Source organism: Emys orbicularis, chromosome 9, assembly GCF_028017835.1.
Source record: "Emys orbicularis isolate rEmyOrb1 chromosome 9, rEmyOrb1.hap1, whole genome shotgun sequence".
Lineage (NCBI taxonomy): Eukaryota > Metazoa > Chordata > Testudines > Emydidae > Emys > Emys orbicularis.
Genome location: NC_088691.1, coordinates 19,322,764 through 19,466,942, shown reverse-complemented (window position 1 = coordinate 19,466,942; position 144,179 = coordinate 19,322,764). Strand labels below are relative to the sequence as shown.

At 44.1% G+C, this 144,179-nt stretch overlaps 1 protein-coding gene across 1 annotated transcript; it reads left to right on the top strand.

The window, feature by feature from the left end:
- The first annotated feature begins 36,683 nt into the window (after positions 1-36,683).
- TRPC5 (transient receptor potential cation channel subfamily C member 5) lies at positions 36,684-136,156 on the top strand. The gene is made up of 10 exons (XM_065410760.1): positions 36,684-37,061; positions 60,823-61,344; positions 94,493-94,829; positions 100,177-100,316; positions 105,718-106,040; positions 112,569-112,764; positions 131,126-131,332; positions 131,521-131,562; positions 134,120-134,209; positions 135,422-136,156. Exons 1-10 carry the CDS (start codon positions 36,684-36,686, stop codon positions 136,154-136,156), a joined length of 2,970 nt encoding a protein of 989 aa, XP_065266832.1.
- The last annotated feature ends 8,023 nt before the right edge of the window (positions 136,157-144,179 follow it).

The window sequence follows — 144,179 nt, the reverse complement described above, 5'->3', positions numbered from 1 at the left end:
TCCTTATGCAGGAGTCAAGTAATTTCTCTGATGAATAGAGCTGTACAGTATTAACATCACATTCTGGGAGATTATTTTGGTTGTTTTGCAAGGGAATTTAATACTCATGAAAGTGCCAGACTGAGAACCCCGGAGACTGAAGTATTGTACGTATCCAAAGAGCTAGTGTATTGCAGGTAGCATATTCCTGGTTTTATATACGGCTTCATCAATGCGCCTGAGCTGGAGGGATCCCTTCTACAGTTGAGATGTGAGCTGTTTATCATAGCCAATTAGTGTTCATGTCACATTTCCCGTCAGTACCCGAGGAAGTTAATGATTCGACCAGTGGACCAAATTCGGTGATGAATCCTGGTCACAAGCCACCTGAGGCACGTTGCGCATAGGCAATTAAGAAATGTTAATTCCTGCCAATCAGGGCCGCCCAGAGGGGAGGGCAAGTGGGGCAATTTGCCCCAGGCCCCGGGCCCCGCAGGGGCCCCCACGAGAGTTTTTCGGGGGCCCTGGAGCGGTGTCCTTCACTCGCTCCAGGGGCCCTGGAAAACACTCGCAGGGCCCGGGCACCCGAAGCTTCTTCCGCTCCGGGTCTTCGGCGGCAGTTCGGCAGCGGGGGGTCCTTCCACTCCGGGACCCGCCGCTGAAGTGCCCTGAAGACCCACGGCGGGGGGTCTCTCCGCCCTGGGACCCGCTGCTGAAGTGCCAGGTCTTCGGCGGCAATTTGGCAGCGGGGGCACAAAAAGGATTAATTGGCAGCAGGGCCGCCCAGAGGATTCGCCCAGGCCCCCGAATCCTCTGGGCGGCCCTGCTGCCAATTAATCCTTTTTGTGCTGTGGACCCTCGTCCACTGAGACCACCAACTTATTTTATGCAGGTTGCCCACAGCCACGCACTGAGGCTGAGAGTCTGAATTCATTCAGGTTTATAAAATGCTTTGAAATCTTCAAATGTCTAAATAAGTGTTATTATTTTTATAGAGTTGTTCATAGCATGGGCCAAATTCTGTGCATTCTGGACCAAATACAGGGTTGACTTTCACACAGGCAACTACATTGATGTCAACGGGGTTGCAGTGTGGATCAATCAGCACCCTGTTTTCCCCTCACGCCACAGCTGGGACCCTGTGGTCCTCAACAGTGAGAGATTCAATGATACAGCAGCAAAAAATGACATTTTATCATGTCCCTGAAAAATATGTTCTGGAACTTTGATCTGAAGAGTTCAAACATGATGTGTAATGCTAAGCCAACACAACGCAAGATAGTAGCAATTAGCGTGACCTTTCAGCAATATCAATAGGCATTAATTAAAGAGCTAGATAATGGCTCTGCCAAGGCAAACCCATGTTGCAACAATATGGCAAAACTGTTGTCTTAGGAAATAAATAAAACAACAAATAAATAATTAATGAAAGCCATTAGCTTTTTCAGCTGCTGATGGGAACTTGACAAAGTTGCAGTGCACACAAATCAGAGTAGAAAAAGAGTGCAGTTAGTGGTACAAAGTGTCAGTGGCAACGAAAGATGCAAAAGTCTTTAGCTTGCACATTGGAATCATCAATTTGATTGGCTTGGGATGCACACAGGTACTTTGCAAAAAGTATCCCATTGTTCTTATTTTTAATCTTTAGCCCTTATGGGTATGTCCACCCAGCAGTGAGTCACAGAGCCTAGGTCAACTGACTCGGACTCAAGCTGTGGGACTAAAATTCCTGCTAGGGACATGTTCACAGTCTTCACTCACTGGGACCCAGCCATTTTCTACGGTCATGGTGAACAAAATGTCACATGAGCAGTCCCAGGTTTGCAAGGGTAGACTCCAGGCTTGCAAAACTTCCTGAGCACTTCTTGGATCTACACACTCAAATTGCAATGAGGTTGACTTCCTGAATATAATGCAGCAATTATCAGGGACCAGGAAGATACAGGGCCACCTTGCTCAGCTCTAAATGAGCTGGGGAGAGGAGGAAAAGTTGACACTAACCAATGTGGGGAAGGATAAGGAGGGAATCATGGCTTCTTGTCTTGCTGCAGCTCCTCCAGACAGATGAGGGAAGAGGAGCTGAGCAGATCTTGTTCACCGCAGGGAGGGATGATAGCATCAGACTGGAAATATCTGCTATAAATTATTTTATGGTCTATTCATGGATTTGAAAAATCAGCAACAATTCAGTTAGTCTGTCTGGCAATTAATGGTGACTTTGGGCGGGAGAGCGTGATTTCCGCTGTTTGCTATTGGACCTGTCTTTCCTGAGACTGCGGCTGTCTGGCTGAGAAGAGGTGCTCTGGCAGCAGAAAGCCAGAGATGGACAGGCCTGTTCCAAAATGTGCAGAAATAATTCACCACAATAATCAATGGCCTTGGCTGGGTATGAATGTGCTTTTCCAGATGTTAAATATCCCTTTGCTACATCTGAAGGTGGGACTGGAAGCAAAGATTCCTACCTCCCACCCCATCCCCCTGCTCTCATTTGTCCTCATCTAGCTGGATGACCCATTTCTTGGAGTTTTCATGGCAAGACAGCTCTGTGGGAGTCACAGCATCTGCCTGGGTGTTAAGGTGTGTTCTAATTGTCATTTGTATCTTCTTGTTCTTTCTCAAAGGCAGCATTAGAAAACTGATTTACATACAAATGACACAGAGCTAGGCAGATTTGCACCAGTGGAACTAGGCAGAGTTACACTGAAATCTGTCTGACAAAAGAGCTGTATTTCCTGCATCTGAGTCAGACTCCTTAGAGCTTTGTAGCCTATTTGGTCCCTGTGTCTTCAAATCAAAGAGCTAGAAATATGGGGCTCAATCCTCAGATGCACGGAGTGGGAAGCAATGTGGATCTAAGCTTTCTATCCTCCGCTTTTGATCCTGTGTCTGGCAAAGGGTCAGACTGCCAAAGGAATCCTCAGCAGCCATTTAGGCAGATTTAAGAGCCTTTTGTATTGTATTGATGGCACAAATGAACCTTGGGCCCAGTCCAAAGCCCATTGAAGTCAATGGAAAAACTCCCATTCATTTCAGTGAGTATTGAATCATGTCTTGAACAAGGGGTGAGGATCTGGCCGCAGGCATAGAACATTCCTTCATCTTAAATGTCCTTCTTACTAATGTCTCAGTGACTCATTTTCACTTTCGTAAGGCTTGAGTAGCTAGCGGTGCCACAAACCTAGTGGTGCCAAGTATTCAGAGTGTCTTTGTGGGGTAGTGCTGCTGTAATTGCTCCAATTTCAGCACCCTAGCTCCAGTTTGAACTCTTCTTTGTCCCTCTTACAGTAGCCAAGTGAAGTAGTGGAGACAAAGATAATCTTCGACCCCCATGTCTTTCTAACAGGATCCCCAACCATGATACAGACCCATGCAGGGCAGGGCAGGGCTTGGAAACTTTCTGCACCAGCAGCTGTGTGGCCAGAAATATATTTTTTCCTGTCTTTCTATCTTCAGAGCAGATGAGAAGCATCTCTCAGTGACCCCAGAACCGCGTGTGCATGTGCAGAGCAGGAGCAGATGATGTGTAAGCAACAGCATCTCTGTAAGTGGCCTTCTTTCTCTTCCAGGATGACATCCTGAGAGTGTGTTCAAGTTCACCCCAGCACAGTTAGTGCATATTTATAGGCTGCCGGATGAAAATGAGTGGAGACTGTGTGTGTGGATTTGCTCTGGCTGACCAAGGGGGAAAAGAATAAAGCAGTCAGTTCAGACACTTTCACAGACCCACAGCACCTGCAGGTCCAGCAATCCTGCTGCACAGACCTTTTCATGCCAATGCTCTTTTATAGTCTTTTTTAAATGGTTATTTCATTTAGTGCTGAGGAAAGGTGTTGGTTTGGCAGCCTTTGAGACTGAATTCTACTATTTATCCATAGAATAGGTACAGCCAGGGCAAGATTCCCCTTTCTCTCCACAGTGCCAATGTCCTTCAGCTCTGAAGGACTCCACCCATAGGCTTGGGAAGGTAATTCAGTCTCCATGCCACATTCAGTCCTTGGCCTCCCCCAGCACAAGCCAGCTGGTGTTTGTATTATGGACACTAGTCCCGTATGAAATGGAAAGAGACCACCAACTCATGTCACATCCATGCAACTGGCCGATGGGCATGAAAAGAGTGGGTTAAAATAATCACTGCAAGTACATTATTTGCTGAATAATAATAATATCCCTTTTTCCTCTTTGTGAATCATTCGCAAACTAACCTGATTCCTACAACTGTCTTCTTTATTCTGAAGTATTTGTTCAAACAAATTTCACCTGTGGATTGCTAATGAACTGTTTGTGGTGGGCGATTTGATATTTATTTTTTTGTGGCATGTGAAGGAAAATCCAGGCTGCTACAGCAAGTGGTAGTGTTGATGTAGTAGGTGGCACTCTTCCAGCTGAGTCAGTACTGAAGCAATGCCCCAGTATGGTGTTAGAGGACAGCGGGTTGCTGCAGGCACTGATTTCCAGATGAGAAATAAAACTTGACCACTTGTGTCAAACATTTTACTGCGGTTTCTGTAGAAATAAGCGGGCATTAGGTTGGACAACCTCCTATATTCTGCTTATCAAAAGTCGCTTTGAAGATTGTATTCTAGGCAAAATTCTTCATTTCCTTTCCTAATCTCTTGTGGAGGGTTGCTGCATTATTTTTAAACTGCTGATGCTTTCTATCTCAGAGTTGGCTTCCTTTTGTTGGTAAATAAAATGCTTCCTTATAGTCCTAAAGCACTTTGAGATCCTTCAGGATGAAAGATGCTTTTTAAGTGTAAGATATTATTATTGTATTTTTTTTAAAAAGTAATAGAGCTTTGAAATTAAGCTGCATGCAGCCCTGGTGGGAGTCTATAAAACCTTCATTCTGACAGTTAGATCTGCCTCACTTTTAGCATTATGGCACTGTAGATATTTATACAAGAACATACATGTAACTAGTTGTACAGTGGTCTGATTAAGTTAACCTTGACTAGATACAAGTAAGCAGTGAGGCTTGAAGATTAGAATGCAGTCCATTAAGCGCTCTCATGCTAAAGTTTAAAAGACCAGTGATACAGATAATATGGAGCTAGATTCAGTCAGAATCAGGCCCTCCGTCCCTGCTCATTTCTAGAAGATATAAATTTTGTATGTTAACCACCTTCTGACTGAGGATCACAAGGGCTTGACAATTTGTATAAGTTAATTAAACCTTTACCATGCCTGTAAGGTAGAACTGGATTTTCAACCCCATTTTACAGATCAGGAAACTGAGGCATAAAAAGCTTAAGCAACTTGCCAATGTTCACGCAGGAAGTCTGTGGCAGAGCCAGGACTAGACCCCACATCTTCTGCTTCCCAGTCCTCTGCCACTCAAGACTATTGCTTCGTTCCATTTATTAATTCAAAGCAAAGCCTGAAGGAAGCTTACACAGAATTTGTGATGGATGGTTTCCCATTTTAATCATCTTTCATCGCCCCAAAATACACAGTGTGCATTTGTGAGTAATAAACAGGGAATCTGGATCCGCATTAGTGGAGAATTCAGAAGGCAGCGGGGAACCTCTCCACCCCCAACCCCTTAATGGCATACTGTGATTAACAACAAAAAAAGTCACAACAGACTGACCCACGTGCCAAATGTAGTCAGGCACTGTTCAGACTTGAGCATTTAACATACACCCAATGCTAGCATGTAGTTGACAGCTGGGAGCATGAGGCAAAGCAAAGTAGTGTGCCTTCATCCCGATTGCTAATTAAACAGCTAGGAAGCACTCTAAAGTGGAGGACCCTAGCGGGACAACTGATAGAAGCTCCTGTAATGTGAAGGCTAATACTGCTTTTATCTTTGGCAGTTGATGTGGAAAGGCATTCCTGCAGGCCACGGGCCAGACTTTTTTCCTCAGATACATTGGTGTAAATCTAGAGTAACTCCAGTGGAGTGACATCAGTAGAAAGCTCGTGTAAGTGAGATCAGAATCAAGCTTTAGTGTTTCCTTTTATTTAAAATGTTAAAGACATAGGCAGCTCTACAGCCCAGAAAAAAAATTAATGTCTGCAATAAAAAAGAAGATTTTTAAATATTGTGACTAACTGATGCTATGAGTAAGCACCAATTTGCCTCTTAATTAACCAGTGTGTAACTGGACCTATTGTTGTCTTATTTAAGTTCAATATTTTTTTTAATCTTTGGTTGTGGCTGTCCTGCAGTTGCTTTCCTGCTGAAGTCTGTATGGATTGGTTGTCATTGTCAAGACTGTCACAATGTTGGTCCTAAATAGAACCTACAATACATGAACAATTAATATAGAAAATATCCTCTTCAGGCTGAAAAATTTTAGACTAGCTGGAGACTGCAACCAGAGCTGGGGGGATAGTGCAGAAAAAGATGTCTGCAAATCTTTGTTCAAATTCCAAATGGCTCTGCAGCCTGACCATGTCTATTCACATGAATGTTTGGGGAATGGCTGATCTTTGCATGAACGCCTGCCATCATTAATTGTACTATTTGATCAAATCTGTCTCCAACACTGGTTACTAGCAGAAAACCTGACAGCTACTCACATTAAACCAGCCTATCATGTATTTTTAGTGCAGTTAACAGGACAAATGGGTAAAATTTTTCAGCCAAACCGTTTGTCAGAGAAAAATACAGATTCAAGCCAACTGAAATGAAACGTTTCGCGAATGTGTGGAATTTGCCAGATTGATTTTTTTTCTGATTTTTTTTTAAATCAAAACAAAATGGTTCATTGACATTTTTGAAACAAAAATGACGTCCATTTAAAAAAAAAAAAAGAAAATTAAAAAAGCTCAAAATTGAAACAAAAACTCGGGTCAGAGAAAACATTTTGTTTGACCAAAATGATTTTTTTAAACAACTTTGATGGGCCAACCATTTTTCTCCCTGATTTTTTGGAATTGTCAGGGCACCACAAACTCAGGTATCCACACAGCTCTAGTTAGCCGTCCTTTCTATGACTGGTTAGTCCAGATTAGGATTTAGGGAGACCTTGTACAGTACCACTATGCAGCACAAACCGTGTTCAGTCAGCAAGCCAGGGAGAACTATCAGGTCCTGGCTTTGTCCAGTGGTTTCAGTAAAGAATCCCTTTTATATTCATTACAACTGAACACTATACTTTCCCTACAGCAAGGGACACAACAGTATAGCGAATGGCAATGGTTCTTACAGCCACCCATCTGAGAGTGGTGGAATGAATGCAGTCACCTTCACGAGCTGTCAGTACCCTGCTGCATAGAGGCATCATGCCTTGTTCACCTGGACTAGTCTCAATGCTGTGCTCATAGTTTCCCTTCTTATGCAACCTGTTACCGGAGTGTTCTGTGCCTGTAGTTATGGAAATATTTAATAGCTAAGGGGCAGTAGATGGCATGCAAGAATATGTACAAATAGCTCCTGATTTTCATGGAACCAATATAATTTCTTCTTGTGATGCACTGCAAATGGCTTCCTTCCTGCAGCTGTTTACATCAGCTCTTAAAATGGTGTCAGAAGCAAGTGAGTTTTTTACTCCTTTAATTCTTTGTTGTCGCTTATCAGAGGCACTGAGTCACTTTGGCAATGACTAAGAAACATTGCATTGCCTGTTGTGATACAAATGCATGGGGACATATGTGAAAACTGGAGCTTCTTCAGGGCCTCCCTGGACAAACCATGTATGGCTGAACAACGGAAGCCTGGCAATCAAAATGGCCACATTTACTTGGATTATAAGATCTTTGGGGGCAGAGGGTTATCTTTTTGTTCAGTGTTTGTACAGCGACTAGCACACTGGGGTTCTGGTCCATGACTGGGGCTCCTAGGAAACACCTCAGGACAAATAAATAACAAATAATACACTGAATACAGAAAAAAAAAACCCAACTTTTGAAGCCAGTAGTAGAAAAGTGACGGAACAGATTAAACCGTGCTAGCAAACTAAATGGTGCTCCTCCAGAGGTACCAAAGTGCTCCCTGAAGTCCAGATAGGACAGCCAATAAGAGTACAACCAGCCTCTAATTTCAGAAACAAGAGATGGAACTCAGGAACACGTATGCAACGAGCAGCACCAATGTCATACATGATAGAAGTACAAGAACAATTCTACTGCCACACCTGTTATTTCCTAACAGCTAAGGAACAATTGTCTTCAAGGGATGACCCAAATGAGTACCGCATAGGAATGTGGATGTTTGGGAGACTGATGACTGTGAGGGGAGTTTACCTATGGGTGACCCTTAGGAGTTGCTGAACATGATGCCAGAGAATCTAGCAGCCCAGAAATCTTCGCAAGAGAAGGAAGGGACTCAAAATAAAACTACACAAATAGAAGAGCAATAAAAACTAGGGGTCACCAAATGAAATTAATAGGCAGCAGGTTTAAAACAAACAAAAGGACGTATTTTTCACACAATGCACAGTCAACCTGTGGAACTCCTTGCCAGCGGATGTTGTGAAGGGCAAGACTATAACAGGGTTCAAAAAAGAATTAGATAAGTTAATGGAGGATAGGTCCGTCAATGGTTGTTACTATTAGCCAGCATAGGCAGGGATGGTGTCCCTAGCCTCTGTTTGCCAGAAGCTAGGAATGGGCGACAGGGGATGGACCACTTGATGATTACTTGGTCTGTTCATTCCCTCTGGGGCACCTGGCATTGGCCACTGTCAGAAGACAGGATACTGGGCTAGGTAGACCTTTGGTCTGATCCAGTATGGCCATTCTTATGTTCTTAAAGTTGCCTCTTCATTTGAAAGACTACATAGTTAATTGAAATTACTCCATTTCCTTAATAGGCAGAGATATGCTATGAGAGTGCTCTGTGTCTGTATGTGTGTAAAGAGTTAATGGATAAAGTGCCAGTAGATGGTACTCAAGAACACATAGCATAGTTCCTGGGTTTTATAGGGCCACTAAGACTTCTTGTGCACAGGAAATGGCTTCCTCTGTGCAGCTTTTTTCATCAGCCTTTAACACAATTAACAGATGCCTTGCTTGAGTGATTTAGGAAGTTCCCTCACCAACACTGTTCTCTGTGTGATGCCATCTCTGCCTTTTATCATTTGTACTGTCATGAAAGAACCTTTCTAGCAATTCAGATGCGGCCCTACTTCCTTATTTGGTCTTGGAGCTCTGCTGAAGCACAGACCCAAAGAAGTCTTTGTACACGGAATCATTTGGGGGACTCTGAGGTATAATCTGGGCTCCCCTAAATTGGTGCTTTTGTGTCTGCATCTTTTCCTTTTGTGCTCTGTGTGGGAAAGAGGGCCCTAGAAGTAGAAGTGAGGATAGAATAGGCCAGAATGTTGTAAGACCTAGGTCTGAAAGCATAAGAATGGGTTGCTAACCCTCCATTATTGTCCTGGAGGCTCCAGGAATTAAAGATTGATCCTTAATTAAAGATTATATCATGTGATGAAACCTCCAGGAACATGTCCAACCAAAACTGGCAATCCTAGCAGAAGAAGCTATGTGGGAGAAGCTACATGAGTGCCAATGAAACAAGAAGTGAAGGGGAAAGTGAGATACCCCTTCTTTTTATGTGCTACCAAGGTTTATCAATGCATTCCCCGTTGAGTGAGCGAGAGCCATATTCTGCACTCATTACACTGGAGTAAATACAGGGTAACTCCACTGACATTGATGGAGAAACCCCACTGTAACAGAGCAAAATTTGGGCCAGAATAGTCGATTCTGCTTTCACTAACATCAATGTAAATCAGGAGTAACTCCACTGAAGTCGATAGGGTTACATCAGTGTAAGTGAGAGCAGAATCAGACCCGGATGCTCTAAAATGTATTTAAAACAATTTAGCTCCTTTGTCGCTGGAGTGATGAGAAGAAACAGAATTCATCTTGTATAATTTTTTTAATAGCTGACATTGAAAAGAAAAATTAAAAGTCAGAAGAGCTCTAAATGTTTTATTGAACTGAGTTCACATCTAAATGTGTGGGGATTCTTAATTAGTGGGGAACTGTTGTAAGGGGCTTATTTGAAATCTCAAAGCCAGCAGTCAGATAAAACTGACTCTCACTTTCTTGCAAGATGTTATTTTGGACAAATGTTGAAAAAAGCTATGGAGAGAGCCTTTTTTTTCCTGATTACATAAGAGTTATCAACTTGATGCTGTTCCAAGAGTTTGATCGTCTTGTGCATATGTAATTACCAAAAAAGAGTCAAACAGAAAACAGCATCTTTTGAGTTAGCAGGGAATATTCATCCTACATACCTCAAGGTTGTTTAGTTCTGTGATCTGCATAGATACAACCTACCACACTGCAAGATTGTTTGCCTCTCATCATTTTACATATAGTTTCTCCCAAATGCATTTTCCTTTGGACTTTTTCTGTTGCTGTGCAGTGGTTACTTATGTTGCTTACTGAGATTTTTATGTGTGCCCTAAGGATTTGCACTTCTATGCTAATGTAATACATAAAGCAGAGTCACCTTGACTTCATATTTATCAGCTTATGCAAGCGCTAACCTTTTACTGCACTGCAACAGAAATGTCATTCCTGTTCAGTCTGAAGATGACAAACAAACAACTTCATTGTCAATAATGGGGGGGGGGCTGAATGGCTCAGTGAGTGAGAGAGTGGGGGTCTAGCAGCATAGCTGTCATCAAATATTATCTGAACTGAAATGGCAATCTGAACTCTTTTCCTAGGGAGAGATGTATTTTTAAATGATCGCACCTTTATCTTGATCAGGCATTAAGGACAGCATATGTGAGCTATCATAAACAGTGCCTGTCAGCCTTCGACAGAGCCATTCCACACAGCTCAGAATTGATGGCATTGCCAGGGAAGTGCGCTTAAGCTTGCTTTGAGGCAGCTTAGAGTGTAAGGCATCTGGGCAGAAATATAGTTTTCAGAGCTAGCAGCCCATTAACTTTCCTCCAGAGCCAGCATTCGCACATCTTTTCCTCCAAAGAAAACAACGACAACAACAAAATGAAAAGGGGGAAAAGTTTATGGCTGACATTTGACTTTTCTCATCATGAAATGCCAACTAAGTTACCTGAATGGATTAGTGTCATCATGGAGCTAATGTAGCCAGCCTCCAGCCAGTCATCCTTATGGAACAACTTAGAACATCCTTCTCAAAATGTGCCAGTGGATGCAGTGCTCCAGCTCTCATTAAAGGTGAGGGAATTATTTGACTAGATTCCCTTGGTCCAGATCCTCAGCTGATGTAACTCTTTTGCTCCATTGACGCCAATGGAGCTAGTCCAGTTTACGCCAATGCAAAATTAATATGTACATATCAACCAAGATTTTATGCTGGAACTCTTAAAGTCACAGCAGAAAACTCATAGGCCAGGTAGAGGTGGACTAAGGTTTTTTTTTTTTTTAAGACAACGTTGTATTGTCCCACTTCAGAGCTGCTGTGAGAAGCCAGTGCAGCCTCTGAAGTAACTTAACTCCTTGCAGCAGTGTCTCCCCAGCAACCTATTGGCAACAGTTCCACCTGGAATCCTCGCAGTGTGTAGCATTCCCCCTCTCCCCCCCAATCCCAGACAAGTCCCTTGCATCAGAATTTGCAGTGGTAGCATAAGACACCTTGTGGAAAGCTTGGACCATGGGGGATTCTCATGTGGCTGGATGTGGGGTTCTAACAGCTCTGCCACACTGCTGCAGAATCATAAAAGGAGTATCCCTCCCACTGCCTTGCTTACAAACTATGCCAATAACGGTGATGGAATGTAACTATAAAAGAGAGGGGACAGTTGCAGGTATAAGTTAGCAGCCAGATTCTGATGCTCTTATACTGGGTAACCCCTCAGGCCACATCTACACTAGAAACACATTGCTAGTACAGGTATACTAACATACTATGCCGGCAATGTTCTGCTAGTGTTGACTCAGCTTGTACCAGCAAAACTCTGCTTTTGCTAGTACAGCTTATTCTGGTCCCTTGCTCCAGTTTTGCTGTTATAATTGCTTCTCCGCTATGGGCTTCTACTGGCACAGCTATGTCGATCATGGACCACAACTCTTCAGACCCCTGACTGGCATAGGTGTGTTAGCAGAAATCTGTAGTGTAGTCACGGCATTCCTCCACAAGTGGCCCCATTGATTTTAATGGGACCACTTGTGGAGTATGGTAACCATGATCTTGAAGAAGTGTGCCACAATCTGGTCTGGAATGTTTTAGGTAATCTGCCTTTCATGAAGATTTTTTTAAACTCTACCTCAATGACACCAGCGTGAATCCAGGGTAATTCTAAGGAAGATTTACACTGCTGTATCCAATGGCTCGTGATCTCAAGGCCACAGTCCAATCTGTCCATACATAATGCAGAATCTTAGAAGCGTCCCAATTTTCCTATGGAATGTTGCACACAGCTTCTCAAGCTTTTCCGCGGATCCTCTTTTTAGCAGTCATGTTTGCCAAACTGTTGCAAAAACTTGACTGCAGGTGGTAAAATTTAATGGACATTATTCAAGAATGCTAATGGCTAATGAGATGCATGCAACAATGTTTAGACTAGTATTGCTGCTAAAATTCCATTTTTAATGGGCATTTGTCATAATAATCACGTACATTGTTATGAATGAGCTTATACAAAAAAAAAATCTTCATTTTGTGTCCTTTCCAGTAGTTTTGTACATATGAGCTGGGCTTAGCTGATTTGGTCTGTTTTTTATTTGGTAACTTTATCTGCTTTAAATGTCTGGAAAAGAAAGGTTCTGAAGATATCTCCAAAATCAGAGCTGTGCAGCGAAAAAACGTCATTGAAGGAGGGAGGAAGGAAGGGTGAAAATGCATTTTTGAAATAAGACTCTCATCATTATAGCACCTAGAGGCCCCAAAGAATATTTGGGCCTCATTGTGCTAGGTGCTGTACCAATCTACAGTAAGTTTACAAACTCACAGCAAGTATTGTTAATCTGTGAGTCTCTGGGCTGGTCTACACTAGAAAATTAGATCTACCCAGCTAGGTTGCTCAGGGGTGTGAAAAATCCAAAACCTTGAGCAAGCTAGTTAAGCCAATTTAAGTCCACATGTAGATAGGTCTAGGTTAATGGAAGAAATTTTCTGTCAACCTAGCTACCACCTCTTGGGGAAGCAGATTTACAGAACCCCTTCTGTCACTGTAGTAAGTGTCTACACTGAAGAGGTGCTGCAGCTGTGCCACTGTAGCATTTGAAGTGTAGACATAGCTTCCGTCTCCTTCTTTCTATGAGAAATGAAAGTTAACAATGCTGGCATCTAAATCATCATCATCATCTGTGGACATCTGAGTTAACCCCTTACTGAGATGAAGGGGGTAGTTCACACCCTTTGGAGCTATTGTTTCAGGCTCTCTGGACACATTTGTGGACATTTCTGCATCACTTATACTCAGGTCACATTTCTGCAGTTTTCTTTGCAACCCTAATGATTAAAGACTTACTTATGTTTCATACGAAAGCTGAGATTCCGGAGAACAAGATAATATCGTCAGAGAGTCGCCACTAGGTGTGTCAACACATACTGGCTGTTTATGAACCCCGAGCCAATGAAAACTTAGCTAATGAAGACTTCTGTGCTAGTCTACGAGCAGCTAGTCTCTGCTCTTCTACACCTGGACTCACCCTGCAGTCCTTACACAACAAGAGAGAAGGATGATCCAGTTGTTAGGATGCTAGCCTGGAATTTGGAAGATGTGGATTCAATTCCCTGTTCTACCACAGACTTCCTGGGTGACTTGGGGTAAGTCCTTTAATCTCTCTGTGCCTCAATTCCCCATCTGTAAAATGGGGATACAGCACTTCAGTATCTCAAAGGGTGTTGTGAGGCTGAATATATTAAAGACTGAGATGCTCAGATACTACATGATGGGGGCCATATAAGGATCATTTATGGACCATAATCATGCCTTGTAGTAAGTGTTTGCAAGATGAAGCCCTTAATACTCAGAAAAATCCGGTATATCATGTTTTGTTATAATTAGGAGAGAAATTATGGAAATAATGCCCATCCAGTAGTACACAAGCAGTTTGCACTTCTGTGTTTCTAAACAGACTGCTGCAGCCATGCTTAGGTAATGAAGAACATCAGTCTTTTATTGTTTGTGTTGCCCATATTTTCTCCAGTTGATTTTGGGCTCTGCCTGGCAGCTATAGGGGCTTTCTGCAGCATGTACACAGATGAAAGACATGAATCAGTTCCCTTGGCTTTGTCAGGCATGTACATAAATGTATTTCTTCATTGCCAAAGGCAGTGTAAAACTGGTGTCATGTGTATCGTAATAAATCAAAGGGATTCTCTCATGCTACATATGAGCAAGGTGTAAAATCTGATGCTGGCTCTTTAATATATTAAAATATTCCTTTGTGCAAAATACACAATGACCATGGTGCATTAAATTGGCCCAATGGTAACAGTGTTATTTTTCAGTGGTGAGACTGATTGGCTCTAAGTGCACGGCCTGGCATGCCCAGAGGAAGCAAAAAAGTTAACCATTCAAAAACCATGAGATTAAAAAAAATCTCATGATTTTTGCCAAAAGATAATAATTTGGAGGCTCCTGGCATCTCCTTGGACTGTGCAGGGTACATACCCCACGCCGTGCACTGGGCAGCCCTACAAGAGATTGTGTCTCCTGAGGTGAAAAGGTTCCTGATGCTCCCCCCAGGCCGGAATGGCTCACACTGCCCCCTACAGGGCTAATCTAGCTCTAGGTTAATTTGCTCCCACCCTTAATGCCGGTGTATTTCGCTTCAGGGTCATTGGGCACAGATACACATTCTTCTCCACTGGCAGAAATTGGTATCTTATAAACCACCTGTACTGTAAGAAACAGGAACCCTGTCTTGGCAGGGAGATGGACTGAATGATCAGCTAGGCTTTTTCTGCCTCTGGCTTAAATAGTTCTGTGTAGATGTTCAGAAAAGACCAGCATCTCGATACCACAGCAAAAAGCACATTAGGAATGCACGTAGACAGAGACAAACAAGCCAAGAACAAAGATTTTCATCAGGTAGATGTTTGTTTGGGTAAATTAGGCAATTAGTTACATTTCTCTTTCTCAGGTTCAGTGCTCACTATTCCTTTCATGTGCAGTAAATCACAGTTTTGATGAATGCTCGACATGTCTCTGACCTACATTTTCTGTAAAAGCCAAGGAAACATAAGCCAGCTCAGCAAAGCAGTGTTCAGGGAAAAAGAAGAGCGATGCATTGAAGTCATGGATGTATGGAGGTAGACAAGCTATAGCTACTAAAAAGCACAGACCAGATCCTGGTCTAGGCCCCATCTCCTTTATCCCCAGGTATAACTGACTGCCTGGCCAGGGTGTATCCCAAGAGATGGGGAAGGAGGACGGATGGAGTACTACTGCACTCCAGTGATTCCTAGCTAGAGGAACAGCCCCTTAGGGATATTATCTGTGAACATCAGTTAGAGCAGCACTGAGGCTGCTCTAATTTATAACAGCAGCTGAATTGGCCCCTGGCAGCCCTAGGAATTGGGAGAGTGCAAAGGTAGTATATGGTCACATAACTCCTACTGCCTTCACTTCCTCTGTCCACAGCTCAGCTGGACTCAAGATTAGGGCACAAGGGCTTGATTCTCCTCTGTACTGCACCTTGCATAATCATTTGCACATTTGCAAAGTTCATGAAGAATGTTATCATTGGGGTGGCTGAGTGAAGGATTCAGATTTGGTAGTGGTTGACACTCATCTTGCACAGGTATAAATGACTATACTATGTGCCAGGCTGTGGAGAATCAGGCTCCTGGAGTTTTGGGAGGTCTTTTAATGATCCTCAGATCCCGGAGGGAGTGAAGAGATGGATGCTGAGAGAGGAGCAAAAAGGAGCAGCAGAGAGGGAATGAGAGAGGGGCAAAGGTAGATGGCAGCACTGAAAAAATCCAGCCGACTGGAGAATTGATGGGCCCTAGTGAGAATCCAGGTCACACAAGATTTTCTGAGCCTCCTGGGAGGTGCTGAGTGCCATCAATTCCCACATAACTCAAGGGGAGTTGAGGGTGTTCACTGCCTCAGAGAAGAGGCTCATTAACTTCCAAGTTCCTCCTCTTTTTAGAGAGCAGATAAAGAAGGCCAAGCAAGGGTGTGTAAGAGCTGAGCTGGGGGGAGGGGGTGCCTTGGAGTAGACTAGAGAACAGCAGGAAGAGATTCAAGGGGGTCTAAATAAGGAGAACTAAAACTCTGAAGTGGGCTCTGAGTTCTGGAGTGAAGACAGACCCAAGGATGAGGACTAGTTAAATTAAAAGAGTTTTTTAAAGTTTACAAAATGTTAATATTTTAAAGAGTATAGTCCTCATTAGCATAATTAAGAATACACACACCTCAACAAACTGAAAACAGAATTACGAAATTAGCAGGTGCAGAGGTTTGGAAGCTAGAAGCGTGGGGAAATGAAGATCTTGCAAGTATCTGCATTTAATAGAGCAGCAAAATTATGCAAAGCCTTATTTGTATATTTGTGCATTTGCTTTGTATATATGCACATGTTTAGCCTGAAAATATATACCTCAATTTAATAATAAAGCCTAGGCAGTTTTATACTGTAGCTGAATCTAAAAACAGAGAACAGAAAAAATGAGGCCCCCTTGAAGAAAAACTACGAAGAGCCTAATTTAAGATGTCTCTTAACAGAAATATCTTGTCCATTAGAAGCAACAACAAATTAACTCAAAAGAAAGCAAACTCCAAACTGTAATCCAAGAGAAAAATAAAGGGAATTTTAAAACGCAGCCTCAAATCATCTCCAGAAACAAAGACAGTAAAGAGGAACAGCAGCTGAAATCATACACCAGGTGAGAGAATGTTGGGAAAAGGAAAAGCAAAACAACAAAACACACTAGTGTGAGAGGGTCCCTTTAAGGGACTAGTGGACAACATCCAATATGGGGCATCTTTCAGGCTTTGCAAAATGTGACATAACAGCCCTGCTCCTTGCTCAGATGCGTGACAGAGCTGTAAGGGAAGTTTAAAATGAGGGTGTGCTAACTGTATTTGTTTCACTTCTCATCACATACCTTTAGAATCACATTTTACAAGAGCAAAGCACGCCACCCTACAAGGAATAGATTACATGCCTGGGAAGACACACCTGTCATCCACTGCCTACATTGTGGATGGCCCTGCATGGGTGCACAAAGCTGGGGAGAGAGAGCACAAGATGTCTTTTGCCCATAGGTCCCCTGGGAAGGAGCCATCTACAATCCCAGTCCTTGATCATAAGGGATAAGGAAGATCTCTGCAGTGGAGAGGTTGTGAAAAGGCCCTGGACCCCTTCACACAGAAGCGAGCCAGTATAGGGGGTTGGAGAATATACGCTGTATCACTGTTAAGGGAGCCACTGACCCTATTCCCCTAGAGAGATGCTGATTCTTAGCCAACGCAGTAGAACCATCTGTCTCTATCTATCTATGAGATGGGGTCATCTGCCTTTGATTTGCATGAAAGACCCTTGGAGATTGTTTTTCTCTTTTTTTAAAAAAAAATATGTTCTTTCAATAGGTGAGTGGGCCCAGGTATCTAGCCAGTGCTCACTGCCTAGGCTAATGATAAAGCAAGGGCCTGATCTGAAGAAGCCCATTGAGATCCTTGGGAGTGTGTCTTTCAGTTGACTTCAGTGGGTTTTAAATCAGGCCCTCATAGTATAACAATATTTTGAATATGTTGGGTGAAATCCCGGCGTCAATGAGTTTTGCCACTGATTTCAATGGGGCCTGGATTTCACGCATACACTCAGCTTGCTTAAATTCTGTCTCTTCCCTCCGTTGCTTCCATAACAATGCAGACAAAGAGTCCCACCCTCGATTCTGAACAGAAATTATTTCCTCCTCTCTTTTCTTAGCTGTGCTCCTGTTAGCAGGCATCCAGAGTCTAACTGCAGCCTCAGCACGAACTATCCAGACACTCACCACACACCAGATAAGGTGACCAGATGTCCTAATTTTATAGGGACAGTCCCGATTTTTAGGTCTTTTTCTTATATAGGCTCCTATTACCCCCCAACCCCATCCTGATTTTTCACACTTGCTGTCTGGTCACCCTAACACCAGAGAATGAGGGCATCATCACCTGGAATCTCTCAGACTCCATCAGCCAAAGGAGAGGGACGTGTGCCTGTAGCAATGTGTTTCTCTGTCCGGGAAATTGCTTAGTCCAGTGGATGGAGCAATAGACTCAGAATCAGGAGATTTGCATTCTATTCCTTCTGTGCCAATGACCAGTGTGTGACCTTGGGAAAGTCATTTCTTCTCTCTGCTGCAATTTACCCATCTATAAAATAGGAGACCGCTACTTTCATTCCGTTGCCAAGTACTTTGAGATCTATGGCTGAGAAACTATAAGAGCTAAGTATTATTGTTAGCCAAAGAGTGCAATATAGATGTAAAGGTTATGAAAGAATGTGCTTACTCCTCCAAATTTCTGACCCAAATCTCCCACTTCACATTCTAAGAATTATCTAACAACTGAATAGAGCAAGTCTTGTGCTGGAGAAATCATTCAATAACCTTATTAGGGCATTAATAAAAGCAAATCCCCCTATCCCATCAATTCTCTTATTTACAAGCGATATTACAGCATAACTCCTTTTCCAGGCTGGTTTATGTCTGTGTAGCATTTATTTATGTCTTTTAAATTCACATGCTTAATTCTCCCGAGACCAGAATTTTCCTATTATAAAGGAATGTGTTGTTATCTCCCCCAGCCTTTCTGTGAATCTTCAAATATGCAACAATTTACAACACTTTCTGATTACAGCTTTATCACGGCTCTCCAATCTGAGACTGGCAGCTGCTTTCCTATGAGATCTTCATGCACAGTTTTTATTTTTATCTGCAGATTATCCTGTTTGTTTAGCCTTGTCAAGGAGAAAAACCCATCTTCTTTCTTCAAAGATTTCTTCTTGCTGTTCCTTGATATTTGTGTGTGTGCAATTTTTCTTGTTTCCTTAAAAATGGCCCCCTAGCCTGAGTGATCGAGGCAGTCATTTTGTCAAGAGTCTTTCTCAACATAAGCTGCAGTGAAGATTGTCCAGAGCAGGGCTGACTTAAACAAACAAACCAAGATGACAGAGCAGGGTAAAAACTGGTTGTGTTGCCATTGAAATCGATAATCCCTAATCTCCATTAATATAAAACAGTATGTTCCGCAAATCCCGTTGCTTTTAAAACAGTGGTTCTCCTTCTCAGCACTGTAACCAAACCCAATAGCTCACATTGGAGGGTTTGTTTCAGAAATGAACTTGAACCAACCCCTCCCTGATCTGAATAACCCAGGAATTCAGGATGTTCAAAATTCACACCCTAATTTGGGTTTTGTGGTGGGATCCCTGTTAAAGGATCCCTTTTCTCCTGTTAGTATTTCAAAATGAGCAAAAACCCAAAGGTTCCTTTCATTTCCACCAAACCAGCAAGGAACAATCCACTTTGACTACGAGGATAGTAAAATGGCAAAAAAAAAACAAAATCCTGACACTGCTTTGCCCCTTGCATCACCATTACATTTATACAGGGTGCAAAATGCTTCCAGGTCCAAACAGTAGCATTTTACACCACGTTTTGTAGTTGCTTTGCAGAGGTGTGCGTGACCACTCAAGGGGCAAGAGAGTGGAGTATCATGCCTGCGTGGTCAGAAACTGTGCAGTTTGGCTTTTCACCCTATGTTTGTTGAGTGTAAAAAATGACCTCAGGGAGTCTTGGGTTTTAATTCTGGTGACATTAAAAAATAGTTGAGATTGTGTGTGTGTGTGTGTGTGTGTGTGTGTGTGTGTGTGTGTGTGTGTGTATGAGTCTTGCCTTCTAAAACGCTTTTCTTTGAAAGCAGAATCTATGACTGTAGTGTGATACCTGGGCTTGGGATTTTGTTTGTTTCTCTTTCTAACACCTCTGATTGAAGGATAAAATTAAAAAGAAAAAGCAGAGAAAGTGCTATATTCCTGCTGTTTAGTAAACGTGGAAGACTTTATGCTGAGTTGTGGGTCTTTGTAGGTGTTCAGATGATGAACGCTGTATAAAAATCTGAAGCGCTAGCTAGCTATATTAGATAATGGCTACATTTTTAGTTCGAGCCAGCTCTTCAGCTGCTGCAAACTGGTATAGCTCCAGCAAAGCCAATGGAACTGGGCAGATTTATATCAGCTAAGGATCTGGCCCAAGCAAAGTATAAACGATTATAATAATGCTAGTTATTTAACACTCTCCCCAAAATGCCCTTTCCCTCCCCAAGCAATTATTTGACATGTTGCGATCTATTCTATAATCCTTAATTTTTTTTAAATGAATGGGCAGCTTCCTTATACTTATAGCAATGAAGAAGCAGCTGTGACGGTGTACAGAGGCATCAGCTCTGCTACGGACTCTGTTCAATGATTATCTTGTTGATTGAAGAAGTGATTACAATTCTTTTCAAGCAATAGTGGTAACAGAAAAAGGCTCCTTGTAGGTAGCTGCAGCAGCTAGAGATTACAGCCAATGGGTTCAGAGAATGTGGATGCAGAATATGAGAGATTATAATGGTGCCATGCTACATTAGTGCTGTATTAGCAGATAAGACAATGGGGTTGCTTGCTTGACACTTTCTTGGTTCAACTGACATTTCTTTTCTGAAAGTGAATAGATATCACACCTCAAAAGAGGAGGAACGCAGTGGTGACGTGGGGCAGACATAATAAGCTTCATGTTCTTTCTGTATCTGAGAAGATAGAAGGCTGTGATTGTCTTGTGATTGCACAATGGTGCATTTTTATATTCACGCCTTTTTGATGGCCGTGTGAAGAGAAGTAGGAAATTAATAAACTGTAAATGCTTCGCTGTGGTAGGAGTTACACATATAATGGAGCCACCTAACCTGGGGGTCATTTTAGTAGCTTGGTTGGATTTTTGTTTTAAGTAATTTTTTTTTACAGAAGGAGCCTCTCTCATGTAAGGCTCCAAGAGATGGGAACATTAATATAGACAGGCAGACGTCTTGGCAATTGTAGTCTCCTATTTACCCTCTATGAAATTGGTTCTGGGACAGTATGCGGATGTATAGGAGAGACCTCAGAGCGACGGGGGTCTAATGGTTAGCGCACCCAGTTTCCAGTCTCTTGCCTTCCAGCAGGAGGGGCCTTTGGTGCAGATCCTAACCCTTGTATGTGGCTTATCTTTGCCTCAGGGTTTTCAATGTCCTTACCCTCTCTTTATTAGAGAGGGATGAAGAGGGGTGGAAATGAGATTTATGTCCCTAATGCAACAAGGGCGTTTGGTAGGGGGGGCCTAGCCCCCGCCCCCCCCACTCCACCAGGCTCTGACCCAGAGCCCTGTCAGAGAATGCAGTGTCACGTCAGGCACTCGGGAGTACCTCCAGAGCTGCCTCCCAGGGTCACTTCCTTCCTACCATCCCTCTTCCCCAAAGCCTCCAAGCTCAATAGAAGAGAGCAAAAGAAAAGAAATAACAACTAAACCTTCAGCCCCAGCTGGGCTCAGCAGACAGTCTTCTTCCTCACAGCGAGGCTTCTTCAGCACCCTTGGTCAGGTGTCCTCAGGTAGAGCCATCTTCCTCCCCAGCCTTCCTCTTTGTGATCTGAGAGGCTCCCTTTTAAGCTTCCTCATGCTCTACTGGACTGGAGGGGCAGGGCTGCCTTAGCCCAGTATGGGGTTTGTACACCCTATTACAGGAGGCAGCACACGCAAAATACCCATGCCTGAGGCCTCACTTGCTGTGCTCGAGGGAGCTGAGCTTCACGCCACCACCACAAGATAGACCATGAATGGGGGCTTAGAGTGGGGCCATGGCCACTGAATCTCCACATGGAAGAAGCATACACAAGATTCCTGGTAGGGGTTTGTAGCCATTGTCCCATCCCAAGGGCTGGACCAGTGGCCAAGGTAGGGCCCACGAGTTGCTATGTTGTGGGTGAACGGTGGGCTGTATCCCCTGCAGAGATTCCCTGCATGAAGCCTGTTTACGAGGGGCTTATGGGGAAAACAGGCCAGCCAGTTCATCCCCACGTAACAGGTAGAGCCCAAGCAGAAGCAGAGCAATTCCCTTGCACACCCCAGTCCCTAGCAATATGCTCGCCCTAACATGAAGGAATCACTTCTAGAAGTGAGAAAGCAATTCATTCTCTAGGGCCCATGCATCCTCTAAGACTGATCAAAATGGTGCCAATTATTGCCAATTGGGGTGATGTGGTTGACAGAATGGCATTTTACTAGACCTTTGCATCAGGTAAGCCCCGGGAAGTTCAGAGGAGTTTACAAAGCTTATCTGCACTTTCTGAGATCTCCTTTCCTCTGCACACTCATGTCTCACCCATCTTTCTGTCTGCCATTACAGATTGTCCTCCCTACCCCTGCCTCATACCTCTGCACTGTGTGCCAACCCTTAGTTTATCCCCTGGTTCCCTTCCTCAAACAGTGCCTAGACGCCTTTGATCCTGTTCTGTTGGGGACGTTGGAGTTCTGGGGCTCTCCCTGTGCTGTATTCTGGCTGGATGGTGGCCAGCATTCATGTTTTGCATGCTGCAGGATTTCTTCAGGTCACAGGTTCCTCATCTTGTGTTATTTCCACTCCCCTTGAATTGCAGGTGTGCCTCTAACTACCTCACTGCTAGCACAGATCAGTTTGTTAGAGGCGAAGGAGTCAGGTTTGTGCCTCACTATGGGAGCAAATTGCATCTACATCCAGGGTGTCTGGGCCTCAATCCTGGGACAACATCCCTCTCCTTGTATTACGAGCTGATATATAGGATATTCTAGCTGCACAGAACAATGTGATTGCAATGGCACAACCCTTCCCTTTGTAATTGTTTTATTCCTCAGAACACATGTTGAAGCAATGGAAAGGTTCCCTTTGCTGCTGTCCTGTTGTTCTCCTCCCTAGTATCTGAATGTGCCGTGTAGCAGCGACACTCCTTTCTCTTTCAGCTGGAACCAATAATCTTCCAGAACCAGCAGAAACTTTCTAAACACATGGATATATTGCAGCTTTTAATGACACCAGAAATAATCCCATATTGGAATCCTAGCTATGGCTTAAACATACATCCAGCACTCTGTTCCCCCCTTTTTTTTTCTTTGCAGACTATGGCACACTGGTCCCTGCATGCCCCCGCTTTCCATTTCCATTTCTGGTGTTTTCACTCTCACGCCTTCTGATCAAGCTGCTTTGAAATGTGCCAGGAAAGGAGGTGGGTTTCAGGTCAGTGGAACACTGCATTTGGGTTCCAAACCGATGGAGACCATTTGTTTCCAGTAGCAGTTTCATTTGGGAAATATATTTCATTAAAAAAAATACATTGCTTTCAGGACAGATCCAGCCAAATCAGGGACACCCAGAATCTGCAAAGGCCATATTTCCAGGAGTTCAAGCACCCCAGCTAATTATATGGACCTGGAGAGAACGTATTGTTATTTAATAAAATGCAGGCAACCCTAATATTGGTTCCTACTTTTGCTTCCCTTGGTGGGAGATGAGATGTTGCTTGTTATTTTGAGTTCACCTGCAAAATCTAGAGCTGGCCATTCTCACCCTCAGTTATGCCCACAGATTATAGAAGACACTGGGTTAAACCCACTCACCCAGAATACATAATAGTTTGCCTAGACTAGGGAAATTAGAAGTGGTGTATCTGTATCAATGTAATTACACCAAAGTAAGCCACAAATGTTTGGAACACTGTACCAATACAAAATGAGGTTTTTACTAGTACAACTTACCCCAGTAATTGACATCAGGGTAGTTACATAAGTGCAACTTCCCCAGTATACACTGGGCCTTAGTGTAGTGTATGCAGATTAGAAGGGTAGGGAAAGAAAACTGTACTGAGTTTCCAGATGGGGCCATACTGGGAGAAGCCTCTCTACTCTATAATACCAGACTCCTGTGCTGATGTGGAATCTCCAGAGCAGTGGTGGGCAACCTGCGGCCCGTGGGCCACATGTGGTCCGTCAGGGTAATCTGCTGGCGGGCCACGAGACAGTTTGTTTACGTCGACCCTCCGCAGGCATGGCCGCCTGCAGCTCCCAGTGGCCACGGTTCACCGTTCCCGGCCAATGGGAGCTGCGGGAAGTGGTGGCCGGCCCACGCTGCTTCCTGCAGCTCCCATTGGCCGGAATCGGTGAACCGCGGCCACTGGGAGCTGCGGGCGGCCGTGTCTGTGCATGGTCGATGTAAACAAATGGTCTCATGGCCCGCCAAGGGATTACCCTTACGGGCCGTGTGCGGCCTGTGGGTCGCAGGTTGCCCACCACTGCTCCAGAGGGAGGCATCTGCCCATGACCTGCTCAGTTCAGGATCAATGCCCTAGTAAGCGCTATTGTTCTTGTTAACAATCAGAAGGCATCCCATGCCCATTTGGGCACCTAACCAGTGATAATTTCCTCTGTCAATCCAGGTGAATAATTCTGGTGACCTGTTTGAATTACACAATGTGGAGACGCCACAGAATAGATTGCTCTCTGTAATTTACCACTCATTGGTTAAATGTGACCTCCAAAATGGCTTAATAAATGTTGGAAAAATTAACTTCCATCCGTGTCCAGTGGATACCATTTAGACTTTTGTGGGCCAAATCCACAGCTGTGCAAGTGAAAGTCAATGGAGTTGCTATGGCTTACAGAACATCAGTTTGTCTGCTCCCTGAGAAATGCAGCTCCCACTAGGGAGAGCATCAGCATAATCATTCAGGCACTTGCCTTTTTTTGTTTTTGGCTATGGAATGGAACATATAGATTGGCTTTTATTTTTGCAATGATTGGGATTTTTTAAAAAACAAATTTTTAATTTAAAAGAAAAATTAGTAATGAATCAAAATATCCTCCAATATCCTATCTCAGTACAACTATTCTAATCAGAATGTTTAAAAAGAAAAAGTACAAAAGGTAAGTAGTCGATTTGACATTGTCATTCTTCACAGGCCAGACACTTGCTCTTTGTCCTGCTGATAAATCTTGGTATAAGAGGCTTGTGTTAAATTGATGGACCATTCTAATGTTCTGAGCTGAAGATGAATACCTGCCATAAGACCGTCTTTTCTCCCTTGCCTCCAGCCTACCCCACGTCTATTTTAAAGGCACTTTCCCACATTCTCAGATCATAAGAGGAGTCGGTCTGGTAGCTTTTCTGTATGCATCAGCAAAGGATTTCAGGACATGGGCTGGCATTTCAGCTTGAGATTTCCAGGAGGGCCAGACTTATCTACCTTAGGGAAATTTGCACTGCAGCCACCTAATGCAGATGTGCTGCGGGGCAGTATCAAAGAGCTTGGACTGCTGCAATTTATAGAATCATAGAAATGAGAGGTCATCTAATCCATCCTCCCATGCTCAGGCAGGAGCAAGTAAACTTAGACCATCCCTGACAGGTGTTTGTCTAACCCAGGGGTCGGCAACGTTTGGCACGCGGCTCGCCAGGGTAAGCACCCTGGCGGGCCGGGCCAGTTTTATTTACCTGCTGACGTGGCAGGTTCGGCCGATCGCGGCCCCCACTGGCCACGGTTCGCCATCCCGGGCCAATGGGGGCAGCGAGAAGCCGCGGCCAGCACATCCCTTGGCCCGCGCCGCTTCTCGCCACCCCCATTGGCCCGGGACAGCGAACCGCGGCCAGTGGAGGCCGCAATCGGCCGAACCTGCCACGTCAGCAGGTAAATAAAACTGGCCCGGCCCGCCAGGGTGCTTACCCTGGCAAGCCGCGTGCCGAACGTTGCCGACCCCTGGTCTAACCTGTTCTTAAAAACCTCCAATGATAGGGATTCCACAACCTCCCATGGAAGCCAATTCCAGAACTTGACTATCCTCACCCGTGACAAACTTCTTAAGAGATTAAAATCTGTAGATAAGTTACTGATAATATTTTTGAGCCTGTTTAGCATCTTTCATTTGATGATCTCAAAATGTCTAACAGACATTAATTCATTAAGCCTCAGATCAGCCCCGTGTAGAGGGTTTGTGAATAAAAAAGGAGCTATAGAGAAGTTAAGCAACTTATTCAGGATCACATATCCACTCAGTAGAAAAACTTGGACTCAGACTCAGGAACTTCTCACTCCCAATCCCCTGTTCTGACCAGCAGACAGTACTGCCCCCTTAGCTACAAGAAGCCATGGTTTTCAGGTACTACGGCCCAGATCTTCAAAGGTATTTAGGTGCCTAACTTCCCACACTTCTAGCTGCTAGAGGAGATACTCTATCCTAGCATCTGTACATGTATTATGGCCTGGATAGTGCAGGGTGTTAGATGAGAACTGCTCTAGATAACAAACATGGGAGGACACTCTCTAACCAGCATGATTCTTCTTGTCTCCCCGGAGACTCCCTCGCAGAATACTGGGCTTCTTATTAGTCCCACTTCAGGTGTCCTCCAACTCCCCCAGCCCCAGAACAATTAGTGAATTTATTAAGAGGTTTGCCTACAAGATGAAGCCGGAATGTAAATAATTTGTATTTTTAACACAACTTGCAAAAATCCCACCAGGTGCAAATAGAAAATATTTTATTTAAGCCACGCCGGTATAGAACCATACTCTCTGAATCCAACATTTTAAAGGGAAAATTCTGTTAAAAGACAATATCAAGGTTGACAGACCCCAGAGTTTGGAGCAGAAGGAGCCATAAGGGAGAAAAAAAGCAGCAATGGGAAACATCAGGGATGAAAGGGAGAATATCGCCTTTTTTGTTGCAGATAAATTGTCTTGACTGGCAACAGACCTTGAGATACAAACACTGTGCATGTCAATCAGCCAGCCACAGCCTGACTGCTGCAGGGTCCTCCGAGAAAAGCTTTAGAAGAAATTTTTGTCCTGCTGTGGAATAACTTTCTCCTTCTGATTGCAAATGTATGGTTTGTAAAGGTGCTCAGATACCGTAGTGATGGGCATGGTATTAGAGTCTAAGCAGAGCAGAATAGAATATTCTGGGGGAGGGGCCCCAGGGGAAGGGAGTGTGTGCGTGTGTCAGGGAGACCAGAACCATAAGTCACCGTGTTACCTCTCTGCCTCAGCACGAGTGAGCTCTGCTGGAGCGTAAACTGTGTGTCAGCTTCCTGTCATACCACCAGATGTCTGCCTCACCAGCAAACTTCCTGAGACTCTGCCCATCTGAATCTTGCTTTGCAAGTTTGCAGGTAACATCCAGTGAACCCCAGTTCCCCAGAGGCATCTTTCTGCAGGGTCCGGTCCCTCTCATTGGACACTCACAGAAATGATTGAGTCTGATGCCTCCAAAGAGACAGCGTACACACTAGCCTGTTGGTTTTCTGAGGACACACTCTAACTTAATACACAGCATGGTTTATAGTAAAACTAAGGATAAGTTTATTAATAAAGAACATAGGTTTAAATGATACAGAGCAAGAGAAAATAAGGAAGATATGGTCACAAACAAAACAAAAGTAAAAATATGCTTTCTAGTGTCTAAATTTAACAGATTATAAATGTGGTCTCGGGCAATTCCGCACCTACAGTCAGTTCTCAGAGTCTTCAACCCACCCTGCTGATGGATCCACCTTTCACAGATTCCCATAGCACTGGCCTCTTTTGTCACATAAGCAATGGATAAAAAAAGAGGTTCTCTCCCCTCCTTTGTATAGTACAGCAAACCTTGGAAATATATTCTTCTGAAGTGTCTATCCCCAGATAAAGTTCTTCTCCCCTGCTGTTTGTCTCTTCCTGTTGACTTCCCACCTCCCTGTTGACTCATATTGAAATGTAACTTCCATTGTCTCTGGCATCACCTTGCTCAACTTACATTGGAGAGACGGGCAAATAGGCAAAACAACATTCCTTAGACTGGGACAAACTTGTTTATCAAGTCAGCCCCCAATACACATTTTAGGAACGTATTTTCAGCACACATACATAAATCTTAACACACCATCCATCCATCCATCCATCCATCCATCCATCCATCCATCCATCAGGGAATGATATTCATGACCAACCTGACACCAGTTTTTAGGCATTTTAGGCATTGTACTCGGTACACTTTTATAAGATAATATTGTATACAATAAGTTGATTCAGTTGCTTATTCTTTGGGGTTCAGACTGCCTCTTCTCCCCCTGGGGTATCTGCACCCCGACTGTCACACACCCATATAAAATTCACTTTGCCTCAATGCTGAGTTCTACATTCAGTGCATTTTACAATATTAAAATGCCGCCTCTTTTAAAAAAGGACCTCTTCTACTCGGAATATAACTCTCAGCTGGCATCTAGGATGTGGGACTCTTAAGCCCTGATCCTGCAGTGAGATCCACTCAGTCAGGCCCTTGCATCTGCAAAGAGCCCCATTGAAGATGGGCTCAGCACCAGTACAGGGGTCTGCCTATGCAGATCAGCCTGCAAGTTGGGGCATAAGAGTCCCAAGTCATCAGCTGAGTTTTATGGTCAGAGGGAGAAGAAAACGTCTAGCAAGATCGCCAAAATCACCAAGTGTGTTATATGTTTTATGTTAAAAAAAGGGAGGAGGTGTTAATTTTTTGCAGTTTGTTGTGACTCATCCAATTGATTATACAAGGAGAAAGAATTATATCAATGATTTAAGCTTTCCAAATCACACATAAATAACTTCAAAATTATGTCACCAAAGATAGGAAATTCAGAGTTAAAGCTGAAATTTCAGTCTTCATTTGTGACATTTTGAGTCACCGTTAATGAAAAAAATTCTGTTTTTTGTCAATTTGTATCACAACTTTGGAGTTATCTAGCAATGGCTGAGTTGGGTGCTTATTAATTTTTCTTGCCTGTATCACATGTTTTTTAAATAGCCTCTGTAAGGTTAGAAAATCATATACAACACCACAATGACCTTATATATTCGGACCACCACCTTAGGTGATTAAATTTGAAAGAATTTTTAAAAGTTAATTTAGCCTATAGCTGGATCAACTAGGGTGGAGCTTGCAGAATTGGGGACTTGCTTTTCACTATGTAGTCTCTTTGCATTCAGCATTTCACTCAGTTTGGGCAATTAAATTAGATTAGTCAATTTTAATTTTGTTAGTAGTCAGTTTCACTTTCTATTTCTCATGGCCTAGTACCAATAAAATGTTACAATCTTTGGGATGCAATCACTACAGGGGGATATATTTTTACCTAAGTGTTGGGTTTAAACTTCCTGAGAGGGTAGTGTCCCTTTGAGATAGAAAACAAAATATTTTGCAGAAGGTTATAAAAAAAATATTATTTTCCAAAACTCCTGAGGGAATATGCTTATTCGGGCTCTTTCTGTTTTTAAAAAATTGTCAGGGAATGTTCTGCTTCTGACCAGAAAGGTGGTGGCTGTGATATAGGGACTTCATGAGTTTGCAGGGGATTTAGGATTCCCACTGAACTCCATGGAAAAAGTGTTGTACTGAGTATGTATTGTCTCTTTTGCAAAAGGAAAAAAATATTTTGTAGAAGATAAAAAATAAGTATTATTTTCCAAAAGTCCTGAGGCCATATGCTTTTTCCGGCATAGTTAAGAACTAAGGCACTTAAAAGAAGGATCCAATCACAGACTCAGTAGGTCCATTAAGTAAATGTAATAATATTTACTTAAATAGCCCTTCTGGACTATGTCAGAATACAGGTTTACAACCTTTTAAAATTAATCAATATTATTAAATTCACAGACTCTAAGGATGACTAAAGAGCTAATTCAACCTGCTAGTTTTCAAAGAGCTCAAGCCCCAGGTAGAGAATGAAAAGTGCAGATGATGTCTTCATTGAGATACCAAGGAGGAAAAATTGCCATACAAGCATAGGACAAAGTGACATAAGATGCATTGACAACATTTAATGCTACACACACACGATTTTGTCAACCTCTTCCAGAATGCACTTACACTAAAAGGGAACAACTAATGTGCTATTTGCACAGTGACAGATACAGTATTTGATTGACTACTCCAATCTGTGATTTCGTTCGGCTGTTCACATTGAGCTCCATCAAGCAGGAAAGGTGGCTCTTGAATATTTGATTCTTGTTTTCATCACTTAGGCAGATATTCACAACAGTTGTCAGCAATGAGTTCCTGAATTTAAACTATATATATGTACATATACATTCTGCTTTCATTACATAGTTAGGCCCTGGTGATTTATGTCTCCTGTCTATCTGTCAATCATCAGGCAAAACAAGTGATAAAAAATAAACCAGTTATCTAGATTGTCCTATTTTATTAGAAGGAAACAAACTAACATCGACTCATTGCATTTTAAGTCTTCACCAGAAGTCTCAAGGGATGAGAATTTTAGAATGTCACACCCTGGATTATATTCTGTGAAATGTGATGGGCAGAAGCAAACAAATGCCAAAAATTCCTGAGAATTTATCTTGTGAAAATCTGGTGAAATATCATGAAATGTTCACAGTGGCAGAAAGCAGCATTCATGATCGGCAGCTGTGTGTCCCCATCATTGATAGTATCTATCTTTGGAGAGATATAGTTCCCTGATTTCATTTCTTCCTACATCCCCAATGCTTCCTTCATGTCACTGAAGCTTCCCACCTGACTATTTCTTTTGTTTCCTTCTCTCAGTCTTATCTTTGTGCCATCTTCCATGCCACCCCTTGTGCCTCCTCAAATCCACTTCTTCTATGAAGCTTATCAGTGTGCATCCCTCCAGAGGAAGAAGTGTTATGGAAAATAATGTTGTTACATTGAAAGGAGTTTAATTCTTTTATTATTTTTGCACCTCTTGGAGACAGAGCCGTATCCTGCTCATCTGGTGCATCCTAAGCTAGTGTTGTTATGTTTGTATGCTTTAGAATGGGATGGGGATAGAGTTCTTCTTTGGGTTTTGCATATGACATGAAATGTATGAAATCTCTCAATAGCTTCAAACAAGAGCCATTTTTTATTTCAGCTACAACTCAGAGAAAGGCTTCTTTCTTCCTCCCTGTTTGTGGACTGTTCCTTCCAAAACTACACTGGCCCAAGTCAAGGATGGGCAGTATTCAGTCGTGGAGAACTGACATATTTGAGCTCTGATGTCTCCTGACTCTGCAGCACTAGAAAGGGAACTTTATCCCTTTGCTAAGTGGCAATGCCAATCTATCCAATGGGAAATACCCTGGAAGATGCCGAGAGTTCAGACCTTAATGCTGTGGGTACAGAAAAGCTATTTCAGGTCATTTATAGAGGTTTTAAATGGGATACATTTAAATGGATAAAACTCCCATTTCTTTAACAGGCAGCTTAAATAAAAATGGTGGCTTTTTGAAGCTGTTTGAAGGTTTGGAATATTACAAGTAGATCTGATGAAGAGGGAATAAATGAGCTTGAGGCAGGCAATATAGTCAAAGGTAAATAATAAAGTATGGACCATGTGATATGCAATTTATTACCCGGTTCTCTTGTTTTTCACAATGCTCTGCATTTTATTGTGTGGATACATGGTGTTTATATAGTCATTGATGCTTTTGAAATCTAGCACAGGTACCATTCAGAACACCTTTCCCTAGTCCCAAATATTAACTTGGCTAGGAGGAGACTTTGCTCTGTGAAAGGAAGTCAAATGAAAAATGTGTATTTTTCAAGCTTTCTGGGCAGATTGCAGTATATTAAAGTCACTGTGTAATAGCAGCCATGTTTCTGTTTTTGCTACATTTCAAATACTTCGCTGCTGCTTCCCTTTGATGTCCCTGGGAATTACACAGATCTTTTCTGAGTTTGAGTTCACCAATATTTTTTTTTCATTTCCCTAAATGCTTATAAGAGGGCAAGTTTCTCTCTCTAGAATAAATAAGCAGCAATGGTCAATGCAAATCTGCTGATCAGCAATCATTACTTCTTTATGCATATGATGTTGCTCACAGCAGGCTAGTGAAGTATGAAAGTGAGTGACACACTATACAGTAGCACTTGCGGTAATTTGTTAGCTGTCTGAGTATATGTGATCATTTTGCTAACGGCTGGCTTTATGTCCCAATTTTACAGGAAAGATATAATGAGATTAGAACTTCCATCTACAACACCTCCTCATCCATTCTAGATCTAAATCTGAGCAGACAAACAAGAGTTAACAAACAGCTTGGTCAATCTGCAGTGTAACCCAATGAGAAATATATTAGCTTGGACATTGCACGCTATCATTTCCACCCCCGGCAACGGTTTGTTTGAGGGGGGAGCAGCTGTACAAGTGACAGTGTATTTAACAGAGCTGAATGAATAATTCGGAGCAAATAATTCAGTTGATGAATTTTTCCTACTCTGATTTCATGGGGCTTCTCACGTGCTTGAAATGAAGCAAATGCTTTGATGGATCAGAGCCTTAGGCTATACTGGGGGCCAGGATCTATCTGTTTTAGAAGTTAATATGAATTGTGGGTTTTTTCCTTTACAAAAAGCTATTGGAAAGACAATGGACTAAATTCTGGAGTGATTTACACCCAGTTCCACTCCACTGATTTCCACAGAGTGGCAGTGATCGAAAATCATTGCAGAATTTGGCCCACTATTTGCAAAAAATTCCATGAAATCGAATAGAAATAGGAGTAAAAGATGACTCGAATTTCTCACCAAAAGATCTCAGGCATGTTGAAACATCAATCTTCACAAGAGAATGATGTTTCCCTTCTCATGTGGTCCTCTGCATCACTCTCACTTTGCTGAGGGTCACTTCAATCCTTCCTTGCTTTCAGACCCTTTCCATCTCCTGTTGACACCCATGGAAATCTTTCCAGGACAACGGAACTAGCCCCTTAACTCCCTGCAACCTCCTGACGTTCTTGTGTTGTAGCTCCCATCTTTCTGGCCAGAATGATGCCTTTTAGACCTGGGGTAATGTAGACCAGGCTAAGTGACATAGGAGCCGTATAGCCCCATTTTAAAGTTTCTTGACTACTTAAGAGCCTAAGTCTTATTTAATGTCAATAGGTGCTGGCTCCTAAGTCACTTAGGCCAAGTCTACACTTAACAAATGTAACTGGCATAACCATGTCAGCAAGGGCTGTGATTTTTAGACTACGTCAGAACGGGGGGGACACAGAAAATGATCAGTCTGGGAATGGCTTGGCTGCCTTACTCACTGGCTACCATCCTAGCACATTGAGCTGTCTGTTTAAGTTACGTCACTTAAGCACGCAAATGCCACAGACAATATGTACAACAAAATAACAGAAGCCACTATGTTTAGTGTCAAGAAACGAAGCCAAAGTACTTAAGACGGGTTGTGTGCAAGGTTTGAACCATATCTCAGATTGTGTCTAAAGCATATGTGCTTCTAATGGTTTAAACAGATGTGAGTGGAGCTGTAATTCTTGTAAATTGAGAAATACTCCCATATTCATCAGTAGCAGGGGTTCTCACAGAGCATTTTCGGACATGCCTAACCCATTCTAACAAATATATGGCCTCCTAAGACATTCATAGATGTCACTTTGCTGCATGTCAGTACTCACCCACAATTTCATGGTGGCAGCTGGGATTAGGGTGACCAGATCACTGACAGGAAATATCGGGATGCGGGGGGGGGAGCAAAAAAAAAAAAAAGCCGTTTTGCAGGTGCTGGGGGAATTAGCAGGCCCAGGCCGCGCAGTGGCCCCGCCCCCCCCCTCAGGGCCCCGGGCACATGTGGCACGTCCCACTGCCCTGCGGGGAAGGAGCCGCTGGAGCTAGTGGCGCCGGGCTCCGGACCCCGGCAGCGGCGGGGGAGAGCGGCTCAGGGCCACCCGAGTGGCCACGTAAAGTTTATCGGCTGGGGGGGGGGGGGACACCGGCCAGCTCCTCGCCCTGCCCTGTAGGGGGGTGGCATCCCCGCCCCGCGCCAGCATGTCTCACCGGCCGCCGCAGGCCAGGTAAGGAACCGAGTCCCTCCCCCCTCGTCCTGGCTCCTCAGCTGAGCGGCATTCCTCCTCCCTCCAGGCTTGCAGCTGGAATGCCGGCACAAGCCTGGAGGGAGGGGGTGGTGGCCGGCTTCCAGTTCCTGGAGCTGGTGAGTAGGGGCACCGGGTGTGCAGGGGGGCTGGCAAGAGGGCTGCTCCCCCAGGAGGGTGATGGGGGGGCTCAGCTGAGGAGCCAGGACGAGGGGGGAGGGGTGGACGCTACCCCCCTACAGGGGCGAGGAGCTGGCCGGGGTCCACCCCGAGCCGATAAACTTTACATGGCCACTCGTGCAGCCCCGAGCCGCTCTCCCCTGCCGGGGTCCAGAGCCCCCCCGTCGCCCTCCTGGGGGAGCAGCCCCCTTGCCAGCCCCCCTGCCCGCCCGGTGCCCCTACTCACCAGCTCCAGGAACTGGAAGCCGGCCACCACCCCCTCCCTCCAGGCTTGCCGCCATTATCCAGGGAGGGCAAAATTGCTTGTTTGTCCAGTGTCCCGACTGCACATTGGTCGGGACGCGGGACAAACAAGCAAATATCGGGACAGTCCCGATAAAATCGGGACGTCTGGTCACCCTAGCTGGGATAGAACTGGGATCTTCCTGTTTCAGAAAACATAAGCCCCTAAACTAGGGGTGGCCAACATGAGCCTGAGAAGGAGCCAGAATTTACCAATGTACATTGCCAAAGAGCCACAGTAATACGTCAGCAGCCCCCCATCAGCTCCCGCCCTCCAGCCCCCAGTGCCTCCTGCCCGCCGGCAGCCCCACCAGTCAGCGCCTCCCGCCTGCCGCAATCAACTGTTTCACATGTGCAGGAGGCTCTGGGAGGGGAGGGGAGGGGGGAGGAGTGAGGGCATGGCAGGCTTGGGGGAAGGGAGAGGGGCCTTGGGGGGAAGGGGTGGAGTGGGGGAAGGGCCTGGGGCAGAACAGGGGGTTGAGCAGTGAGTGAGCACCACCCGGCACATTGGAAAGTTAGCATCTGTAGCTCCAGCCCCGGCATCGGTGCCTATGCAAGGAGCCACATACTAACCTCTGAAGAGCTGTACGCAGCTCCTGAACCACAGGTTGGCCACCCCTGCCCTAAACACTCGAGCTAAAAGAGAATCTGATTCAGTCCTTAATCTACCAAATGCAGCTGCCCTATGGCAAGCACTTCTGAAGCCACATCGTAGAGAGCAGAGATAGACCTGTAGTGCAATATTCTGTACAATAGGAAACTGCCACATCAGGTCTGACTGGTTAGCCTCTCAGCCTATTCAGTGAAATTTAAATTTCACACTAAGTAGCGAGATGCTGTGAACACACACTTCAGATTTAGATATTTATGCAGATTACAATAAAAAGTATTTGCACTCATTGCACAACAAGTGGATGGAATGAAAATATTTTCCCCACCTTCACTGATAGTTTTACTGCACATATAAACAAGGCATCACAATAACACAAAAAAACCCGGTGCATGTGCAGGACAACATGTTAAACTGGTTGATCTATTGGTAGTCTAGCAGTAAGAAAATAGTAAACTCTCTATTTTGGATAGAACAAGTGAATAATTGGTTGGGTTACAGAAGGTCAGACCTGATAGATGGAAAGCTGGTCTATTTTTTGGCTTGTAAATCTCGACAGCATACTTTTTAAAATTTCATTTCATTATTTAAAACATTTAACATATGGTGTTCTGAATTCAAGATACATATATTTCCTGAAGGACAGGAGTCAGACATACCCACACTTCAGCATAAAAAACGGAGGTTGATCACATCATTGAAAGCACAAGTACAAAAAGATGTCGGCTCTTGTATGGGGAATCTGTGGCAAAGCTACAAATAAAACCCAGACCTCCTGACTCCAAGGCCTGCGTGTGAATCACAAAACCCTCCTTCTCCATCTGTTTCCTCCCCTTAAAAATCTCACCTTGCCACCTGGCATAAAACTGAATGACACAAAACCCTGTTAAATTTGCTGCGTGGAACAATTCTGCATTGGGCAAACAGCTCTAACCGGTGTTTTTAACTTATGTGCTGCTACGATACTGACTTTGTGGGCCTCACTGGCCCCAGCCTGCAGACAACAACATTAAACAATGTCTGAAGGCCCCTGTACCCTCAGCGTGGTGCTTTTCCATCCCATGTGCTACCTGGCCTATTTGTTAGGTAGCCTGGTGGGCTAGTAAGTAGTGATGGGATGGAGCTGAAGTTCAATTTGCTACACTTGTTCAAAGGAAGTTTTTTCCTAGGCTGCAGGCAGCCCTGCTGACTCTAGGGAGCTGGAGTGTGTTGTGAACGTGAGCCCATCTTCAGGACCTATTTATAAATGGGAGAAAGTTAAATTAAAAAAATGTGCTAAGATTTTAAAATAAAACCATGACCAGGTCAGAGTATAAACACAGGGGGGAAATGAAGCCCTTCTTCAAAGGGAGAAAAAAAAAAAAAGATAGCAAGCGAGAGAGCGCATAATAAAAGGAAAATTCATTAAGTATAACAGGCCAGTTTTGGATGGTGTAAATCAACACAGGTCCATGGACTTTAATGGAGCTATGGTGATTTATACCGGTTGAGAACATGGCCCAATGATTATAAAGGGAGAGGAAAAACACTGAGTGGAAACATAGCAGAGGTGAGAAATCCACTTATTCACACATTTGATGGATAGTCCACTAACAACAGCTGGTGCTGGTAAGCAGATAAAGAATATCATTGGCATGGCATTTAAAGTACAACCAGTGTCACTTTGTGCATTGTCCTGAGGAATATGACACTGCAACTTCTACTTTTCCATGTAACCCCTCATTTGATGAGTGTTGGGGAGTATTAAACTCATTGTACTGAAAATAAGCCCGGATGCAGGGATCAGAAACTTTCACTACAATTGACCTTCAGCAATTTGTCCCACTTGAATGGAAGCTAGTAGTTGCTGTAATTTCAGTCTCTAAGTGTCCTTCTTCTTTCTTCCAAACAGGTTGCACAGTCACTATGAACAATGGCCCAGCTATACTACAAAAAGGTAAACTATTCACCATACAGAGACCGGATCCCATTGCAGATTGTGCGAGCAGAGGCAGAGCTCTCGCTGGAAGAGAAGGCCTATCTCATTGCTGTGGAGAAGGGGGACTATGCCAGTGTGAAACATGCCTTGCAAGAGGCTGAAATCTACTACAACATCAACATTAACTGTATGGATCCTCTTGGACGCAGTGCCCTTTTAATAGCCATAGAGAATGAAAACCTGGAGATCATGGAGTTACTGCTGAGCCACAGTATTTACGTGGGAGATGCTCTGTTGTATGCAATACGGAAGGAGGTGGTTGGAGCTGTGGAGCTGCTTCTGAGTTACAGGAAGCCAAGTGGTGAAAAGCAGGTTAGTCAAATATTCAGGCAAGGAATGTTTATATTAGCTAATGGTTTGGTAAGAGCTACCCAGTTGATCAGAAGCTCCAAAGGGTCTGGACAGGTCACAGACTCAGCTAGATAAGGCCTGGCTATGAATTGAATATGACATCACTATGCAAAATCACAGGATGTTGTTGAGTCTGTAAAGAGCACATTTCCCTCTGAATCAGTTCTGAGCCAGTGTCCCAGAACAGTTTGGGGAGGTGGTGTGGGGGTACTGTGCTGTTGGAGGTGCTGTACGACACAGGAAACACAAAATGAAGATCCTAATGAAAGATTCTTTGGTCCTTTTTGTAAGAGTAGCTGTGTCAGTCCTGGTCTCCTGCTCAATTTCCAATCTGAGTAATCACATTCTGCCTTACTTAAATTCCCCCTGCAGTTTCAGTTTTAGATAGTATTCATTTTCACATCCCAGACTAAGGATGTGGGTAAAGTGATTTACAGATAGACACTTTGTGTAGCAATTTAGTGGTTTTTTAAATTAAATTCCAATATATAAACCTAAGCTATTGTTTTCTTGCTATTAATACATGGAATCACTTTTCAAAGACAGATCCCAACACTGCAAACACTGCTGCATGTGCTTAGCTTTAAGCAGGTGAGCAGTCCCATTGACTTCATCACTTACACGTGTGACAACTGCCATGCATTGGCACGGCATGGCCATACCAACAGACTGGTGATTGAACTGGAGACCTCCAGAGCAAAGAACATGAGTTACTACAGCTTGAAATAAAGCACTGTAGCTGTGGGGTGCAATAACTCATTTCCTCTGTGGTTTGGCACAGAGGGGGACCTGTAACAGACCATGGGTTACACATGTGCTTAACATTAATCACATGGGCAGTCCTACTGAAGTCAATGAGACTGGCCATGTGCTTAAAATTAAGCACATGCAAAAGTGTTTGCAAGATCAGGGCCCACTGTACAATTTTTTCTCTCATCCTCATTTACAAATAATGTAACTGATAAATGGACTGCTTTGTGTACGTAATACTAGATGCACTGTAGATTTTTTCCTGTCCTTTGATTAGAACATCTATCTACCTATCTGTTCATTCCAATGCCTAATTTCTGTTCTGAAATCCACTGGAACATGTTCCTTGTTGTATAAAAGAATTGAGGGATTAATGTGATTTAACCACAAAAGGCCCTAGTGTGCAGCTTTTTGATAATAGTTGTAAATAATCCAAAACAAACAATGAAGAAATACTCCAGATCAAAGATAACTTACAATTCAGAAACAATACCATTCCACAAATCCTTTGAATACTAATTAGAAATATGTTGCTGGAAGATTAGATAGATAGATAGATAGATAGATAGATATTTTCTGACAGAGTTAAATTGAAATACTACTTTTCTGTTTTATCCTGATGTTAGTGGCAAAATATGGACCATACATGGGAAAATGAACTGTAGTCTTTTCTCACTGTTCTAGAAAGACTGGTTATCTTGTTCAGAGATATACCAGAATGGCAGAAGGTAGCACAGAACTAAAGATAAACTCAGGCTTTATTGAAAGGGTCTTCAGTATAATGGGAAAATGCTGAGGTTAAACACAAGTGCTGTGATTCTATGCGGGCTTCAAAAAGTTCTCTTGTAATCCAGAATTTTTTATTCCTAGTGATTCACCGCTCTCCTGTTTTAAGTTGATATAGTTCCATTGATGCCAATGGAGCTAGGCTGATTTACATCAGCTGAGGATTGGACCCAACATCTATAGTTTAGTGCTATATTTCAAAGCACTAATTATATACGTATCTATCTTCTCTTTCTACAGCAACGTTTATATCTTTGTGTGTGTGTGTTCCATTAATGCCAGTGGGAACTGTGCATGTCTGTTAAGGAAAAACAATTTTCATCCTGATATAACAGTTACATTTTACACAGAGTTGTGCAAAATGTTCCCAATAAAATCCCCAAACACACAAAATACACCTGGTTCCAGTGAATCAGATCCAGATGGCACAAAGTCAGATTCATTGCCAGAGTCACCCCCTTTCTTCAAGGGTGGGGGAAGAACAGGATTGCCTTTGACATGATCATTACACTTGCAGCTCTGCATTAAGACAGTGAGTATAATCAAAACTAGTATAATCACCTGCCGGTGTCAGGAAGGAATTTGATCTCCAATGCACAGTTGGCTAGATGCATTCTGGATTGGTTTTTTGTTTTTGTTTTGCTTTCCTCTGAAGCATCAGAGATTGGCTATAGCTGGAGACAGGACATAGCACTGGTGTGGACAGCACTTAGGTCGCTGTAACTTGCATCACTCGGGGGAGGGGGGTGTCTTTTTCACACCCATGAGTGACGTAAGTTAGATCTACTTAAGAGGTAGCGTAGACCTGCCCTCTGATGTCTGGCTGGTGTTTCTTGTTTATATGCTCAGGGTCAAACTCATCCCCAGATTTGAGTTCAGGAAGGAATTTTCCCCCAGGTCAGATTGACAGGACCTTGTGTGTCTGTGGGGGGGTGGGGGGGGGGGCGGTTGCCTAGCTCTGCAGCATAGAGCATGAATTGCCATTAGTATCATCAGAGTGTATCTCACCTAATCAGTTCCCTGCCATTGCAGGTGCCTCAGACATTGGGAACACCTCAATCTCTCCCTGTGGGGGCGTGCCACAGTTTAGTCTCCTGAGGACTGACATGTTTTGGTCTAACTCAACATACATCTAGGAACAAGGAATGTCAGCCGTTCTTACAGGATGGGGGACTCTATCCTGGGAAGCAGTGACTCTGAAAAGAGACTCGGGGGTCATGGTGGATAATCAGATGAACATGAGCTTTCAGTGTGATGCTGTGGCCAAAAGAGCTAGTGCAATCCTAGGATGCATAAACAGGGGAATCTCGAGTAGGAGTAGAGAGGTTATTTTACCTCTGTATTTGGCATGGGTGTGACTGCTGCTGGAATCCTGTGTCCAGTCCTGGTGCCCACAATTCAAGAAGGATGTTGATAAATGGGAAAGGGTTTAGAGAAAAGCCACTAGAACGATTAAAAGATTAGAAAAACCCGATTTATAATGATAGACTTAAGGAGCTCAGTCTATTTCGTTTAACAAACGTAAGGCTAAAGGGTGACTTGATTTCAGTCTATAAGCATCTACTTGGGCAACAAATCTTTAATAATAGGCTCTTCAATCTAGCAGAGAAAGGTCTAACTCAATCCAATGGCTGGAAGTTGAACTAGACAAATTCCGACTGGAAATAAGGTGTAAATTTTTAATGGCGAGAGTAATTAATTATTGGAACAATTTACCAAGGGTCAAAGTAGAGTCTCCATCACTGGCCATTTTAAAATCATGACTGGATGTTTTTCTAAAAGATCTGCTCTAGGAATTATATTGGGGAAGTTCCAACGCCTGTGATACACAGGAGGTCTGACTAAGTGACACAATGGTCCCTGCTGGCTTTAGAATCTATGAATCTATAAATACAGGGGTCACAGGGTGAAATATAACAGCCTGTGATAGACAGGAGGTCAGTCAAGATGATCTAATGGTCCCTCCTGGCCTTAAAGATTCTGACAAAAAACAGGTTTGTCACAAGCCCCGATTCATTCCCATTTTGAGTGGCCCTGGGTCAGTATAAGAACTGGTGGACAAACCAGGATTTATTAGCTATACCATCTCAGAATTTCAGGTTGTTCTGATCTGCGGTTTTGGTTCGGGCCCTTCTGTAGACCTCATTGGGAGTTTGCCTGCAGACGGCTGCAGGACTAGGTTTTTAGCTCTTCAGCCTCATCAGTACTAATGAATTGGTGTTCATTTCATGCACAGTTTTATCACATGAAATGAAAAGAAGTGCCTAGTTAAGCACAATAAGGACACATGGCTCAGTGCTTCAACCCACAAAGCAAATCCCGGAGCAGCCTGTGTCAGAACTCAGACTCCTTATGATAGCCTCAGAGCAGTGCCAATGCACATTCTACTGGATCCTTTCCTGGGGAAGTCCTAGGGTGGCTCCCCACCAAACATCTTTTACAAGAGTATCCCAGAAATCCTCTTAGCACAGAATAGCAGCTGAAGTTGAATTGTATGCCTGTGTGTGCACGTGTTCAGGTCCTCCTCGGCTGACATTACGGTCCTGGAGTGTCCTCATTCATGCCAAGTAATAATAAAAATGTTGCCCCTTTTTGGCTGAGCAGTAGCTGAAATCCAAGCCTTGCAGAGTGGTTTCTGTATGGCGGAGAAATCAGTGACATGGAGTCAGGTTATTTTCTGAGCGCAATCTGTTTATTTATACACAAGGGTTTGTTTCCCTGGACAGCGGTAAGCACAAAACTGCACATGGGCAGCTCTTTTTTGCAGAAAACTGAAGTCAGACACAGTCAGTTCTGTTCCATAGAGAGGCTTTCTGTTTGCTCAGCTTCTCTCCAGGGGCCAGAGAGAGAGCTCTGGGGCTCTGATTGCTCACTCCTAGCTGCTTAACATACAGCCTTCTTCCAGCCTCCCAGCCCTGAGTTATGCGCTTTGGAAACCCTGTTAGCGCCACGCTTTCTTGACATCACACTGGGGGCATCAGTTGCTTTGCCCTATAAAAGCGTTTCAGGTGCTCCTGATGTTGGGCACAAAGGAGAGCACTTTATCACACCCATTCACCTGAACGAGGTCTGTGACTGTCTTTGCACGATGGCAGGCCACTAGTACCTTCCGACATAACTAATCTTATAGACATATACAGACAGCTTGATATGGTCTACCCTTTCTGTCTGAAAATACTGAGGGCTGGCCTGTGGCTGGCCTGTACATGGCTCCTCGTGCGAAGAGCCTATTCCTCCTTCCTTGCACAGCCAGCTGAAGTGCCTGCCACAACTGTAGTCACTGTGCATCGGGGAGCACAGTGGAAGGGCTGAGGAGAAGACACCACAAGCCCACTCCTCCCACAAACGATTCACAGAATGGCTTGGACCAACCAGCTGCAGAGTGCAGGGGGTGGCAGGTTTGTATAATTTTTGGTAGTGCCCAGAATGGCTCCAAGTCCCACCCCCTGCCCCAACTGCCTTGTAAGCTGATATATATATTTTAACATTAATGTAAAAATGGACTGGAAACAGTAAGCGTTTAACAGTTTCCCTATATTGCACAATATCACTATCGTAAGAAAAAAATATTTAACTAAGAATATCAACTTTATTAATACTCTTTTGAATACGGAAACAACCAAGCACTCTTGGATCAATAACACTCAAAAGCAAATGCTTTCTAAAATTAAAACAAAACGGAGCCCCTTCTTTTGCAATGTTCTACAGGAGGGGGATGGGGCGGCCCCTGGCCCAGCATGGGGCAGGAGCGGTGACTGCGGGTGGGGGGCAGGGTGTCACGACACTCACCCAAGCCCCAGCTGCTTAAGTCCAGGAAGCCCCCTTGCCTCCCCTGTGGTGAGTGCTGGGAGAGGGGGGGCCTGCCATCACGTGTGCACCTCCTCCCCTGTCGCTGTCCCTCACCGTAGCCTCACTGGGGGGAGGGGAGGGATGGGGCTGCCCCTTGCCAAGTGAGGGGCAGGAGTGGTGACTGCGTGCAGGGGGGGCAGGGTGTCACAAGTCCGACACTTACCCAAGCCCCAGCTGCTCAGGTCCAGACTCCAGGAAGTCCCCTCAGAGTCGGAGTTGTCTCCTGGTGGGTGCTGGGGGGGGGGGCTGCCATCACATGTGTGCCTCCACCCCCCCTGGAGGTGCAGCAGCCGTCTTAGCCTGATGCCGATGCCGTTCCCTTTGTTGTAGCCAGCAGCGGCCAGTGAGGGAACACAGCGCGGAGCAGCAGGGCAGCCGCCCGCTGCCCAGGGCACAGGCAGGGACGCTCCGGGGGAGGTGCGTGGGGGCGGCAGGCGGGGCCGGGGGACACTGTGGGGGCGGCAGGTGGGGCCGGGGAGAGAGACCTGGCCCTGAACATTGGTGGAGCCGGGCCCCCATGCTCTGAATATTGCTGGAACGTGGGCACCATGGGCCCATATAACTCTAATGGATGGTCTAGCCTGGGCACCCCTCAGACACACAAGGGAGCTCCCTATGGAGGCTCTGCCCTGGCCCCAGCTCAGGCCTGGGACTATATAACGATATCTCCAGGTAGTAGGGTCTGCAGTGGTTTCAAAAGTAGGGCAAGAGCTTTTGCTTTTTGCTTGTTTGTTTTTTCCCTGTGAGAGTGCCAGGGTCCCATCCCTGCCTCTCAGAGCCCGATTCAAATTGGTGAGCTCGACACAGCAGCAAAGGACTTCATATGCCATTACTAAACCCAGCAGGCAACCTTTGCTCCTCACGCCTTTGTTAAACTGCAGTTTTGATGTTAAACTGCTGTTTTCTGAACGCGCTATGACAATTGCAGTGATATGTCATATGCCAGTTACTATAACAACACACTTCTCCAGCGCTGCAGCTTGGCTCGTATCAGACAGGGCCGGCTCTAGGCACCAGCAAAACAAGCTGGTGCTTGGGGCGGCACATTTTTAGGGGCGGCATGGCCGACGCCAGAATGCCGCCCCTAAAAATGTGCCCCGGCCGCCCTAGCTCACCTCCGCTGCTGCTCGCGCGCCGCTACTCGCCCTCCCTGCCAGGCTCTCAGGGAGGGGGAGAAGCAGCGCCCGCGCCGCGGCCACTCGGAGTCTCCCCCTCCCTCCCAGGCTCTCAAACCTGGGAGGGAGGGGGAGATCCCGAGCGGCGCCGCTGCTCCCCCTCCCTCCCAGGCTTGAGAGCCTGGGGGGAGGAGGCAGGGCTGGGGATTTGGGGAAGGGGCGGAGTTGAGGCGGGGCCGGGGGTGGGGGGTAATTAAAAAACGGGGGGGGGCGGCCAAAATTGTTTTTGCTTTGTGCGGCAAAAATCCTAGAGCCGGCCCTGGTATCAGATGTGTCTGGAAAGAAAGAAATGCGATTTTGTTTACATTGGAAGTTTAGAAGAGACAGGGGCAAGCAAAAGCCTCTTTGAGGGAACCGACGTAGCACATTATATCTGAACAATGAGGTGTTAAAGTAGCTCTATTTCCTTTTAGGTTCACCTCCACGGAACTTGGCATTTCTCACAAGGTCTCTTCTGTCTGATCATTACAATGGACAGCAACAGTTTTCTGTGCACCGTACTACAGGTCTCTAGATGAAACCGTTAAAGAGACTACACCACTTATACACAGAATAATTCCATTGCTAACTTAATGTCACAGCAGTTGTGACCCACAGTGACCCCTTTTGGAGATTTTGGGTTCAGCCACAGAGGTGTCATGTCCTGGGACTCTGACCTTTGTTTTAATCAATGGAGTGACTGTAGGGAGAGGTTGATATGTTTCATTCCCAGTAGAGAATAACATCCATGCTCACTAAGGACCTGATCCAACTCCCAATGTGGTCACAGGTACTTCGAATGTGAATTAAGATAAAACAAATTCAGGCCACTTTAATTCTGAATGACATTGTCCACATAGGGATTTCATGCAGCTTAATGAATCCACTTCAAATTCACACTTTTAGTTCAATCAGATTTTCCTGGATATCCCCATGTAGACAAGCCTGTAGGTGCAACCTGTGTGGATATTAATTGCACTTACAAAAGAGAATCCACTCCTTTGAAAATTTACATTATGTTTATAAAGTTTTCTCCATAATAATCTTAATCTTATTTTTAGAAGCAATAGTATTTCCAGATAACTCCCTCACTGAGGGCCTGATCTTTCAGTGAAACCCACTGAAGGACAATAGGAGTCTTTCCATTGACTTTAATGGATTTTGAATTAGAACCGAGGGCATTTAAGGTTTTTTTTAAATTGGTTCCTATGCGATTTTTACAAAATAATGCAGGTGCCTTGCTGAGTGCTTTGTGTAGCTCTTAGTGCAAATACATGCAATTTGCATGAATCTGCCATACATTGTAACTCATGGCAATATGTTCATTTCTAACATAAAATGTACAGTCTATGCTGAATTCTGAACCCTATTTCTGTTCTTTAAGAAATGAACTTCTATCAATTATCTGGATTAATTTTTTGTCCTCGGTCTACCCATAAACACTTTCCTGGGTAGCTGTTTTGCTCATGTCAATCAGGGCTAACATCAAATGTTTACATAAAGATGATATTAACATCTGCCAAGATTCTATCTGCCATAATTAGTAATTTGCCCCAGGCAGCTGGCTTCAAATTAATCTGGTTCGCAGATGGGACTGAAATGCAATGTCTCAATAACTAAAATACAAAAAAGTGTTTTCAGTATTGATACTTCTGATTGGATTTGTTTCGATGTTCAAAGGCCCCATGAGTCAATGAGATCTCAACAGACACCAATCCCCATATCTTCCAAAGAAAAAATACTGCAGAAATAAGCCCAGGGGAAAATTGTTTTTGTTGTTGTTGTTTTTTTTTTTGCAGAAAACACTGTAGGGAATGAAGGACAATATTTAGGATCTGTGTTAATAATCCTCAGACACCTGCTAGAAGCAGGCTGTTAAACTTGATAACATTTGATAACTTAAACTTGACCACGAAAATCCTGTTTCAAATGAGTTGATGAATAAAAGTCTGTATTAATCTCTGTGTAAGTAAATACCAGAGATCTGTTGCCCCAAGGCAATCTTTCATGAACCATAAACGATATGCTACATTAAACCTTTTCATTCATACCAAAGCCAGGTTACTTCTTTGATTGAGGGTGTTTCCAGTTGAGTTGTCATAATCATGTAGGGAACTTCTTCTCAACTAAAAGAGACAAGAGAAGAGTTTCTCTAACCTTTCCACACACCTCAATTTAAGCGTAACTGAGTCACAGAGTAACTAACTATGGTTATGAAAATGAAGGAAACAGCTTAGATACCACAGAGATGATCGTGGTATAAAAACTAGATACGAAAGAATGAAAAATTTTGGAAACCAGTGGGATTAGGTAGGACCTCTACACAGTGAGAGGATTGAAGGTGTGAACTGCCCACTCTTTTCAGAGCCATAAGATAGATCATCCCTTATATTTCTTTCCTGTAGAAAAAGGAATGACATTGCCTCTGACCTTACTAAAGTATTAAAGAAAAGCAGGGATCTGTGTATTCGCAGCACAGTGGTATCAAACTCCAGAGCTGCAACGCTGAGACGGTAAACCAAGGAAGAAATGAATGTGGGAATGGTGTCCATGGAGAGGCAAGGCAAATGGATGTGCGGTGCACGTACTGCTCCACATAGTGATTATGGTGGAAGCACAACTTCAGTGTTAGTTCTAGGACATCTCTGAGAAGATGCCTTAGCCAACCTGCCTGAGATGCCACAGAGATGAGCATGTGAAGTGCAGGACATCAGAAACTGACAACAGGCAAAGGGAGCACAAAGCCTAAATGTAACCACCTGTCTAGGAACTTCTGTGGCCTTCATCATTGTATCAGAGCATCTGAGACAAGAGTTTCAGTGGAACAGGAAAGATTTAACAATAGTTGGAAGGGTTTAGAGTTATCCCAGAAAAGGTTCAGAGGGAACTGTGGTACTAGAAGAAAGTTTGCTGTAGGTACTTGGTATGGGAATATTTGAAGACACCACAAGGAAGAAAGATTGTTTCTGAAAACCTAAAAGTGATTGTTGCAGCTCAAATGTCTAACAGCTCTGCCAGCATCCAAGCTTTTCATTATTTTTATTGCTGTAGTAAGAACTCACAGCTATAGTTAGCAACAGGCCTTTGACAGTGAAAACTGCGTCAGAAATGGAGTCCATCTAATTAAACCAACAGCAGAGAAATCACCACTTCATTTAATCATCACATTAATCAGGAAAAAGCCATATTTTAAACCTCAGAGTAGGTAGCAAAGACTGGATGTGTGGAAGAATCAGGAACAACATCCTCAGGGCGATATACCAGATTGTGACAGGGTGCGTGTCTCACCCACATCCTCAGTCACTCCAGGAACTGCCCAGACTCTTTTCTTTTAGTGTCCACTCTGTATAATATATTCAAGTCCCTTCCACCAACAACTGTACAGAAGAAATACTCCCTGCCTCAAAGACAGACAGAAGGTCAGGGAATTGGAACTATGATGGACGCTGCACTAGGAACCTTCTTTACTCATTTAAGAGAGTGTTGTTCCTAATACCTCAAGTAACGTGCTCAGCATGACCCTATGTCACTGTCTAGCAGCTCATAAAAATAAATTTCATTGATCCCCAGTAGCTTAATATCATGCCAGCTCAGCTGTCTGATCAATCTGGTGACCAGAAATCCAAGAACAGGGGAAGAAAGTGCCTCACACAACACTGTGCCTTTCCAGAGTCGGGTGCTAGCTGCTCGAATTAAAGCTGGGTGAACTATTTGCAACAAACTCTTTGTTCAACAAATTTAATCCTTTTTCTGTTTCTACACAAACATTTGTTTTGATTAGTTTGTTGTGGTAATGGTTAATCAACATATTTGGTAACGTAATGGTTAATCAACATATTTCAGGCTGGGGATTGTTCACAAACACCATGACTATGGCTTCTGATCTTCATTATTTGTGCAGCTTGATTGGTCCCCTAAATCACATATTTGTTTCTGCTTCCTGACTGGGTGCCTCCCAAGCCCAGAAAGAGATTTCAAGCTGGACACTCAAACTCTTTAAGCATGAATATTCATGAATATCTGTTTGTGCCCTGAGTATTGGTAACACTTTCTCATTCAAATTTTCAAAGGAAAGTCTGCCTGGGTGAGTGTTGGAGGAAAGTGAAGAAAACATATTGTGGGCCCCACCAGAACAAATTCATGGGTTTTATTAAAAACTAATGCTTGGGCCTAATCTTAAAGCGCAATCCAGACCTGGACCCGAACCCAACCACAACTGACCTGAAGCTGACCCAAGAGTATTGAGTCATTTTCAGAACTGACCCAACCTAGAACCAAACACTTCTTGTTGAAACTGTGTCTATGCTGCCTATGTCATGTCCTTGGGGCTTGACCTGGTGGGGGCTTCTTGCTTCCCTCACCCCATACGTGTGATCCGTCTCCAACTGCCTCCTGCCTGTGGAGCTGGGGAAGCAGCAGCTGCATGCGCTGCACCTGCCAGACACCACCGCCTAGCTGTGCTGTATGTGCTGTGGAGACGTGCTGCAGCTCATTCGCAGAGTCACTCTGGAGTGCACACAGAACACAATGAGGTGGCGTGGCTGACAGGAGCAAGGCATGCAGCTGCCGCTGCCCTGACCCCATGAGCAAGAGTTTTCAGACCTGACATGACCCAAGCACTTTAGTTGGATCCCATCAGATTCGGTCACATGGCAAGGCTCTAGCTCACAGGTACTTTTTGCAGTATTCATCTAGATCTGCTCAGAATGCCGGAATTACCCATATCTAACCTTGCAGTTCACTTACCCCTACACTGTGGCAATAACTTACACTTTACAGTGCCTGACAATGCAGTGTTTACTAGTGACAAGATACTTGATTCCCCCTAACTCTGGGACTGAGAATGTTATTTCTGTAATACTTCCCACCTCTGCTTACTAGTAAAGTGGAAATCCTGTAGAGACTGTCCAAAGGCCACTCTCAACTTCAGTCTACCTTGAAGGAGCATGTTGGCACACCAGCCGAACTGAGATGGTTCAGGGCAGCGTGCATCGTGGTATTTAGTTCATGGGAATGTGAACAGGACTCAGGTGCTGCACTTGAATATTCACCACGTAGAAAGAAAATGCCAAGTTCTGATGCTATTGATGAGTCAGATCTTGTTCCAGCAGCATTTAAAGTGTGTCATTAACGATGTGGTTTTTAAATGATAGCATTAGAACCAATGAAGAAAGGTCTTGGATAAGTGGTCGCAAAGAGAACGAGGAGTACTTGTGGCACCTTAGAGACTCCTCGTTCATTTTGCTGATACAGACTAACACGGCTGCCACTCTGAAACCTGGTAGCAAAGGAAGATCTTACTAATTCTGATTTTTTTTCCTATTGGGAGAAGCAATCTATTTTCCAAATTGCTATTTTTTGTCAGCAACGACTCTGTGGTCTTTTCACTTTCTAGTTCAGAAGCTGTAGCATCAAATTTCATGTTCTTCTCTTTATTACAAAAACAAAACCCACCAGCCTGGCCTAACAAAATCAAAATGGGTGGAGAGCTAAGGCATTTGCTTTGTAAGTTTAGAGATCTGTTTTGTGGAAGACCATTGGGCAGGGTCAGACAGCATTAAGTCCAGCACAGAAGTGATCCCAGATATAACCATTTGCGTAGTTTTTTGTAATCAGGGCCGGCTCCAGGCACCAGCTGAGAAAGCTGGTGCTTGGGGCGGCAGATTGTTGGAGGCGGCATTCTGCCCAATCCTAGGGCGGCACGGACGCTTTTGTTGTTGTTGTTGTTCTTGTTCCCCTCCGGCCGCCCTGTAGGGGGCGGCGGCACGGAGAACCAGAGCGCCCTGCAGGACAGTCCTCTTCCTTCCCTCCCCGCCGACCGGAGCGGAGCCCTCGCGGCAGGCGGCAGGAGGCGGCGCAGTGGGAGGGGCCCACAGCGCCCCTGCTGTAGCCCTGGCCGCCCCTTCTCTCTCTCTACCGCCTGCTCCCTCCCCTTTCCCCCCCCCAGCCGGTCCCCCTGCACCCGTGCTCCGGCCGCGCCGCAGGTTTTTTTTTTTTTTTGCTTTGCCGTTCTGGCCGCCCCGTTTTTTTTTTGCTTGGGGCGGCCAAAAAGTCAGAGCCAGCGCTGTTTGTAATGCTGCTCTTTTGCCATCAAATCTGAAATTTAAAGAAATACGGTAAGTAGGAATTAAAAACAAAACAAAACCCTCTTCTAAACAAAAGCCGTCACATATTTAATCACTGAAACACAAGGATTCTTACCCTGCCTGCATGTATTAATAAATGACAGGAAAAGGCAGGCATTCTACATAAAAAGAAGATGACATAAAAGACCATAGATAGCATAAATATTAAATTGTGTTAGCACATCTTGTCCCTGTTACCGTTTTGTCTGACTTGGGAATGTGTAGGTCGAATGAAGTAATTTCAAAAGGCTGGAAATGCAATCATCTTTTCTGAGTAAACCTTAGAAAAAATCTTGAATAATAATAATAATAAAAAGCAGATGACTTTACAAGCTATGCCTGATAATCATTGCAAATTGCCAACCATGCAATGACTTTACTTCAGCATGTTTGGGTTTCAGGGAATGCTTCTCTGTAAATTGTACAATGTGTAAGGTGCAGTGGAGCTCCAAACCCTTTATTTGGGACAAAGTCTAAGCAGGACTGGCAGTGGGTAGCCCTTCAGCAAGATGAATTTCCCATCTTTAACAAAACAAAAAACAAAAAGCCCACTATTGTCAGGCTTTAGTCTATGTCGGGGTGGTCAACCTGAGCCTGAGAAGGAGCCAGAATTTACCAGTGTACATTGCCAAAGAGCCACAGTAATACGTCAGCAGCCCCCCATTTGCTCCCCCGCTCCCAGTGCCTCCCACCCACCGGCAGCCCCACCGATCAGCACCTCCCCCTCCCTCCCTGTACCTCCCTATCAGCTGTTTCATGGCGTGCAGGAGGCTCTGGGGGCAGGGGAGAGGAGCGAGGGCACGGCAGGCTCAGGGGAGGGGACGGGAAGGGGTGGAGTGGGGGCAGGGCCTGTGGCAGAGCCAGGGGTTGAGCAGCGAGCACCCCCCAGCACATTGGAAAGTTGGTGCCTGTAGCTCCGGAGTCGGTGCCTATACAAGGAGCCGCATATTAACTTCTGAAGAGCCGCATGTGGCTCCGGAGCCACAGGTTGGCCACCCCGGTCTATGTTGTCATCAACACTCCTGTTCCCATCAATGAATAGCTCTTAAAATCGTAATGACAAAAAACGACAAAGGGAAGAAATAGTGCTTTATATTTTTAAGTGGGGGAAAAAATTCTCATCTGCACTAACACGTCCGTCAATGTGGACTGCAGTAAAGGGGCTAAGTTGGATTTACTCCTTTATCAGCATTACCTAGACATGTTTCTGAACTGCTGCTGGAGAATCTTGGGAAATTATTGTTATGTCTAGCAAGTAACTAGGGAACAATTGGGCTTTGGCAAAGCTTTAATAACACCAGTCACCCTGTGAGCCAGATTCTGATCTCAGTTATATCACCGTAAGTGTGGAATAACTCTGTTGAGTTACTCTGGATTTTTCTCAATGTAAACAAGGTTGGAATTTGGTCCTCTGTTTATTCTATTGAATTTAACAAATATTATTCAGCTAGCCCTGCGCTTGTAAATGAACAATAATAGAAGATACATTTACTAACTGGGGGAGTGGAAGCATCAGAGAGCCACATCACAACACAATATGTAACTTGTCATTATAATAAACGTTTCAATTGTGTTTGTACAAATCAGAAGTCATGAACATAAAAGAGGATGCAGTCGTTCAAATCCTTACAGCACAGAATCCAATCCTTGCTGCTTTATAATCAATGGAATTAAAACAATGAGGAATCCGGTGGCACCTTAAAGACTACCAAACTTATTTGGGCATAAGCTTTTGTGGGTAAAAAACCCACTTCTTCAGATCCACTTCTTCAGTCTCCATGCATCTGAAGAAGTGGGTTTTTTACCCACAAAAGCTTATGCCCAAATAAATCTGTTACTCTTTAAGGTGCCACCGGATTCTTCGTTGTTTTTGTGGATACAGACTAACATGGCTACCCCTCTGATAATGGAATTAAAACTTCCTTACGACATGAGATGAGCCTTCCAAACTGGATTCTTGTTCCAGTAGGTTCCTCTTAAGTTGTGTCCCTTGCCTCAGTTAAGAGCAAACCAGGAGGTTGAATTTAATTTAAAACACAAGAGGTATAAACACAAGCTATCTAATTCTTAACAGCATCCTGCTGGGATCAGGAGAGGAGACTATGCATTGGTTACCCTCTCTCTTTGTCTAAACATCAACTGCCTCATCTTACTTCTTTCATTCTCATCAGGAAGGGAGAGTGACTTATTCATAGATTAGATTAATAGATTCTAGGACTGGAAGGGACCTCGAGAGGTCATCGAGTCCAGTCCCCTGCCCGCATGGCAGGACCAAATACTGTCTAGACCATCCCTGATAGACATTTATCTAATCTACTCTTAAATATCTCCAGAGATGGAGATTCCACAACCTCCCTAGGCAATTTATTCCAGTGTTTAACCACCCTGACAGTTAGGAACTTTTTCCTAATGTCCAACCTAGACCTCCCTTGCTGCAGTTTAAGCCCATTGCTTCTTGTTCTATCCTTAGAGGCTAAAGTGAACAAGTTTTCTCCCTCCTCCTTATGACACCCTTTTAGATACCTGAAAACTGCTATCATGTCCCCTCTCAGTCTTCTCTTTTCCAAACTAAACAAACCCAATTCTTTCAGCCTTCCTTCATAGGTCATATTCTCAAGACCTTTAATCATTCTTGTTGCTCTTCTCTGGACCCTTTCCAATTTCTCCACATCTTTCTTGAAATGCGGTGCCCAGAACTGGACACAATACTCCAGCTGAGGCCTAACCAGAGCAGAGTAGAGCGGAAGAATGACTTCTCGTGTCTTGCTCACAACACACCTGTTAATACATCCCAGAATCATGTTTGCTTTTTTTGCAACAGCATCACACTGTTGACTCATATTTAGCTTGTGGTCCATTATAACCCCTAGATCCCTTTCTGCCGTACTCCTTCCTAGACAGTCTCTTCCCATTCTGTATGTGTGAAACTGATTTTTTCTTCCTAAGTGGAGCACTTTGCATTTGTCTTTGTTAAACTTCATCCTGTTTAACTCAGACCATTTCTCCAATTTGTCCAGATCATTTTGAATTATGACCCTGTCCTCCAAAGCAGTTGCAATCCCTCCCAGTTTGGTATCATCCGCAAACTTAATAAGCGTACTTTCTATGCCAATATCTAAGTCGTTAATGAAGATATTGAACAGAGCCGGTCCCAAAACAGACCCCTGCGGAACCCCACTCGTTATGCCTTTCCAGCAGGATTGGGAACCATTAATAACAACTCTCTGAGTACGGTTATCCAGCCAGTTATGCACCCACCTTATAGTAGCCCCATCTAAATTGTATTTGCCTAGTTTATCGATAAGAATATCATACGAGACCGTATCAAATGCCTTACTAACGTCTAGGTATACCACATCCACAGCTTCTCCGTTATCCACAAGACTCGTTATCCTATCAAAGAAAGCTATCAGATTGGTTTGACACGATTTGTTCTTTACAAATCCATGCTGGCTGTTCCCTATCACCTTACCACCTTCCAAGTGTTTGCAGATGATTTCCTTAATTACTTGCTCCATTATCTTCCCTGGCACAGAAGTTAAACTAACTGGTCTGTAGTTTCCTGGGTTGTTTTTATTTCCCTTTTTATAGATGGGCACTATAGTTGCCCTTTTCCAGTCTTCTGGAATCTCTCCCGTCTCCCATGATTTTCCAAAGATAATAGCTAGAGGCTCAGATACCTCCTCTATTAGCTCCTTGAGTATTCTAGGATGCATTTCATCAGGCCCTGGTGACTTGCAGGCATCTAACTTTTCTAAGTGATTTTTAACTTGTTCTTTTTTTATTTTATCTGCTAAACCTACCCCCTTCCCATTAGCATTCACTATGTTAGGCATTCCTTCAGACTTCTCGGTGAAGACCGAAACAAAGAAGTCATTAAGCATCTCTGCCATTTCCAAGTTTCCTGTTACTGTTTCTCCCTCTTCACTAAGCAGTGGGCCTACCCTGTCTACCTTTGATTAGTGATTGGCTACTACAGTGTGCTGAAAATGGTATAGATCCAAATTTTGCTCTCAGTTATGCCATTGTAAATCTGAGGTACATGGACATGTTTGGGTTTACACTGATGCAGTTTGAAAGCAGAATTTGTCCCAGTGGCAACATCCTCAGTTGAGCATATTAGCTTAGCTCCATTGAAGTTACTGGAGTCAGACCACTGAAGATCAGGCTAATATGGCTGAAAGCTTGCCTACAACTGAGTACTCTTAGTGCCAGAGTTAAAAGATGTTCATGACAAGTCTAAAGACAAGCCTAGAACTTTTTTCTTGTCACCAAATAGATGGTGGCATTCACCATGTTTTATTAATTAACCCTGTAATTTCACTCAATGAATTGCTCTGTATTGAAAAATCAACCACTGTGTTTATACATTGTTACTGCATTGTCACTGTTTTAGCCCTGTAAAGAGCCTCTCTAGGTGTATCTGACTAGATGATAGGGCCTTGAAATCAGTATCTCTGGAATCACTGCTTAAAACTGATGTTTAGCATCCTCTTCATTGTATCAGCTAATGTTGCATTTTTCAAGAGCCCCACAATAGAAAAAGACACAAACACCTTTTTGGTCCAGAAAGTCTGTATCATAGATGCAGGCAGGGAGGTGGGATCAGAAAAGTCACTGTATGTCTACATGATCCCGTATGTGTTTTCAAGCCCTTGTTGCCAATAGCTGCTCTGTAGTCTAACACTGACTCTGTCTGTCCCCCATGTCTCTCTATTTTCAGAACAGAATCTATAAGTGTCACAAACAGGATAGTGATTCTGAACTGACAACCAGTGTTAAGGTATCTTCCCAGCCACACTGTGACTATGGTCTCTCAAGTTTCACAGGTGATGAGAGTTTATGCTGCAAAATCCTTTGTTTTAGACCTACAGATGCTGGCTAGGCCATTTGTGGCAGTTGATAGCATGTGGCTCCTTTACAATTGTGCATAGAAAATTGATATACTACAAATAAAGGTTCATTGGTCAGTAGATTATCCAGACTCTGATTTTGTCGTGTTTTGTTTTCAAGTGTTGTAGTTGGACCTATACATGAGATTGTACCAGGGGATCTTTTGTCTAGTGATGCATTGCACTCTGAATCAGGAAACCCTTTAGATTTTCATTCTATCAGATATTAATTAAGTGGTGGGAAACAGCCACATTAAGTAAACGTTCATATCACACTTTTACACTAGTCCAGTATAGCTGATTTATGAATTAGAGATGAGCTGAGTAGCTGATGAATCCAGATCAGGTAAGGTTCAGGTCAACATTATTACTGATTATTTGCAAGCACTATCAACATGCTAATACCCTCTGTGCTATACAGGACACAGATATACAGCCTGTCCCTGGCCCAAGAAGCGTACAGACTAAGAGGTAGATAAAGCTAAAACAAGATGTACTGGGAAGCCCAGAGAAGAGTCCAAGCTTAGGTTTTGTTTGACTTTCCTTATCTCATTCTCTACTCCTCAGAGAAAGCCGTGAAGATGGGAGAAAGAATTAAATGAGATGTCAAGTCTGGTTTCATTGGCAGAGCAAAGGGGTGTGTGATAGGTTCGGAAATATAGACTGGGGCAAAACTGTGCAGTCTTGCTGGTGAAGATTCAGGTTTGAAGTTGAATCAGAGCTAGTACTGGAGCTTGGGTTTGATGGCACTGAAATCTTGTGAACTCTTCTTGTGAATTTCAGGCCCAAATGGTGGAAATCTTTCCTGCTCACTTTATCTCAGGTGTTTTCTGCTATCTTTAATAGGGGGAAATGTCACATGATTAGCATTCTCAGGAGATTATTATTTACTTTTTGAATTGTATTCCAAGAGTGCCTCTATATCCAATTAGATCAGGGCCCTATTTTGCAGGGTGCTGCACCATCACATAGTAATAGGTGGGTCCTTCTAGGTCAAAAGAAGATACAACAAGTGGGTGTAACAAGATGAGGGTAACTGTCCTAAGAAAAGGTAGCTGCCCAGGGTCAGTATTTGAACAATTTGGCAGGTTTTCTTTTAGTGCAATAAATAATTAATAAACAGTCCCAGTAATCCCTGCTGGCCACCTGATTAGTCGTTATCAGCTAGCAATTTCCTGTAGGTTCCACAGTAGAAGTGAATCTTGAGAAGGGCCTGGAAAGAGAACAGGATCATCATCTTGGGCCAAAAATCTCATAAGAACAATTGTTCCCAGCTCTGTCCAAACAAGAACTTCAAAATAAACCCCTTGTGGTTCTGAATCCAACCTATGACAAAACAGACAGTGGCTAGATCAGACCCACATACTCTTCTAGATGAATAGCTTTGGTTTTGAGGTTCTTCACTGTGGTTCATCTTGAGGGACGGAAGTTATTGCTTTATGAGGTGTAGTGTAGTCTAGTAGTCTTCATCTTCTAACTGTGGAAAGGAATAACTACTCAGCATGTATAGAGTGTCTGTCATCTAAGGATCTTAAAGCATGTTATAAAGAGCATATTATCTTTTTCTTGTAGCTGGAGGAAACTGAGTCAGAGAGGTCAAGTGACTTGCTCAACGTTACAGCCTGGACTGGAATCAAGCCCTTGTTCTCCCTGTCCTGTGCATTGTTTACTAGAACATGTTGCCTTTCCAATGATGAATAAAACAATGTTTCTGCTGGTGGTTTGAAAACTTGGAAGTAGATTGAGCAATGATTCCATGTGAGGGAAAACTGCAATGTTTCCAAAATAGGACAGGAATTAGTTAAAAAATCCAATTATCACTCATTGCAGGATCGTCAAAAAAGGCAATGAGGTGGTGGGTGAGTAGCCCAGCCTCGTGAGGATTAACTCAAGGAAGATGTTAATAAGTGTTCAATCAGTTGTTATAAATGGTAGTTTTAATTTCTGAAGCTGACACTACCGAGATAAAATGTAGGAAAGGCACATGCTGTTATGTGAGAACTGACAGTGGGGTTCTGAGGGATTCAGCATAACAGCTTGTGTCAGGGGATGAGGTTAATGGAAAAGAATTTGTTATTCAGGTCACTTAATGAAAATAACCTTGGGAGAGTTTAGCACAGTCTTTGGAGTAAAATAATTTATTCCTATTCTACTTCCATCACTGTAATTTAGCCTAAACTGTGGAATAACCTGACCTAAACATGAGCTCAACCTGTGAGAACAATGCAAATATATGCTGAGCCACAGACTGAGCATCAGCAATTACTCCAATGACAATACATCAAATATTGCATTATCAGCAGAGGATTTCTCTGCAATAATGCCAACTTTTAAACAGAAGAGTCACAGACCAAGATCTGTGTTTGAAAACCAGCAAGGCCTGATGCAAAAGCACCAAAAAGTCACAAAATGTAAGATTTTTGGCCAGCCTACTGCCTTTAGCGTAGATCAATTAGGAATGAAAAGAAAAAAGAAAGAAAGAAAAAAAAAAAAAGGTTCATCGCAGCCCTCATTTTCCCCAGGTGTCTCTCTATTGCTGCTTTGGTTTGTAATACAGCTGTAATTAGAGATGGACCCAAGTTGTAAGTGCTTAAGGTACTACAAAGGAAATCAGGAGACATGGGTTCTATTCCTCACGTTGCCAGTGAACTGCTGTGTGACCTTGGGCAATACCCAGAGCTGCCGGTGCTTCTGTTTCCCTTCGCACTCTCTGTCGCTTTCGATTGTAAGCTCTTCCAGGCAGGGACTGTCTCTCTCTATGTGTTTGTATTATGCCTAGCACAGAGTTCCAACCCTGGTTTGGATGTCTAGGCTCTACTGTTATGCAGACAATAATAATAATGGATCAGGGCTAAGATGTCCAATTCTGAAAGCCTGCTAAGGTCCAGGGTAGCTTGGCTTGGCTCCTTCCCCATTTGTGTCACTATTTTGTCTGCAAATGTCTTTTACTTAAAGAAACCTGAATCAATCATTCATAGAAGGCTGAATATGCTCCCTTTACAATTCTAGATACAGCACATTCAATCAGGAAAGAAGCAAATTAAACCTGTCACCTGATCATAATGGGGTTTACATAGGGGAAAATAGTTTCTTTTCAAATTTGAAGCCTAGGATCTGGGTATTGTAGCCAATAGCTACTGACTATACAAGAGAGAGAAATAACTCGGTTATTATGTATTCATACATGCATTTTATTTTAGGATTGAAACTCTAGTAAATGTGGCCAAGTGTACTCTGTACCTTTCATTTGCCATTTAGAAAGGTAGATTACTAAACTGGCAGAGTGAGCAACCAGCAAAAACCTTGCAAAGAGTATCAGGGGGGTAGCCGTGTTAGTCTGTATCTACAAAAAGAACAAGGAGTCTGGTGGCACCTTAAAGACTAACAGATTTATTTGGGCATAAGCTTTTGTGGGTAAAAGCCTCACTTCTTCAGATGCATAGAGTGAAAGTTACAGATGCAGCGGCATCTGTAACTTTCACTCTATGCATCTGAAGAAGTGAGGCTTTTACCCACGAAAGCTTATGCCCAAATAAATCTGTTAGTCTTTAAGGTGCCACCAGACTCCTTGTTGTTCTTGCAAAGAGAGCTTCCCTCCATGCTATTTATTGCCAAGAGCTTAATAGGTTTCTTAAAAGACAATAATCACCTTGTTTAACAAAGAGAAAACAGATACAGCTTTCTTAAACAATCATGACATGACCTTCCCTTCCCTTCCCTTCCCCCCCCCCATTAACCATCCCCCCACTCCTGCCCTCAGTGCACCCAGTGAGCCATTTTTATAGGATTCCCGGGTGTAAGCCCTTAGCTCCTGATTGCCTTCAGTCAGGAGCTCTGCCTTGTTAACACAATTCTTTCCACCTGTCTGGGTGTGGCTTGCTGGAGAATTAACTCCTATTTTGCTGTAACCAGGCCGGCACCTTGTTATATTTGCAAGCACAGGCACTTCTAGCCAGCTTGGTCATCTGCTTTGCCATTCTCACCAGCAGCACACCCAACCCACCTAGCCTTTTGCATGTTTGGGGGAAATTATTACAGACGGTAGCCCCAAGTGTACCTCTCTGGCTTTCAATCCTGCTCTAGTGGCTGGACTGCATAGAGGTTTATGAGTCTACTAAAGCAGGCGTGGGCAAACTATGGCTCGGGGGCCACATCTGGCCCTCCAAATGTTTTAATCTGGTCCTCGAGCTCTTGCCAGGGAGTGGCGTCCGGGGCTTTCCCCGCTCCGGCGCTCCAGCTTGGGGCTTGCCCTGCTCCGTGCGTGCTGTGGCTCTGCACGGCTCCTGGAAGCAGCAGCATGTCCCCCCTCCAGCGCCTATGCGTAGGGGCAGCCAGGGGGCTTCGCATGCTGCCTCCACAGCTCCCATTGGAACCATGGCCAATGGGAGCTACAGGGGCAGCACCTGCAGATAGGGCAGCGTGCAGAGCTGCCTGGCTATGCCTCCGCGTCGGAGCCAGAGGGGGGACATGCCGTTGCTTCTGGGAGCTGCTTGAGGTAAGCGCCGCCTGGAGCCTACACCCCTGACCCCCTCCCATGCCCCAACCCTGATCCCCCTCCTGCCCTCCAAACCCCCCCAGTCCCCTCCCAGAGCACCCTCCTACACCCCAAACTCCTCATCCACACCCCACCCCAGAGCCTGCACCCACAGCCGGAACCCTCACCCCCCCTCCACACTCCACTCCCCCACCCCAGCCCGGAGCCCCCTCCTGCACCCTGAACTCCTCATTTCTGGACCCACCCCAGAGCCCACAACTCCAGCCGGAGCCTTCACCCCCTCCCGTACCCCAACCCCTAATTTCATGAGCATTCATGGCCCGCCATACTATTTCCATACCCAGATGTGGGTTTTAGATGCCCACGTTCAATCACTGCTGCTCACAACCACCATTACATCATGTTACAGGTGTCAGATAAAAGGATTATTAACTAGCTCGAGTGTTTTTTTTAATGGACTGAGTAATGTTTCTTGTCATTAAAATCCTTCTGTGAAATGCCTCTGACAATCACAAGCGGGAAATGTGCCTGCTATTCACCATAACCTGCAATCACACTTTCAGCAGCAGAATGTCAGCCACAGGAGTGAGTGCGGAGGGTACATGAAATACAGTACGCTTGAGTGATTATTAACACACAACAAAAAGAGCTACCTATGCTGCAAATGGAAACACACTGAGGCGTGGGTCTGTATGAGCATTTCAGTATAATTCTGCACTCTGAATATAGTAATGAACAGAGGCGTAGCGAGCGCCCTCCGTACCCTCCGACCGGAGGGGGCCCCGCAAGGAAGGGGGCCCCTAAAAGTGGCAAAATAAATACCGCATTCCAGTTTCTGCATTGTAAGGGGCCCCGCCCGGACATATGTTCGGAGGGGGCCACCGTTCGGAGGGGGCCACGTTCTTTGTTGCTACGGCCCTGGTAATGAATCACAATAGAGTGAACATTAACCTCAGCTTCAGCCCTGGGCCTTTAACTACTTGAAAATTGTACCAGTAGCCGAATAACGCACACCCTGTAGTGGCTGATTGGTAGTAGATTGTGGCTCATTAATTTTACATTTAATATTTTTCAAACCTTTTAAAAAATGTGACCTGAGGGCATTTATGAAACATTCTCCTCCTTTGGAGAGTTGTTCCTACTAAAAGAGTAGGGAAAAAGTTAGCAACCCCTTTGCTCAACTAGGGACCGTCATTTTATTCTGTGTTTGTACAGCACCTTGCACAGTGGAGTCCTGGTCCATGACTGGGACTCTGAGGCACTACTGTATTATAAATAAATAATAATAATATATTGATTGTTTTTGGGGGGGCTCTCCTTTTGTGAGGTTCCCTGGGCCTTTCTCTCACAAACCCAGCTGTCCTTTCAGTAGCAATTTATGAACTAGGATCTTCTTTCCATCAACTTCCTTTATAAAAATGAACATGGGCTATTGAGCAACCTTTATACCAGCATGTGAATTAAAGGGCCATGGATTGCTGCAGTGAGGCACTGGGCACTTCTGCCTGAATGGGGAGTAAATACGGTTTGCTGAATGTGGAATATTATGAATGACCATGTTTAGTATAACTACACAAGATGAATGTCTATTTCCTACTCCCCTGAATGAGATGATTAATTATTAATTGTTATTATTATTATTATTATTATGTATTTATTTGTTATGTGTAGGTCCCTACCTTGATGATGGACACCCAGTTTTCAGAATTCACCCCTGATATCACCCCAATAATGTTGGCGGCCCACACCAACAACTACGAAATCATCAAACTGCTTGTCCAAAGACGGGTAACAATACCGCGCCCCCACCAGATCAGATGCAACTGCGTGGAATGTGTCTCCAGTTCCGAGGTGGACAGCCTGAGGCATTCCAGGTCAAGGCTGAACATCTACAAAGCCTTGGCCAGCCCTTCGTTGATTGCCTTATCGAGTGAGGACCCTATTTTGACAGCCTTCCGGCTGGGCTGGGAGCTAAAGGAGCTCAGCAAAGTGGAGAATGAGTTCAAGGCTGAATACGAAGAGCTTTCCCAGCAGTGCAAACGTTTTGCTAAGGACCTTTTGGACCAGGCACGGAGCTCCAGGGAACTGGAGATCATTCTCAACCACAGGGATGATCAGAGCGAGGAGCTGGATCCCCAAAAATGTCATGATTTGGCAAAGCTAAAGGTAGCAATAAAGTATCATCAGAAAGAGGTAAGAGTCATCTTAATGTGGGGGTTTGCCAAAGCCACGTGTGTTGGGTAAAATGACTTATTTCCTGGCCTACCTTGTGTTCACTGAGGGAACACCAGGACTGTGACCGTATTTGGATTGAAAGGAAGACCAGGTGCAAGTAGAGCTACAAGAGCTGGTTCTAAACCCACCCACCCTCAATGACAACTGAAATCAATGAGCGCTCAGGGCCCACAGCATCCCCAGGGAGAGGTGCAGCGCCACAAGATCAAGATTAGGTATTTGCCATCCTGCTTTAGCATTGATTGAGTACCTCATTTTCTGTCTAGGACAGATGTGTGTCAGACTTCAATTAAAACTGTGCCCATAGCTATCTAAGAAGCCTTTAATGATTACTAAAGATGCTAGCACCAAATCCCCTTCCAGGCACGCTCAGTAATCTTCCTATTCTCACTAAAGTCCAAGCCCTGGGCCTTTCTAGTGGCAAGACTGCCTGTGCAAGGGAACTCCTGCTAGTATCAACAGCTCTCATCATCCCACTACTTCTCAGAGCCCGTGGATTTGAATTTGAGAGGATGTGACTACAATAGGCTCAGTGTCCCTAAGTAGTTCTGCAGTGATGAGATGTGAAGAAAATCAGAGAGGATTTTAATAAGCCTTGAGTAGGCCTCACAAAGAAGGCGCCTTAAGGAAGATGATTCTGGTGTGTTTCATATCCCTAATGCTCACCCTGTTTTGTTTGCAACACACTCAAGTGAAGCACAAACCGTGACTCTGTGCCCTTGGTGGGCACTCTGGTTGCGAATGCATTTGCAAACAGTGTTCAAAGTTGTGAGCTATAGATGGGCTCCCTCATTTCACTACTGCTGGTAGGAAGAAGGGGAAAAATCTGGAAAAGGAAGGAAAAAGCCCTTGACAAAAGGAGACGCATAACAATATTTTTGGAGGCATCTTATTGGCCCCTATTCCACCAGTTCAAGTGTGGCCTACAATATCCAAATTCCTGTTACATACATACTAAATGCACAAACCCGTGTGACTGCACAATTAAAGTTATGGGCATGTTGTTAACAAGGGTAATGGTGGACAATTTGCAACCTTAATGATCACAGTTGCTACTAAGCAAATACTAGTTTAAACTTATATTTCTCACATTTGGGTACAGGACCTTTGTCTACAGAGCCATGCAAATATTACTTCACACCTGAAAAACCCCAGTTTGATTCTTCGGCTCTGCTTCATCCAAGCTCTAGGGACTCAGAAAAATTTCCCAGAAATGGAAACTACTGCCTTTAGTGCCAGAAAAAGGAAGTAATGCTTCTGCTAAAACATGAGAGAGAGAGAGCCATCCAAAAGCCCTGTACATCCAGAGACACTTCAGTACCATTCAATAGACAAGGGCTATGAATCTAACTCTAGTAAAATGCATGGTTTCATTAGTTCTATGGACATGGTTTCATTAGTTGACTCTGGATTTTCTTTCTGTTCCCAAACCAAGGACTGAACTCAATAGATTATATATCAATTGCCATTTGCCTGTGACATCCCTGGGTTGGAAAGGGAAAGACCTGGTTAAGGAGTTTAATTTATTTTACTGTCCATCGCATTTGTTTTCCACCTGGGAGGGTGGAGGGTTTTCTAAAGCCTCCTTGAAGCTTCAAAGCCTATCTAATCACCCGATTTTTTTACTGTCCTCCCTCCACTTAAGACCCTGCGTTATGCCATTGTCCTGGATGAGGAGAGCTCAACATGACACATTCCATAGCCCATAAAGTCGGCTCCACGTTACCAGAGGGAAAATTGCAGAGTGGTGGAAGATGCATCTTTCCCATCTTCTACCCATGGCCTGCTATCTCTGCAGAGCACATAGCCCCAGAAGCAAAGAGCAAGGCTAGAGCCTCAAGTTTGGCCATATCTGGCACATGATAACAGATTGCTACACTTATAAGCTATAGGTTGGACTAAGAGTGAAATACTGCCATGCCAGTTATTCTTCATATGGATTTGTGATTTTGCTCACACTGATGGAGTTTGGGAATCGTTTAAGTGGACCTGGGAGACACAATGGATGAAATCCTGGCTATGTTCAACTCAGTGGCAAAATTTCCTGTGACTTCAGTCGGGCCAGGCTTTCACTGAATAAGTTAAATAAGGTCACAGTCCCACTAGACAATTATGTCATGTCACATTGTGATGTTTTTCAGTGTGGTAATGGGGTGTCATTAACATTTAATGTGGCATCACTTCATCACGACGCATTGCCGTTACATCACAGACGTCAGCATCATCATGATATTACTGCTGTAGACTGAGAAGCTTTGACATACTGGAAGCCAAGCACTCGAGTTGCACAGTGGCAGCTTTTAGGAGTGACTCACACTACATTTAGGTGTTATTTATTAAGGGCACATCTCATAGACAGTAGCTACCCAACTGTTAAAATGAATTCTAGCTGCTGCTGCTGCTTTGGAGTTCCCTACTGAAATGTGTTCTGGAACACTGGAGCAGCTGGCCACTCCTGCCCAGATCGCCTTAGATACTACAGATAAAACTTTCAAAAGAACTTAAGTGACTTTGAAGCCTCAATGCCAATGGGACTTAGGTTTCTAAATCAGTTAGGGATTTTTGAAAATGTTCCCCCTACATGCTTAGCTATTATGGTGATGGACGCTATAAAAAACACTAAGACAGATCAGATAGGCAGCCAGATCCTTCAACTGGAAGAGCTTTTCTGTTGGAAGCTGTGACTGGAACTGGGAGGAGAAAAAAATAATTTACTCTATTTATTTTCATATTTTTATGAGTGATGCAGTGGAGAAACTGGAATGGCCTTGTCAAAATCAGGGCAGTCCCACAAAAACTCCAGCTGGTGGCACCCTTAAAGGTAATTACAGTGGGGATCGTAAATGGTGTAAAGTGGCAAGGGTAGGTTGTTATGTAACTACAGTATAAATAAGCACACTGATTAGACCACAACAGTTCCTTATTTTCAGCAGTCCCACCAGGATTTTGGGGAGTAAGCCTTCAAAGCATAGGGCGCCTTCCACTTCCCCCAATGGACCTCAATGCGAGTGTAGATTGCCTGTCACCTTATAGGATTGGGCCTTATTTTTACCGGAATGGTGCTTGGCAGCATGCTTTTCTGAGCTAAGAACCATACCTTAGATTAGTGGCTCTCAACCTTTCCAGATGACTGTACCTCTTTCAGGAGTCTCATTTGTCTTGTGTACCCCAAGTGTTACCTCACTTAAAAACTACTTGCTTACAAAATCAGACATAAAAATACAAAAGTGTCAGTGTTACTGACAAATTGCTGACTTTCTCAGTTTGTCTGTATGAAATTTTAGTTTGTACTGACTTCGCTAGTGCTTTTTATGTAGCCTGTTGTAAAACTAGGCAAATATCTAGATGAGTTGATGCCCTTGGAAGACTTCTGTGGACTCCTGGTTGAGAACCACTGCCTTAGATCACTACAGATTCCAGGTGTCTCAGGACATGCATTTATCCTGTTGCTGCTCTTCAGAAGCGCTCAAGCAGGAGTCTGTAAAGAGACTGGGCCTTGTGTTTTGTTAGTAGCGAAACAGCATGGATCTGGATTAAGTATGAGCCATTATTTGCAATGGGAGGCTGCACTGTATTGACACTTTGTAAAGCTGTAATTTGTTTAATTGTTTTTTGACATTTTTCTGCTGCTTTTTTCGGTTGGGTTTGACTGGCTGTGTAACTCCGTATGTTTCACTGGCGTGCGTATGTCAATTCCCGTGTGTAAATGACGTCAAGTGGAACACAAGCACTGAACTGTCATGTTAAATCAGTGCAGTTTCCGTTTGCAATGTCTGGCTGCATAGGGCCAGAATGAATGTGCCTCCAAAGGGAAACAACAACAACCCTGATCTACCCCCACAGCTCCCTGCTGTTTGCAAACAAGTGATGAATACAAACAGCCCACCCACAGCATGTTTCTAATTGTTGCGCAATTTTCTTATCATAATAATGATAATAAAAACAAATCATCAGGCAACATATAAACATCCTTGCCAACATGTAAAAACTGTAAATAGGGACATTTGGTGACAGACATGGGGAAACGCCTTTTATCTTAATTGAAAAAGATTGGACTAAAAGCACTTTCCAGAGGGACAGAGAGGAAGAAGGAGAGAGCACTTGTTTTTAGGAGGCTTTTCCTATGAGTAGGAGCATAAAATGGTGCTACCTTGCCCCACTAGCTCCAAAGTCAGCGGGCGTCTTGTACGCAAGCATGGACCCCTGACTATAACAGGCTTCTGTGTTTAAATATCTCTCAATCCCTCCTTGCCTAGCCCAGCAAAAACATAGCAGGCTCTAGACATGTATTGACACAGGGACAGATCATTATTCATGATTGCTAGAGAAGCCCTAGTGAAGGCTCATTACAGATGGCAATGCTTCCATTGAGAGCCTTACCCAGTAGCCGTACTATGCTATTCCATGTGTGAACTTACTGCCTGGCCCTGAGTCAGGGAAGCTTTCTCTCCATTGGTAGCAAATATTATGTTAACGATAAATGATGTGGCAGTCGCAGGCCATGTCTACAAACTTTAGTCAATGCAGGTTATTTCTGCATAAAGCTGCCACAATTAATATATCACTTCAGCATATGCAGACTTGACTGCTTGCATCAGCTCTGTGCATCCTCACCAGGAGTGCTTGTGTCAACACAAAGTGCAGTGCATCATGGGTGGGTATCCCAGTGTGCCATGCGCTACCCTGTGGTGGAATTTTGTAATGCCCTTTTGGGGAATTTTGTAATGCATTGTAGGGGACACACAAGTTGCGCGGCAAGGGGGCTGAGAGAAAGAGGTCAAGTTTCCCTCCTGCAACTTTCTCCACCCATAATGCCATCTGTATCCCATAATTTTTGCGCCTTTTTTTAATGTGGTACGGTGGGCTGGAGCCAAAACAGGGATATGTGTGCTATCACCCGATGGCAGTCCGGGAACCCCATTGCTGCAAATCCAGCCACTATGTCCTGTGCATTGCCAAGAGTCACCGGCCTGTGTAGCAGGAGATGATTAATGACCCTGCACACCTGCCCATATTATGGATATTCCAACTCCAAAATGATTTCCGACTGATCGGTAGCAATCTGGCACTCCAGGAGTCCACAGTGCAATCACCCCTTGCTTCTCAGCTGTCAATTTCAGTGGCCTCCTTTACCTTTAATAGTGCTTCAAAGTTTGTGAGCTCAGGTAAGGCAGTCAACTGAAAATTTGGCCCCATATCTTTACATGTATAGTATCTTGACTTAACTTAATTTCATTTGTTAGGATTCGCTGCTTGGCAATATACATGGGCAATCAGAACAATACTTTGCATTCCTCTATCACCTTTGCTGTAATTTAATGTTTATATTGCAACAGTACCTAGAGGCCAATCAGGCCAGGGCCCCATTGTGCTAGGGGCCAGATAATGACCGTCCTTTCCCCAAAGAGCTGACAGTCATTTTAAGGAGCCATTGCACTTTGCAGATGCTAATGAAATAAGCCTCACAACATCCTGATAAGTCAGGGGAAGTATTTTTGGCCCTACTGTTACAGATAGTTTAAGTTGCCTTGTGTAAACGTGCGATGGCTCACCCCTACAGTGCCTCCTGCTGGTTGTCTCTGGGAATTAGCTCATCCAGCCTCTGGGGCACCCTCTGCAGGCCGCTGTCGCTTGACCCCCATGTCCCTCCCAGACCCGGTGCCCTGTTATCTGGGGTGGTGCCCCTTGGCAGTAACCCCTTTCTCTCAAGGTCTCCCCTCCCCGGGGAACCTCCACCCACTATCCCCACCTCACTTCAGGATAAGTCTACTGCCAGTCATTGTCTAGCCCCTCACCCTGGGGCAGACTGCAGTATCAGCCTACTCATCACTGGCAAGGTTGGGTTTGGACCTGTTGCCTTTTCCTACCCCTGGGCTGCCCTCTGCAACCCCCAGTACCCGTTGGCCTTCTGGTAGGCCGCAGCCTGGGGCTTTCCAGGCTGGAGCCTCCCCAGCTCCTCTGCCTTTCCCCAGCCCTGCTCCACTCAGGTCCCCTGCAGCCAGGTCCATCTCCCTCTACAGCTAGAAAGAGACTGCTGAGCTCCTGCCTCCCAGCCTCTTATATAGGGCCAGCTGAGGCCTGATTGGGGTGTGGCCCATGTGCGGCTGCTTCCCCAATCAGCCTATTAGCTGCTTTCCCTGCCACAGCCCTCTCCTAGGGCTGTTTTAAGCCCATCAGGGCAGGAGCGGGGTAACCACCCTGCTACACCTTGATCAATAGCATCTGTCCCCATCTTCAGCAGTACATAACCCCAAGTCAATTGTAGCCTAATTACTGCTGAAAATGCCACACCGCTTTTTATTTAATTGAGTGTGGTGAGTATGAAAGGTTTCCAAGGAATGTGGTTTGAGTCCACTTTACCTTAATTATGTAGATACATTCTCAAGACTTTCTAACTGAGTCCATAGAGGATAGGGATAGCTCAGTGGTTTGAGCATTAGCCTGCTAAACTCAGGGTTGTGAGCTCAATCCTTGAGGTGGCCACCTAGGGATCTGGGGCAAAAATCAGTACTTGGTCCTGCTAGTGAAGGCAGGGGGCTGGACTTGATGACCTTTCTAGGTCCCTTCCAGTTCTAGGAGATAGGATAGCTCCATTCATTTATTTAGGAGCCTTTCCCTCCAAAACAGGGTGCTGAGGTTACCTAGACCCATCATATGTTTAAGTGGAGGATTGATCTTTGAGTTACTGGTGATTCATACTGGTGCAAGATCAGAATCAGGCCAATTATACCCCAGATATATTATTCAATGTATTCATCTGTTCATAGTGCTGCAGACTTCCCCCGACTGACGTTTTTTCCCCCTTCATCACACCCCAGTTCTGGAACTGCAGATTTGCTCCCAGTGTGCTGCCTTTGTTCTGGGGCTGTGTGAAAGGAACAGAAGTTCAAGTTCTCACTACAGTTTAAACACTCCATAATTCTGAATGTGCCGTTAAAAGAATCATAATGAGAAAAGATGGCCAAGGCCACAGGCAGTTCTTGCTTATTGAAGTCTTGACCGTTTCTGTGCTGAGCCAGTCAGTGAGATTTTCAAAGGCATTAAGGTACTTAAAGATGCAGCGAGGTGCTTAGTGAGATTTTTAAAAGTGCCTAATCATTTTAGGACTCAGATTTTTAAAAGTATTTAGGTGCTGCTGTGTCAAGCACTGCACTGCTTAATCAATGTAGGTGCCTAAATCTCATTTTTAAAAGGGATGTAGGCACTTGGGAGCCTAATTCACTTAGGTGTTGCAATGCTGAGCTCCACAATGCCTAAATTCTTTAAAATTCTGGGCCTAGTTGCCAAGATGCCACTGAAATCAATGGGAGGTAGGCCCTTAATTGTGTAAGTGCTTTTGAAAATCCCATTAGGCACCTCTATGCATGTTAGGGCACCTAAATACATTTGAAACTCTGGCTATCTGGGCCAAGTTCTAGCAAAAAATTAACCAAGCCTCTCCCCCCTTGGGGCTGAACGCACGTGGTAGTCACACCACCTACGTCAAGACTTGTCACAAGACCCTTGCTGTCCACCATGGGTTGCAACTCTACCGAGTGAGTTGGAGGAAACTGTCCCAGTGGCTTAGCTAGCACCTACCTGAATCAGTGCAATGCATTCTTCTCTGGGGGATGCTCTAATATGCATCTCATTGGCCTTGTCACCAGTCTCTCTACCTGAAAATTGCATCCCTATGTCTCTATCTGAGTCCCCCCATCCTGTGGCTGGAGTTGATGTATAACATGAAATCACTGCAGACAAGAAGGGAACTAGAAACATTGTTATCTGCTAGCACCTTTCTTCCTTAAGACTCTGTTGTGTCTCTAACACAGATACTTGTTTTATCTTCACAATGGCAGAAAAATGGGTCATTTCAGTCCTGCAGCGTATACAGCCCTACATTTGTTTTGGCCAGAAAGTTACATTTGCAAATATTTTATAAACTGACAAATAGGTAGCTTCTGAGTAAGAGCACTTTCCTTTTGGGGGCAAAGAGTGGGAAAAATAAACCGTATAGCTGTTTGTTTATTTTTGGATAAGCTAATGTGCATCCTGGAAGGTAATTACTTCTTTACACAGGAGGAGAAGAATCAGTTATGATAAGAGAGATTGGAATGTGCCCTGGGGTGGTTTTCATAGCATATCTCTTGTTTATAAATGTTCAAATCCACTATGTAATGCTCAGTGTTCCTCTCAATCTTCCTGGCAATGGAAACAATCCTAAGGGTGGAATGGTTGCATGCCATGAGTTTCAAAATACCAAGCAAACTTGATTTATTTAGAAGACAGAAGGGATCTAATTGTTGCGCTACATTCCTTCATGGTGTGCAAAAAAATTAAAGGCAGCTTTGGCACAGTATGAATGTGTTGATTAGATCTGGTGGTTTTGTATCCATGTTCCTCAGATCAATTTCCCAAAGAATTAAGCTCTATAAAATCAATGGAATTTATACTGAGAGGAGAAGGGGAAAAAGTCACTTCTCTAAAACTCTAGGCTTCCTTAGAGAGACAAGGTGGGTGAGGTAATAACTTGTATTGGACAAGCTGAAAGAGACAAGTTTTCCAGTTTACACAAAGCTCTTCCTCAAGTCTGGGAAAGGCTTCCTCGACAGTTACTTAAAAACACAATCAACTATAAAGACAACAGGTCTGATTCTCATTTCCACTGCTCTAGCAGTGAAAAGGGACCTTAGGTAGATTGAGAATATAATTTATGCCCACTTTAAGGCACTGACAGAGTAGTGTAAAGTGGCAGCTGGGAATCAGATCTAAAGGACTAGATTCTCCACTGCCTTGCCCCTTGAGGAGTCATTTGCGCCTGTGCAAAGTGAGCATAAAATGCCGCTAAGCCAGACTGGTGCCGTTATGCACCATTTTGCCTGATTATGAATTGCCTTCCACCCTGTGAAATCCTTTACACTGCACTAAATCAATGTGGGCAAAACATCAGTATTCTGACCGGTAGTGCTTTGTGTCCGTGTTTTACTGACAGGTGAAGTTGACTATGCAAGGACGACACAGCGGAGAACCAGGCCCACTTCATGTGCGTGTGTAAATGATTCCACAAGATGCAAGGCCAGGGAGAATCAGACCCATTTAAATGCCACACAAACCATTTTTACCGTACTGAGAGAAAATGGCATTTTATCTACCCCTGGATGGCTTAACACTTTCACTGAGAGATCAAAGGACTGTATGGAATTCCCTCATGGCAGGCTTACCCTCAATCGCTATTGCTCACTTTACTCTTTAAATCATTGACAGGAGATCTGAAGGAATCAGATGGGTTTTGTTGGGGTTTTTATTTTATTTTTTACCACTTTCACTTTAGGACATAGCCTTAAAAGTTGTTTCCTAAGATAAGGATTTCAGTTACTGTTTCCCCAAAACTTTTATATAGACAAGTGCGTCTAGAGATATATTACTTGAGTGTATGGACAATCATTCCAGCCATGCTGTATATTGCTCAGCTGTGTCTTGAGTGTGTCAAATTAGATGTGCAGCATCCCCAAGAGAGTTTGAGTAAACCTGGAGAATTTCTAAGGGCACTTCAGTTTGCTTATAAAAATATCACAGGCTCATGAAGGATGGGGTGTGGAGTATGCGAAAATAAAAGCCAATCTACTGTACACTGTTTATATCTATTTCTAATCCCATTCAGTTTTCTTGATGGAGAGCCAAGGACATTTTTTTGCTGATAGTCAGGTGCAGAGATATTTTCCAGTGGTTTTGTCTGTTTTAATGCAACATTGCCTAGAGGTATAATAACACAAAGCTGACTATTTCTAGTGTGCTTTTTAAAGGCAAGACGTTTAAAACTGGCTTTTCAAGGGACTGCATGGCTCAGAGGATCATCATCCTTAGTTACTGTTGGAGTGAAAGTATTTCACCATCCTCAGAAACAGAACAGAAATATGCATTGAACGCTTCTGGTTTTGCTGCATTATTTTTGGTAATGCTACCATCTAGTAATGGATGAATAACACTGTCAGGATTCTTTTTGACTAGTGGTAACATGTATCAGGCAACAAAGGTAAGAATAATTTTTCATTAATATTTTCTTGCCCCTAGTCTCTGGTCTGAATGACATCTTGGACAGAGAGAAGGGAAGGAATGTTGAAAGTAAAAGGAAATTGTCACGAACTCAAGAGCATACTTGAATGATTAAGGGGGTACACCATTTCTCTTAGCTCCATAGATTGCATCAATCTTTCTGCTGATGATAGGAGGGGCTTTGGAAGCCCAAGCTATGGCACTGGGCATGATTGATTTTGCTTTCTAAAGACAACAGAGAAATATGGAATGGGGGAAAGAAGTGATATATTGTGTATCTAGGGCCTGGTCTACACTAGGCGTTTATGTCGAATTTAGCGCCGTTACATCGAATTAACCCTGCACCCGTCCACACCACGTGGCTATTTAGTTCGACATAGAGGTCTCTTAAATTCGACTTCTGTACTCCTCCCCAACGAGGGGAGTAGCGCTAAATTCGACATGGCCATATCGAATTAGGCTTGGTGTGGATGGAAATCGACGCTAATAGCTCCGGGAGCTATCCCACAGTGCACCACTCTGTTGACGCTCTGGACAGCAGTCCGAGCTCGGATGCTCTGACCAGCCACACAGGAAAAGCCCCGGGAAAATTTGAATTCCTTTTCCTGTCTGGGCAGTTTGAATCTCATTTCCTGTTTGGACAGCGTGGCGAGCTCAGCAGCACTGGCAACGATGCAGAGCTCTCCAGCAGAGATGGCCGTGCAATCCCAGAATAGAAAGAGGGCCCCAGCATGGACTGATTGGGAAGTCTTGGATCTCATCGCTGTGTGGGGCGATGAGTCCGTGCTTTCCGAGCTGCGCTCCAAAAGACGGAATGCAAAGATCTATGAGCAGATCTCTAAAGCCATGGCAGAGAGAGGATACAGCCGGGATGCAACGCAGTGCCGCGTGAAAATCAAGTAGCTGAGACAAGGCTACCAGAAGACCAAAGAGGCAAACGGACGCTCCGGATCCCAGCCCCACACATCCCGTTTCTACGAGGCACTGCATTCCATCCTTGGTGCGGCCGCCACCACTACCCCACCACTGACCGTGGACTCTGAGGATGGGATATTGTCCACGGCCGGTTCCTCGGACATGTTAGCGGACGGGGAAGATGAGGAAGGAGATGAGGAGGACGAGGCAGTCGACAGCGCTTACCAAGCTGATTTCCCCGACAGCCAGGAGCTCTTCATCACCCTTACAGAGATCCCCTACCAACCCTCCCCAGCATGTAACCCGGACACAGATTCAGGGGAAGGATCAAGCGGTAAGTGCTTTAAACATCTAAACATTTATTTTTTACAAAACTGGAATATTAAGAATAAGAACAATGTGTGCTTCATGATTTCTTTACCCTGGGCGCTTAAGTAATCAGTTCCAACTATTTAAAAAAAATCAAACAGTGTCCGGTTGTGCATGATTCTGCTGCCCAAGCTGCTCCACTCTTTAGTCCCTGCCACTGCAGCTATATGAAAATCCGGTCTATATGTCCGGGGATAGAGCAATAATCCTCCACTGACATCTCAACGAAGCTCTCCTGCAGGTAATGGGAAAGCCTGTTCATCAGGTTCCTGGGGAGAGAGGCCTTATTGGGTCCTCCGAAGTAGGAGACGTTCCCGCGCCAGGAGACAAGCAAGTACTCCGGTATCATTGCCTTGCACAGCCTGGCGGCATAGGGCCCTGGTCTTTGCAGGCTTTCTCGAAGCATCCTTTCCTTCTCGCTGTCCAAGATCCTCATGATAGTTATGTCGCTCATGATGACCTGCTTTGAATTAGGTAGGGGACTGTTAGTATTGGGACTGCTTGCAAGTTCCTTTACAGAACTGTAACCGCTGGTTTGCAGCCACGCGGTGGATGCGGGAGAGGGGCAGCATACAGGGATCTTTCCCTGGGACATCTGCGAGGGGGTGGGACAGGGCCAGAGTTCATGCTTGGCCGATTGCTGGCAGCAGAGACTGGCATTGCTTTCAATGTGAAAGGAGCCCAGTGATACTACTAAAGTTTTAAGCAGCCACAAGTCTACGGCTTACCATCTTTGCCTGCTACAGAGATTACGGTGTCCTGCCACGCTTCCCAGATCTGCAGTGCAAAACCCCAGGCACTGAAGGCGAGGTCCGAAAATTCGACCTTGTCCTGAGTGCACATGTGATAGGTGCGGTGCATGGTCTTGTTCACAGAGAAAGACTATGTTCTTTGTTCACAACTACATTTATGTTTCGGAGGAATTCACTACCTTTTTCTCATTCCCACAGCCACATCTGCGACTGTCTCCCAACCCAGCCTGGCATCACACTCCCAGAGGCTAGCGCACATTAGGCGGAGGAAGAAGAAGACGCGAGAGGACATGTTCTCAGAACTAATGGACTGCTCCCGAGCCCAGGCAGCACAGCAGAACCATTGGAGGGAGAATTTGTCCCAAATGCACCGGACACACATGGAACGTGAGGAGAGGTGGCGGCAGGAAGACCAGCAGGCGACTCAAACGCTGCTTGGACTTCTGAGGGAGCAAACGGACACGCTCCGGCACCTTGTTGATGTTCTGCAGGAACGGAGGCAGGAGGACAGAGCCCCGCTGCAGTCTATCAGTAACCGCACTCCCCCGCCACCAAGTCCCATAACCCCCTCGCCCAAAGTCCAAAGAAGGAGGGGCGGCAGAGTCCGTGAAAACTCTCACTCCACCCCTGCAGACTGCTCAAGCACCAGAAGGCTGTCATTCCCCAAAATTTGAAAAGTCCTTTCCTGGCCGCCTCACCCAAGCCCCCGTCCAAGTTTCACCCCCCAGTTTCATGTGTGGTTGTTAATAAAAAATACGTTTCTGTTCATTACTGTTTCAGTCATGTTCTTTTGAGGGAGAGTCTGTCTGCAGGGGGGGAAGGGGCTTGGTAATTGGACAGGACAGTCACCTTTAGCAGGGTACAGAGGCGGGGGCAGGTCCAGCAGCAGGGCACATACACAGTGCAGTGACTAGTTACCCTGGTCAGTCTGGGAGGTGGTTTTCATGTTCTGTGCGGGGGGGGGGGGGGGGTTGCACTGTGACTTTGTTGCGGGGGAGGGCAGTTACAAATCTTATGCAGCGGTCCTTGTCCTGGATCACAGAGCCACGCAGCAGGGGATCTGTAACCCTCCTCCCCCTGCCATAAACTCACATAGCCCCCACATACACGCAGTTCCGCTCAGGAGGGCTGGCAGGCTCCGTTGAAACAACCAGTCCGCCACTGCGAATCCTGTCATTCCTGGAGTTTAGAAGGATCATTTGCATCAATACACTACACCCGCTCCCCACCACAGTCTGCGTCCCAGGTTTCAAACATTCCCACGAAAACAGTACTAAAGACAACGGTGTTCATTAACAAAATAAAACTTATTTTATTTTTTTGGAAGGGGGTGGAGGGGGTCTGTAACTGGAGAGGATAGTCAACATTAACTGGGTAAAGAAACGGGGGCAGGTTCAGCTTCTCTGTACAGAAACTTAGGCTTTGTCTTCACTACCCGCCGATCCGGCGGGTAGCAATCGGTTTTTCGGGGATCGACTTACCGCGTCTAGTGAAGACGCGGTAAAATCGATCCCTGATCGCTCTGCCGTCGACTCCGGAAATCCACCTCGGCAGGAGGCGGCAGCGGAGTCGGCGGCAGCGCGGCAGCGGTCGACTTTCCCGCGTCCTCACCGCTAGGTAAGCCGACCTAAAATACGCAACTTCAGCTACGGTATTCACGTAGCTGAAGTTGCGTATCTTAGGTCGGAACCCCGCTGCAGTGTAGACCTAGCCTTAAAAGTCACTGGTTACCCTGCTCACTGTGGAACCTAGCTTTCAAAGCCTCCCGGATGCACAGCGCGTCCCGCTGGGCTCTTCTAATCGCCCGGCTGTCTGGCTGGGCGTAATCAGATGCCAGGCTATTTGCCTCAACCTCCCACCCCGCCATAAAGGTCTCCCCCTTGCTCTCACACAGATTGTGGAGCACACAGCAAGCTGCTATAACAATGGGGATATTGGTTTCGCTGAGATCACAGCGAGTCAGTAAGCTTCTCCATCTCCCCTTGAGACGGCCAAAAGCACACTCCACCACCATTCTGCACTTGCTCAGCCGGTAGTTGAACAGTTCTTTTTCAGTGTCTAGGGCTCCAGTGTAGGGCTTCATGAGCCAGGGCATTAGCGGGTAGGCTGGGTCCCCAAGGATCACTGTAGGCATCTCCACATCCCCAAGAGTTATTTTGTGGTCCGGGAAGTAAATACCTTCCTGCAGCCGTCTAAACAGACCAGAGTTCCTGAAGACGCGAGCGTCATGAACCTTGCCCGGCCATCCGACGTTGATGTTTGTAAAACGTCCCCGATGGTCCACCAGTGCTTGCAGCACCATTGAAAAGTATCCCTTTCTGTTAATGTACTGGCTGGCCTGGTGGTCCGGTCCCAGGATAGGGATGTGAGTTCCATCTATAGCCCCACCGCAGTTTGGGAATCCCATCGCGGCGAAGCCATCTATGATGACCTCCACGTTTCCCAGGGTCACTACCTTTGAGAGCAGTACCTTAACGATTGCATTGGCTACTTGCATCACAACAACCCCCACGGTAGATTTGCCCACGCCAAACTGGTTCGCGACAGACCGGTAGCTGTCCGGCGTTGCAAGCTTCCAGAGGGCTATGGCTACTCGCTTCTGGACAGTCAGGGCTGCTCGCATCCGGGTGTCATTGCGCTTCAGGGCAGGGGACAGCAACTCACAAAGTTCCATGAAAGTCCCCTTCCGCATGCGAAAGTTTCGCAGCCACTGGGATTCATCCCAGACCTGCAGCACTATGCGGTCCCACCAGTCCGTGCTTGTTTCCCGTGCCCAGAATCGCCGTTCCACAACATCCACATGACCCATTGTCACCGTGATGTCCTCGGCGCTGGGTCCCGTGCTTTGTGACAGGTCTGTGCCACTCTCAGACTTCAGGCCCTCACCGCGGTGCCGTAGCCTCCTCGCCTGGTTTATCTGCATCTGCCTCTGGGAAAGGTGGATGATAAGCTGCGAGGCGTTGACAACGGCCACAACTGCAGCGATGGTCGCAGCGGGATCCATGCTCGCAGTGCTGTGGCGTCCGCGCTGTCACTGACCGGAAAAGTGCGCGAACTGATTTCCCGCCGGCGCTTTCAGGGAGGGATGGAGGGCGGTAGTGACGGACGGATGACGACAATTACCCAAAAGCACCCTCTACCCTTTTTTTTTACCCAGAAGGCATTGGCGGCTCGACCCAGAATTCCAATGGGCAGCGGGGACTGTGGGAACTGTGGGATAGCTGCCCACAGTGCACCGCTTCCAATGTCGACGCTTTCCCCATTAGTGTGGACTCACAAAGTCGAATTACTGTCCTTAGTGCGGACACACACGTTCGACTTTGCAATATCGATTCCACAAATTCGATTAAAGAGAAATCAAACTACCCTCGTAGTGTAGACATACCCTTAGAAACAAATTCATCAGTCTTCTCTTGTTTGAAGGTCTACACCACCCACTCACAGTCTTTCCAGTTACCCTGATGTCAGCATTGAAGGATATATCATTCACACTCCAGTTTGTGAGATGCCCAAAGATATTAATATCCATGGGGAAAAGTCTTTATACAGAGCCCCGTATTGGTGGTGGAAATGGTGCTATTAGTGATCTGATTGGAGTAGGTTTCAACTTTTCTCGAGCTCATCAGGGGAATGTGTTGTGAAGCCCACAGACAACAGACTAAGGATTTCACTCCCGGTGTCTATTATGTCTGCAATAGATGCATTATCAAAATAAGCCATTTGGATACGTCATGATTAGAAACATGATAATTTCATAGTTCTTCATTCTGGGAAAGTGAGAGTGAGTGTGATGGATAAACTGACTCATTATAGTCCTCCCAAATTGGGATCTTGTTCAGAATGGCATTTATAATGTGACTGCAGTTGCTGTGTTCTCATTGTTCTGCCACCGACCCTGATGGTTTAGCAAGCCTGCTTCTGCAGAGCATGTGTATCCCTCATTGTATAACAGTGATTTATTCGGCAATTGAGTGATAGGCTAGGGCTTCCCAGCAAGGTGAGAGGTATTCACAGTGCACAGATCCATTCTCTCCTTCCCCCACGTATTTTCACCATTAGAAAGCTGAAGAAAATAACACCATTCCTGGAAAATACTCTTTCGTGGTAGAAGAAAAAAATTAAATATGCTGGGTTCCTATTGGGGTATAAATTGTTTGTTTTCAATTAACCAGACCTCTCGTCCACAGCCCCAAACTCCAACCTTGCAGATGCAGTATATGAATTAACATTATATCTTATGATTTATTTCCAGTAGTGCCCTCAGTGAGAAGATTAGGATTGGATTGACATCATTCTACCTAACTGTTTTCTTTCCAGTGATTTATCAATGTCTCTTGGATTGTAAACATGTTTGTTTGGTTACAAATCTAAAAATGACTTCTTCTTAAAGGGGACGTGCCACACACACACACACACACACACACACACACAAGTCAGACTTTTTTTATTAAGTAAAAAGAAGTCTTGAAAGGGGCTTTTTAATAGAAAGGTTTTTTTTCTGTTTGTTTATTTACATCAGAAATTCAGGTCTGGAGGACTCTGTGATGGCTGGAGAACTAGTAGGATAACACTGTAAGTACCAAGAAAGTGAAACCTGATTAACTGTAAAAGATTTTTATTCAGACTGCTTAAAGGCAATCTGCAAAGAAAAGAAAACTGGACTTGTGCCCCATTTTTTTTTCTTCATGATGTATAAGAAAGGATGTAAAGATGTTGGTAGTTTTTTTAAGGGTTTTTTTTCTGCTCCTTTTTCATTTTGAAATGCAGGTCTTGTATAGGCTGGAAGACCATACTGACTGGAGAACTAGTGAAATGATGACGCCAAAAAGGCCAAAAGAGCAAATGAGAGGGGAAAAGACTTTTATCCAAACTGCTTCAAGCATTTTGGGTTTTGCTGGGTTTTTTTTTTTTTAAACACCTATTGTGGCAAAGTACCTTCTTCTCCTCAGCAGGCTCAGTCCTTTTTAGCCTTGGAGACTCAGGCTTGGGCAAAGCAAATCCTCGTAGGTAGCACAGGGTCTGGCTATTCCTTCCCTCAGTCAGTCCCTTGTGCTTGTTTTTCTTCCCTTCTGTGGACAGAGTGCAGCCTTCCTTGCTGGAATGGTTCAGAGCCTTGCTGCTCCTAGCTTACTGGCAGCTTCCCTGCTTCTCTCACTCCCCCCCCCCTTCCACACGGGGGAGGGTTTAAAAAGGTCTCAAGCAGTTGGAGCCAGCTGAACCTAATTAGTTCCCTGGTAACCCCTTTTCCAGCTGCACCTTATTTCCCCGTGGTTATCTCTCCTCAGTGGAGTGGGAGAGGCCTTTTAACCCCCTGGGACTAATTACTACCCCCCCCCTTTTGTAGCTGTTTGTCCTGGGTTTGCCACACTATTTAATTCCAGTGACTAATTAATATTTTGTAAAAAGGTAGTCTTTCTCAAAGATTCAACATCATCACCCAGGCTATTAAGGTGTGGACCTCACAATAGACATCCCTGGGACCTCCCAGAAGTTCTCCAGCAAATCCAGGGAAGACCAGATTTGATATTTCTAAGGTTTAAAAAAGAACCCCAAAACAAACAAACAAACAAACACAAAACTGCAGAAGAAAAACATTTTCAGGCTTTTTTATTAGTAACAAAGAAGCAAAAAAGGACACGGGCCTAATCTATAATGAAATCTTTGCCAGTCACCTTTAAAACTCTGGATTTTTGTTAATATATTTTAATTTAAATGTTGGAAATACTCTTGGGAGAAAAGATCTTTATTTAAAAATCAGCATGCCCACCCCTATCCACTACGTTCTGAGAAAGCTCACAATACCTATTTCTGATACCTGTAACAATGGGAGCTCTGCTTGCATAAGGACTGAGAAAAGACTTCAGTATTTGACTTCCTGTGACTTTTAACCTGAGTATCTCTGATATGTCCATAAAATGCACCTGATGTTTCCATCAGTTGTTGATCAGTCAGTTTGCTGTGAATTAATTGACTGTCTCTCTTAGTTACATGTGTCATGTTCAGAGCCAGTTTGGATTGCAATGAGCTGCATTTGTAAATTGAGAGTATTAATCTCAACATGTTAGGCCTTCTTAACTTCTGTTAATGGATTTATACACCTGAATGTTTGCTGAAATCTTTCCCGGAATAATTATTTATCTAATGTCTATATTCTAATGTCTACTAAAACAAATGCTGAAAACCAGCGTTTGAGAAGTCTGTATCACTCCATGCCCTGATTCTGAATTCTTGCACAGACTTTGACCCAGAGAAATCATGTTCCCATGGATTATTTGCTAGATTAGTGTCTGTGATGCCAGTTCATCATCCCTATTTGCAAACCACTTAAGCATGTGCTTAAAGCCCACCGGCAACAATAGGACTTAACCACATGCTTAAAATTAAGCACATTCTTAAATACTTTCCTGAATAAGGATATATTTAAGCACCCGATTAACTGCTTTGCTAAATTAAGGCCTATTTTCGTTCTCCCTGTCTGCATGCAAAGAACCTGCAAGCTTCTAGCTTTGTCCTGCAATATGCAGTATATCAAACACTTCTCTTATTTGGGGATTTAGGGACCAATCCAACTCCCATTTAAACCAGTGGAAGCCTTTGACTTTAATGGGAACTGGATCAAGCCCTTCGATATTCCTTCAGAGTCTTGCCTTCTGCCAGTATTTACATCACTGGTGGCTTTTTTGTTGTTGCTGCGGTTCAAATTGGGTTTGCATTTAGTTCCAGTGGGAACTATACTGTGACTACCGAATGCAGAAGAGACCCTGAGTTGAGATTCATGGGTCAGTTCCAGCTAATATGTTTTGAGACGGGATTAGAGGAAACAATATAATATGGAATCATCTATTTACCTATATGAAACGTGAAGCTCACTTGATTAGCCAGCAGAAGGATTTTGAGTGATTTGGGAAGCACTCTGCTTTCTTGAACCCTTTAGGCCTTGTCAGTTGTCTTCTTAGTGGCAGTAATGGCTGTTATTTGCTTTGGCTTTGCATCAATACGTTGCTGTTAATACTACCATAAACATACGAAGCAATGTGGTTTCTGATGGGAGTGCTCCATAACTATTTACCTGACAAAAAGGAGATGATCTTTAAGGATTCCTGATGTGGAATGTTGAGTTGAAAACACACACACACACACACACACTCTCTCTCTCTCTCTCTCCCCCCCCCCCCCCCCCACTTTTCCTCCAGGAAGTGTTTCATGAAGAACAGTTCCTAGGTATTCCTCAATCCTCAGCTGACACCCGAACAGCAGAATGCAAATAACTCTGCAGTTGTTAACAAGGTCAAAGTTAAAAAAGAAATGTGCTACACTATATGAGGATTTTCTTGTTAATGTGCCGGATGGCACCACTGCACATTTGAGGAGGCTGATATTTCACTTGTATGACAAGCACTGATCTGACAGGGCCCAATGACTTTGTGCTGGAAGGCGCAGTTATAGCCACATGTCGTTTCCATCTTACTTCTGGTTGTTTTAGAAACCTAGCTATCTGGATCTCACCATTTCCCATTGGAATTCCACACAAGGCCATTGAGGGACATAATTATTAAATTAGGGGCAGCACCAGGTGGCTCATCAATGTTTTTATTAAAGTACCTTTCCCTTTAGTTTGTTTGAGCCTTGCCAGCATTTTGTGGAGAACCCAATTCAATGTACTTTTTATGGGTTTTATTAAGATAATAAGCAGACAAAATATAAAACTAAATAAGCATATTACTTCCTAAATTACTCTACTTCCCTAAATAATTAAAAATCAGACAGTGCAATGATTCAGTTCAGATCACAGTCAGCATCAAACTGATAAACAGATGAATTAACAGTAACATAAAATGGAATTAATACATTGACAAGAATATGGAATGAAATCGACACCTGGTCAAGACATATAATGTCTATAATAAAATCATGAGATCACTGTAATATGTGAGGCATCCTTATACATACTCATCCCAGACATGTAAGGAGATGTAGTCTCTTTCTCAGTCCTGAAATGCCACTAAGTGTTGATTGACTGATGTGTTCCATTTCCCCCCGCCCAGCTAATTTCTCTACTTTCAGTACAGCAGTGGTCAGCCATTTGTGATTTCCCTTTTGGGCAGAGTGATTTAATCTGGACACCTTTAAGAACTCAGGGTGACACCTTTTGATGCGGGGTAGGATCTGCTTAGAATTTGGGTTGGTATATGATTAATAGGGCCTTTCTAATATAAATTTATATTCATGTGCTACTACCTAAACACATACACTCACATTCACCCTTCAAAAAAGTTAGAAAAATCAGTAAATTAACTGCAGGCATCCCCAGGATTGTGTTAAAATAAGAAACAAAAAGGAATAATGTTACTTATCTAAGAAAAAGGTTCTGCTCTTTGACTTGCTTGGTCTTTAGAGCTTCAGAGTCAGGGGTTACAGTATAGGGGACTAGGTGGTGTTGGCTGTGGTCAATACCATATGCTGGCCAGTGGGATTCCTCTGGGCAGCTGGTTTGGCTGGTCTGTGGAAGTCTGGGTCTCCTCTTTCCTTAGGACTAGTCCCGGGAAAGTTGGGGCATCAGCCATTGTGGTGACCTGAGAGGAACACCTCTTCCACCTTGACCTTGAGCTTTAAAGTTGTGATTTGAGCTTGTTACATCCCAGAGCACCTCCCCAGAGATTTTCTAAGCAATTTGGGGAATCACAGCTCTCATGCCCCAACAGCACATTCCAAACCTGATTGTGTGGAGTCAAGCTTAATCTCTGGTCCCTTCTGGAGACTCCCCTCCAACTGGCAGATGTTTTTCAATAACTATCCTAAACCACAAACATGGGCTTTATTTTCAGAAATACAAGAGCATGGGACCAACATGTGGTGCCTCCACGGAAAGGGCTTCAACCCTCTCCTCTACGTTAACGATGAAGGGGTTTATCTGGCTCCTAATCCACTAAGACCTCACCACTTCCATGGATGTGATTTATGGCTTAGGGATAACTCTCATTGTTTTTAGCCCACTCACACATCTCACTCACTCAGCGCTCCTTAATATAATCTTAGGGCCTCTGGACCACAGCAAAAAATTAGGGATTGACAGTGACTTAACTGGGGTGAAAGATTGCCTTTACTTTTACAGGGCCTAAGGATAGAGGGGCTTTTAAGATCTTGTTAACCTAAACCTGATTTCAGATAAAGCAAATTAAAGTTTTACACATTAAGCCACACTGCTTTAGGCCTGTATCCCTCAGAAGGCAGATTGAATTCAACATTCTCTATTCTCTTCCTCTCTGCCTCCTCACTGTAATCCATCTCCTTTATCCCGGTTTTACTTCACCCGTAAAATTTCCTTTCCTCTTGAAAAGTCCTTTCCCTCAATTTCAAAATAAATGCTGGGCTAAAAGTACTTCGTCTATTGGTCTAATTGTGTTTTGCCTTGTTTTGAGCAGAGCAGGCACATTAGGAGAATCTTAGAGCACAGAACGGGACCATTAAAAAAATAACTTATTTACATATAATTTCATTGAATTCCTTATTAGAGGGTTGAGATGTGAAAAATGGATGCGTATCACTGTGAGAGCCCTGTGATCCTCTCACTCAAAAGCTGCTTGTATTAAATGGTGGTGCAATATGTGCCAAATTCTGCCTTTGGCTTTCTCTGCACCACTTCCATAGATTCCAGTTGGGTTTTATGTGTAGTAGTTCCTGACACACAATCCTATCTCTGAAGACTAGGCGGAGATCACCTAACTTATTTCATGTAGAACCACAAACTCACTTTTAACCTACACCAGTAGGAGTTAGTGAATGCTTTATTTGCTAAAAGATGAAAAACAAACACTTTATTGCTAAAAAGATACCAAGTCCCCACTGATACAATTTTACTTACTATTGAAAATGATACAACCACTTTAGAATTAGGGTTGGTGCCAGTTGGTTGATCTAGGCTAGGATTAGGGTTGAGGTTGATCAGTTGCCCCAGAGTAGGGCTAGGAGTAGAGCTACAATTAGGGTTGGATTATTGTGCGGCCTTGGGATAGGGTTAGTGTTAGGGCTAGTAGGTGGCCCCAAGCTAGGCTTAGAGTTGGGCTATGTAAGTTTCCCTAACTAGGGTTAGGGTTGGGGCCAGTAGGCAACCCTGGGCTGGGCTTAGGTTTCATAGGTGGCCCTGGACTAGGGATAGTGTTCGGGCCAATTTTGTGGATCCAAGCTAGGGTTATGGTGGGGCTTGATATGTGGCCCTGGGCTTGCATTAAGGTTGGTGCCATTTGGTGGACTTGAACTAGGTTTAGAGTTTGGACCAAGGCCGGTGATAAGATTGATATTTGATATCACAACACAGGACTTTTATATATATCTCAAATGTTAGGAAATAAAGCAGACCTATTCTGCCTGTGAGGTTTTAAAGACTAAGGGCCACATTTCCCCTTTGTTCCACATGCAGAACTGCCATTGACAATAATGGGAGATGTACTCCCCCTCCCCTGCACAGACTCAGCCCTGCTGGTAGCACATTGAGAGATGGAGGGGGGGGGGAGCCAAGTCTCTGTCCATTCCCACCTTTGCCTGCCCACACCCTGCACAGGACAGGGGACTCATGGCCTTGAAGAGACTTCTCCCCCACGTTGTGACTTGTGGGGTGTGTAGACAGTGCAGAGGAGCAAGGGAGTGCCTCTGTGTGGCTGCACTGGGCAACCAATGACCTGTGAAATACACACTGAACGCCATGTGAACTGTTTCTGGGAACACAATAGCTGTTGCATTTGTCTACACTTACTGGCATGCTAGAATTTAGTTAATAGGAAATTTACAGCCCATAAAGCACTGAATTAAATTTACATTTCTGCAACTGCATTGAAGACAATGAATTTGCATGAGCGTAACTGATGGCAAAATTTGGCCCACTGTATTTATCAGAATAAGTCTTCTAAAAGCAAAAGTAACTTCTCTTAGAAAGGTTATAGTATTGTATTTTAGAGGAGTGGACTCAAACGCTACAGTATCCCTGCTGTTAAACTGTGATGTTTTGGACTATTACTGTAGCATACCACACTGCAAATAAGGGCTAATCTAACAAAATAGGAGTGGCAGACAAGGAACAGAGGTTAATTTTCTGAACTCTACATCAGATTTTGCTCTCAGTTCTATTGGTGCAACCCCAGTATAACTGACAATAGAACTTGAGCCTGCTTAATAATACTGGGCTCGGCTGTTACAGATTCTTGCTTATTCATCTATGTAGAGCATTGCACAGCAAGAACAAGAAAGGACCTCCAATAAACTCAAAATGGAACAGGCTGTTTGCAGCTCTGATGATAATCTAAAAAAACTCCAAGCAATATCATGCTCATACAAAATGAAGTCTTCAGAGCTATTTCAGTTGCTTCTTGAGGCACTCACATCTTAACCCATCAGTGGTCTAATCCTAAATTACATGTGATTGTGAGAAATAAGGGATTACCTCCTGAATATTGGGGGAAAGGAATAGAATTTGTGTATCTGATGTCTATATTAGTGACACAGAACACTGAAAATATTTGAGCATGGTATTGATGACCTAAAATGTAAAGATTAGGCATAAAAATATAACCCATCTAGCAGATGCTCCCTTTAAAATGTTTCCCCTTAGTAGAGAAACAGGTGACAAGGGGGGGGGGAGATAGCTCAGTGGTTTGAGTATTGGCCTGCTAAACCCAGGGTTGTGAATTCAATCCCTGAGGGGGGCCATTTGGGGCAAAATCAGTACTTGGTCCTGCCACTGAAGGTAGGGGGTTGGACTCAATGACCTTTCAGGGTCCCTTCCAGTTCTATGAGATAGGTATATCTCCATATATATATATTTAACAAATGTGATGAATGCAGAAACTGAAATTCTGTAATAGCACCATACAACTATAAGCCAAATGGTATAAAAGGGATCCTGGCAGGACTCAGAGCAGGAAGAAACAAACCAAAATATTATGTAGTTTTTACCATCAAAATGGCTTCCAGATATTAATTAAACCTCCAACCCCTCCTGTGCAGGAGGTGAATATATTCATCTCTCTTTTACACATGGGAAAACTTTGGCCCAGAGAAGTGATATTACACACTGGTTTTGTCTACACTAGGAAATTCCTCCTAAATATATGTCTCACCACTGCTACCACCAACTGAGCTCCATCCTCTTCTGTAGCAGAAGAGGACAGAGCCTGTCTAATAGAATGATAGGGGAGCATCTCCTTGCTTAAATTTTCTCACCCAGGATCCCCTTCTAAAGGTTTTTCCACACGAGGGTGTTTAATTAGCAAAGAGTGAACCTGAATGCAGGTTAAGTTGAACAATTAACCCTGTGCCCTGCTCTGTCGGTGTGCTTGAGTTTCCTCCAGCCTAACTCCCTGTGTTCTGTTTTTCTGGTGTCCTCAATAGAAGTTCCTCCAGGGAACATTGGCCCTCTGACTCCAGTTCCACTGATCATGATACATCTTCCCAATTTTATAAACATTTTAATATAAACATTAAAAACAAATAATTGATGCCCAGATCCCCATTTTGGCCTGAGGTGCTGGTACATAGCCAAGTTGGAGTCTTATCTTTACCACAGACTCAACTGGTTACCCAGGCTTTGAGATAGGTCACTCCCATTGTGGTTGCCTGTTGGGGAAACTCTCTCTATCTGCGAGTCTAGCAAAACTCTCTCTCTGGAGTCCTCCCTCTTCATGGAGTTGGCCTCTGAAGAGTTCTCTCCCTCTCCATTCTGTGATAATCTCTGTGTCTCTGGGTTTGTGTCTGCTGGCTCATGTCTCCTGTTCCTTCGGATCACTTGTCCCTCTTGTGGAGTCACCTCTTATGACCCTGGGTGCCACTACAACCCTCACCACTCCTTTAGTCCATTCCATGTCTCTGTAATGGCTATATCCTTTCAGAGTGCCTGTCTCCAAGGCTGGTAAATCCTTGGCTGACTTGTCATACTCTAGTGCCTGCTTTCTCAGATCATTAGCCAGCTCATCTCAGTGACGTCTCCATCCCTCTGGCTGCAACAGGTCACCCCTCATTGGTAGCAGATTTTGGTCTTTTGTTCCATCAGTGTCTGTTTGGCACCCCTGATTGTACTATTACTGGGTGGCCACAGGTGTGCTGATGGAATTGCTTCACTCCAGATACCACAGCCATCGTACCGCTGTTCAGTCTCTGACAGGAGTCTGCTGGCATAAGCGACCGGCTGCTCCTGCAAAAGAGCTACACCCAATCCTTTCTCTAATGCATCACACTGGAGTGCCAAGTTGCACTTCTGGCTAATAGTACTTCAACACAGGGGTATCCAATATCATTTGCATCAGCATGTCAAATGCTTGCTGTTGGGGACATACCCAGTCAACATTCTGAGTTAATGTACGGGTTGTGGTACTGCAGCCAGGTGTGGACAGAATTTGGACAGAAAATATATCACTTCTATGAAGCACAGTACCCCTTTCACATCCACTGGAGCTGGCATGTCTATAACTGCTTTGATCTTCTTGGGCTCTGCTGTCAGTCCCTCTGCTGTGAGCAGATGTCCAATATACGTCACCTCACAAGTCACGTTTTTTTCTGGGTTGAATGTTATGTTCTTGTCACTGCATCGCTGAAGAAGAGCTTATACTTCTCTGTCATGGTCTCCTTTGGCATCAGTATCATTACTTCTTTTGCCTACAATGAGGATACCATCTGTAAATATTTTCACACCAGTCATTCCTGTCAGCAATTGAGTGAGTCTTCTCTGGAACACCTCTTATGTCCCTCAGCATGCACAGCCATCTGTAGAGACCAAATGGTGTTGCAAAGGTTGTCAGCATCCTAGACTCTTTATTCCGGCATATATGCCAAAACCAGTTCTTTATATCACAGATCGTAAGGATTCTGGCTCTGGAGAGTTCTGGCAAGATGTCATCAATTATAGATAGTGGCATCTTTTCAGTCGCTTTGGGTCTATGCAGCTGCGTAATTTTCCTGATGGCTTCTATACCACACCATGCTGCCTACCCAGGCTGTACTGGCCTCTACCAGTGGTATGAGACACCTATAATCTCAGACTTTCTAGCTCCTTGCATACTGGATTACATATTGCCACTGGAATTTTCCTTCGTGATAAATTCCGCTATGGGGTCTACTTCCAGTTGCAGCTTTTCTTCAAGGCATCTGTCAACTTTGAAACATCCCCATAGGCTTTTAAAATTGTCTCCATAGTTCAGGGGACTCCCTTTTGCTTCTGAAACGGCAGCTATAAAATTCTGATGCTGCACTCTGATCAGATCCATGGCTTGTATGGCCGTATTCCCCAAGGGGCACTTGAGAGACTCCCTGATTCAGGACAGGTTACTCTCCTGCTGTTGTCATCCTCCCCCATGGCTGGGTCTGGGAACAGCTTAAACTCTTCCTTCCACTGGGCCCATCGCTGGACTAGGTTTGGTGTTGCAAATCCAGGGCTCTGGGTGGCTTCAGACTGAGTGCCATGGCTCACGCTGCCAGCTGCTGCACTTCAGAGAACTCACTGCTCAGATGCCGCCACCATGTTTCATTAGCAAAGCGTGAAGCTGAGTGCAGAAGAGTTGAACAAGTGGAAATTCATTAAACCCTGTGCACTGTTCTGTTCACATGGCTGAGTTACTTCCAGCCTAACTCCTGCATTTCTTGTTTTCCTGGTGTCTCCTCAACAATAGCTCCTCCAGGGAACATGAGCCCTCTGACTCCATTTCCACTGATTGTCATACAGAGGGGACAATTCAAGCCAACAACTAACACAACCTCAATAATAGAGAGGAAATGCCCAATTTGTCGCACTCAGAATGTTTTGCAGGAATATCTCTGGTCTGATGCACTTTTGATGAATCACAGGCAGGGTTCTGATGGAAGCCTGCCTCATTTTCTTGTGGGCTGCTGGAGACTGCAGGTGGACTGCTCCAAGCCAGCACCAGCCAGTTAGGGTGGAAGCAGAGCTTCCGGTATTTGAGGACAGCTGGGTCCCTATGCTGCTTAACTCCCAAGTTGGTAGCCCTGAGAGCCTGGAATGAAACTATATTTCCAAATACTGACATTTCCCATGAACCAGAAATCCCGAGTTTCAGCCAGCTCTACTCAATACCATTGTACGCTTATATTCATGTATAAGCAGAGTACACTCTTAAAAGCACCTTTGAAGAACATTCCTTTTCATTGAAGCAACTGTCACAGGATTATCCGTCATGTCTTCAGGGTGGTAACAGAGATGTCTTGTCTTGACAATTCTCCCAGAAAATGAAGAGAAGATTGGAGACTCCCTGAGCACCGTATCTCTACAGAAAAATACAAGATATCCTGACTGTTATTGATTGAAAAGATATATTGTTTGGGCATCATATTCTCATCATTTTTTTAAAAAGTGCCTAGAATAATAAACCAGCCATTGATTCAGGAAGTTATTGTGTCAGAAACAATATTATAAAACTGGGAGCGTACGCAATTTTTTTATACTCCAGATCTCTCATTTTTCACAGTGCAACAGCGTTAGTTGATAGCAAAGCCTGTCGCATCTGGTATGTTCATGAGAAATAATAAATGTGATAGTCACATGCATTAGTTCTATCAATGGCAAATGAAGAAGGATTATAGAATAGAATGAAAGTAATGTTTGTGACTGAGGACATAAGGGAACTGAAGAAAGATTTGCCAGAAAGCACTGGTAACTTTGCTTTACATGAAGGCAAGATGGAGATAGGGAAATGATATTTTTTGTATACAGCAGTTGCTGCAATGAACTTGGACTCAGAGAAGCTAGGTTTTAGTGGCTGGCTCTGACACTGGCTTAGTGTGTGTGATTTGGGGCAAGTCACCATCTCTCTGGGGTTCTCAGTTTTGTCCATTTGTAAAATGGGCATGATAAAATGTCGCTCTCTCTATAAAGTGCTTTGAGATCTATGGATGAAACAAACTCCATGAGTGTAAAGTGTAAGTATGCAGCTTTGGACTACTCCATATATAAAAGCACTAGAGTTGAGCTTTTTATTATTTGTTCATTTATTTTAGTGCCTGGCACCATAATCATCTTTTACAGGAATGAATGGCCTATGGGGTCCCCAGCCGGCCCTGATAACAATGGACATTCCACTGAAACACAACTTTATTCCATCCTAGGTTCAGTCTCTGTTGCTCCCCAACCCTTGATCTGCTGGTCACTAGAAAAAAGATGGCTGCTGAAGCTTTTGCCTCTTCCCCTGTGGTCCTTACCTTGCTTGAGATTTAAAGCCATCGGAATAATATTTTAAAATTAGCGATAAATATTGCGTTATATTTTTGAATTTGGGGACAGTAAAAGGCTAACTCAGCAGGTGCTCAGCCCTGGTGTGAGAATCGGAGGGCTTTCAATGATTTCTGCCATTTTGGAGAAGTTTTTGTTACTGTTAAATTTCCTTTGGAGCATTTTTAGTAAGGCAGGGCTGGGCTTGGTCGGAAGATTTAATGGCATTTTTATTGCCACTCCTTTTTTCTGAGCTGAGCTTGAAAGGGTCCCTTGCATGATATATGAATGCTCTTCTCTTTGTAGAACTGATCTCAGATACAAGGAAAGCAGAGCACATTTTAAAAATGAGCCTTTAAGCTGGTGGAAGGGGAGAAAACGTTTAAGATGCCTGGAAGTTGCACAAGCAACAGAAGAAGCAAAAACATTTTGATTTCTCTAGTGCAGCGGTTCTCAACCCACTGCCTGCAGGCCGCACGCAGCCCAATTAGCACATAGCTACAGCCCAGCTCAGCTGTGTGCGAAAGGCCGACCTGCGTGCTGGTTCAAATTCAGGTTCCCGGCTGCCCAGTGTGGAGGGGTCCGGCTTGGCTGCCCTGCCACCTAGCGTAGCGGGGTCGAGATTGGGGATGCTGACTCACCCCACATGGCGGGAGTTCAGGGTTGGGGCTGCCGGGGGGCCCCGTGAGCTCCAGGGTTCCTGGTTGGCCCCGTGAGGAAGCCGTCCGGCCCTGTGAGCTTCGGGGTCTGGGACTGGGGCAGCCGGCCCGCCCCACGTGGCGGGAGTCTGGGGCAGCCGCGTGGCAGGGGTCCTGGGTTCAGGGTCGGGGTCCAGGCTGCCACTGCCCTCCCACCCGGCCCCTGCGGCCCAGGTAACACATTGTGGGCCACATATGCAGCCCACAATGCGCAATAAGTTGAGAACCACTGCTCTAGTGGCTCTGGGTTTGATTCAGTGTGAGGGGTGGGGAAATAAACTCCTTCTCCCCTTTCTGCTTTTTATTATATGGAATAAAGAGAAGAAATATTTTATAAGATACTTCCCCTACCACATAAAAAAAAGTCACTGCTGATGTTTTTTAGGAAACATACTACTCATTACTATGGAAGTTATTGTAGAAAACATCCAGTCAGAACCCTTGTCTGAGGCCTTAAATGTAAAAAATATGGCAAGGTACTCTTCCATGTCTTTTGCTCCATTGGCTTTTAAGCACAACCGGTGATTTAGACTCCTCTGAAATCATAGATTAAAAAAGGAAAAGGAAATTAATGATTTCTGTTGTTTTTCTGTAGAATTTTTATTTTCTTCTCTATAATCTTGGTATATTACAATAGCATTTTTGAGTGGTCCTGCAGTTTTCCTTAGATCATCACCATACCAACTGTTGTCCAGTGACTGGGGGGTGTTAAAAGTCAAATTAAAGCAAACGTGTTTCCTCTGATTTTCCTTTCCAGTATCCTCCTGTGTCAATCTGTCTCTCTCAAATAAATGTCCCGCACCACGGACACCTGCTGCTCCTTCTGGGGCTTTTATCCTTAGCACTCAGGCAGGTCAATCCATCCATTTGAATTACCTGCTCCTGCAAATTTAGCCATCTCTTATATGGGGAATCTGTTACAGAGCCTAAGATAGGTGAACAAAATCCAAGTCAATATGGACAAAAAATAATGGCATTAAGTCCCTCCTAAAGGATTCGGTCTGACTTTTGTCACAGGTTAGTTTGCCTTCTGTAATTAATCACTGGCTGATTACTTCCCTTAATGTGGGTTTTCAAAGTGAACTACAGTTAAAAAGCTATAGTAGAAGAGGAAGGGATTATCTTGCATTTATAAATTGGTCAATTTCTTCCCCCCCCCCCCTTTGAACAGTAAATCACCATTTGACTCTTCCCAGATCTGTTTTTAGGTGCTGAGAGAGCTCCTGAGAAAGGACTTTCCACCAGCCCCCTTCACCAGTGCATTCATGAGAATACTGGCTTTTGGATGCCAGCAATCCTTCAGGTTATAGTTCAAATACTCAGGAGAGAATATAAGCTTTTCTCAAGCGCCTGCCCACTCTCTTTGTAGGAAGGAGGCCTAGGTTTTAGTGCTGGCTCTGCTATTGACTTGGTGTGTGTGATGTTGGGCAAGTCATTTTTCTTTTTTCCTGGTCTCAGTTTATTCCTCTCTAAAATGGGAATGATACTGCTTGACCTTTAAAAAGAGCTTTGAGATCATGGATGAAAAGCACCCTGTAAGAGCTAAGTCTTGTTATGCAGTTTTAGTGGTGAATGGATAGTTAAAAGGTCTGGGTATGTGCAGGAACCTTTATTATGAAAGTGACTTTGCCATGTCAAATCTGAACTCATCTGATGGGCAACAGTAGGACCCATGAACAGGTCTGGGTATAAGATACATTTTTTTGGAAATGACTCAAAGAGCACATAATTGTCTCCTAAATGTACATGTGACTTGGGGATTAATAACACTATAAAACACCAAATCTCACTTCTCCAGAGAGACTCTATGAATAACAAATAATACTGTCATCTTCAGATTACTCACCACAGTGAATCTATTTTCTAATCAATCTCAGACGCCTGGTCTACTCTTAAATGTTTTACGGGTATAGCTATGTTGGTTAGGGGTGTGATTTTTTTTTAACCAATAAACTATGCCAGTAAAAGCCCAAGTGTAGATGCAGTAATAACGATATAGCACTTTTATACCGATCTAACTGTGTCGATACTAGGAGGGTTTTGCTGGTTTAACAATACCAGTATAACTATAACAATAAAACCCTTCTGGTGTAGACAAGTCCTTAGTGAAATGACATGGCTAGAACTAAGGTCATGGGTTTTCCATGTTATCTTGAATGCAGAACTGGTAGAGTGTGAGTGAAAAGTCCCAAAGGAATCCCACAGGAATATTTTCGATCAACTATGAATTTAAGAATAACTCCATTAAGGGGGATGAAAAAAACCACAAGGCAAAAAGCAAGCACTTATGCCTCCATCCTGCAATGAGCTCAGATTGGATATGGGGATAGGGCCCTTAATATACATTCTGTTCCGAAAAGTTTCTGAATAGAAATATTCTGAAAGCAATAGGCTTGCCCAGTTGTAATTGAGGGCAGCATCTGGTTGCAGAATATTTATTATTGATGCTGATGCACAAGCCAGAAAGAACTTGGCTTGAGTTTTGAATCCTAAGGCTGTTTGTAGGACAGGTGGTTAGAAAAAAACATCTTTTTACTTGTAAACTAAGCACTTTTGCTATGGAGTCACTCAGGCACCATAAATGTAGAATCCCATGAGCCCATTTCTTCAAATTCATTTTCAGAGTAGAACTGAACATTAAAGTGTCATTTTTGTTCTGTGATCGAAAGTGTCTCTCTCCCTGACTAGTCTCAGATATTTTACAACTGCCCACCTTTCCTTGACAACAAACAACCTCGCCAAAAGTGCATCCAGCTTCCCACCAGTCATTCCCTGTTGGAACATCACATAACCACATGCATTCGCATGCCGAGCCCTCCCCCCCCCACACACACATTTGCATGTGCCTGCCTGCGTGCACAAATGCATATGTTCACTTTCAGGCACACATGCAAACACACACACACACAGAGTTTTACCACCTCTGTTTCTTCCTGCCTATCTGGTCTCCAAATCATTTTTTAAATGCTGCCAAGTGCTCTTTTGAGTCTGCCAAAAGCTGAAAAAAGCATTTGGAAAAGCAGCAGCTTGGGAATAGAAGAAGCTCAGAGTAGCTGTTAATTATGTAACGCTAGCACTAGGGCTCACGTGTGACCAGTGACTGTTTTACCGAGGGATACTAAAAACAGAAATGGCCTCTTAGAGCACAGTTAAGCATTAAAATCTTGCCTGTCTTAAAAAAAAATGCAAAATCCCCCTCTCTTCCTGACCTGCATACAGAACTGGTCCAGAATATGCCACAGATCTCCACAGCCGGGATCAGCAGGAGAACTGTCCCCCAAATCTAGAAATGTTTCCTTCAGACTTTAGTTTACCGATATCCAGCTCCCTGTCCTGCTACCCTTACTCACGTCTGAGTAGCATCTTGCTCTGGGAGAGAAAGTGTGGAGTGTCTTTTAAACTCTCTGATAAAGCTTAAACCTAACATCCAGGCCAGCTCAGCTGACCAATAGACAGAGGACAAGGCTGTGTCCCCACCCATTGCCTACACCCTCACACTGTATTTGAAGTAGCTCGTGCCCCTGGTGACACATCTCTGAACAGAGGGAGTATCACTGTGCCTGGCCCTTTAGAGGTGGCTTAACTGGGGACAGCTGCTTTCACTTTGCACCTACATACCCATGTCAGGTTTAGGCCCAATTTAGCCCCATTTGCAAGGCTGCATAAATGGCAGATTAAGATTCTGGGCCTGGCACATTAACTGTGTGGCTTCGTGCCCGCCCCTGTTTGGAAGGCTGATTATCAGAACGCCTTGATGGGAAAGACTAGCCTCATGGTTAAGATACTAGCTTGGGACTCCGGAAATCTGGTTGCCATCCCTGGCTCTATCATAAGCCTCGGTTGGTGTTTGGGGTAGAGGTACACGGCGTTTCTTCTTCTTTCCCAACAGGTTTTCATCTTGAGTAAAAAAACAAAACAAAACAGGTCCATCCCTGTAAAAGGCTATTCACTAGCTTGCCACAGTGCACTGCAGCTTGCTCACTAGGAGCCCAGAGGAAAATGGAGGGACGTATTGGCCATGCGGCTCATGGGAATGACCAAAGAGGGAAATTATCCCAAGTGCATGATGATCACTGTCCAGGAAAAGCCTCTGCATCTTTGTCCTTCTAACCTTTTCCCTTTTTCTCCCTCTCCAGTTTGTTGCTCAGCCAAACTGCCAGCAGCTGTTAGCTACACTTTGGTACGACGGCTTTCCAGGATGGAGGCGGAAACACTGGGCAGTGAAGCTCTTGACCTGCATCACCATTGGACTGCTATTTCCTGTGCTTTCTGTGGCATATTTAATTGCACCTAAGAGCAGGCTGGGACTGTTCATTAAAAAGCCATTTATAAAGTTTATCTGCCACACCGGTTCTTACCTAACCTTCCTCTTCATGCTACTTCTGGCATCGCAGCACATTGTCAGGACTGATCTCCATGTGCAGGGACCACCTCCCACCGTCGTTGAATGGATGATCCTACCCTGGGTTCTAGGTAAATCAGAGGAAACACAAATATGCCTGGGCCTTGGCAGACTTACGCTCAGGATAACTGCATGTGGATTAATTGCTAGTCTCGGTGTTATCTGCGTGTAAATAGGTTTGGCAACCAAATTCAGAAACTTCATTAACTGCTGCCCTTTTTCTGGAACTATAGGACTGGGGCTGTTTTGTTGTTTTTATTGCCATCTACTGTGTCTTTTGGCAAAGCCCTCAGGAAGCTGCACCAACCTGGGGTAGCCGCGAGAGGTACTGTGTCCCTTTGATGCACACTTCCTTCCTCGCTTCCCCTTTGCTCTGAGTGGGGAAGGGGCATCATAACTGGCTGCTGGCCTATACCAGCAACAAATTGTGACACTCTTATACTGGCTGGTGCATGGGGGAGGCAGAGCTAAGAGTCTGCTCCCTCTTTGCCCATTCCCCACCCATCCCGATATTTAGGTGTTTGTCCCGCATCCCGACCAACCTTTTTTTTTTTTTTTTCTCCGCCGGCAGCACTCGGCTTTTTTTTTGCTCCGCCGGCGGACCCCCCCCTCATGTGTCCCGATATTTTCTCCCTCTCATCTGGTCACCCTACCCACCCATCTACACTTGGGGGGAGTCAGCAGGCACAGTGCCCACCTACTCCTGTGCACACAATCCCAATGTAACCTGCACATGGGGCATCCCCCGGTGCTGGCACATAATCCAAGTCACAGTCTAGCTCTCCAATATGAACGGGGGAGAGCTGGTTATTGAAATGTCAAAGTAGAAGCTGCCTATTCCAATCTGATTAGTGCAGCCCTAATTGTGAAGAAAAACGGGTGACAGCTTCCCCGTTCTGTATGTTTCACAAAAGCAAAGAATAAAGACGCTATGGTAGCATGGGACCCAGCTTAAAGAGCCATCAGAAGTGTAAGAGCAAAAAAACCACATTTTGATACATGTTTGATGAGTCAGATTCATTTCCCCTTTCAAGCTGAGCTGCCTTGAGCCCAAATGCACACTGTGGCAAATAAAACCTCGTAGACTCACATAGGAAACACAAGCTCTCCTTTCATTAGGCTCACATCTGGCTTCTTTTACTCTACCTTGCTCTTGTGTTAAAATGTACCTGCTCCCATGTACCACTGTCTTAGGCTGGAGTCTCATTCTGAGGCTCCCTTAAGAGAAATCTGCTTCTCCTGATGAAAACAGGCTGTAGGGCCAAGAAGAATATCTGCCAAGGATTATATGGGCAGAGGGCAAATTCCACACTAGTGTTCTTGCCGGCTACCCCTCTCAGTTCCAGCAAGCCACTCCTGCAAGATCAGGTGCTTCACCCAATTTAGAGGCCATGTGAATACAACTGCTTTTAAAAGGTATAAAATAAGAGAGAGTTGTTTCCTTACTCCCCCCCCTCCCACCAAATGTGACATCGCAAAGCCACTCATGATGCAGCTTCCCCCATCCCTTATAGATTGCTTTATCCTGCATTGTTGCCATGAAGATGCCATCTTCCTGCTCTACAGCTGGCACGTACAATCAGGTCCAGCGTTTCAAACCTGGACTTACTTTGAACTGAGCCCTAAGGTTCTGGGCCCAGCACGTTCACTTTGGGCCCGTCTTTGGATCTAGACTGTTCTCAGTGATACCTGATGACAGAACAAGGAGTAATGGTCTCAAGTTGCAGTGGGGGAGGTTTAGGTTGGATATTAGGAAAAACTTTTTCACTAGGAGGGTGGTGAAGCACTGGAATGGGTTACCTAGGGAGGTGGTGGAATCTCCTTCCTTAGAGGTTTCAAGGTCAGGCTTGACAAAGGCCTGGCTGGGATGAGTTAGTTGGGGATTGAGCCTGCTTTGAGCAGGGGGTTGGACTAGATGACCTCCTGAGGTCCCTTCCAACCCTGATATTCTATGATTCTATAAGAAGGGTGATTCGTAGAATGGTCAAGCCCTGGCTTAGGACTCAAAGGAGTTCAACTCCTGGTCGTACCACAGGTCGGTTAACTGGAGCTGTCCGGAGCACCACCATGAGGTTTCAAAATTTGTTTTCGGTCTGCACTGGAATGAAAACCAAACCTTTCCGCTGTTTTAGTGTGTGGGAGACCCAGATGCAAGGCCTGGCTCCTCCTGTTTCCACAGCAGAGCTTTTTAGCCTAGATCATTCCAAATCAGGGACTTGTACCTGTCTAGCCTCCATCCCAGGTCAACAGAATAACCTCCCCTCCCCACAGATATACGAGTTTCTCTTGCATGTTCTCTCCCCAGACCCAAAAGCCTCCCTGCCGAAACTTTTATGGAAACTGATACATCTCCACAACATTTTTTGGCTTCAACAAAACTGCACATTTCACTGAAATGAAATTTCATCAAAAATGTTCTGCCGAGCTCTGCATTTAATTTCTCTGTGCCTGAGTTTGCCAGGTGTAAAGTGGAGATGTGATCAAACTTCCCTACCTTGTTGTGTTGTGAGGATAAATGAGTTGGGGTCAGATTCTGTCTGCTTTCTCTATCCTCTTTGTGCTGCTTTGGTGGCATAGAGGAGATGCTGAGTTGCCCTAACATGGCATCTGGGAATTCCCCAGACACAGTGGGAATCCCTGGAAAATGTTCCTGGATGAACTGGGGCCAACAGGTGAATTAAGGTGATCTTGCCCCGTCCCATGTTCTGTGCTGAGCACAGTGTTTATAGCGCTATTCTTCTTTCGAGGGATGAACCTAATGTATCAAAAATCTCCATCTGCACCACCATCCAGTCTTGAGCAAGAAGGTCTCCCAAGTCCCTCAATCTACAGTGGGCCAGGAAAAGACAGTCAGGTTGCAGCACCGCAAGGGGAGCGTGAATAATAAATTAATAACAAGTATCTCTTCAAAAACCCATCTTTAGGCTTACATGCTCAAACGGCTCTTTTGTTCTAAGACTAGAACTGGTTGGATAATTTCAAACATTTCAAAATCTGGACAAAATACTGCCACATTCTTTTTCCAAATAAAACCAAAAATGTTGCTTCTATGTTTTACCAGGCTTACTGCTAGTTAGGACAATTTTTAGAAAATTCTAGCTGCGGATGAAAGGATGGGTAAAGGACAGAGTTGCAAAAATGTTAACAAACTTTTTTCCCATTGTGACCAACTCTACCAAAAACACAGGAGAGTTTGTGCTACTCCACACAGGCTATCCCCGCAGCTCTCACACAGCCTGAGCCTCATTCTCTGTAGTCTACAAACAATAGGAATTAGCAAATGTGCAATTGAAATGTACATGTGAGCACAAACCTTGGAATAAACAGCGAACCCATCCCTTTTTACTACCACTTCCCACACCCCCAACTTCATGTTTAAATTATATGAAATTTTATGGAGAAAAACAGACCTTCAAATAAGATGCTGATGTGTCTGTAGGGACGAATTTACTATTTTAGTGTCCTTTTTTATTTATGAAATATCTGTAAAATAGAGAGAGAGAGAGAGAGAGAGAGAGAGAGAGAGAGAACAGGCACGTACAGTGCAGACAGTATTACAGTAACTATAGTAACAATGCTAACTATGATTACTCACAATAAATACAACATAGTTGTTCTTCAGCAGAAGCTGCTCCATTGATTTTTTTATTTTATTTTACTTTGTACAAACAAAGATTTTAAGACAGCTGTAATAAAATTACCTTATTGGTCATAACATGCTGCTGACCTGACCAGTGACCTATCAGGCATCAGCCAAGAAAATGTGATTGATGTCTTTATGTTTGCAACAATTAATTTCCCTGTTCTTTGTTCTTCATATTGAACCTTTAAAGCCCTAGAAAACAGACTCAACTGATATCCCAATTTGAAGGATCACGTCATAATTCTGTTGTCGGATGTTTGTTAGCCACTCTCTTGATGCATTTTTTTTCTTTTCTGATTTAAGTCTTGGTTCTTGAGTCACGTCCGATGTTGTAAACTCAACAATGCAAAATATATGGGGATGGGGTAACATTTTCGTAAGTGCTTAAGGGACATAGGAGCAAAAGTCCCATTTTCAAAAGTCACTTAGGCACTTAGGAGCCTAAGTCTCATTGACTTTCAATGGGACTTAGGGTATGAATATACTGCAGTCAGGGAGTGTGATTGTAGCATGTGTAAACATACCCGAGCTAGCTTTAATCTAGCAAGCACAGGGGCCAGTAGTAATGGAGCTGCAGCAGCGTGGACTTCAACTCAAGCTAGCTACCCAAGTGTGTACCCAGGGTCCAGGGAAGGTTTGTATAGTCTGCACTGAAACCTGTTCTGCTGCGGCTTCACTACTATTGTTACCCGCGCTAGGTAGATTTAAGTTAAATCGGGTGTGACTACATATGCTACAATCATACCACTCAGTTGCAGTGGTAGACATACCCTTAAGCTCCTAAACACCTAAGTGACATTTGAAAATGGGCCCTAGGCTCTGAAATCACATAGGCTCTTTCGAAAATGTTACTCTAGATGACTTAGGGGAGTGGTAATGGGGTATGGAGCCTTTCGTCACGACTGTAGGCAAATTTAGCCTCGGTTAGTAACAAGTGAGAATAATTCCCCGCTGAAGGCTGGGGGCTGGCGTTTGTGAAAGGAGTTGATTGTCTCAGTCCAGTTCCTAGTGAACAAACGTCCACGTCACAAAAACCACCACCACAAATGGTGGTAAGTGGAACTCTAGCTGACAGCCTCAGCAAAGAGGCTGTAAACTGAAGGCCGGATTCTGATACCCTTACTCATGCTGAGTAGTTGCTTGTTCACAAGTAGTCCTATGGAAGTCAATGGCGCTATTCATGGAATAAGGTGATATTTAATGAATGTGCCTGGAGAATGGATGTGATCCTTCCATCTCAGGGCTGAGGCAGATTGATGGAGGGAAGCTTGTGTTACTGTCACCCGTCTTATGGATAAGTGTAGGGAAATCAGCCTTCATGGCTGTCAAATCATTAAGGAGCACTGAATTACCCTTAGATACTACAGTGGTGGATGCTCTATTAATAACTAAGACAAATAAATTAACTCAAATCATGTATTTATTTAAATCAATAAAAATTTCCCTGGGCCAGGTTACCCACACTTTCTAAAGGGGAACTTTGGCCTAGAACAGTTAAAATGAATGTGTGTTTCATGCAGCATCTCCTTGTGCTTTGTATATGAAGCACTGGGCAGGACTGCTTAAGCCTGCCCCATTTCTTTTCTGATTGCATTTCCTATTCTGCTATAAAACGCTCGGTAAGCAGCTTTATTACATTTTGTAGGAAAGGAAAAAGGATGAGGCATTTTTTCCCAAGCAGTTAATTTATAATTGCCTTTTATTACATTGGATTTGTTCTGCTTTAATGGCCAGTAATGTTCCCCCATACAGATAAACTCTCTTTCTTTCCACAGGTTTTATTTGGGGAGAAATCAAGGAGATGTGGGATGGTGGATTCAATGAGTATGTACATGACTGGTGGAATCTGATGGACTTTGCAATGAACTCACTCTACCTTGCAACTATCTCCCTGAAAATTGTTGCTTATGTCAAGGTACAGTAAGTTGGTGCATGTGTATGAAAACTATAGTACACGGGAAATTATCTGTCAACCCTGAAATTCCAGCTCAGCATGAACAGGTGCCCACATCACAAGTGGTACTAGTTGGTATCCTTGTTTGCAAACTCAGTAGGAAAGCCAGTGACTGAATTGGCTTGGAGAATGAGCATGTTTCTCACCACATACAGGTTGTCCTGCCTGATTAAGGTTGAGGCACATTGGCTGGGTGTTGTGGGGGGAGTTCACATAGCCACTGCCCACCTTGTAACTGTGGGTAAAGAGTGAACCTCAGTTTCTGGATTGTCACTGAGTACCTTTCAACTGTGCTAAATCCACTTACACTGTAACAATGAATCCAGACTAGGGAGATCAGAAAACAATTCGAGTTTTATAATGTAAATGGGGAAAATGATAAAATATTCTGTTGAGATTTTACAACGATGCTGCAGATTCCTTACTGTCAGCTCCACTAACTGAGCTAGTGCATATCACCCCGTTCATCTTCAAATGCACCTTTCAGATTTATAAACATCTGATGCTCTAAATTAATTTATGCGCAAGCTTTGAAGCCAGAGGGCTGCCAGAAGCGCTCTCTCTCTTTGTTTCTCTCTCTCTCTCTCACACACACACACACACATAGCTCAATCCCTGCAATACCTCAACAATGACTCCCGCTGACTTGAGTGAGAGCTCTCTCTCTCTCTCTCTCTCTCTCACACACACACACACACACACACACACACACACACACACACACACACACACACACACAGCACAGTCCCTGCATTCCCTCAACACAGAGTCTCCCATCGACTTTAGTGGGAATGGTGTGTTTGCAGGATCCGGCTCACAGAGTTTTCTCTAATCTTTCTGGTGTTCACAGAGTCTGTGGGCCTGGTTCTCCTCTCATGCTGGTGTGAATCAGGAGTAACTCTATTGAAGTCAGTGGTGTTACAGTGGTGTAAGTCAAACATGAAGTAACCCTGTACTCAGATTGGGAGAGTCCTTCCCCACCAGCTCCCCAGATAGGGTGACCAGATGTCCTGATTTTATAGGGACAGTCCCGATTTTGGGGTCTTTTTCTTATATAGGCTCCTATTACTCCCCATCCCCATCCCGATTTTTCACACTTGCTGTCTGGTCACCCTATCCCCAGAGTTCCTGCTTCTGAGGCCGTACACCACTGAACTTACAATTCCAGACCTAGCTTCCCGCTACTTTAGACACGGGTCTGACTCTGAACATTTCTTTATGCGAGGGGGTTAGGGCAGTAGATCTACATCACTTCACACTCACTAGTCCCCTTTCCCAGCTCTCCCCCCACCCTCTAGGGTTAGAAGAGACCCTCCACAGAGGACAGCTCCTGGGTACATAGGGGATGCAGTGGTCCCTAGGTGGGGCTCTCCATAACCTGACCTCCTCCCCTGCATTGTGGATGTGACTGGTCCCACAGCAATTAGGGCTTTCCATTTTTGCTGCTCCATAACATTGGTTTCACTATGTACACAAGGGAAGATTTTACAGCAGCTTGAACGCAGATCCTTGCTGGGGAAGTTCACTGTTCCAAGGTTCTCTGTTCATTTGTAGCCAGTCATAATGTAAGGAGATAGGAGAGAGACGGGGAAACTAAATATTTCACAAGCTAGCTAAAACAGGAAGGCTATAATATAAGCTCTCAGATAAACAGACCAGGACGGGGGCCATTTTAAAGTGCAGAAGGCTGCTTACCGCTGAATTAGCACTTTTCAAAAAGAATGCCAAGATAGCAGCTACTCCCTGATCAGGTTGTTCTGCATCAGTATCAAAGCAAAGCCAGATTACATTTTTTTCTCCAGACATTTACAGCAGGACAGAAAATTAAACACTTGAACATTTGGTCTTTGAACTGTGAGCAATAAAAATAAAATAGCTGGAAATCGTAAGTCACAGGAACAAATCAGCAACCTGGCAATTCTCTTTCTCTCAGACACACAGCCACTTACCCCCATGCCCACCAATAACACCTAAAACAGCAGGCACAAACAAATACACACACACACACAGCACACACAACCCAAGCCATGCATATCTGCAAACATACAGCTACACACATTGTCTTTATGAACGAGGAATTCATACCTACAAAACCACAGCGCCCAGTATGCAAACGCCCACGCTCTCATGCCATCATACAGCTGAAAGGGTGGCTAATCACACTGAGCCTCTGCAGGCCCTGGACATCCATGGGTATGTTTACACTGCAGCTAGGAGCAAGCCTCCCCGCCTGGGTAGACCGATTCGTTCCAGCAGGGCTAGAACCTTGCTAAAAATAATAGTGGGGATGTTGCAGCTTGAGCACAGTAGCTCAAGCCCCGCTAGTATGAATCTGTCTACCCGGGTGGGGAGGTTCAGTCCCAGCTACAGTGCAGACACCTGCCGTGTCACATCCTCACTATGTCCTAACCCTTCAGCCCTGACTTCCCTTTCCGATATCAGAGGACTGCAGCAGTCTCACTAGATAGTACCCCTGACTTTTCACAGCCTGGCTCTGCAGCTCCTCCTCCTGGCCCACCTCTCCACTCCTGTGCTGTCTCCTAGAACTGCCCCCTAGGCTGCCGGGCACAGCGGAAGCCACTAAATGCCTAGCAGTTGGCACTCCATTCCTAAGGTGTCCTCTGCCAGCACAGCTCCCTTCTCAGCTTCTCCTCCCTCACCCACCTATTCAAAATGGAACCCCAAATCTCTGCACCCTGGGCCTCATGGATAAATTAATCAATTCCAGTAGCTATGCCAGATCAAACCCATAGTCCATCTAATCCAATATCCTGCATCTGTCAGTGTCAGATGTTTCAGAGGAAGGTGCAAAAAACCTTGGATTGGTCAGATGTGGAATAACCTAACAGAAGTGTCTTCATAATCCTTGTCACCCAGAGGTTGGCTTGTGCCCCAATGCACTGGGGTTTATAACTCTTCTGATGTTCTACAAATTCTTCGTGTGACTGGGAATGTTCTAAGTATTTGTGCAAATGCCTAATTTGTTTTGAATTCTACTAAACTCTGGCCTCAATGTTATCTAATGCCAATGAACTCCACAGATTAATTAAGTGTAGGGTAAAAAGTATTTCCTTTTATCAGTTTTAAATGACCTGCCTTTCGATGTCATTGAGTATCCCCTTGTTCTTGTATTATGAGAAAGGGTAAATGGGAGAGCCCAGTCTCTATACCCGTCCTTTCTCTGGTGTCTAAACAGCCTGGACCATTTCAGTCTTTTTGTGTGTCTAATCATTTTCTTTATACATCTCCGAACCCCTTCTATTTCTGGTATGCACTTTGCTGGGCTGGGCTGACCAGAACTGAACATAACATTCCAAGTGAGGGGGTTCCATTGATTTATATAGTGCCATTACAACACGGCCCTGAAAAATTGCCATTTTTTGAAATAAAGATCTGTGAGATGCAAAAGGCCTTGTCAAGCTCTTTTTCATAGCAGCTGACTCTAAATCCTGGCAGAGAGCCACGTGCTGTTGGGAAGTTTCTCGCCAGCACGCAAAGCAGAATTTTGAACCTTCTATGCGAATCTGCTTCCCAAGTATTTGATTCTCTCTCACCGATCTATAGCTATAGATATATACACATATATATGGCTTAGGTACTAGCAAAGAGATAACAACCTCTGCACTGTTTGTTAACATTTAAGGGGCAGCTTCAAATCCAATTAACAAAGTGAGTCCCTGGTGTTCGTGGCAGTGGAGAACAGTTTGGAAATGTCAGAAGCAATCAGAGGTCATGTAGAAACGCAGCTGCACTGTATCTCAGCTAGATTTTCAAGCAGTATTTAGGCGCCTGTCACTGGCACTGATCAAACCATCGCTCAGCTGCCACCTAACCCTGTAGGCATCTAAAGTCCCCTAGGTGCCTAAACTGCTGCCTGTGGGCATGTGCAAAGCAGACTAAGTCCTGACCACTAAGTTGCTAACTTCCTAACGCATGCCTAGGCCTTGGCAGGATTCACAAACTAGGCATTTCCCTGCCTACCTTTTCTGCAGGGCCTGATCTGGTAGGTGTTCTCAGAGCATGCCTAATACACCCAGCGGACAGCCAGGGGCCAATAGAGCCTCCCCCTTTATCTCTGCCAGACCAGTGATTAAAGCCCTTACCCAGGATGTGGGCGACCTGGGTTTAAATCCCCACTCTGCCTGATTCAGAGCAGGGACAGGAAGACAGGTCTCCCAGATGATTGCTCTGGGCTATGGGAGGGGAGTCTCTCTCAATCTCTGCCACCTTGTATGAAATACTTAAAGATTCATTGGACCTTCAAGAGAATGACTCTGAGCCCAGTAATTAGGACACACACATGGGAGACCTCCAATCAGCTCCCTGCTCTGAATCCAACAGAGTAGGGATTTGAATCCAGGTCTCCCACTTTGTGTGCTAACCACTGGGCTAAAGAGATGTTGTGGTGAGGAGGGGAACCATGACCTGTTATTCTTGAAATGGCTTAGGTGCCTAACTCCAGGCGAGAATTCATCGCTTGGCTGTGAATCCTGAGCAGAGATAGGTGCCTAATTCTCTTTGAGGGGCAGGGCTTAGGTCCCACCCCACTCCTTGACATTTCCTACAGGCGAGCTTAGACAGCTTCCCACTCCACAGGCTGGCTTCTGTGAATCCCTATTTTAGGTGCCTAACTCTTCCTACACAATGCATAGGGAGCCTGGTTGCCTCACCTGGGGGTGCAAATTACACAAGGTGGCAGGGTGCTGAAAAGTTAGGCGATGTGACGTTTAGTGTTGCAATGCCTAAGTCCTCCTTTGTGAAGCCCATGGTTGCTTCTACTTATCTCCTTGAAAAGTTGTGATTTTTATGCGTTGGACCTTAAGCTTTAAACTGAAGGGCCTTACAAAGACACCTCCATCAGAGTACAGTATGTTTATTTTAAAGGTTACAAAATCTATCAGTTGCTATAAAATACTTGTTACTGTATTCGCCATTCTAGGAACATTTTTGGCCTTTTTATGTGGTACATGGTAAATGAACAGAACAGAACTAAGAGGCCAAATTCAGCCCTGGTGTTAAAAGATCTGATTCTGATCTGTTACACCATTGTAGGTCAGCCCAATGAGGGGCGTCCCTAGCTATTCTGGCACCCTACGCGTCCCCCCGGGGCCACAGGAACAACTTGTGAGCTGTTGACTCCATTGAATTCAAACCTGAGCCTTAACCACTTCAGCGTTTCAAACCTGAACCCTGAGCATTAGCTAACCCTAACTGAGATCCAGATTTGAACACCATCTGTTCAAGTAATCAAAAGTTGGTTAGTGTACTGCATAATGAAATGTTGTTAGCAATTGTGGCTTTCGGGGCTATGTTAAAGTGTTTACTGCACCATTAATTTTTGTACCCTTGTTATTTCTTTCAGTATAATGGTTCTCGTCCAAGGGAAGAATGGGAAATGTGGCACCCGACACTCATTGCAGAAGCTCTCTTTGCAATATCCAACATTTTAAGTTCCTTGCGTCTCATATCCCTGTTTACAGCAAACTCCCACCTGGGCCCCTTGCAGATCTCTCTGGGACGCATGCTGCTAGACATCCTCAAATTCCTTTTTATCTACTGTCTGGTGCTTCTGGCTTTTGCCAATGGACTGAACCAGCTTTATTTTTATTATGAGACCAGTGCCTCGGAGGAACCCAACAACTGCAAGGGGATCCGATGTGAGAAACAGAACAATGCCTTCTCCACGTAAGACTCCATTCCCTTTCTGTAATGCTGACTTTTGTTGCTTCCTACCTTAACAGTCTCTACGCACTGGCTGCCAATGCCTTTAGTTGTCAGGCCAGTTGGTTGATTATGTAAGGAAGGTCTGAGTTAACTGGGGCAGACCCTTTGCTGAAGTCTGCCTTTTAGCTGTCATGATCGATACTTAGTCTGGAAATGGGAGACCAAGGTCCTTGTTCCAGAGCACAAGATCTCTCCATATGATGGGATGTTTGTGACCTGAGGGAGGTGGTGATAAATCTCATAGAAATTAAACAATGAAAAGAGCTGCTACCACCAGGTCCTCTGGTCCATCTCCCATTCAGTGCAGGATGGGACCCTATGTATACACTGGAAGATATTTTAGTAATGCCCCCTGTATAATTTCAATATCCTTTAGAAAATCATGGTTGCTCCTCAGAAGGAATAGTTTTTGTGTGATTATGAGAAAAAAAGAAAGAAAGTATAAAATAAAAGTGAAGGAACAAATCTATGCATAAAATAAACTAAAATGATGATAAATAACAGCAATATAAAATAATATACATTAGGGCCATAACAAGTGCTCTATGCAGTCAAATCCAAAGAATGAAACTGACTTGAAGCCTGGGAACATAGCATAGGTTATAGCCCTGGTGATACAGCTAAATTCTCATCTCACCTGTTCTGGTTGTAACACTATTGACTTCAGTGATTTTATTGACACTGATGTAGGTGAGATCAGGGAGACTTGGAGGAAATGCTAGTTCTTTACTGAGGAACTGCTATATAAATTGCTGGGATGGTAACTGGCACAGATCACGGCTGAAAAAACAAGTGCAAACTGAAGAATAACTGGAATTGTCTTTCTTGTGCATTTATTTTAATGAATAATAGCCGTAATATTGATAATAATCAGCACCAGTCCAATTGCTCTTGGTGCTTTTACAGTGCTTGAAAAATACAATAGAAAATAAATAAATAAAACACAAACGAGCAGAAGAGATTATTTTTCACCACTTGATACTGGATCAAATAAAACTCTCCATTATGCTCCCAAATTCTCCATTCATCTTTTGCCCAAATGCTTAGGATTGTCCACGAGGTTATCAGATCCAGGTGCTGACAGACCCCAAGTGTGCCAGGCCTCGGGGCAGAAGAGCAACTGCTCCGACTATTCTGCTAATGCTTTCCTCTTAAAAAGAGCAGAATTGCTTATGTGAAATTACATCCACTCCTGCCAGAGGCCACATGTCAACAGCCCCTCATGATCAAAGGTACCAGATCTCAAAGAAGCACAGACATGTTGTTGTTCTCCTTTATAATTTTTTTTTTTTTTTTTTTAAATAAATAATGGAGATATCCTTTCTCCTAGAACTGGAAGGGACCTTGAAAGGTCATTGAGTCCAGCTCCCTGCCTCAAAGTGGCCCCCTCAAGGATTGAACTCACAACCCTGGGTTTAGCAGGCCAATGCTCAAACCACTGAGCTATCCCTTCCCCCTCTCTTTGCTTAGAAGAGCTCTTCAATCATTGCAAATCAGAAACATGGAGGGGTTGGTTAACTCATTTAGCCCAATATAAATCTGGAGTAACACCTCTGAAGTGAAGAGAGTCACATGGTGTTAGTGAAAAAAGAATTACAGCCCTTCATTTTATCCTCTGGTAAAAAATTTTAATGCCCCTACAAAAATGTTTTGTGCTCCCTTTGCAGCAGTAAATTAACTAACAAACATTATGCCTGGAGCTGAGTTAAAGCTGATCCACAGAGGGAAATGTTTTGGCAGGACACGGTGCTTTATAAATTGAAGTTTCTAACAAGTGAAAGGCCTGAAGCTGTGAGGTCAGAACCAGATCCAGATAACCCTAGAGTTGAAGGGTACAGGAGGGAGGGAGTATTTCTACCTGGGATTTCTGTTTGGGCCCATCTTTATTGAAAGCCAGTTACTTTGCTGCGTTCAGTGCCATCCGATCAATGAAGGAAATAACAGCTGTTTGACTAAAGAAAAAAAGCACATTTGGTCACCGGGGGACAGGGGGGGAGGTGATTTTCAAGTTTCTAAGAGGGTGTAACACACAATGGGGAATTAAAAAATGATATACAACCACTTGACAGAAAGTGCACAAATCAACTTGACAGCGCTCTTTAAATTCAGACCACTCATTCTCCGGTACTGCTGTGCATTTAAACCTCTTGCCAACGAGACTGCCTCACAAAGAGAAATTTGAGGGGGCTCGGCATCTGGGGACAGAGGTTTGTTTAAAACAAAGTAGCAGTGGGTGGGGAACATTAGGACCCAGCTCCCTTGGCAGGGGGCAGAATACATTGCCATTGCCCTTTTGTCTGAGCCGGGCTTAAGAAGTTTATTCACCGTGTTCTTAAAAGTTTAAATAGTCATTATTAACACCCCCAGGGCAAGCTGACATTTCACTCTTCAAACAGACACACAGCATGTACAACTTGCTAAGAATGGGCAACCTGCAAAATAGGAAATTATATCTATGGGACTCTTAGAATGAGCAGCATTGGCGTGAATTCAAATCAAGCCTAATGTTACCTCAAGTTGGCTTTAATTCATCCCACCTTAGTGGTAGGAGAAATGCAAAATGCTTCCAATGAGTCCCCTCCATTTCTAAAAGTGTTCCGAGGCAGTCACATAATAGGATCTAATTTTATAATCTCAGAGAAGGAGAAACAGGAGTTGTTCGTGTTTGTAAAACTTGTTTAAAATATGACACCTATTTACTGTCATATTATTTCTGATTACTCCCCAAGGATGGGTCTAATACACGGGTAGGCAACCTATGGCACGTGTGCTGAAGGCGGCACGCGAGCTGATTTTCAGTGGCACTCACACTGCCTGGGTCCTGGCCACCGGTCCGGGGGGCTCTGCATTTTAATTTAATTTTAAATGAAGCCTCTTAAACATTTTAAAAACCTTATTTACTTTACATACAATAATAGTTTAGTTATATATTATAGACTTCTAGAAAGAGACCTTCTAAAAACGTTAAAATGTATTACTGGCACGTGAAACTTAATTTAGAGTGAATAAATGAAGATTCAGCACACCACTTCTGAAAGGTTGCCGACCCCTGGTCTAATATCTGTTGTGAAGAAATTTTCTGCCCCACAAACACAGCTCAAGGAAAAGTAATATTCCTTTGTGACAGCGACATGGTGAAGCCATTAATAATTCACATTTTTATGCTTTGGCCTCACTGTGCTTGAGAAAGTGGAGTGTGTCTATTGCTTAGACAGGCAGTCTGAGGAATATATTTATCACAGAGGCTCAGTCAACTAAGAGGGGGTGGGAGGGAGTCGGTGGCTCCTTGTTTTCTGCAGTGTCATTTTGTCTTGAGAGGGATGCTGTTAACTGGGTTGCCATTTTCTCCAAGACACACTAGAAACTGCAGCCTTGCTGGAGGTTAACGGTGCACCGGAGGGTGAAGCAGGAACTGTCTTTTCCTCAGATGCTTTTAGAGGACCGTTGAGCTTTGCTGTTTCTCCCGGTAAATGCTCAGAGTTTAAATTTCAGAAATGATTTCTATTCTAAAAGAATACTCCTCTAAAATATTGTGAGCCTCATCAAAAATGCCTAACAATGGACATGGCCTTTTGGTTCGGGTCCCCGTTAGACATTGTGGGCAGTGTGTGATTGTACTACATAAAGAGAGAGGAAAGAATAACAAAATATTATTTTTATACAAAATTGCAGCACATACATCAGCTTTGCTGTTTCTGGGTTAGGGTATGAACCCCTTGCTCATACAGAATCGTTTCTTAATCCAGTAGGAGCCCCACTGAAATCAATGGCACTCTGTGGGGAGTAAGATGCGATTGTCTGAATGTAAAGGTCATACAATTTGGCCCTCAGGAAAAAAGGTGTCTGTTATATCTGCTCCTGATAAGCTGCTCTGGCTGCTAATGTTAGGGTACCATTCAGGGTCGTGTGTGAGTGTAAATATAATGTTCCTTCTTAACCTAGGATCAAATTCTGTTCTTAGTTACAAAGGTGTAAATCCAAAGTAATGTGCTATTCACCCTCAAGGAGTTATTCCAGATTAATATTAGTGTGGCTGAGGACAGAATTTCACCCCTCGGTCCTAAATCCTTGAACAGATACCTTCCATCTTATGTTCCCACCTGAGATTTATGGCTGGATGGGGAGGATGTAATTCTGCAAGGTACAGTCAAGCAGGAAACCAAGGAAGTTTTTTTCCCTCCGTGATGAAACTACCTGCCACAATGTCTCCCAGAGGCCTTGGTTAATCCCGTTAGTCCAGGCTATAAGGCATCTTTACGTCGGATAGCTCATTCTTGACTGCTCCCTCCCTCCCCTCACTTAGATTTTCCTTCTGCTTGTCCCCTTTCCCCATACATTCGGTATGCAATGAGAGAGTTAATCCCTGTTGTTGGTGGGTGGTTTGCCGGATAGCTCTTGTGTTTTTCCTTTGGCTAAATGTGTTTAATGTTATTTGGGCTGAGCAGTAGGCTGGTTGACTTTTCATTTATTTGGTATTCTGGCTCATTAGGATGATTCGATACCTCATTCATTATATTAGATCTTAAAAAATAATAAATATTTGTCTATTGTTTTACAAACAATTTGCTAAAAATTCAGTTTAGTTTCCTCATCAGTAAAATGGGGATAATGATACTGGCTTACTTTGTAAAGTTCTTTGAGAACTGCTGATGAAAAGCACTATATAAGGGCTAGGTATTGTTATCATTGTTAATAATAATCAAATGAGTTCAGCTGTTTAGCTGGGAGACAGGCGTGGTCCCTTTAAAAGTGGGTGTACTGATTGTGTCATGTGATTTACGATGTCATATCTGCTTTTTTCTTTACAACACAGTTTCACAGATTTAAGTAATGGGGCCAAATCCCTAGGTCCTTATTCAATTTTTACTCCGTCCTTATTTGACTAATAAGGACTAATAAGGACTTCATAATTTGGCCCATGATCTATAGAACTCAGACTGTTTAATACAAGAGTTGAAATTGTAAAGAATGTCAACTCCTCTATGGATAGTAAAGGTGTGAATGCCAAAAGAATTTAACTGCACGAACAACCAACACAACAGATTCCTAATATTTCAGGCACATCCAAAATAGATTATATTCTTTTAAGTAATATTTTATTGGTTTTTACAGTGATTCTTTTAAAAAAAAGCCATCTACTGACCCCAGGACAAAACCAAAACATCTTAAATGTAGATAGAAATGTCAGCTCCCCCCAACTGGAAACAATAATACCCAAAGGAGTGATTATTCAGAATCCTGATAATGTACTTGACATGACTGCAAAAGGTCAGTTGTCTATGGCGGAAGCCATAGCAACCCAGGATGATCTCAACAGCTCTAAAGTTAAGTGGGGTCAGGAGACTTCAAAGGAGAACTCTATCATGCTGCATTAATTAGGTGACACACTTTCTTCTGAGTCAGCACTGATCAAGTGCTCCTGCATAATGCTGGGGGCACTGTACTGTGGTAGGTTCTGCCATTCAGATGAGCCATAATACAGGGGTTCCTGACCACCTGTGATGCGAGGATACAGAGTAGGGGTCTGAGCCTCATTGTCCTGGTTAATATCCAATTGAGGTAATTCCTGCTCTCTGCCAATATCACCCTTGGAGATTCAGCTGGATGTGATATTTCCCTCCTCTCCTGTGATGCAGTGCTGTCATAATGTTCCCATGCTGCACTTCAGGGGTGACTGAAGCGTTGCCTGAGCATGTAGAGCTCTTCATGATGGAGACCCTGTGGGAATGGGAGAGATTATTTATATTGTGGCATGGAAATTTTTAACAAGAGGGGCCCGATCATGTCTGTCCCTCTGTGTGTGTAGAGGAATCTCTTTGTGCACCTGTCAGGGGCAGTCATTGCACCCCCCTGAGCACAAGGACAGGGGAGTCACAGTGCCACTGAAATGCCAAACAGGGCCGAGAACACTGTGGGCCAGGGTGCAGCTCCCTCCTGCACTGGCTGATGGACTGTAGCCTGCAAGGGGGAAGCACATACTGACCCTCCAGAAAGGAAGGAATAGGCTCTGCTCTTCAGCACACTCATCTCAGTGTGAATGCAGGGATGCAGCCTGCCCATGTGCACTGAAGGCTGAATGGCTCCAGCGGTGCAGTGCACCTTGACATCCTCCCCATGGCCAGTGTGCATAGAGCCCTATGGTGCAGTGCACCACAACCTGCCCTCCCCATGGCCAGTGTGCATAGAGCCCTATGGTGCAGTGCACCACAGCCTGCCCTCCCCATGGCCAGGGTGCATAGAGCCCTATGGTGCAGTGCACCACAGCCTGCCCTCCCCATGGCTAGGGTGCATAGAGCCCTATAGTGCAGTGCACCACAGTACCCATCTTCCTCATGGCAATCCCCACCCTCACCATGGCAATGGTGCAGAAAGCCCTATGCTGCAGTGCACCATTGTACTCACCCTCATCACAGACACGGCTCAGAGAGACCCAGTTGTTTTTCTTGTCCCCCCAGACCTAAGTAGTAAAGTGCAGTTTGTCTTTTGCAGACTTTTTGAGACCCTCCAGTCGCTCTTCTGGTCCGTGTTTGGTCTGTTGAATCTCTACGTCACCAACGTGAAGGCTAGGCATGAGTTCACGGAGTTTGTCGGGGCCACCATGTTCGGAACGTACAATGTCATCTCCCTGGTCGTGCTGCTGAACATGCTCATAGCCATGATGAACAACTCCTACCAGCTCATCGCTGTAAGTTGTCCCTCCATCTTCCGTTCCGATTTTCTCTGCAAGCTCTATCTGCTTTACATGCAGCATTTGTGTCCCATGGTTTCTTCCAGGATGGTTGGGGCTATTTCCTCAACAACTCCACAGCCGGTGTGGTGGAGTTTCCAGTCACTAGACTGTGCTCATGGATGATGCTTTGCTAGACTGTAATGCTTCTTGAATGTAGAGGTTATCAGCTATTAACTGTCCTATCTTTTCTTAAACTCTGCCATCAGGAGTATTAATCACCTTGCCATTAACAGCTTACTTACTTACCTTAGAGCACACAGGAAACCCAATGCAACTGGGTGGTTTTATTTGAAAGGGTTTCCCCCCCCCCCCCCCCCCGCTTTTTGTTTCATTTTTAAATGTTTTCTGGTGTCTTTTCTCCTCAGTCCTATCATTTATTATCCAAACCCTCTTTCCTCATATGTGCAATGAGCCACTTCTGTAACTTTTGATTCCAAAATGGACCAACTGAAATCAGTTAATTCTCAACTGAACTGCAAACCAATCCTGTAATTGCCTGATCCTGCAATGCTGAAGTCACTGAGTCTAGGATAACGCCCATTCAGAACGCAGGATCTGAGCTCAGTTATGTCTGGCATTGTGGGTCCACTTTCAAACTTGACCAACTCTGTATTTGAGTGTTCAAATTGGTCTTTAAAACCATACCCTCATTTTAAGCACCGAAGGGCCCATTTGAACACCCAAAGGCAGAACTGGGGACACATTGTCAATGTTATGAAAACTGGACTCTGAATGGCATTTGATATTTGAGCAGGAGGAGTTAGGCACTGCAGGTTGAGAGGAAAAAGAACGCCTCAGTCTGTGATCCTGGGAAGGCATCATTCTATATTTTATTAAGGCCCTTAAGTAAATAAGCCTGAAGGGAGCCTAAACCTTGTGTACACAGTGTTTAAAGTAGGTTAGATTCGGCGGGAGGGTGTGTGTGACAATTTTGGCTGCTGTCATCACGGAGCTTGACATTATGGGATGATGCAGTGTTGGATCATCTGGGAACGGGAACAAAAGTCAAAAAGTATCTGAAATGAAAGAAATATTTGCCCCCAAGCTGGCCAGTGACACAGAGGTCTGACACATCCCTTGCTGGGCTTCCCACCCTCCTTTCTATCAATGCCATTATTTACTCTGGACGAGGATGAAGAATCAAAAAAGAGAAAAAGGAAATTCACCTCAGCTTCTGCTGCTCCCACGTCAGACTCCCCTGGCTGGTGAGTTCTCACCTTACCAGCCAGAGGAGGGAAGGTGTATGGGAGCAATGCTTCCCCAAAACAGGGCAAGGAGAGGGAACTCTCACTATACTTTAATCCCTGCCTGTATACAAAGGAGCATCTGGACCTTTTTTTTCTGCTTGCATCTTCCTGTTCCAAACTCAACGGCAGCTTCATGCCAATCCCAACTAGCTAGCTAAGTTGAAAACAGCCTCTAGCCACCAGGGCAGAACTACATTGCTCTAGGGATGTAACTCACATTAAAGCCTATGGAAAGACTCGGGCCCTTAATCTTGCCAGCCACTTGGAAAATAGATCACTACAAAGGCATAAATGTTTTCAGCCTGTGTCAGTGCTTTCAGTGCTCTCTGAACAGCGCTGACCCTTCAGATTCTGGGAGGAGATGTGGGGAACCCAGACAGCCTCATTGACATGCTTTTCCAGTCCTCTTCCTTACTTGGCTTCAGATAGGCTTGTGAATGACACAAAGCCAAAACCAAAGATTGTCATGAGAACCGTGGTATTTACTATTCGCTGTTGTTATTTCCTGTTCATTATTCTCCTGTCTAAAGGCCCATCCTATCAAAAACCAGAAACACCACCAACGTGATTTAGATAGCCAGGCAGACACCATCAATAAGGAATAACAATTAGCTGAGGTGCACAGTTTGAACAACCCATACACTGAAAACTGTTGGTATAAATGGTTTACGGAACAATCATGAACAGTGAACTCTTGCATCAAAATCTATGTCTGTCTGGGAAAGATCAGCAGACAAAGGGCTCAGATAAGCTATTCACGCTGACAAATTTGTCAAGCTGCCGCTGAGTGGACTGGTCGCTTCCTACCATAGCTTGTGACAGTGACTGGATGGGGATGGTAGATGATTTCCTTGTCACCTAATATGTAATACAGAAATTCCCATACAGCGCAGTGACATTTGCCTGGAAGGCAAGAGATAATCAGCTACTGGCTGTCCCGATGCAGCACAAACTGAACCTGCAAAGAGCTCAATCCTTAAAGCTGGCATTTCTGCATTGGTGGCTTACAGCATTCCTCATGGCTAGAAAATTTCCCCCGCCTCTTCTAAGGGTTATAGATGAATAAATATGTTCCCTAACTGCTATTAATTAATATTGGTTGAGTTTTATGATCGTGGTTCATTTTCTTAACCCGCCTTCACAGAAACCCCCTTTTTGGGTTGGCTGCTGAATTGGGCAGCTTTTCTTATCTTAATGCTATCTTTGCTGGTGATATAAAGCATATTAGATAACAGCAGCCCACTGCATGAGGATCAGGAGACTTGGAGAGTTGTAGAGTCCATTTTATACATCCCCCAGTGAAAAGCCTTCTGTCACAGTCAAGTTCCCACAGAAGAGTGAACCCTGACAAAACGACCGGGTGAGGGAGTATGTCTTAGCATGACCGCGTCCCAGAGATGGAATGGGCAGTATTCCAATCAGAGCTCATCCACACCACTTGTTAATGAGCCCCTCAGCAACACCATCAGCTCGTTCTTCCCCTCCCCGCCTCCCACATGTGAGTGCGCTGCTGCCTCAGCAGCATTCGCAGACCTGAGGAGCAAAAGACCAAATAATATCACCGTGATAAATCTTTCCCTGCGTGTTTCATCTCTGCATCTGCATTTGTGGTGAGGCTAGAAGAGGGAGAATCTAGGTCTTCCTTGCTTTCAGTCAGTTCTCCCAGAGACAGGGTTTAGTTCTTGGTTGTTAGAAAAAGCACAACATGAAGCCATAGAATAACTGCAGAAGACACAGTAAGGCAAGCACATGGCATAACCTCTGCACAGCTTAAGGGGACTCACAATCTACTGAGCTGCAAGAATTTTATGATTTTTGGACCAATTTATTTCAGACTTCAGTAACTGTCTGTTCCCTGGGGAGCACCCGGTGGCAATTTAGATATTGATTTTTCACTGCACAGCCCGCATGGTTTTCCAGTTTGCCAAACCATTGTCAATATCTGATCATGGGAGTCACTACACTTCACAAACAAGAAGGCAGACAAAATCCAAACACCTCATTACGTTTCAATACATTTCTGGGCCTCATCAACTTCTGAGGATCAGAATGTTCTATATAGCAGCACAGAACACTACTGTACGTCTCGCACGATTGGCTCCCTCATCTAAATTCCTGTCCAGAAGTGACAGAAATAGCATCAAGTTATGAATGCACAAGGAATATGCCTTGATGACAAGTAGAAGGACAATGAAATTGATCTTCATGAGACTGGGGTGGCCAGGTAGCTCCATCATTCATGAGTGGCATAAAGTAACAGGGTGGGTAATGAGGTCAGTTTATGTGAAAAGTTATTTCTCATATTGTCACCGCTTGGTTGCATCTGAAGTGAAGGAGTCCTTCTGCATGTATAGATGGTAATTCTGCAAAGCACCTTGATGCTTGTGAAAGGTGTAATACAATTCTATAGGTCCAATTAATACACAGGAATGCAGTTTTTTCTGGGACCAAAGATGCACATGCATTTTGCAAGGGTAAACATTCAGCATGGTTTGTGAAATCATGGCCCAGATGGATTCAGATTCTAGGTGTTTTGTGATACCCTGTGGGAGTTCCTCACAGGAGCTATATCAACAGTTATCTTAACCTTGTGCAGACAGCAAAAGCAACATGAGCCAAAGATACATTTAACAGCTGAAGCCATCACTTGTCTGCACTCAGAAAATCCTGGGGCTGTGATCTTCTGAGCTAAGCTGGTTCTGGGCTGGTTAGTATTTGGATGGGAAGCCTCCAAGAAAAATCTAGGAATCTGTAAGAAGTAGTGTTGGTGATTCAGCCAGTGGCACTGAGCCAACACTCCAGCATGGGTTTACTGGCTGTTTTATAAAATAGGATGTTGAGCATTTATAGCCATTTAATAAACTATGCAATTTTAGCAAGAATTGGAGAGTTCTTCCCTGCACCCAGGCCAAATTCAACTGGCTTCTTGCAGCCAGTCTTTGTGAATCACTCCTGCATTGTTCACGGGGTAGGATGTTTTCCCTCACCTCCTTTTATGTAGTGCTGTGGTGCTCTGCGAGGCAGCTGTTGTGTTCCACTCTTTTGAGAGGTGGCTAATATCTATACACAGTATACATTTGGGACAGTGCTCTGGGATCTTGCAGGCTAAAATGGAAGATGATTATTCCCCCATAGAGATAATCAAGTCATAGGAGATTTAAGAAACATTTCCCACAAAAATGAGGATTGCAGTGACTGGCTGTGTCATCTCAAGTGTTTGTTACACTTGAAAATCACGGCCAAATGCACGTGTATCACTGACAGCAGATTGGCTGACCTAGTAAAAACGTACCTGCTAATGCTTGAGCAATACAAATTAGGACATTGGGCAGAAAAATAGGAACATACTTTTAAACTCTGGATTGGATTAGGACATTGTTATTGGAGAGACAGGGTGACAAAATGGCAAATATTCTCCTTAAAAATATAGGGTCTATGTGTAGTAAACAAGGACAGCTGGTATGGGTGGTTAAAAATAAATTAACACTACCAGGAAATTCTGACTACAAATCTAGGAGCATTTTAGATGGAATTTTCTTGCTTTGCCAGCAGCAGACAGCATAGTAATTACGACACAGATAAATTTAAGAGATTTTTCAGCCACCTATTGCATTGCTCACAGCACAGCAGTGGATTTCCCACAAGAAGTTCTCCTACCTCTGACCTCTCTGGCTTTTTGTTCCTCTGGTTCTGTGCATTCATTTAACTCCTTCAGTGCCACAATTGTAACTACTGCCTACTGTAATGTGTGTCAGAATTTCACTTGTCACAATGGTTTGCTACCTGCAGGCTTGATGAAAACTTTAACCTTCTCTGCTCACATCAACTGCAGATTGCTTAGGTTCATCATTCTGACTGTGAGACATTGTGGATATTGCTGCATTGTGTCAATTTACATTTTCTTAGAGTGGGGAAAAGGAGTTCGGAATGTATTGGAATGAATAATGTCATGTATCAAGTTAGAGAGTTTTCTTGCATGTTGATCTTCCTGCTTGTTAGTATTAAAGTTAGTTCAAAATCGGTTCTCTGTGTGTGCCTGCCTCATATTGCAGCTTCTCCCAAGAAGACCTAAAGATGCCATAGAGACTTTGTATGAGTCATGCCAAGAGGGTTGAGGGTGATAGGTTCAGAAGAATGCAGGTGTATGTACAGGAACAGGTTTTATGAGACACTTCTCAAGATACCACAGTTTCCATCTTAGGTAGTTGTATATTTCTCAATGTCCACTATGAGTCTGTCAACAACATCCATAGAAAAGTCCAAAAATAAAACCAGCCTCCCATTTCTTGAGAGTCATTTATGCGACATGCATTATACCGCATAGACCCATAGAATCAGACCACCCATTCAGCGAGTCCAATAGTGACAAACACTTGATGCTTTTAAGGAAGGTGCAAAACCTCCATAATGCACCTAGGGAATTGTGAAACGTTGTTTTTGGGGAGAAGGGAAAGACTCCTTTCTGACTCCGGCAATACATGGTTAATGGCACAAAACATGAGATGTCATTCTCCATGCCCTAGTTTGCATAACTGAATGCTAGTATTGGTAACCATTCAATAGATAACAAGAACTTCCAGGTTTTTATTTCAAGCCAAGATATTCTTTCTGGCATTCTAGGGGACCAGAAACTTGTCAATTTTGTTGATTCTTCTCATGGGTTTTTCAGGAGATGGTCCAAGCCACAAAACTTGGATCTAAATCTGGATCCAAACTGCCCCCGAATGAGGATGTGTTTAGACATTGTGAATCGGTCCGTAAGAGAAGTGAGGTCAGCTGCAACGTTTAGATCAGTATCCAAGCTTCCCCAAAGAGTGGAGAAGTGTTTGGATCTGGGATTTTGTTTCGGGTCCACCTATTCTTTGTTATCAAGGACAAATCGAGGCTTGCATTTGTTTATGTACCTTGAGGTAGAGCAGGAAATGAAGTTATGCTCTTCTTGTACATGCGGATTTGGACAGGTGTTTCTTGAAGCTGCATATGTGCCTAGTAGCAAAGCAACTGAGTTTTAAAGGGGGATGTGTACACCTCTCCTTTAGCTTTGCTCTGCAAATGAATTGTCAGTCTCTTTTTTATCATTATGTGTCCCCCAGTTTTATTTTGCATTAATTTTACTTAGATGGTAAGATCCCCTGGGCAAAGACCATGTAACTTTGTCCTTGTTGAGTGGTGTATTCCGTTATGATGCTGTGCTAATAATTTTGCACAATAATGTAGAAAGTGGAATTGACACAATTTGTGGACTTAGGCCTCAGGAAGGACTATGATGGTAAGACGCTATAGATACTGAGGCCGACATGTTTAAAGTGCACACACAAACCGGGCACCCAAAACATCCAGTGTGCACGTGCAGCTCGGGGATCCGTGCACGCACATACCATTGTGCATGCAATTCCAATTTGCAAACCAACTTCCTGTGTTCTGTGCACAAGTGCATTTTTAGCCCAGGAATCTTTTTAGCTACAACATAATCGCAATTACCCAAACCTCAGTTAGCTGCTACTCTGCTATCCAAAAGTGGGTCACGTCCTCTGATGCCTATTCACTACATTGAAAATTCTCCCAGTTATCCATGTGTGTTAAATGTCTCCTACGCTACTGGGATAATCAAGTTTGCATTGTAGCCCCATCTCTGTACATGAGATGTAGGGAAAGTTGGATGGTGAGCCTTTGTTTTCCTTAGCAGTAAGAAAAGAAGCTTGTGAGAAGCTGCATGATTCACAGGGCCCACTAGTATATCTCTAGTACTTGAGGCTTGGTGGGGCACACCTTGTAAGGCGTCATGTGGAACTGAAGGGAGGGTTGGCGCAGCAAAGGTGTGTGGTGCTTCCACAATGCAGCGACAGGAGGCCGTGTGTAAAATCAGACTCTGAGCCTATCTGTGCAGTGCAGGGGAGTTTAACTGATTGTTTGCTAGCAAGCTAAAATATTCGTTTGAAGATGTAGAACTGTTTGTGTTTTCACTGGCTTTGGCCTAATTACATATCACCTGTGGACTTGAATCACGCTGTTAATATTCATCTGCTGTTGCCGGGCCTCCAGATGGATCTAGTTTATGTGCTCTGACTTCAGATGCTGCATTCTTCTTTTGTTGCAAGAATAAGCAAATAGAATGCTTCCGTCCTAGGGCCCAACCCTGTAAACCCTTATACCCTTGAGAGGGCCCAGCAGGATCAGGCGATTAAATCCTTCCAGTTGCTTTTGATCTCAAAGCCAACCCCCTTGTAGCATTCTAGCCACCCAGCTCATGGCTTCTTGAGGGGAACAAAAGCGTTAAATGGCAAGCCAAGGATCAGGATGAGCTCAAAACCCACTCATGACTCCCAGTTTGCTTTGTTGATAAAGAGACAGTCACAAGTACAATACTGATGGGTTCTCTTTTCCCTGTTGCATTCAGCCTGCCAGAGCCCCATATGACAAGTCTGTGGCTCTGTGCCCACTACAGCACAGCAAGGTTTCCTTATAGCTACATGATGGAAGTCAAAATATCCAGATGGAACCACAGAGGTTGCAACCTGCCGCAATCTCCTGTTCTTTATTCAGACCTGACAAGCTGAATTAACATTATCTCAGGCTGCTGCGTTAAAGAGCCTTTAGTTAAAAGAGTAACAACAACATAAGCAAAAGGTAGAGGGGAAATATTCTCTATGCTTCTCTTACTGTCTTTTTTCTTTCTTTTCCCTCCAACATATTCCTAATATATATATTAAAGGAGCTTTATCTGGGGAAAAGAAATCAAATGGGATTTAATGGGGGCGGGGGAATTCCCAGCTGATGAGGAGGCAATACGAACAGATGCATTAAGAGCCCTCGGAAACATGGCTTTTTTTAAAGGATTCCAAATCTCTAGGGACTCATTTTTCAACAAGCTGCAGTCTACCAACTAAATCAATGTTAATAAGGTAAAGCAGGATAGCCCCCACCAGATAAAACAAGCTGGAGAATGTCTAATGAAACAGAATTCTATGGTGTAAATATCGGTATGGATTAATGTGATTACAGCATGAAGTTGTTGCCACACTATAGTTAAGGCCCTGTCAGCCCCTTCATTATAGCCCCCTAGTATCAGAGTTTGTAGAAAAATAAAGGCTTTCCCACTCCCACGGCTCGATGCCACATCTGCAGCTCAAAGGTCAGCAAAAGAACATATTTGATCAGTTATTAATTTATAATAATCTCCTTTCCTTTGACTTAAGGAGGTATTTTTAAATGATCCTGGTATTTAGGCTAACATTTTTCAAACATAGGAGTTTACAGTTAGTCACCTAAATCCGTGCGTAAGGACCTCAGTAAGCAGGCATTGAGCTCCCATTGGTGCTAGGCACTTTACAAAATATACCAGAGATATAGTCCTGCCCCAGTGACCTTACCACCTAAATATAAGCAAATTGTAGCAAGCGAAGACAGACAATTGGAGGGGAGGGGAATCATAGCACATGGGTTACTGCAATAACACTATATGTTTGTTTTGGTTAATGACTCAGGCTTCTTGCTAATTATGTATTTTGTTTGTTTATTTATTATTTGGGATGGGAATGCCAGGATGGGGTAGGAGTATATGGGAGGAGATGAAGTCATAAAAAACCGAAAAGGGAATATGGAATGCAGAGGAGCGGGACGAGGTAGATGGATGAGTAACAGATCTCATACCAAATCTCTTTGCTTTGAGTCAAGAAAATCCCAGCAATTTGAGAAAACATCTCCCAGGGTTAGGCTTACAAGGAGGTTACTGTATTGCTACCTTTCTGGTCGATTAAGTGCGAAATCTACTAGTAAACATTTACCGACTGTAGAAGATGATGGCAAAAAACCTCAAATGTACTTTGGGGTTATCCATAATCAGAATCCAGAACTAAACATTGCAAACAGCCACTACCTTTAGGACAAGATGAACCAAAGCCTGAGACCCAAAATACCCTTGAATCTTGGGAGTGCTGGAAACCGGAATCCCAATTTTGAAAATGTCTTATGTCTTTATAATAGACCATAATTGGATCCTAGGATGCAAACACCACACATTTTGGTGTGTTTGAAATTCATATTTTAATCCAGAGTGGAAAAATGTGGTTTCTATCTCCCCCTTGCTTCTGGGTCCCACCTGCTCAATAGCAAAATTCATCAGCTTTCTTCTCCACTGGATCATTAAGATCCAAATCCAACATACTATGTACATGAAGCAAAGGCAAGGTTTTATGTATGGGGGGGCACGCGGAGAACTGAAGCATCGCAGATTCATTTTTACCATGCACGTAATACATTCAGCAGCGTTAGCGTCGTTTAGATGCATCGCCACAGCTCTTCAGTTGTTTGCTGCTGATTGGTGTGGATGACTCAATCTGACACAGCAGTAGGTAGTGAGGTAACATGTATTTGTGTTGGTAATGCTATCAGCCTAGCCGGTATGCAGAAAAGGCTCTTTTCAGACTGCGCTATCAGAGAAACAATGGGAAGCAGGATTAACAAAGCCTTTGTTGATATCGTTCCCAGCATTTCTTCCTGCTGGTGTTTTTCAGGGGGCTGTTTGGCTTGATCACCTTCATACTGCTCTGATTTATGTGGGTATTCAAATCAAAACTGAACTTGTTGGCATGTTAGTGAGGAAAAGAAAAGAGCTGTGCCACATGCATCTCGCTTGTCAGCCCAAAATAATCGAACAGCACAAAGGACAGCATGGAACGTGGTTCTATATTTTCCCCAAATATTATAGTCCCAGGCCTCCTCATTAGCTGTCATTGTTTCCATTAGATATGCTACTGGGAGATGAGAGGTAATTAGTGTGTATAACCCAAATACCTTGTGGACTGTATTGCAGTGTAAGCTAGAATAAAGATTTTAATTACCAAATGTATCCTATCCACGGAAGATATAAATAGCAGAGATGCTGGAGGGTGCATTTTCCAAACATACACCAAATGCTTCCCTTAAGTTGGCAAAATCAGCCGACTTGCCAAATGGACACATCCATTTCTATGAAAGACTGATCAATGAAACAAAGATAATTAGTTCTTCTTCTTATTTACTGGGCACTGAGTATGTGCGTGGCACTGTAATCCCCAAAGGCACTTGCAATAAATATTTATAATTGATGGACATGTTCATAGTAACAATTGCCTTTCCAGGGAGTGACGTGTGACTGAGGCAGACCTGCAGTTAATAATAAGCTGCAATTAGACTCATGCTAAAGCCTTGGCAGAATTTTAGGTACCTTCAAATGTAGGGCTTATACTGAAGATGGCTTCCATTTTATTTTATGCCCAGGCAGCTTAACACACGAGGAGTGCTATTTCTGTCCCCCAAACTGAGGGCTGGATTGGGTGTAGTAGACTCAGGCCTGTGTTGGTGGTTGTGTGATGCCACACCATCTCAGTGACCTGTTGAGGAGTCTGGTGCTTCTTGGGGCACTAGCAGAGAGCAGTCCCCCTACACTCTGGGTGCAGGGATTGTAATTGCTAATGGCCCTTGTGGGAAGGGGGAGCCACCTTGCACCTTCCCTGTGACATACTCAAGCAAAGGGTGTTGTGACAAGCAGAAAACTATCCCCGCCAGGCAGCCTGATTCCAACTTAGCCCACTAGCTGCTGCGGTGTAACAACATAATGGGAGCAGCACACAGAGCCTTTTTGGGGCCGAACAGGAAGAGGCTAGATTGATAACGATCTCTCCCCTTTTCTGCAGAAAGGTGGGTGTTCTTGGAACACATTTTCTTCCCCTTGTCATAAAAATGGGAGCAAAGACACTCGTGCACCTCAGCCTAGCAGGGAGAGGATGAAGTTAGTGGGGATTCATTATTGTACGTACAGTAAAATGAAATTTGAAGATGTTGGAGTGCTTGACGGCCTGTGTGCTGAGTGTATTCTCTTTGGGTGATATTGTAGCTGATGGGTTGTATTGACACAATGTGCTGACGTAGCCTGACTTGACCTACAAGCAGCCCATTCATGTACTAAGATACAAGATCTTCAGTGGGTGTAAATTTGGAATCACTCTATTGACTTGAGAGGGAAGGTGGTGCTGTGATTAGGCCACTAGCCTGGGACTCAGGAAACTGGGGCAAACCTGCACAAGTCACTTGGTTTCTCTGGCCCAGATCCACAAAGGGGCCTCGGTCTTGCAACGCTGAGCACTGCAGCATGTAGAAACTCACAGGAACACCGCTGAGATCGACAAAGCCCGAGTTAGGCGTCTAGTCTCGTTATACAATGAAAGGGGAGAGATAGGTATGTTAGCCAGTGTGCTAGGCGGGGAGCCACCTAAACTAGCCAATGGGAGCTGCCAATGACAGGGGGTGTATGTCTGAGATAGGTGCCTCCCTATAGCCTGGACTTAGGTGCCTATCTCTGCTTAGTGATCCACGAATGGGAACCCACCGCCTCGGGCTTAGGTGGGAGATAGGTGTCCAGATGCCTAGAGTGAGGCAGCTGTCCACAAGCCCAGAGGCAGAAACATAGGCACCTAGGGAACTTCTACCTTGAAAACATAGGCACCAAGTGAGTAAGCACCTATAGGGTTTAGTGCAGGGGTAGGCAACCTATGGCACGCGTGCCGAAGGCTGCACGCGAGCTGATTTTCAGTGGCACTCACACTGCCCGGGTCCTGGCCACCAGTCTGGGGGGCTCTGCATTTTAATTTAATTTTAAATGAAGCTTCTTAAACATTTTAAACACCTTATTTACTTTACATACAACAATAGTTTAGTTATATATTATAGACTTATAGAAATAAACCTTCTAAAAATGTTTAAATGTATTACTGGCATGTGAAACCTTAAATCAGAGTGAATAAACGAAGACTCCGCACACCACTTCTGAAAGGTTGCCGACCCCTGGTTTAGTGGGAATTTTGTGGATTGCAGTGGAGCCAAAACTGGGACTTAGGTAACCAAGTCTGGGGTTTAGATGCCTTTGTGGATCTGGGCCTCATCTGTAAAATGGAAATAAAAGCACTTTCCTACCTATCAGAAGAATTGTGATGATAAATACCTTAAAGATTGTGAGGTGCTCAGGTAGCGTGTTAATGGGGCCACTTAAGATATCTAGATAAGGCAGACTTCCATTGATGGATCTATGCTAAATTTATACCAGCTAAGGATCAGGCCCATTATTTGATAAAGCATGATTCAAACCATGTGGCTGGGGGGAGGGGAGGGGAGAAGGGGAGATGGTAATAGGAATCTTTATAAAACATTTTAAAAAAATGTAAATAACAGGTTTTCTACCCAGCGATAAAGCTTGAGATTAGTGCTTGAATTATGCTGGATAATTAGTGTAGTAGGTAATTATTTCAGATCTGGCACATCTGCGAATACAGCACTGCTATTGAATTAGAAAATCCTTGTGGCCACTAAAATAAGATGGCCGCGGCAATTCCACATGGGGATCTCTAGACAAGATTAATTACCCCTTTAACTGGCAGGGATTTGCCAAAGGATTGTGCAGACACTACCGTGTAGCCTCATTGCAGTGGATCCTGATAACATTTCTTTGGAAGAAAAAAAATATCTGTGTGCCGTGCCCTGCGTTTTTGGGGACTGACTGGGCTAAGCGGTTTTGACTCAGCCAGAAGAGCTAAAATGTGCTAAGGCTACAACAGCGAGTGATGACCTGGAGGGAGGACGGGATAAGTGGCACGGACGTGGCCCGCAGAAAGGGCAGTGAAATCTAATCTTGATATGAATACAGAATTGCTATGGCAACAAGGGCATGTTGCAGAGCACATGTGGAACTAGCGGATGGAAAAAACAATCATCTAAAAATGACAAATGAGCTGGGAATCAGAGTTGGATGAGTAGGATGTCCACATGGGGGTGAGAGTGGCATGGGTCCCAGCAAGACCTGAGCTCCTAGCCCAGGCTGACATTGCAATACAAGGTGGGGGAGGTGCAGCACCTCCACTGGAGTTGTGCCTGCTGAACGTGGCCCCCCATGGTCAGTTCTCTGCTCTGCCTGGCTGTGGTGAAAGGTTAGGGGATAAGCTTCATATCCTGGCCAATCTCCCCTCTCTCTCTCAGTAGAAGTGGTGACAATGCCAAAGCCTAGAAGAGCTGTCAGTGCGAAGTACAGAATACTCCTGTTGTCTACTGTCACTACAGGTTGCATTATGTGAATTGCTCTGGATGGTATGTTGAGATACCTGGAATATGACTGATGCTACCGAGAGTGACATTTTATCCAAGTTGCTCTCTTTTAATATTCCTCTGTGAAACGGCAGCACCCTTCTCCCTCACATAAACACACGTCTCAAAGACATGCTATCAACTTGCTTTATTAGGGGTTTTTCTTACTTATTAAATGCCAATTGTGGTCTGAGCCCTGTACAATACAGAGAAAGCTACGGTCCTTTCCCTGAGGAACTTACACTCAAGACTGAGCTGATCACAAAGTCAAATACATAGGGCCATATTCATCCCTGGGGTAGCTGCACTAACTTCAGTGCGCTGAAGGAATGAGTTTGGCCTATAATGCACTGAGTGATCAGTGAAGCACAAAACTCAAAGCAGGACAGATGGTTTTTTAAAAAGTACTTTGCTTTGTGGTGGGTGATCACCGAACAACTTTGCCTCTGACCCGTGTTCTAAGGAGGGATTCGAATGCGGAAAGGGTCGTTGCCTGGCACACACAAATGCTCTCAGTAAAATAAATAGCCTTTCCATTGCACAGGCCCAGTGTAAAACTACCACCAAAATAGCTTTGCCCTCCTCACTCTGGTTCTCAAAACAGCTGTGCAAATAACTGAAACAAGCTTGATTTGGAATCTCCGGGGAATTCACAGCAGCAAATGAGGACAAGACTGGGTAATCTGGGTTAGATTTTAGCAAGTTGTTTGTCTTTTTAAAAGAAATCATACTAGAGTTGCATGTGTGTGGCAAATCAGGTGAAGCTTAAATGGATTTGGGACCAGGGTTCTCCCAGCCCAAGAGATGGGCGCATTTAGTTTTACAGGGGCCACGCAAAATTACCCCAAAACTTTACACCCACACACACCCCGGGCCCTATTCTGGTCTGAAATGGAGAAATCAAAAAGGCTTAATTCAGACAAAATGTCAGTTTGGTTAAAAAACCCCACCCCAAACAAAACAACAACAACAAAAATCTAGCTGTTTGCCTCCTTCCTAATAACTCTTCCCTGCAACAACCACTTATCTCCCACTACCAACTAGGTCCTCCAGCCAGCATTCAGCCTTCTTATAACATGCTGGAGGAAATTAGGTACCACCAATTCACCACAGCTGGCCAAGCCCTGCTACCCTATCAGACCTTGCAAGCCAGAGTGGGCAATTGTGATCTTGTGTGTGTGTGTGTGTGTGTGTGAGAGAGAGCTCTCTGCCAATCCCTGGAGTGGGTTTGAACACTAAGCTACATACAGATTCAAAGGTCATACTCAAAATATACAGAAAACCATTAAAAATGGAAAGAAAAATGCAGAACAATCCCATCTTCTAGCCATTCTTGTGTTTATTTTGAATGCTGATGCACCAGTGGCCAGAAGATTAGAGTGACCCACAAGGAGCAAGAAAGTAGCACAAGGGAAGAACCAGAAGCTGTAGCAAAAGAGACTTGGGTTTGTGAATCAAGAAATACTTCTCTGTACCACATATGACTAACCTGTGCAACTTGCAACTGCAGAACATTATTGAAACAAATAACTTAGTGACATTAAAGAAAATTAGACACATGAATAAGAATAGAAATTGCAATGACACAAACTAGGGTAACCTATACAAGGGCTATCAAATCTCCTGTTACAGGACACAAGCTGATCAGCAGTTTCTGACAGCCTTCTCTCTAGTATCTCTGAAGCTAGTCTCTTTTCCCATTCCTGTCTCTGAGCTAGAAACACATAGAGGCAAATTAGAATAGTAGTTGCAACAACATATCAACTTTGGTCTCTTCTAGTCCACAGGAAAACAGCAATTTTCATGGATTTCAACTCCGTCCATGTGCCTGCTCTGTGAAATAACTAACACTTCAGTGCCTGGCCTAAAATATAACACTAGGCAAAGCAGTTGTCCAATAATAAATAAAGACTTGCTAGCTCTTTACCACATTGCTATATTTACTAAAATACCTGGGATCAGCCACATGGATAAAAAGGCTAATAAAAGAGCACTTGGGATGATTTTAGCCGTGTAAGTGTTTAGTATGTTCGGCCTTGCGCTGAGTTTTGCTGGGGGGGATTAGGTATCAGGATGAAAGTTTTGCAAACATATAACAAAATGTTGCAAAGTGTGCAGGAAGTGGATCTGTGATACTGTGAATGTCTGTGCACTTATGCACACACAGACGTGCGCCGGGAAAAGGATTCTCTCCCACCTTTCCTTTCCAAAAATTTGTCTTGCATTTAAAATTCATCATCATACAGTGCAAAGTTTATTTCCCCAGTAAACGGAGGCCATTTAAAAGTATTAGCATCGCTCAGGCTCAGGGCCGGCTCTGGCTTTTTTGCCGCCCCAGGCAAAAAAGCCTCCGGCCGCCCCCCCCCCCCCCCGCGAGGGGGGGGGGCGGAGCCGGGGGGGGCGGCGAGCCCCGGCGGGGGCTCCGCTCTCCCCCCGGCGGCCGGGGGCAGGGCGCCGGGGGGGGGAGGGCGCCGGAGGGGAGGGCGGCCGGAGCCCTGGGAGGAGGGCGGCGAGCCCTGGCGGGGGCAGGGCGGCAAGCCCCGGCGGGGGCTCGGCTCTCCCCCCGGCGGCCAGAGCGCCGGGGGCAGGGCGGCAAGAGGGCGGCGAGCCCCGGCTGGGGCTCGGCTCTCCCCCCGGCGGCCAGAGCGCCGCGCCGCCCCCCTCCAGGTGCCGCCCCAAGCACCAGCTTGGTTGCCTGGTGCCTGGAGCCGGCCCTGCTCAGGCTGCTGTTCTAGCATCTCTGTACTCCGGATAGTAGAGCCCTTCTGGACAATGAGGAAGAGAAATCTTTGTTGGCTATTGTAGTAGCCAGGGTTATGTGGGTCTGGTTACTTTCTGGCAACCCTCCTGCACAGCTCCAGTAGATTCCCTGGGAGAAGGCTGCCTACAAAGCTATCATGCGGCTGCATATATCTCGGCTCCAGCTTGTCTGTTAAGTTAAGATGCTGTTTCTTTTAATGCCTTTTGGTGCTACTTATTGTTATGCCCATCCAGAGGATCTGGCCAAAATGTAACATAGGCCAAAAGGCAAGGCAAACTGCCTCTATGATCCCACCTATGTTTAGAAAGCTACCAGTGCGGAAAACCTGGCTACAGTGCATAGGTGCTGGAAATAGGGGTGCTGCGGCTTGAAGTGGTTTCCATCATATACGGGGTTTGCAGTTTGGTTCAATGGTCTCAACGCCCCTGCTACAGTGTGGTGCTGATCTGACATGCTTCCTGTGTGGGCTGAACTGAACGTGTTCCTGACTTATGCTGCAGCCCTATTGAAATCCAGAGCTGTAGCATGATGTGGATACGTGATCAAAACATGGTTCTGTTCCATCTCAACTGGCAAGACCTGGTTGTATTTTAACCAAGTCAGGGCAATGCCATGTAGCCAAGAACCCAGTGTGCCCATTTTCATAGTGTAGGTGGAACCTTAGCCAGCATCAGTGCTGTGCTGTAGTTAGTGAATGCTTAGTACAAACATGCTCACATGCAACCAATCACATCACCTCACCCTACACTTTTCCTCCAGTGTTCAGCTCTGGGGACCAGCATCCCAGTCCGATGGGTTTGCAGACGCCACCCTTCATGGAAATGGCTGCACAAGCAGAAAATTCCATGGCTGCCCCCTCCCAGCGCAGTGTGAATCAGGCCATATTGTCATCTGATGTCAGGTAGTGTTAACATAAATGCTAAACAGCCAAACAGCTTCAGTGTCACAGCTCTCAGCCCAGTGCTGTACCCTGTGCGGATAACAATACATAACGTACATCCTCACCATTGCAATTCAGAGTCACGTTGTAAGCTGTGTTGAGTACTGTTCTGAGCGAAGGACTCAAGCAATCTTCTTCCTTTTGTGCCCAGTAGTATGATTTCTACATAGCATATGAAACAGTGACACTTTTTAAATTAAAGTACAAAAGACATAGCACATGATCCGGTTTGAAAAGCTGGAGGGTGTCTATAAATCCTGGCTCAAGTCAGATGTGTCTCTCCGCAGATAATGTGAGATTTGTTACCATAGACAGGAAACAATGCTTCCAAACCCCTTTTATGGATAGACATTTCACAGATTTAGTTTTTAAGCTCTTTGGCTCAGGAATCATCTTTGTGTTACGTGTTAATACAGTACCCAGCAAAGTAGGGCCCTCATTCTTGATTGTGACCTTGGGCCAGTCAGGTCACCTCTCTGTGCAGCAGGAAAATGGGGCTAATAACTTACCCATCTTTGTGGAGCGCTTTGAGGTCTTTGGATGTAATGCACTAGATACATGTGAACTATTCCAATGAGGGTGAAAATGGAAAAATAGGCAAAATGCATCTAATTGTGTTTTTAACGTTGCATAAGTATGATGCAGACTCTAGTGCACAATAAAACGTATCCTTTTTATCAAGATTGATTTTATTGTATCTAAAATTTATAAGAGCTAAAATAAGAGTAGCTTTAAAAACAAAACACAACAACTGTTTAAGATCCTTTCCCAGAGAAGTGTCTCTACACACCTGCAGACTAGGAAAGGAAAAACAATGATATTTGAACAGAAGAGTTGAAAAGTTCTTTTTTCTCCTCTCATAGTGGATGACTTCACTGGTGCTAGTTCAGCCTAAGGAATGGCTTTCCTTGCTCAGCTTTAGGTGTCAATGAAACCATTAATAGTGGCAGGACAAATCTTAAATGACGAACCCAGGTTTTGACATGGGGAACACTTTTCACTAAATGTTGGTGTTGCTGCATTTCTCAGTATTGTGCTACATTTCATACCAATTTTGTATTTACACGGACAAGGGCTATAGAGGAACTGAATTTGTCTCTCATTCATCATGTGAGATCCCCTTCAGTACATGTGAATTAATACAGATATCTTCTCGCAGGACTCAACCTTTACGCTGATACATATCCAGTGGTTGTCAATGTGCCCTCTAATGCAGCTTGCCTGAAGCTAGTAACATTTTGTTTCCATCTTTCCCAGGACCACGCGGATATTGAGTGGAAGTTTGCACGGACAAAGTTGTGGATGAGTTACTTTGATGAAGGTGGCACTCTGCCACCTCCATTTAATATTATTCCAAGTCCCAAGTCGATCTGGTACCTTTGCAAGTGGATCCACAATCAACTGTGCCCAGACATGGACTCTGAGGATGAACAGAAGAGGCATGAAAACCTAAAAACATTCACAGTAAGGAGCCTTATATTTTAGTATTTCATTTGCCCAGAGTATTATTTATTAATTCAGGCTCACAGATTCCAGTATCCCTTTGCTTTTAGTAGTGGGCTACTGCTGTGCTACAGCTTCCAAAGAGCCAGTGGGAGACATGGAGACGTGACTGATGCCCATGTAATATACATGTACCTATTTAATTGCAGGAACGGCATGCTGACAACCTGATTCAGAATCAACATTACCAGGTAAAGCCTCCAGTACATTAAGTCATTTATTGCCTATTTCTTGCTCGTGCTTGATTTGTGACACCTTGCTGGCTGCAAAGTGCTGTAATGTATTTTGACACGTGTACAAGCGCTAAGAGGTTTCGGCTCATTGTGGAATAAAATATGCATGGCTTCTTCCAAACGGTCTGTGCGGCTCAGGTCAGCGACTCACTTGTGGCCTTTCACCTTTTCAAATACAGTGCAAAAGCTGGGTGAAATTCCCATTGACTTCAGTGGAGCCAAGATTTCATGCCTGGTCACGCGGTGAAGTGAAATCCTCATCAAAATTGCTGCTTTAAAAAGTCAAAAAGCTTAGCCTTATTTTTGCAACGAATTCAGAGATTCATCACAAATAAGGAGCAATTGGGGTCTTTTTATGACTGAGGAAGGCTCAGATGAGAGGAATGTTTTCTTCTGCTGCAAAGACCTTTGTAGCTTCTATTTATTCTTAGCCTGCCCGGGTTCAAGAATTCATCAGATTCAACTTATAACAGGATGAACGTGTATTTACAATACCAGCTGCTTGAACCCAATTGAATGCATTATACCAGTATTCTGGAAGGAAAAACAATAATAATAATAAATCCCCTGAATGTTGTTACATAGTACATCAGGCCTACATTTTCACAATTGACCAATGTTATATATGCCATCATGTGCCAGCTATGCCCCTCTGCTATGTACATTGGCCAAACTGGACAGTCACTACGCAAGAGGATAAATGGACACAAGTCAGATATCAGGAATGGCAATATACAAAAACCTGTAGGAGAACACTTCAACCTCCCTGGCCACACAATAGCAGATGTAAAGGTAGCCATCTTACAGCAAAAAAACTTCAGGACCAGACTCCAAAGAGAAACTGCTGAGCTCCAGTTCATTTGCAAATTTGACACCATCAGATCAGGATTAAACAAAGACTGTGAATGGCTATCCAACTACAGAAGCAGTTTCTCCTCCCTTGGTGTTCACACCTCAACTGCTAGCAGAGCACCTCACCCTCCCTGATTGAACTAACCTCGTTATCTCCATACTGATTTATACCTGCCTCTGGAAATTTCCATTACTTGCATCTGAAGAAGTGAGGTTCTTACCCACGAAAGCTTATGCTCCTAATTCTTCTGTTAGTCTTAAAGGTGCCACAGGACCCTCTGTTGCTTCATGCTTTTGGGTGCTTCACTTTTAGGTGTCTAAAATTGAGACGCCTTAAAGGGGCTTCGTTTTCAGAGAACAGGCGCTTGGTACTTTTCTGAAACTTAGGCCTCTCTTATATGTCTGAAGCTGGGCACCACAAAGTCAAGGCATCCAGGGTCATTCTTGAAAATGTAGTTCTCAGAGCTTTTTGACTTCACCGGGCTGTTGGCAAAGAGGATTTTCAAAGATGCCCCTGGAGTTAAGGCTTCCTTTGAACATCCTGCCCTAAATCATTCACCTTGACCATCTGCCTGAGGGACGCGCATCCTAGATTTACTCTCCCCACTTACAGGCACAGAGAGGTTGAGGGCAACATTTGGAGTGGGCAGGCTGAAAAATGTGTGTTCAGTTGCACACCTGTGTTTGTGAACACAGCTACAGTGGCTAAAAACCAATTTGCTTATGTAATTATAGCAATGACGTGCACAAAGGCAGGGGCAAATGGGCACATACTTTTATTTGCACAAATGGATCTCTTCCCACCAAAAATTCCGTCTGAATTGAATAGCCCAGGACCACAGAAGGAGTCAGAGACCTGGGGCAAGTCACTAAGAGCTTATCCTGTGAAGTGGAGAGCATCCTCAGATCCCAGTACCAGTAATAGGTGCTCAAGGTCTGGGAGCCTCGCAGGATGGAGCCGTTAACATATGTTAGACTGATCACCTTCAGGATAGACTATACCCTTGGATAGATGTCCGTGGTGCCCATTTACTTCAGTGGGACCCCAGTTTATATCCATGTGGGCTAATGTGGCTCTAAATGAATCCAGCAAGTTTTGGCTGTTCTTCAGTAAATGTATTTGTTTAGCTCTGGAGATGTCCATGACTCATGAGTGTGGGAAAAACAAATCTCCAAGTGATATATTTAACAGTTCCATAATACTTGGCATATATATGAGACTTGTACTGTAATTTTAAAAGCACTTGACATTCTTTAACCAATTAAGACTCACATTATCCCCGCGATGTGGGTAATTATCCTCATATTACAAATGGGGAAAGCAAGGCAGAGAAGTTAAGTGGCTTGAAGTCATGTATCGAATTAAGAAGGCTGAGGCATGAAATCTCTTCTCACACAAGCATTGTTACATACACACAACGCAAGTACAGGACTTTGACTTATTATGCTTAACTGCTGAGCTTTCAAGATGCAAGATCTATAACTCTTTATAATGCTTCATTATGTTTGAAAGAACATGTCCCATTTTTCAACACCAAAGGCAGGTCTGTGACTCCGCAAACAGTGGGACAGAGACGTCACAGATAGTGAAAACACAATGAGACTGCCCCGTTTGGCCTCAATAAGTAGGTAGCTGAATCAGTCATGTTCTTTTATGTTTCAGGAAGTGATCAGAAATCTAGTGAAAAGATATGTTGCAGCAATGATACGAAATTCCAAAACCAACGAGGGATTAACTGAAGAAAATTTTAAGGTAATCCATTATTCTGTAATACAGTTGCCTCTCATAACAATTCCTTTTGCTACACTCAGTGATGCCACCTCCTTTGTCAAGCACTTTGAGACTACTTATGAAAGGATTATTCAGTATTATTTGTTCTGAGCATACCTGTGGGAACATGTATGTCTATGTGCATTCTTGTGAGCAGGCAAGGTCCCCGTCCCCCTCTGGTTCCCTCTAGGCTTTAGCAGTTTAGCATGTTCTAAAGTGCAATCGGTTTGTCTGGACTAGGATTTTAGAAGGTGTTAATCAGATTGAGCTAATTTCATTTAACATCACTCTTTTAAATACTAGTCTAGATAAGACCAAAGATTGTGTGTATGAACAATAACACCAGTGGCAAGGAATATGATTATGCAAGGTCGCAGACCAATCAAAGGCAGCCATAAAGAGACAGACTTAGGCCACGTCTACACTACCCGCCGGATCGGCGGATAGTAATCGATCTATCGGGGATCGATTTATCGCGTCTCGTCTAGATGCGATAAATTGATCACTGAATCGACGCCCATACTCCACCTCAGTGGGAGGAGTAAGTGGAGTCGATGGGGGAGCCACAGCGGTCGACTTGCTGCCGTGAGGACGGCCATGTAAGTCGAACTAAGATACTTCGCGTAGCTGAAGTTGCGTATCTTAGATCGACACCCCCACCCCCCAGTGTAGACCAGCCCTTAGATGACAATCAACAGATTAAACATCACAGTGTGTGTGTGACAGATGGGCTATGTCTTTTCCTTAGTATGCTTGAGTTTCTGGGGGAGTCAGCCCCAAAGAGGGAAACGTTTGTCACCCAAGTTAAATGTGGGGCCCATCAACTAAGACAGAGTCAGATTAATGCTTGTAAATTTCAGCAGAGCCCCCTCCCGCCCCCATTCACTCCTTGCGTTAACATCTTCATTAGGTTTTTAAAAAACAATTATTCCTTTTTTTTTCTTGGTGTCAAGAGGGCTGGCCTAATGGCTGTTAGAGACATAGAGATCTAGAGAGGCTCTCTCTCTAGGCACAGAATTACTAAAATGTTCCTTCAGCCGCTGAATAATGAAAGATTTATCTGGTATTCTTGTACATAGTGATTTGGTATCAGACATTTGCATAACTTTGAACACTCCTCTCAGGGGAATACAATCATTCTTTCATGTCACAGATGAAGCTTCTGAGTGTAACTCATTTTCCCTCTTGCCTTAGGAATTAAAGCAGGACATATCTAGCTTTCGCTATGAAGTTCTTGACCTCTTGGGAAACAGGAAACCCCAGAGGAGAAGTTACTCTACTAGCAGCACAGAGGTCTCCCAAAAGGATGAAACCAACGAGGATGGTGCTGGAGAAAAAGCTAAAGCCAAGAGTGTTTCTTTCAATATAGACAACAAGAAAAAAGATTTCAATGTGTCAGCTCTGATTAAAACTATGTCTGGGATCGAAATTGTGGAAGAGAAACCAAAAAGCAACGGAATAAATAAGCGCTCTTTTGTCCGAAATGGGAATAGGGTTCAGAGACTTTCGAGCTCCAAGAAAGAGTCTTTCAAAAGACTGGGTCTCCTCTTCTCAAAGATGAATGGACATGTGCCTGAGCCAAATTCAGAGCCTATGTACACTATTTCAGATGGAGTTATTCAGCCGCATTACATGTGGCAAGACATTAAATATTCTCAGATCGATAAAGAGAGAGAAGAGAACTGTTCCAAAAGTGAAATTAACCTCAATGAGGTGGACTACAGTGGAAACATGAGACTTACCGGACAGAGCAAGGAATGTCCTATGGTTTGTACCAGCTCTCTTCACTGTGCTTCCAATATTTGTTCCTCTAATTCCAAACTTATAGACTCCACCGAGGATGTGTTTGACTCCTGGGGAGAGACCTGTGACTTGCTTATAAACCAGTGGAAAGATGGGCAGGAAGATCATATTACAACTCGGCTATAAGTAAAGCTATTAAACACCTGCTATAGAACGTAGCTAAATATTTGTAATTGTTTGCTATCACCGACGATTCAGAGTCAGGATTCCCTTTCGGTCCCTAGCATCAGGTGTAGAACTCTAGTTATTTTAGCCTGTTTTATAGCCACCTTTACCACATTTTTTTATTTGCCTTTTTACACTCACCGATGCTGAACTATTTACCAGTTTGGGCCAATTTTAAGGATGTTCAATACTAAGCAGCAGAGGTGCAGACTGCTGTTCCCTACCAAATGTTATGCTTAGCCTGTATGCGCTTACTGTAAACCCCAAGGTTCTTTTATTGATGCAGATCAAGTCTTCAGATCCCATAAACCTCAGACATTTTGGTGGCAGAGTAAAGGACCTGTACAGTTTCTTTCCTAATCCAAACTATCTGGTTGTCAGAGACAGATGTTGCCTCCTGATTCAATGGGTGCAGTGATTGGGGGGGAGAAAGTAGGGGGATCATAGTAGGCCCAGGCCTTTGGAGGTCGCTGCTCTTCCTGCAGGAATGGGAGGTGGGGAGGAGATCGGGAGTCAAAGAGGGCCGGGGGGGGGGTCATTTCTCTCCCCACGGGAATGGGGGAAGTCAGAGGCCTAGGGGGGTTGCTTCCTCTCCATGGGGACTGGGGGGCCTCTGCTGTGTATGCAGCCTGGGGGCTGGTCCAGCCTCTCCTCGAGCTCCAGCCCCGCTGCTGATGGGAGCTGTATCCCTGACCCAGTCACCTTGGGTCTCATCCAAAGTGAGATCTGGATTTGGCCAGGGTAGGTGAGTCACTCCCTGCACTATCAATGGCAAGCACAAAATCTGAGTGGGTCTGTGAACCTGTGTACCAGGTCACACCACCCCCGACTCAAATTTGTCCCAGTCGCCCCCTTATTACCAAGGGGGGCAGCCGGGCCAAACCTGAGCTGAGGGCCCTGAAGAAGTGCCCCCAGTGCACACCAGTTCATCTGGGCCTCATTTTTGTGGGTGCAGTGGAACTCATGGACCTCTGCTCAAGCCACCCTTGCTGCATGTTGCACATTCTCCTCATTTCACTGCTCCACGGTACCAGCTAGTGAAAAGTAGCTTAACTGGAGACTAAGAGCCAAACTGGAAGAATTGGCAGAAGGGGTTTCCACTTATAACTGGCCTTTTTCTTTTTTAAGCAATACAGCCTCTGATTATTTCACTTGTGTGTGTTTTTAAGGTTGTACGTTATAGTCTCAATGTAAACTATTACTGAAATGAGAAAAGTTTATCAGCCAGTTACCATCTCCTGTTAAGTTATGTGCTCTGCTTATATTGATCTCATTTTTCATTTATCCGATACATTTAGTAATCTGCTATCCCTCTCATTAGAAGTAGAGTTACTTACTCCTTTTACACGGAAAGAGACATTGAGGGACTGGCATAGTTATAGGGCTCTGCATAAAGATGGGACTGAACTACAATGCAGGATCCAAACATCCCTGCCTGTGTTTGAAATACAACCCGCCATCTGAAATTTAAAAATGGCTCCTATATCTTTGTAATGGGTTGCACCAAAGCCCCACATCTGAGCCGCCCTGAATCTCTTGCTGTTTGAAATTCAGATCTGAATTTTGTGGTTTCAGCCCATCTCTAGTGCTGCCTTAACTTTTTGTTATCTACAGATTTTTCAGTCCGGGATGGTACACTGTTTTAGGCAGAAAACTGATCTCCTGCTGTGCTATCAAGCGCTAAGAAAGAACATCTGTCTTGTTTTCATTAATTGCATTCCTTAAAACCAGCCTTTGAACTTTGCCCATTGCAGGTTCTATTCTAGCTGCACCAAAATGGAACACGGCAGTAGATATCCCTTAGTATTTGTTTCCAATAGTGCTACAGTATGCTAGGCACTGTGTAAGCATAAAGGATGGTACTGTCCCTGCCCCAAACAGCTTCACAGCCTTAAGGAGACACACAGACGAAGGGGAAGGGATGTAATACAACATACAGTTGATGAAGATGGTGATTCTGATAACGCAGTGCTTGATAACAGAACTTTCTTGGTTGTTGCTGCTGAGATATGTAGACTAGCACCAATCACCCCTCTCCCGTGTAGGGTGACCAGATAGCAAGTGTGAAAAATCAGGACAGAGGGTGGGGGGTAATAGGCACCTATGTAAGAGAAAGCCCCAAATATCTGGACTGTCCCTATAAAATCGGGACGTCTGGTCACCCTACTCCCGTGCCATTATTAGTCAGTTGCTTTCTTACAGGAATCACGGTGGAAGTAGACCTGCAGGAGGATATTAAGTGATTTGTTTAAATCAGGGCCTGAATGTGCAGAGGGTAGTGGCTCAAGAAGGGTGCTCAGTAGAGCACATGGGGCAGCATGTATTCTCCCCAAGAGAAATACAGACAGATGTAAGGGGCACCCATGATTTGATACATAGATTCCCTTAAAAGAAAGCTACCCTGGTTAGCTCAGGGCAGTGATCTTCAGGGTTCTGATCCTAGGAGGTGTTAAGCTAGCTCAGTTCCTGCTGAAGGGAATGGAATTGAGATTTCCAGGATCAGGTCCTAACTGCACATGGCTGTGGATTGTGTTTGGAGAAGAGTTTACTGTAATAACATGGTGAACATCTGAGCCTACAGTTGGTGACACCCATTTTTTCTGAAAAGTGGCTGGAGCTCCAGGGACTCCGTTACAGTAGCACTTTTCCTGTTTTAAAACGCCCAAGCATGACACATTTTGCCTGATTATTAAATATCAGTTTCTCTGCCAGTAGCAAAGCTGTTTTGGCAGATGGTTCCTTTGGACACCCATATGTTACAAATGAGGTCGCCTCTCAGTACGGATGAGCCCAAACCAAAAATCCGGGATCCTAGACCCAAGAGCTTTCAGGAAATTGCAGCTATAAATCTGAAATTCGCAGCTAGCCTCTATCGCTATTATGGGTCAAAACAAAACCTTGGGTCTCAGCACGCAAACCTTCTGGAACGTTCCAGTGCAGCTCAGTCTGCACTTTGTGGCTCTAAGCCAGCTCTGGTTTTCAGCAAGATGAGCCACTGGTGTAGAGTTCCTGATTGCAAATTGCATTGGCTATGCTACTTGAGCCCCATGCAACATTCAGCCCTAAATATTTAAGCCTGTCCTGCAGTTAAGGCATAGTGAAAAGCACTTTTCACCATCAGCTCAACAGCTTTCAGGCTCTCATGCTTACAAGGTGGTTTGAATTGTCTTTGATGCTACATTTTCTCTTCTTGTGAGGGGGAACGAAGCACTAACAGTATTGCACACCAAAAATGTGCAAATTCCCAGGACGAGAGGGTGGTTGCTGCTCATTCATAAACAAATCCAGCCTCCCTTCATACTCATACCCCAAAGCCAGCTATGCACAAGGATGGTATTCAGGGTGGATTGGAGGGAATAATGAAAGGAGCATCCCCACCCCAGAGCAAGCACTTTCTGAAGACTTACAAACCAACCTGACCGAGCATTTGTTTAGGAATGCAAGCATTTGAAAGAGCAGTTAGCTGGAGGCAGAGAGAGTGTCTGAAATCCCCTCATGCTTCACCTACCGACTTTGTAGTTTATGAATCTTACTCTGAACGGGGCTGGCCAGCCGTAGTGCTGTTCCCTGCCTAGCAAGTAAGAATAAAAATCACTACTGGGATGGCAATGCAGATTCTATCAGCTGAGCTCAAGGAGACTGGGCTACAATCAGGGTTCATGGCTCTTTGAGTGTGGAAGGGGTTATACTTCCATCAGGACAGTGAGCACACTGCGATTACAGCCTGTCCTTCAACTGCAGCATTTTTGTATCGGCCAGTTCACACATCAAACAATGCAACGTAGTTGCCACTTCGTAGCAGTGCATAAACAGAATGCAATAGTGACTTCTGGATTCATAAACCCCATCATAAACCCCGTGCAAACAGCATTAGATGTTTTGCCTTGCTGTGCCCACAAAGGACACAAAGATCCATGGTAAAGTTAAGTTGAGGGAGAGCGGTATGTTGTGCCACCATGGCCCCTTGACTGGGTCTTCTGGGGATTTTTGTGGCTCAGATAATTTTCACTCCCTAAATAAGAGCAAATTACATCAAGCCTTTCAACTGAACACAACTATTTCATTACAAAGAAGAACCCTATATAAAGAGTAAAGCACCCTATTGGGCATTTATAAAACTTTCACCCTGCTCCTACCTGCCAGCCAAAGGGCCAACTTCTCTTCAACTATGGCAGTAGGACCCCTCTGGAGTTAGTTGTACTAAAGCCAATTAAAAAACACCAACTATTTTTTATGGTAAGTTTCCCGAGGAAAAAAATCTTTTCTTAAATAAAAACCAAAAGTGAAAATTGGGGAAAAAAAAGTTATTTTCTTATTTAAAAATTGGTTTTGGTTAAAAAAAATTGAGTCAAAGAATCCCAAAACTTTGACCAAAATGAAGATTTTTCCATTTAAACATTTTGTTTTGGTTGAAAAGAAATTTTGTAGTTGAAATATTCATTGAAACATTTTTTGTTCTCTAGATTGCCCATGGGTGTGACTGAGAGTAAAATTTAGTGTGATGTTGAGAATTTCCTTGGAAAGTAGTAGTAGGGGGTAGATCTTTTTGCACGCATCGGTTCCGCACTCACAGCTCTGGTTGGCCTTTATTCTTTGTGTTTCAACACTAACCTTCAACATGTGCAAAGAAACTCAAAGTTAAGAATATTTACTTGATTTACCCCCTTCTGCAGATCTTTAGATTTCTTTTCATGTGAGATTGCTCCTAAATTACACATCATCTCCCAACTCTTCAAAGTGACAGTCTCAAAAAAGGAACCACTGATCACAACACCACACAATTACATTTAAAATGTAGTATAAGTAAAACTGAGGTGTTTATACTGAGGTCAGAGATTAAAGAACCCATTTCAGAAACAGGAAATTAAGTAAAGACATCTTTGTAGACTCTTATTGCAGACATCAGTAGATATACAAATACTTGAATATTTACATAAGTGATCTCTACAGAGGAAGCATATCTAGTGGTTAGCGCACAGGACCAAGAGTCAAGGATCCTGGGTTCTATTCCCAGCTCTGCTACTGATTCACTAGGTGACCTTGGGCAAGTCACTTAGCCTCTTTATGCCTCAGTTTCCCCATCTGTAAAATAGGGATAATATTCGTACCTACCTCGCAGGGGAGAGGGGCTGTAAGTCTTAATTATTTAATGTTTGTAAGCACTCTTTAGATCCTCAGATTAAAGGCGCTGTATACAGTAAGCAGACAATATTAGTAAAATATTTTCATTTATTTTCTTACAACTAATTCAGGTAAGGCTTTATCTGTCAATTGTGACAGTTTTCCACAAAGCTTGTCAGACGGGAGGATTTAGGAAAATTTCTGCAGTTGACAGGTACCAAGAGCAGGGTGACCTAGCAGCCTAAACTCTGAACATCCTTGCTTTCATGGGATTATGTCTCACCCTTAATGTTACTTTATTGTACTTATTTGTGTTCCACATTCTTTTTCTAATGGTATGATATGTAATATATTTTTAGCAGAAATAGAAAGAAATGTAAATATCAAGAGTTGTAATATTTAAATAAATGATATATAATTAGTGTATAAATAAAACACCTTACATTTTAAAGAGATTAAAATTGGTTAATGCACTAGACATGTAACAAGAGGGCTTCATGTACAGTCTAGCATTACTGCATGTACACATGGCAAGCAATCTGAATAGGAATAGGATAACTTTTACCATATATAATTAACCCCATAGAGTGAGTGGTCTGCTGCATCACCCATTGCTGGCAATGGGAGCTATGTCTGAAAATCACTATTACTGGCAGGGAGTTAACATGGGGGGAGGGATGGCTCAGTGGCTTGAGCATTGGCCTGCTAAACCCAGGGTTGTGAGTTCAATCCTTGAGGGGGCCATTTAGGGATCTGAGGCAAAAATCTGTCTGGGGATTGGTCCTGCTTTGTGCAGGGGGTTGGACTAGATGACCTCCTGAGGTCCCTTCCAACCCTGAGATTCTATGAATAGGGATACGTAGCACAGAAAAAAGGGAATGCTCATGTAGTATGGGAATTGTGTAACCGCTGTACAATTACACTTTACAATTGTATTATGAGATGTAGCACAGCATCGTGTACAAGGAAAAAGTTGTGTAACTCCCATAGAAGTTGTGAGTGAAGCCCCATCCTGATCCTTGTGACATCAATTGCAAACCAATTTATTTCAATGGGAAGAGATTCAGGTCCTACCCTGCTAGAAATGTTTCCTATTGTTGTCTATATAACATACATTACACTGAACTCATGTTTTTTCTTCCTTCACCACTCCCAAATGTGGCCATAGATTTGCATGGGCATAGCTTACATGAGGCTATTTTTATTTGCTTCCATCTTAGGTCCAAATTCTGCAGTCCTTACTCAGGGAAAAGTTCTAATCTACTTTAAAAGGATTTTAATCTGAGTGCAGACTGTTATGTTCCTGTACCAGATATGGACTAGCTACAGAGCTTGGTTATACACACCAGACATGTTCATCATAAGATCTTTTAATGCTCTTCCAGGTATAGCTGTTTAGCTTTAAATAAGGTGTTTACTCACAGTACCACCTAGTGGCTAAACAGTATAAAACAGCTTAGTATTCCATTACACTCCCCCTTTAAGTTCTACATGCCTACCATTTACAATGTTTACAATATCACATTATCTTTGAAGTTCAGTAAGTATCAGTGTTAAGTGTCTCTTAATTGTACTGGTTTTCTAATTATATGACCCGAACACGAAACAACTTCATCATCTGGCTGTCCATTAGCTGCAACAACTGGCTGTGGTCATTCGAGAATCCCTGAGTCATCGTTCTTGTTCTGCCATCTGTAGAGTTTGTTTTGTTGATTGCTTTTTCTGAGAAACAAATTGTAGATGTCGGTGGTTTCTGTTGAACTCTTCACTGTTGGTCTTGATTACTTATAATCGGAGTGTTGAATTCTTTTTCTTTATGACAGCTGGAGTTGTCCATCCCTTTTCTCCATCCAATTTTACTCAAGTAGTTCTTCGGGAGACGTCTGTGGTAAAAATGTTCATATGCTCTTTTAGCCTTTTTATCTGATTTGGGTACTTTCTTCATGCCTGGCCACTTTGGAGACAGATTTTTTTCCAAAGTTGGAACAGTAGTTCTGAGTTGTTTTCCCATCAGGAGTTGTGCTGGACTACATCCAGTAGCTGCTATTGGTGTAGATCTGTAACTCAGAAGAGCAAAGAACGGATCTTCCTGATGTAGTATTTTCTTGGCTCCCTATATAGCTCTCTCAGCCTCTCTACTCGCTTGTGGGTATTGTGCGCTGCTAGTAATATGATCAAAATCATATTTAATTTGGAATGACAAATTCTGCTGCAGTTAATTGTGGTCTGTTGTCTGTCACTAGTTGTTCTGGAATACTGAAGTGAGCAAAAGTGCACTTCAGTATCTCGATAACACTGTGACATGTCTTTCAAGTACATTATTTTTCCAGCGATATAATATAGAAACAATCCATGACAACCAGGTAACAATGTCCTTTGAATTCACACAAAATCTGCCGCTAGTCTCTTCTAAGGTATCTCTGGTAGAGATGTTTCTACACTGTATGGTTCAGAATTGTCTCTTAAGTTGATTTGTTCTGGATCTCCTTTCAAAAGCCCCTTATCATCAATCCTCCATCCCTTTCTCACTTGGCCTATCCTGGCTGCACTGCAGCTAAAAAGATTGTTGGTCTGTGATCCTCTGATCACACGCACTCTGAATGCAAGGCTTTTGTCTCTGTAAATTGTTTCTGTGATGAACTGGGCCCTGCAGTTCAGAATATCTCCAGGGCTAGTCAGAGCTGTGTCAGGTGAGTTCAGCTCTGGGAGGGGTTGAAGGTGATTGTAAGTGCTTCTGAGATGAATGTGACATCAGCTCCTGAGGCAATTTTAAAGTCAATAGTCTTGCCATGAATATGCAGTTTCACTCTCCAGGCAGGCTCTCCGTCACATATGATAGATCCCAGAAACAATGGATCTTGAT

Coding starts and splice junctions, on each gene's coding strand:
- TRPC5 (XM_065410760.1), top strand. CDS start 36,684: ATGGCCCAGCTATACTACAAAAAGGTAAACTATTCACCATACAGAGAC. Junction 100,317..105,717: donor AAATTGTTGCTTATGTCAAG/GTACAGTAAGTT, acceptor TATTTCTTTCAG/TATAATGGTTCTCGTCCAAG. Junction 131,563..134,119: donor TTCAGAATCAACATTACCAG/GTAAAGCCTCCA, acceptor TTTATGTTTCAG/GAAGTGATCAGAAATCTAGT.